Raw genomic sequence first — 122,021 nt, forward strand, 5'->3', positions numbered from 1 at the left:
TCAAGATAGCAGAGCAGCCACAGGGACCCGGGGCAATGTCAACGCAGAGGGCTGCAGGTGGAGCCAGAACCGACCCGGTCCAGGACACACAGGTTTGGGGGAGCCTCCTCACTCTCCAGGGGTCCCGGCGCAAGGGCGGGGTTTGACACCAGGGAAGCCAGTGAGTACAGAGAGCCAAGCCAAGTATATTCGCGGTGTGGGTCGCCTGTTACGGCCGCCGCAGAGACTGAACCTGTGATACAACTGGGAACATTGTCACTAAGTCTGTTGGACTGTTAAGAAAAAGAAAAGAAAAAAAGAATTGTTGGATATTATTGTTGGATATTATTATAGTTTTGTATCGGTACTTTCAATGTTTTCTGTTTTTCATGTCTTGACAATGTTAAAGTGTTAGCTTTACACAATGTAGCACTTACCTGCACTTTAAAGTGACATGCTGATGTTGTTTCAGCTAAAGGAAAGGAGATGTTACAGATATGGGTATCTGTTATAGTGACGCATGTTGGCGCTTTAGTAAACTGCATGCTGACACAGGCTTACACTGTGATGTACTATATCCGCAAGCGCGGGAATATACATGTGATGGAGTTGTGAGTTACGGAATACAGCTGCAGACTGAAACAACCTACACACTGTACCACACACACAACCTACACACTGTACCACACACACACACACACACACACACACTGTACCACACGCACCTACAGCTCCTAAAGCAGGGGTAGCCAACACGGTGCCCCTGCGGGCACTTAGTCGCCCGCAGGGGCAACCTTAGTCGCCCGCCGGGCATGTTCTAAAAATAGCTCGCGAAGCAAATCCAAAATGTATAAAATACACAAAACAAAAAAGGAAATGTAATTAAAAGAATCTACCCTACTTACTCTGTATGAAGGTAGATATGGTGCAAAATGCGAGAGCGTGTAAAACCTGATGTGAGCACTTGCAGAAAAAAAATCTGAGCTTGTGTGCATATGTAACCCCGGTGTAATGTCCCCTCAGCAACAGACCACTCAGAGCTGGTGATCACTTCAGTTTATTTCCATACCTGCATTGCAATGGACACATACAATGGACACGTGAGCTGCGTTTCTCAACAGATCCTCACGCGGTATGAGAACCTCCCACAATCCATTGCGGTAACAAAGCTACAGCAATGCAGGCACGTGTTTGTAACACCAGATGGCGTAATTCTCCAATTTAACCCAGATTTTACACCAACCTTTATAACTCTGTTACATACACCCCCCTAAAATTCTGCCAAATTGGGCAAAACACAGAAAACAATAAAACACACAGGAGATACAAAATACAAGCTGTGTAGAAATTTGAGCATAACCTCGTTGAAGTCAGTTTGAAACTGTCCACTTGGAACAAGTCAGCAAGAGATTGACCAAACCCCCTAATAACATAGACACAAAAGATGCCGTGTACACCTCAGAGAGATCCAGTGTTTGGCTGGGGAGTGTGTCTTTTTTAATGCATGTTTCTTCATGACTCGTGTGCGCAGCAGCTGTAGTGTTAATGCGTGACATAATGCTATCAGCTAGCTGCTGCCCTATCTGCTTCACAATAGTGCTCATTTGGTCAGCTAGTCTCACATCATCAGGAGGGTTGGTATGAAGGTAGATATGGTGCAAAATGCGAGAGTGTGTAAAACCTGATGTGAGCACTTGCAGAAAAAAAATCTGAGTTTGTGTGCATACATTTACACTTGTATAAAATATCCACGTAACTGTTAACCAAATGTACACTTGTGTAAATATCCACGTAACTGTTTGAAAAATTGAAGTCACAGAAGAAAAAAAAGTTTTGTAGCTTGTATAAAAAAAATGAATTAGTGATGAAATGTTCACTTCAATATATTTTCCATTACAACTGCAACTTTATTTATTACCTCTCAAATCAGTCATTACAACTTGACGAATCTGCCCTGTGGCAGTATAAATCGACGAATCTGCGGTCTTGACTTTTGCTACACTTCTTGCGATAAATGTGTCGCACAAGTAATTTTCACCTGTAGATGTGGGGGGACGGGAGGGAGGCTTATTATACATCCATGGAGGGAGGGGGGTTGGAGCGAAGGGGCGGAGCTATCAGAACAACGAGGCTCGGGTCAGTCACACAGTCACAGCCATAGACATATAAACAGTATATGTCTATGGTCACAGCCACAGTCAGTCACGTCGAACCGGATGACTGCGGGGCTAACGGTTCGTGTCGCTACCAGTCCGCTGACATGGCGCATCAATCAACGGTAAGTTTTGCCCATTACTTGCCCAGTATTACTTTGAATATTATTATTGTGATTGAGGATTAAATCCGCTTTGAAGACCACCGTTTTATATCGTGCAGTTTAGCGGCAAAATAACGTCAGTCAGCCAGCTAACGCTAGCTTTGTTGAGTTTATGCTAGCTAAACAAGTAGTGGTTGTAGTCTACAGCAGTAATTAATATATTATAGCCTACTGCTTTGGCACTAACGGTTGATAACCGTTTATGAAAATAAAACCAATTGAACTGTACTGAAATAATGACAAGTTTTAAATTGTCTTGGGCTCCTGCTGTGTTTTTAAAGCCTTTGTAAATTATCCATGCTATTTTCTATTTAGAACGAAGACTTCAGAATCTTAAAATCCCTTAACGTTTGTATGCAATTGTGCTAAATTCAACTCTGGAATCAAGCAAATATTAATATGTTTGCATGACATTAGTTATTTATATTTTGCCATCACTGAACTATACGTTTAATACATTTAAGTCAAGCTAAGGTACATGTGATGGTAGCTAGTTAGTGCTCTTACCTGTGAGGCCTCCTCCAAACAGCATAATAACCAGACTGTATCATTAAAACTAAGTACCAGTTCTAGATCCTTGACTTTAGACAAACAATTCAAAAGACAACATGTATTTAAAGACCAATCTTTATTTGAAGGTGCCTCTTAACCTGAGATATTAGTTATACAGTAATAGTATTGACAATCTAAAAAAACTGAGCAACTCAACAGTCAACTTTATATTTCTTATTGTCTAAAGCATTTATTATTTTCATTTTCCCCTCTCATATTCAGTGTGGACGGATTGAGACAGCGTGGTGTCCAGAGAGCTGCAGAGACTTCAGGAGAAACCTCCGTGTGATGGACGTCCTGTCTGTTGGTTTGGAGAGGACTGAGGGTCTTTCCTCAGCGAGGAGGACCAGGCCTGATGGAGGAGCCCATGCTGGGCAAGCTGATACCAACTGCACAGGCCTAGTCTGTCACTTTATTTGACTAAATGTGTTTACTTATACATTTAATAGGTTTACACCTTCTGTCCATATGTGCTTTTTATTTAAAACATTTGATTAACTTTTGGTTCACATTTCAATAAATTGTATTTGTATTTGCACTCCTTTTGTCCATTATTCTTACTGAAAATGTTAGATTACACATTCACATCTGACTGAAGATTGGCCCCATTTATTTGTGACGTTGCAAACTCTGCGGTACAAGGCACAAGTGATGTGAAGCTCATAAAGTGAGGCAAATAGAAATAATCAGCTGATGGAGTGTAGATGTGGAAATAGATGCATCCCATCAGCTGACTATGTTTTTCGCCACACTTTATAAGCCTGACTATAACCACCCCTTCTCTGAGGTGCAGGCAGCGTCACAAACAAATGATGGTCCTGATAGACTACAAAAATATTCGGTGTGCAGATCTTTTTTTTCACAATAAAAGTAGTTTCTTAGTGAATGTCCTGTACTGGTCTTAAAATCTCATAACATCAGCTTTTAATGTTCCTCTTGGATGTTCTTCTTGACCCTCAGAGAAGGAGAAGATGTCGTGTCTTTCAGGCATGTCCTTCCCTAACAAAAATTACAGGAAACATAAAACATTATTGCAGAACAAGTGTGTTATTTATGAAAGAGGTGTGTTTGTGTTTAGGGGCTGTTGATATAATTATTTTTTAATTGTAATCAGATTATGAATGAACAGTATGAAATTCATCAACATTGAAATATATGTTATCAAAATAATATTGAACTGTTATCAAAACGTAGTGCAACTGTAGAAGCTTGCTCTGTTGTCTCACTGAAAGAATAACTTTTACCACGTTTTTTACAGACAATATTGAGAGATAAATAGTAGCAGTTCTCACTATGTGTTAAATATCTTTGCCTTCAATACATTAAATTAGAAAGCTGACAAAGTCATATTGCTTGTTAACATCTAAATGTAACCTTTTGCATGGAAAAAACCTCAACTTCACTGATGTGTAGGTGATCTAGTATTTAGTATTGTTTAATGGAATGTATATCAGTGTATTCAAGTCAATACTTCATTCATTTAAACCAATATCTTTCTTGATTCTTTGTACAGTATGAAAAAAGAGTCTTTGTACCTGAGCTGAAGTTCACTGCTGTGAGGAGTCCAGTTCTCTCTCTCACTCTCTGGTCCAGCCTGTCTGCATCACCTGGACACCTTAAACAAATATATATATATATATTATATATATATATATATTATATATATAATCCAACATGTTCAACAGAAGAATCATATATTGTTTGTACACATGGTTCTTATATATATATATATAATCCAACATATATATATAATCCAACATGTTCAACAATATATATATATTATATATATATATATATATATATAAAGAACCATGTGTACAAACAATATAACTGATTCTCTTCTGTTGAACATGTTGGATTGTGTATTGTCCGAGTCAGGGTCCTTTTTATTTGACTGTAACTTTGGAAATTGTGTTACCAATGCTTACTGTTTATTTGATATCAATTTGGTAATACAATTAATAAAAACAACAAGGTTTGGGTTCGTTCTTCAGATGACTGTGACGTTAACGTGTAAGCTCAATAATGAACTCCAGCTCAACCAACCATATTGTAATATCTAAGTAATCATCTTGAAATATGACATTCCTAATTGTAATATACACACATCTTATTGTGAGGCTGATTTCACATACACTACTTCGACGTTAGCTAAATAGCATGGATAATTTACAAAGGCTTTAAAACACAGCAGGAGCCCAAGACAATTATAAAACTTGTCATTATTTCAGTACAGTTCAATTGGTTTTATTTTCATAAACGGTTATCAACCGTTAGTGCCAAAGCAGTAGGCTATAATATATTAATTACTGCTGTAGACTACAACCACTACTTGTTTAGCTAGCATAAACTCAACAAAGCTAGCGTTAGCTGGCTGACTGACGTTATTTTGCCGCTAAACTGCACGATATAAAACGGTGGTCTTCAAAGCGGATTTAATCCTCAATCACAATAATAATATTCAAAGTAATAATGGGCAAAATGTACCGTTGATTGATGCGCCATGTCAGCGGACTGGTAGAGACACTAACCGTGAGCCCCGCAGTCTCCAGTCACCCGAGCCTCGTCCTTCTGATAGCTCCGCCCTTCGCTCCAACCCCCCTCCCTCCCCCACATCTACAGGTGAAAATTACTTTTGCACACATTTATCGCAAGAAGTGTAGCAAAAGTCAAGACCGCAGATTCGTCGATTTATACTGCCACAGAGCAGATTCGTCAAGTTGTAATGACTGATTTGAGAGGTTGTAATAAATAAAGTTGCAGTTGTAATGGAAATATATTTAAAAAATATGTATCTTTCTGCAAGTGAACATTTCATACTAAGTTATTTTTTTTATACAAGCTACAAAACTTTTTTTTTCTTCTGTGACTTCAAATGTGGTTCACAGTTACGTGGATATTTTTTACAAGTGTAATTTGGTTCACAGTTACGTGGATATTTTATACAAGTGTACATTTGGTTCACAGTTACGTGGATATTATTTACAAGTGTAAATTTGGTTCACAGTTACGTGGATATTTTATACAAGTGTACATTTGGTTCACAGTTACGTGGATATTTTATACAAGTGTAAATGTATGCACACAAACTCAGATTTTTTTTTGCAAGTGCTCACATCAGGTTTTCACGCTCTCGCATTTTGCACCATATCTACCTTCATAGTTGGGGACTGATGAGCTAAAGCACTGTGGTGTAGTAGATAACTCTACTGTAGGCTGGATGGAAGGTGTCATCACATCTCCACCTCTGATAGGACTGTGCACTGAATCCCCATCAAAAGTTTTCCTATCCCCCACCTTAAAGTCACCTAGTGAAAATGAAACAGGTGTGCTACATAGCCCTACCAACATTGAAATGAGTCATTTCAAAGGTATTAAATCTACTGGAACTCAGGGGGGAGGGGGGGTTGGAGCAGGTTGGAACTTGCTTATATATTTATTGCATTTGACGCACACGTATGGCGTAATTTCCACTGGGGAAATCCCGTTTGCGTCCCCCACTTTACAATATGTTTATTATTGTTTTTTAACGTCATCGCCACGGAGGAGCACACAGCCTCTGAAGAGAGAGAGAGAGGAGAGAGAGAGAGATAGAGAGAGAGGAGAGAGAGAGAGAGAGAGAGAGAGAGAGAGAGAGAGAGAGAGAGAGAGAGAGAGATGCGAGTTGCATAAGAACTGGTAAAAAAAAGTTATCTTTTGATGGATAACATTAGTGTTCACAAACAAGATACACTCCCGTGTTTTGTTTTAGTTGCTCTTCAGATTGAAGCGGCCAGTTTTATATCGACTATACTGTATGTGTGATCTCATTTTACATCTCGTTGTGTCATTTGAGTTTATTTGCTGTGTGTAGATTCAAGGATTTTGGTTATCTTGTCAATTTGTTTGTTATCTAGCACAGCTGTGTGTGACTCCCTCTGGTACACCGGTATGTGTTTTCCTAATGTAGAGAGCATTGATTAATTAATAAACTACACACTGAGTCTAGATCCTGACCAAATCCTTTTTTTTTTGATCAAATGTTTTTCAAAAATGTATTCATACACATTTAGAAAAATACAATGTACAATCACAACCAATACAACACAAATTGCAAAAAATACAGAAAAAACAAACAATAACAACAGACAAGAGGACAAAACTATGGAAAATAAACCCTCCCACCCCCAGATCCGGACCATCCTTGTATTATTGCTCATTCAATCTATTATAGCATGCTAACAAATGGTACTTACTTTATTTTTACAGATCTGCATGGGAGACGATGGCGCGATGCAGAGCGCTGTCTGTGATTGTGCACGGGGGATGTACAAATGCAGCCACGCTGCAGCATTGGCAATATTTGCCATGTGGCAGATCAGCTCCACAGATGTTGAGTGCCAGTGGAGGAAGCCTGGCACTTCAAAAGTAGTCCAGCCGGTGTCTCAACTTTACCAACAGCGAGAGGAGACATACAACCCACTGGCCAGAGACATCGCCACTGAGGATGTAGACTGGTTCAGGTCTGCACTGAGGGGCGCACAGTGTGGCATGGCATGGCTTTTGTCACCTGAGCCAGAGCCGCGGCCTCAACATCAGGCCATTGTCACCGTGCCGGACTGGTGAAGGAGCATGGGGGTCGGGGGCTTGAGGCAATTTTGCCTCAATGCGACTGAGCAGAGACCAGCAAGCTGCCATCCAACAGCCACCGTAGGACAGCGGACAAATCCTCAGTGGCAGTTACACAGGCGGGGCAGGTTACAGCCAGCATTTTGGTACTGTGCTGCGGTCGGGACTTTCATCCACTCCATGCGCGTCCCTCATGAAGAGGGTGCTTGGGGGGTACAACTTGGACGGAGTCATGGCTGTCAACTGGGGGGTTGTAAACGAGGCCGAAGGGGTGAAGGCTTTTGTGCAGGCCTATCGGGTGACAGTGTCGACTCTGGTCTCTTTGTGAGTGAGTCGGGTGTTTTGGGAGCATCACCCGATGGACTTGTGCAGCCATCTGCCCTGCTGGAGGTGAAGTGTCCACACAGCCAGAGGAACATGACCATCGCGGGAGGCAGTCCAGTTACCATCCTTACTTCGGCCGTGCGTCACGCCTCCACCGTTCCCGGAAATGCATCCGCGGAGGAGCTGTGGAGGAACCATCAGTCTATCCTCGGTTATAGCTCCTCCAGAGAGCCTCCTCGACGCTCGATCCTCGGTGTGCATTTAGAGAAATTAGATGTCCTTCAAAATGGTGCGCTGAAATTCATTTTCGGGTCACTACTGGAGGACCGAGGAGTCGAGGAGTAAAGGAGGGGAAATTTGAGTATTGAGAAGCCTCTATATACCATGTGATGACACGTTAGGCTCGTGTTGTGTTCATGGACACTGACCGTGGCCAGGAAAAACAGGTTGCTTGTTTAATTTTTTTGCGGTCTAGATTTCCTGAATTTTTTTCTTTTTTGCGTGTGTTTATAGATTACCTCGAGGGCCTTACCAAATGGTCTCGCGGGCCGTATACGGCCCGGGGGCCGGAGGTTCCCACCCCTGGTCTAGACCATGATGTATCACTATCACAGAGTTAAAGAAAACAGTATTTTAGCAAACGTTATGTTATAGTCACACCAGTTTCATGTAAAATTCAGCTGGCATGACAATGCATATTTATTCTTATTAATAAAAATGTACCTAGATATGAATTGCTTTAAACAGCATTACTTTTGTGCAACAAATGTCATAACATGTCACCTATTACAGCAAACGTGTTCAGACACAAGAGAAAGTACTGTATATGATACTGTATTCTGGTCATTCCAGAATTGGAGGACAATTTAGACACCAACATTTTTGAAAAATGAACCTTTTATTTTATTATTTTTTGTTATGTATTTAGGAAAAACATATAATAAATCATCAAAAAAAGTTATTTGCCCAGCTAAGACATCAAATGTACACTTTTTATTAGATGTTTCATTTGTTGTGTGCCATGCTTTGTGCAACCCTGTTACAAATACTCATTAAGCAGAAAAAATATTTTCAAAAATATTCTTCAATAAATTATTTACTATTAAGTAAAGAAAGTCACATTTACATTAAATACTCATGTAGTTTTTGGATACAACTGGATTAATTGTATTATTTTAATAGAAAATGGTATAGTAACAGGGTTGAAATTAGAGTAACAGGTAACAGGGTTAAATGGCTACATTACTTTTGATTGTAGATAATGACATAAATGTGACAAATAAATACTCAGGACAACAGAAATGTTGTTTGATAATATTTTATATATATTTTCCAATGAAGAATTGGAAAATTAGTTACTCTAATTATAGTAACAGGGTTGCAAGTAACAGGGTTGCAAATCAATGCTAATTTGAGCTTTTACCTCAGGAATTAATGCTAGCTGCACAATGTAATGCTTGACACACTTAGATATTTAACTAAAGAAAGATACATTTGAAATTAATTTGTTTTAGTCTCATAATGTGAGTAAGGGCTAACGTTTTTAATAAATACATTTGTATTTAAGATATTTTCATAAAATAATACGTATTGGGATCATTTGTATTAATGTGGACCCGGACCGGAGGGAGAGGGTGACGACTATGCGAGCATAAGTTTCACTTTCCTTTTTTAGTTCAATTCAAACTTTGGTCATGAAGAATATGTTTCTCTGTTGTCTGCTCAGGAACATTAGTTAGATTATAGGTTAATGTCATACGGAAGTGACATATTTTTTTGGAGTCCTGCTGCTAGTTCTCGTTTTAGGAACAAGCTTAGGAAAGGGAATGTGTGTTTGGCTCTCCTTTTTGAGAGCATTTCTTTTTTTGGGGAGAATTTGGGTGTTAGGTCCTATTATATGTTTATTTTTGTTTTTTGTATTTTTGTTGTTCGTTTCTCCTGCTTTCCATTAAATAGGCTGCATACTACCTCTTCATATACTTCAGGCTCATATTTTGGGGGTGGTCAATAACGTAACCAGATGAGTGATTACAGCGCCCGGTAACATTTTACACACATTTGTATCATACAGATGCAGGACTTACACACGCCTGTTATCTAAGCGACAGGTCCGCATGCACTCTCCAGCTGAAACTCTCTCGTCTTATTAATTTAAGCATTTTCTTATTAATTTAAGCATTTTCTTATTAATTTATGCCAACCTCCACCCACCAATGCAATACCAGCCGCTCAATGCGCAGTGCAGATTCGGTAATTAATAAATAAGAAGCATTCATTCACAAACTAAATCAGGAGACCTTTAAAGTTTTACGTTCACATCAAAGTATCAGTATGCGTTGTGTTGATAATGGACGAGACCCGCCGAGTCAGCGTAAAGTTGAGACGATCTCTGTTTAATGTCTGAATCTGATAACAGATAAAATGATCAGTTTTACATACATTTCCCTCAGTGACTCCTCTCATTGCTTGGAACGTTTACAAAAAGGGAAGAGGAAACGTGAGGGACACAATATATACAAAAGTAAAATCACAAAGAAAGGAAATTAAAGTCCTCACAACAATAAACTCCTGAGCACAGCTCTCCGACCTTGCCAGGTATTTAACATTCAATAAAATGAAGAACACAGAATACAATAATATAAAACACAGAATGTGTGTGATTATACAAAATTAAATTAAATAAACCCCACTGCATATTTACATCTGTTACACTAACACACACTGCAAGTGTAGCAACAGTCCTCGTCTCTGTAATTAGTTCAGTCCGTAGTCCAAAAGTAACACAAAAATATAAACAATCTCATCTATTCAGGTGATCGGGCCCTATATGGCATGCTATCTGCGGTGCTGATTTTCGGATAGCAGCACCCTGTGCTAATTAAACAACTGCAATAAAACAACTACTTCAGACTGAACACCTGCAGCTAAATCCAGGCAAGCAATGCACAATAACCAACAGAACCACATCAGAAATTGCACACATAGCTACACGGGCAGTTCAGGCAACAGGTATGCACAGAGAGAAAGGGGTGTGCATTTCACTCACCCTATTTGAAGAGGAAGGCCATTCTCCTGTCTTTCATGGTAACGAAGTGGTCAATAACAATGTCATAGAACTTCCCAGCGGCCTTTAGGTCCTCCACAACAACAGAGTCAATGGATATTGTGGCTAGGTTGACAAGTCTGTCCTGTCCACACGTGTTCCTCAGATACGTTTGATCCTTTTTAGACAGGAAAAGGAGCGCTCTGCTGATGTGCTGGTGGCTGGTATCGTGAGCATGAGCTGGAGCAGCTTGTAGACCTCGGAGAGTGTGCCCTGTAGGTCATCCTCAATAAGAAGCTGTATCAGCTCTCCTGGTGGCTTGTGAAACAACCTGTTGTTGTACAGCGTGTGCAGCTCATTCCTTAACTTCTGCTCATCAAAGAATGGATACGTGTTGATCAGCTGAGCCAGCTCACTGCTGGGAAATGCATCAGGGTTGCAGAACGATGTGAATGATGTGTGTTCCAGTATCCGAAAAAAGTGCAGGTGCTCCATATCTGCAAATCTTTGGGTCATGTGCAACACTATGCCGTCAACAATCTGGAAGTAAAGACGCCGGAAAGACACAACCGTTTCCTCGTCTCCTTCTTGGTGCTGGTTAAACCCTTGCTCCAGGTCGTCCCAGCCGCGGCGACGTCGTTTACGTCGGGGCACAGGATCGCCGACTGCTTTGACCGTGTCATCGTAAATGCGACTGAATGTCTCATCTGTTCTTGTGGCTTTGAGAGCGCTGAGAGTGCTCATGATCCGATCCTGGCATTTTTTTATGTCCGCCGTCTTGCTTTGCAGAACCTGGAAGAGTGGTTCTGTGAGGCCGAAAATGGACTGAAAGACCCCGAGCAGGAAGGTGAAGTCAAAATCCTCAAGTTTTTGCTTCAAGGAAGCACTCTGTGCAATGGTCTCTTTGTCCCATCCCGGCTCTGTCATTATCCTGTCAAAAGCGATACAGAGCGACCCGCGTCCTTCATGGATGGCGTGTACTGCGCGGCTTTTAAAATTCCACCTCACAGCAGAACCCCCTGGTACACGCACAGCTCGATCAACTTCAGACAGTAGTGCTGATCTCTTACATGAACGTGAGAAAAAATTGTGGAAGGCATCGAGATTGGCAAAAAACAGTTTGGCTGCTTGGATGTTGTTTGTGCCTTGTGCTAAAACCAAATTTAATTTGTGAGCATAGCAGTGGATGAATAGCGCATTGGGGCAGTGTGCTTTCACTAAAGCCTGAACGCCACCGTGCTGTCCACTCATGCAGCTTGCTCCGTCATAAGTCTGACAAATCAGTTTGTTTGTTGGGCTGTAGTTCCCGATGGCTCTCATGACAACTGATGTTACAGCTTTTGCATCTCTTTCTAAACTGACATCAAAAAAGCCGAGGAAACGTTCACACACACTGCCTTTTTCATTCACATATCTGATTATGATAGTGAGTTGGCACTTATTGGAGATGTCTGATGTGTCATCCACTTGTACAGCAATGAAAGGAGAAATGTGTATTTCTTTATCAGTCTCATCCTGGATACAATGAGCTATGCTCTCAATTATGTCATTTTGTATGGTGTTTGACATACCACTGAAGACTGTTGACGATCCCAAGTGCTCCGCGAGTGCAGTGTCAAACTCTGCAAATGCACTTACCAGCTCTACAAAATTGCCCCTGTTAGAGCTGCCAGCGGCCTCATTGTGTCCCCTGAATGCTTGCTCTTGACGTGCAAGGTACAGGGCAGCAATGATGAGTTTCCTCAGAATATCCCGGTTCTTTTTTACTTGTTCGTTGTGCTTCTTTGTGCTAATGGTTCTTGCTACATCCAGAGCCTCGTCAATCCTGACGCGTCCAAAAAGCTTTAATTTCACAGCACAATCTATATGATTTTTAGATTTACCGTGCCTCTCAATTGCCCGTGACAGGTTGGCAAGGTCGATGAATCCTGAAGTTGCCCAAGGATTGTTCAGGGAGCACGAACCCTTGTCAAAAAGAAGACATGGCCAGCAAAATAGACGCTGAAGTTTAGCGCTTCCAGTTAGCCACTCCGTGCGGACATAATTGTCCTCATTGAACGTCCGATTAGATCCCTTATTCCTCTGTGTACACAGCTCGAGTGTGGGCGTTGTCCTGCCATCTGCTTTAATTTTTAGTTGCTGCTGTAGCGGAAGTTTAGTGAAGTTATGCTTAATTAAGTACGCCAAATCTCCTCCCTCCATAATGCTTCATTTGCTTGATCATTTCTAACGGCGGTGATGACAGTTACAGTATTCAAATTGATGTTGATGTGATTGGATGGCAGTGTCCAATCAAATCGCCAGCCGCCAGCCGCCCCTGAAGGGAAGCTAGAGGCGGCTGGCTTCCCCTGGCATGGCCCTGACCAATCACAGGTTGGCAGGGGCATCACGTGGGCCTCATCTGATTGGTTAATCCCTCAATTTTTTTTCACCAAGGGAAGCTAGATTCTGCTGGCCTCCTCTCGCAACAGTGAATGCAATCTACTGTTTCACCATGACATCTAGAGGGGCGCTGTTTCACTCTTTGTAAAATACTCAATGAGAATGGGGGAGAGACGGAGAGACGGTCCGGCAGGAACACACAGGAAAGTAGAATTACAGAAACAAAACAAAGTGTTTTTATTTATTTATTTAAGTTATAACTACAATCCGAAAAAACAGGGGAAGCCTGGCTTCCCTTGGCCTCCGGGAGAAAACGCCACTGCAAAACAGCAGTTGAGAACACACTGAAAAGTTACCAAAGTAACGAGAAAGCACATGAGGTCTATGACAAGACCAAGGCCCTGTGCAATGATCGTGATATTCCCGAAACTGTGACACAGAGGAAGAAGCGTAGAAACATGGAAGACTTTGTAGTCAAGGCATCATGTGGAGCAATGTGAAACATTAAACATAAATAAACTGGTGTACAAAACCTGCATTTCAATGGACAGCATAAAAGGACACGTGAGCTGGGTTCTGGTGCTCAGATTAGCTATTGACAGTGGCGACTGGTCATTAGGGGCAGGTGGGCAGAAAGTAGTGTCAGCAGAAGGTATTAAAAGTAATGATTACAAAAAAATGCAAAAAATAAATTAAAAAATATATAAAATATATTTTAAGATCATGTTTAATCATCTGATTCGTCTCATTGCTGTTTTAGTCTGTGTTCTTCTAATTAGTGTCTACAGTGTGTGCCTATTGAGCTGTTTAGAGCCATGTGGGACAAAACCCGATCCTGCCCCTCCCTCTCCCTGTTTAAGTCAATGGTGACTGTAAAAACTACACTGCGCATGCTCAGAGTATTGTCCTATTTAATGTGTGTGGCAAAAAAATAATGACCATAGGGGCATAGAGCTGCCATCCCCACCATACGTCATCTCACATCATTCAGAGCTGATTGGCTGTAAGTACGTGTGCCGCGAAAAGTGTGGTGTGTGAAGAGGAGGAGAGAGAGCTGCAGTGAGGCGTCCTAAAACCAGGAAATAAACTGCGCATGGCTTCCCTCCACAAAAAAGCAATGATATTTCTCCATAGGATTTTAGAAAATAGCTCCAAATAAGATCTGTGGGAAACAAACCTGTTAGATAAATGCACGTTTTGTTCAGCCGGATAATATCCACATGTCTACCCTACTTTTATCATTTTTGAATCATAAATCTATTGATTAGATCAGATTTATGATAGACTTTTGAAACTACAAGAACATAAGGAGGACTTTTACAAAAAAGTAATAGAGATTTTTGTCCAGAAGGATAGGCAAATGGACTTCATCTTCATGTCAAGGTAAGACTGCAATTTTACCACCGCCATGAAAATGGGATCTTACTAAGAGAGAACAATTCAATATTTAAATGATAAAATTAAATTGTTTGGGTATCCTTTTGTTGAACTGTCTGTTTAAAATTAATTGAAGCATCAGACAAAAAAAGCTTTTGAAAATAATATTATATTTTGATTTAGGTCAAAATATAATATTTGTAAACCTGAAGAGTCAGAGCCTCACCAGCCATGAACCTCAGAAGCTTATATATAGACATCTAAGTTTTGTGTGCCCCACCACTTTTGTACATATAAAAACGCCACTGGCTATTGATGATCACGTTGATAAATCATATAAAACAAATAGCCAATCACACTAAAAACATGTTGCTGTGACTGTGAGCATTAAACAATTAACATTAAACTAAACAAACACAACAGTACGTTATTGTCCTTATAAAATAAAAACATACATTTTGTCCACCGAGATAATACAGGCACCTTACCCTCAAGAGATCCTAACGTGTTATGAGAATCTCCCACAATCCATTGCCGTAACAAAGCTAATGCAGGCACACGTTTGTGACACCAGATGGCGCAATTGTGTATGTGCGTGTGGGGAGTCTTGCAGTAGAACATTTGACTGTAGCGCCGCCACTGTGGGCTAAGCCCCGAATGTTTCCAGGTCCAGGCGACGCCCCTGGCACAGGTATTTAAGGTGTGTGTTGTCTCCGGATTGGGTGTGACTGACCCCGGAAGGGCATATGGTTTTTGACCGTCTTAGCGCATGTACAGTTGCAAGAAAAAGGATGTGAACCTTTTGGAATTACCTGAATTTCTGCATAAGTTGGTCATAAAATGTGTTCTGATCTTCATCTAAGTCACAACAATAGACAAACACAGTCTGCTTAAACTAATACCACACAAACAATATGTTTTCATGTTTTTATTGAACACACCATGTAAACATTCACAGTGCAGGGTGGAAAAAGTATGTGAACCCCTAGGCTAAAGACTTCTTCAAGAGCTACTTGGAGTCAGGAGTCAGCCAACCTGGAGTCCAAGCAATGAGACGAGATTGGAGGTGTTGGTTAAAGCTGCCCTATAAAAAATACACACCAGTTTTGAATGTGCTATTCTTAAGAAGCATTGCCAGATGTGAACATGCCTCGCACAAAAGAGCTCTCAGAAGACCTACGATTAAGAATTGTTGACTTGCATAAAGCTGGAAAGGGTTACAGAAGTATCTCTGAAAGCCTTGATGTTCATCAGTCCAGACAAAGTGTCTATACATGGAGAAAGTTCAGCACTGTTGCTACTCTCCCTAGGAGTGGCCGTCCTGTAAAGATGACTGCAAGAGCACAGCGCAGAATGCTCAATGAGGGGAAGAAGAATCCTAGAGTGTCAGCTAGAGACTTAAAGAAATCTCTGGCACATGCTAACATCTCTGTTGACCAATCTACGATACGTAAAACACTGAACAAGAATGGAGTTCATGGGAGGAAGCCACGGAGGACACCACGGAGGACACCACGGAGGAAGCCACTGCTGTCCAGAAAAAACATTGCTGCACGTTTGAAGTTTGCAAAAGAGCACCTGGATGTTCCACAGCACTACTGGCAACATATTCTGTGGACAGATGAAACCAACGCTGAGTTGTTTGGAAGGAACACACAACGCTATGTGCGGAGAATCCAAAGGGTTCACATACTTTTTCTTGCAACTGTACAAGGAAATGTTAACATCTGATCATTCACATTTACTCAGAGGTGGAAGAAGTACTCAGATCTTGATCTTGAGTAAAAGTAGAAGTACTCAGATCTTGATCTTGAGTAAAAGTAGAAGTACTCAGATCTTGATCTTGAGTAAAAGTAGAAGTACTCAGATCTTGATCTTGAGTAAAAGTAGAAGTACTCAGATCTTGATCTTGAGTAAAAGTAGAAGTACTCAGATCTAGTACTTGAGTAAAAGTAGAAGTACTCAGATCTAGTACTTGAGTAAAAGTAGAAGTACTCAGATCTTGATCTTGAGTAAAAGTAGAAGTACTCAGATCTTGTTCTTGAGTAAAAGTAGAAGTACTCAGATCTTGTTCTTGAGTAAAAGTAGAAGTACTCAGATCTTGTACTTGTGTAAAAGTAGAAGTACTCAGATCTTGATCTTGAGTAAAAGTAGAAGTACTCAGATCTTGTTCTTGAGTAAAAGTAGAAGTACTCAGATCTTGTTCTTGAGTAAAAGTAGAAGTACTCAGATCTTGTTCTTGAGTAAAAGTAGAAGTACTCAGATCTTGTACTTGAGTAAAAGTAGAAGTACTCAGATTATGAACTTGAGTGACAGTAGAAGTACTCAGATTATGAACTTGAGTAACAGTAGAAGTACTCAGGTCTTGTACTTGTGTAAAAGTAGAAGTACTCAGATCTTGTACTTGAGTAAAAGTAGAAGTACTCAGATTATGAACTTGAGTAACAGTAGAAGTACTCAGGTCTTGTACTTGTGTAAAAGTAGAAGTACTCAGATCTTGTACTTGAGTAAAAGTAGAAGTACCAGAGTGTAGGAATACTCTGTTACAGTAAAAGTACTGCATTCAAAATGTTCCTCAAGTGAAAGTAGAAAAGTATTCTCATCAACATATAGTGAAAGACAGTAAAAGTATTCGTTGTGCAGATTGGTCCATTTCAGAATAATATATATGATATGTTTTATAATGATTGATCATGAAAGTGTTCTCAAAGCTGGTGAAGGTGCAGCTAGTTTGAATGACTTTGTATACTGCAGGGTAGCTGGTGGATTTACTCCAGGTGGAACTAAAGTCTGATTCAACACTTGATTATATTTCACATCATTCATCCACATCTGTGAAGTAACTAAAGGTATTAATACATGTAGTGGAGGAAAAGTACACCATTTACCTCAGAACTGTAGAGGAGTAGAAGTACACAGTAGCATCAAATGGAAATACTCAAGTAAAGTACAAGTACCTCAAAATTGTACTTAAGTACAGTACCTGAGTAAATGTACTTTGTACCTATGAATTTAATGATATAATGTGATCATTTAATTTTCATTATTTTCAAATTCACAGTGTAGATATTTTAATAGCTAGTGATACCTGGATACTATAACTAACTTATAAAACAATGAAATGAGTTTGTGTGCTTCAACCCTTTTAGTTTTTTGTATTTAGCTATACATCACTCTAACCTTATAACTAGGGCCGGGACTCGATTAAAAAAATTAATCTAATTAATTAGAGGCTTTGTAATTCATTAATCGAAATTAATCGCATTTTTAATCGCATATACATATTTGACCTAAGAACAGTGAGAAGCAATTTTTTTTCACATGGATTTTAGTATACCATTAGGCGCATTCACACCGCAGTACTTTTCCCACAAAGGTTCATGAGAACTCTTTGAACCTGGGGGAGGATTAGGCAAATGAAGCCGCTGACGTCACTTCTTCTTCTTCTGTTTTGGGTTTACTGGCAGGCCGCAAACCACTTCACGGCGTATACTGCCGCCCAAAGTCCCCGGCCGGAAGTCCCCGGAGTTGGGGACTGGCTTCAGTAGAAGCTGCTGGGACTCCCAGCAGCCTTCCGAGTAAATCGCCAGAACGCCGACACCTCCTCATCTCCACCGCTCCCATGTTTTATTTTGTGTTGCCATAAATTTGTCTCTCTGCGTTTCTGCGCTGGGCTAATGCTAATAATGCTAATGCGAGGATAATAAAATTCACAAAACTTTTTGGGAGTTTTACGGGGCGTGGTTTGCAATCCGCCCAGCCAATCAGAAATATAGCTCTTTTCTCACAAGAGAGCCGTACGAAAGTCCCTGCTCTCTAGCAGCTCTCTGCTCTCTAGCAGGGACTTTCGTGGGGGTAAAAAGGTTCTCATGAACTAATTTTAGTACCGGCTCTTTTTGGTGTGAATGCGATAAAAGAGGCTAACGTCCACGCTAGCTTCCACGCTAGCTGCTATATGTTTTGCATTGAGGTGATACTTGAGGCTTGATGTGCTGCGGTGATATGCAAATTCCTTTTTGCATAATTTGCACACAACCGTGCTCTTATCGACGCTTCCATCCGTCCGTTTTTTAAAACAACATTTCCCACTGTTGTTCACTGTGGTTTGTTGTTGTCTGAAGTCATAAACGTTAGTTGGTGCTCCAGTATAATCGGTACGCCTGAAACTCATCCAGTGAGAAACGTTCCGCGGTGCAAAAATAAGTGCGATTAAAATGCGTTAATTTTTTTAACGCGTTAATTTTTGTGTAATTAATTAATCTTAATTAACGCGTTAAAGTCCCGACCCTACTTATAACAGATAAAGTATGCAATATTCCATCATGATATTGGTTGAAAAAAACACATTTAGATTTTCCATGTTTTGAATAATATTTAAAAAATGTGTCTGTGAGAGCCAACCCCTTTGTATTTATTGACAAAATAACAACAAATCAGTCTGAATCAAACAACCAATCCAACCCGGTATCACGGCAAGACGTGAACATGTGACGATTTACCATGCTGGGAGACGTGAAGCTGTCACGATTTCGTCCCTTCAAACGTGACAGTTACACGGTATTGTTAACATGGCCCAACCAAGCCCCCAGGAAGTGCGCCGGAGTCTGATGAGAATATTCGTGCTGGTCAAACGGCGGTACTACACTTCCTTTTGGTTGCCAGGCCCGGAAACACTTTTTCCCATTGACTTACATGGGGAAAGAGTGGTCTGTAACTCGTTGGATAATTTTTTTTAAACTAAATAAACTACCCAGTATGAACACTTGTATAGCCCTTATTAAAAACATTCGTTCCTCAAGTTGTAAAAATGTGCTAATAACGTTATTCTGAGGTATTTCACTCGGCATTATGAATGCGCATCTAACCCACGGGACCGCGCCGCCCGGCACGTTCATGTTACGTGTTCAGTACTACATGAGTTTCTCTTTATCCATGGATGCACAATAACAACGGACCATATCGCCTTACTGCCAGCCCACAGAGATGTAATAATGGATATATTGCACATGTTTGCTGTAATTCATCATTTGTAAAATATGATACTACATGGGCTGTATGATGTAAATCTTGTACCGTAAATGTTGTATTAAATAAAGTTAATATTACCGACGTAGATTAACGTTCCTGTAGCTTCTTATTGCACTTGCAATTGTTTTAGTTACTTGTGGGCTACTTAACATGAATAGTCACAGTTACTATCCTTTTACTCCATCACATTTCAAAAAGAAATAGGCTATTGTTATTTTAACTCCACCATAGTAATCCATCATCAGCTTTACTTTTTAGATAAAGTTTTAACTCACAATTGATCATAACAGGCTTCAACATATACATTTGTATATATTACCAAGTGGTTTCATGTACAACCCACACAAGTATCATGCTACATGAAGCTCTGTTGCTTGGATATCACTAGATCCTGATGTCAGCGTAATATAAAAGTACATAACGATTGATGTGTAACTTAGCATAATTTACTAGCTAGCCGCTAGCTGCTAACTGCCGCCTCGTTAATATAAATCCAGTACCATGCTGTCATGAACGCGCGGTGCTGTTACGTGTACGCAAATTCACGTGCTTAATGTGAACGAGCCTTTTGGGCGGCGTGGTTAAAGTTGCGCATGCTCTATGAGTGCACATACGGGTACTTCTCAGGCATGCCGGGTAATCTATGACGTTTCGCTCTCTCAAAAGTTGGGCCATTTTGTCATCATGCGCCATTGTGCAACTCTCATAGGAATGAATGAGGCCCCGCCTCCCACGCTGTATCCAGTTCTTATTATACATCCATCGGCCCAACGAGTGGAGAAATACCCGGAAATGCCGAGCAAATAGAGAGGCGAAGTCCCTCCCTTTCCGGTGGACCTCCAAGGGACCTTATTTCGGAAAAAATTAAGTATTGAAGTCAATGGGGAGAGAAACGTTATCTTTCCATCCCGTTTGAATTGTGCCACGAATTACACATATGATGTTTGTCAATTTAAAAGATAATTTTGCAAGTAAAAAAAAAATGTTTTGCCGTAAAACTGTGAAGTAAGACTTTTTTTGTGTGAAACCGCTCAATGAACTACATCTCTGGTCTCACACAAAAACACACGTCACCAAGATGGCCGTCACTATTGTCTTGCCAAACAAGGGATTGACTACCCTCACTATCACCACAATGAAACACGTCCAGAAGAATGTCATGCAAAGCTGCCTGCCTGCCTTCAATTCTTCCTGAACTGCCTGATCTTTTTAATGTTCAATGTTAACCATTTGTGCAGATAGCATGAAGTAATAAAAGATCAACAATGCTAATGTTGCATTAGCATGTCTCCCTCGGGGGGCATCTGGGCTTAAAGGTGTATTATAGAATGATCACACTGGCGTGACAGTACTCTTCAAAGTGTTCACGAAATATGACTACGACTCTTGTTAGAAATTAAAATCAATGTTTTGATGGCATAATGTACCTTAAATGTACCTTCAGTTTAAATGCTGTTTTATACTGAAAAACCAGAAAATTATTGTGCACAACCAGTTAAGCTTTTATTCTGAAAATCCTTCATCTCCGGTTAGCATGTGGCTAGTTTACCATTTCTTATAGAGGTTAATTTAGTAGCGAAATGACATGGAGTGATGCACACCGAAACCTACTGATTTTAACACTGCAACTATAGACGTATTATTATTGCTGAATATTAAATGAAGGTATAGTTTATTTGAATAAAGTTATTGTTTACAGACGTGGGTAAGATGTGACAACATCCGGAATGACCAGAAACCAAACCAGCCGTGAAGTATTTTCTGTATTTTTTAGAATATTAACTACAACGTTTAGAATGTGTTAAAGGAAAAGTGATGAAAGACAATATGAGGAGAAGAGGCGTGTTTAAGTATGTATTGAATGTACAATGCCTGAATCCTCTGTTTAAACGTAACAATGGACATTAAGATGTGGAGGGCCGGCCCGCAGGGAGGAGCCTACAGAAGCTATATAAGAGCAGCACCTGAGCGGTTCGGCCTCTTTTCTCTGCTAGCGGGGAGCCAGAGGCAGCTGCTTTTCTGCCAGAAAATATCCTGTTTGTGACTTTACCGCGCCTTTTTTATTAATTAAAGTACCAATTTGAAAACATCTCAGAGACTCCATTTAGTCTCCTTTTTAAGCTTCTCTTTCCTGGACGCGAGAATAACCATCACAGTTAACAATTGGTGACCCCGACGTGATTCTCGTTGCACCGGGAGAGACTATACACGCGGCTGTTCTCCGGAGCCGTTCGACACACAGAGAGCTCAAACTACGGTAAAGAAGAAGCCTGTTACGTCAAAATTCTTCAATAGTTTATGCAGAACAATCTTAGGACTGTGTGTTGGACGGCTGCTTCCGGTTCCTGAAAATAGCTGGGAAATTAATGTTAAAACAACCAAATTTATAACAATAACAATCATAACACGTGGCGTTGCATTTTCACAAGCAGGGTGAGTTCAAATGACTTATTTTTCTTATATTTAACCCTGCATGCTATTTGTTTGTCTGTTATTACATGTCGGCGAGGCTAATCATTTCAATTGTTTCTTGTTACGTCTCAATTTAAACGTGAATGGTTTTAGGCCATTAATCAGTGGCGACTGGTTGAGACAAGAACAAAGTGGAGTGAGTGTTTGTGTTAAGGACAGTGTGAGGCTGTTTTTACTTTTTACAAGTTCTTTGTGTGATGATGGCAATCATTTAAAGTGTTTCTTGTTACGTCCTAATTTAAACGTGAATGGTTCTAGGCCATTAATCAGTGGAGACTGGTTGAGACAAGAACACAGTTGAGTGAGTGTTTTAATTACAGCAAGGGGCTTTCTTATTAAAAAAGTCCTTTTTGAGGAAAAGGCCTGAAAAGTTTGAAGCTTTCAGTGGTTGTTTTTTCTGTTTTCTAACAGACATTGCGCGTGGATTACGACAAGGAGTGCGACATTCGTGCGTTAGACAGACGATATTCTGCTGATTGTGTTTGCTTGGTTCCTTACTTTGTCCCATGATAGCGTGTTTAAACAGAGGAGATAACCATACTGGCTCTTAAAGTCAAAACATTACGTACACAGGTTGAAGGCTGTGACGTAAGGGTATAAGGCCCATTTATAATTGTAAATTACATAGAAATGTTATTTTAAACTGCAGTTTTGTATTGTGTTGAGAATTAAAAGATCACCCTCATTATTTCAACTCCGCTCTGAGAGCCACGAGGTGTTTTCAAATCCCTTTGTTCTTCAGGTCAAAGGTTGGAAAATCAGTTGCCATCTTGTCTTGTCCTCGTGTTTACAATGAGCAATGGCAGTCGCCATTTCGTGAAATGCTAATTTGAAAGTACTCAGTCCTACTCACATGAGCCTAGGCACTCCATCTTGAGAAGGACAAATCATATTTCTTGGCAGAGTTGGAACTATAAAATAGACAGGTTATCTTACCGTGGGAAGTTTGATATTTGTAGGAGTCTGTATTTGAGATATTCTTGTTTGCAAATGTGTTTTGGCGGTTATGTGCTGTGTTGTTTAACCATATTCTAATTTTCTTCTCATTTTTAAGGAAATAAGCTTCTTCTTGTTAAAAAGAGGTCAGTTTTGCAACAGCTATCCCTAGTGGATTGAGCTGGAAATTACAACAGCGCACTCTGCTGGTAATACAGAATTATTACAAAGATACTATAACATTTTGAAGCTTGATTTTGAGTATTATGGATGAACACATGCGCAAATCGCCAGGACAGAATTACAAAGTGGTTTCTAATTAAAAGATGAGAAACTTTCAAACTAGGCTGTAGAATATTCAAACACCAATTGATTAAAGCTAACACAAATGATGACATTTACATAATTTCATGCACTTTGGTATGCACTGTACACAGTAGATTTAGATTTTCACCAGATTTCAAATTTTCATATTTTAAAGTCAAAACCATACACTGTACAATTTTTTTATTTTATCATTTCAGATTTTAAAATTTGCATAATTTGTATCTTTTAATTAACTTTATTATTTTTTTAAAAATCATAAAAAATAAAATAAAATTAAAAAACTTAAAAAGCCCAGATTTAAAGTTAGGTTCGGATGACATAGGATATTACTGATCAGGAAAGACGGTGCTAGTCAGAAGATTGGTGCTTAATCTTTGATAACTTAATAATATTCATTCGAATAGGAAGAGAGCATGTCACCAAAACAAACTAAGCTGGGACTAGACGCAGAGCCAGGCTCAACCGCAGATATCAAGGAAAGGGTAATAATCTGATCAGATGCTTTAACCTTTCCAATTAAAAGAACTATATGGAGTGAAGATGAAGAAAGATTTATAAGAGTTACAAGTCTGATACTCCATCTGGAATATGCCAGCCTATTGGCACACAGCATAAATGTGGTCAGAGTAGCAGACCTGCCAGTGAGGGAAGACATAGCAGAAAAAACAAGACACCGTAGCTTGTAGGAACAAGACAAGGAGAAGGGAGGGGAAACTTCCAGAGAAGGCAGGGCAGACACCTCCAACAATTCAAGCTCAGGAAGAACCAGAGAATGCAGGGCAGACACCTCAAACTGTTAAATCTCAGATAGTGCCAGAAAATCAGAAGCAGAACCAACAACCAGGAGGTTTCCATGATGACAACGGAGGCAGGGGGTCCCAGAGATGTCAAAGACGAACAGCATTGCCAAACATGACCCAAATGCCACTGACACTCTGGTATCAACCACAACAATGAAGAAGCTCAGAGGGCCAGACCACCAGGTGATGCATCTTCAGCACAAGGGTATTTTGAAATCCAGCTACATTGAGCCATATCTGTCACCACAGAAGGGAGAGGTTTAATGTTTAATGTAAAAACAGAATCGAGAGTAGCATTTGCATTTACACATAAAGCATCCACAGAATAGAACATTTAGCAGACTATTTTTGTAATTATGAGAAGGAAAGAGATTACGAGTGATGTTGTTCCCCCACACAGAAAACTATTGTGTCCACACAGCTAGTGAGGTCAAGACGACGGGTTTCCACCAAAAAATATGAAGACGGAAACCTAGTACTCGCCCAAGACGGAGGATCCATACCAAATCCTCCTGTTTACACCGACTGCAGTTCAAGGGGCGGTGATACACCTGACGTGGAGCTGTTGAGACCTAAAAACAGAAACTCGATTCTGCTGTGGTGAAGTCTGGCTACAAAGGGAGGTGTCCGATAGGGTCGCTTGTCTCAAACCAGTGAAGAAGTCAACAAGAACCCAGCAGAACTAGAGAGTGACTGTTAGCGGGAGAACAGTGACAGAGCGACAGAGACTGGCACAACATTTTCCAGCCAGTACATAGATAGACCCCGTCAGAAGACCGGGGCTGTGTTTAAAGGGGAACTTCATTTATTGTTAGTGGAAGTGTAGTTTTTTAGTCGAACAATTATGTGATTTATGGAGTCAGATTACATTTTTCTCAAACACAATTTTATAATCGGTCTGAAGTATCTGTTTTAAGGCAATGAGCTGCAGATTAAATAACATAACACTGATTGAGAGCTTGGATGAAGAAGTTGTAGGGTTTTTACAACAGTTTCAAGAATCAGTTTTTATTGATTTATTCTTGAGTAATTTTGCTGATTTATAATGTAGTGCGTAAGGCACTCTCATTTTGAGTGAGGGGCACCAGCCCTTCATGCATGTCACCCTCTGTGAGAATGGTTCGTATGTTTCCCTCTAGTTTAGAGAAATATTATTTTATTATATCTTTGTTCAGCAGTATCAAACAATCCTCTAATCCTAGAATTATTGAGACGCATTAGCGACACCAGGGGTATTGTTTTTCGCAGCAACAATGATGCATAATACCAGGACAAAAGCCATTATTGCAACAAGTAAACAATTTTTGTGCTAATGGCAGATTTTAGTGAATATGTTTTATACCATCAGAAAGCCACACATCATACGATATTTTGTACGCCTTATGGGTACACGGAGAAGTTATATTTATTTAATGCAACGTTATGCGTTTTACATGTCCTGTTCAGAATAGGGTAATCATTGCAATATTAATTGAGCATGTTCTGCTCAAAGGAGGGAGTGTCATGATTATACATATATGTTGATTTCAGTGACGTTGTAGTTAATAAATAATAACATGTAGTTAATAATAGGTCTCATAACGACAAAAGGTATGCCAAAGCTTGGGCCTCCTCCAAGGAGGGAGTGGTCTAGTTTTAGATATTAGACGAATAAAAGTAATGAATATGTCAGAACGCTGAGTAATATTATCCAAGTTTTGTCTACACAGGCTAAGAAAGCTACAGAGATACCAGACGAGACACCAGAAGAGACTCCTGTTCGGCCAGGTGATTGGGTGAGGGTGAAAGTTCACAAAAGACAGTGAGCTGATCCCCGGTGGACGGAACAGTGAGAAGTTGTAACGAACTTCACACGCGCTCCGGTTTAAAGGTAAAGAAAAAGGAGCAAATTGACACCACCTCACACATTGTCACCCTTCACTGGCAACTTCCAGAACATTATTGGGAGTTAGGACTGATTTGGCAGAGCTGGAACAAAACAATAAATAGAAATAAGATAAAGATAGAAACAGCTCAAAAGATGAATTGTCTATAGATTTTTATAGATAGTACACTAAAGTGAAAACCTATTTTTGTTTTACATCTGAAAAAGAGTCCAATTTTTGTATACGTTATTATAGTACTCATTATTTAAATTCTGTAACTGACACCAAGGGAGAAAATAGAGATGATGTCAAGAACAAAGCCAAAGCTATTGTGGGGTCCCCTAGGGATAAGAGTCAGAATAGCATTGTTGATTGTGCTCATTACACTTGGCACCTTTCTGGTTGGATGGGGAGTACAATATCAAGTAAGACATGGATCCATTAGTCCACTCATAGAGAATGCCCACATCACTAACAAAACTCCAGCTGTGTTTCAGAGAGTTTCACTTATCCCCAGAGCCAAAAGATCAGCTGAGCAACAAGAGGAGGAGTTAGAAATACTCGGTCCCAAAGGTGAGGCGATTACAATCAAGATGATTCACCCCCCATATATGCAGTTCTTGTATCAAATGATGAGATGGGTTTAAGTGATTGGGATATGTAGGTGAATTTACAGATTAGGGGAATCTAAAAATACACTGGATCCATGTTTTAGTCTGTGCCAGAAACACCCCTGTTAAGTTTATGGACAACCGACCGGTGACCTGAGCACAATTATTGAAAATGATTACAGTAGAACAGGCTACTAACCCACAAGTACAGCTTTGTACGTACAAACTCTATGAACAAAATTCCCCAGCAGATTGTGGCGACATTGCAGATATGTCCAGTCACAAAAGTTACTTATGTTCTAAATAACAGTGAGATTTAAAGTGATGGAGAAAATATGGGGACGTTCTTTTATAGTGTGTGAAATATGTGGTGCTTGAAACATGTAGGTATTTTTAATTTATAGAAGAAAATGGTTTCCTGAAAGAGTTATTTGGAGTAGCCATGTTACAGTGGGTGGAAACAATGTTTAGGGATATGGCACAACCATTAGTAGACATTAATTGGGTTCAGATGACATTTAACATCTAAGACAGATAGTAAGATTAGGAAAATAGAGTGGAAAGGATTGGATATGTTTTACCTCAGTGTGTTAGAATTAACTATAGGTAATGCGGCCCGAGATCTCTCTCTCTCTCTCTCTCTCTGCCTGTCAGAATGCTATGACCCCATCTTCAGACAAATGACCTCACCACAGGAGACTCCTCCTCCTCCATCGAACAGACGGGAGAACCCGAGCTGAACCAACAACGACCTGAGGCATCCAGAACCATCTCCACCTGAGGCATCCAGAACCATCTCCACCTGAGACATCCAGAACCAAACCAGCATGCTGACAAAGAGGCAAACTCTCATCGGTCCCTCAAACAGGACATGAAGTTCCAAACTGAGCTGCGAGATTTGGCACAAGAACAGAGTGTGGGACATGAGAGCAGAATACACCACTCCATGCAACAGCGTAGAGACTGAAAAGGAGGAGATGAAATGCAAAGCAGTTGGGCCACTGAAAATAATTACAGCGGGAAGATCCAAGTGCGGATGGACTGAGGAGAAGACAGGATGGAGGAGGAGACAGAACCAGAGGAGTTGGCATGGGCCAGCAGAACGTGAGGGGGTCGTGGCTTGACGACCAGAGGGGGAGAGAAGGAACACAGGAGTGAGTGAGTTTACACATAAACACACTTATTAGAAAATAATCCTAAAAACACACTGAGGGTAGAACATATTATTCAATCTTTTCATAATATAAACAAATTATTCTTATAGAGATTCTTATTCATGTGAGAATTTGGGGAAGATTTAATTTGTTACAATATAGATAGCAGGCAAATCTTTATTTGAATGGAAAATGTTAAAGGTAGAGCTGGGACCAAGCCAAAGAAAGTATTCCAATCTAGAGTATTGGTTTCTCCATTGTAGCATGGATATTACCATAGGAGAACTGTTAAGGTGGAAACAACATTTGTTTCTCGTCCAAGATGTAGAGTTTTAAAAAGACACTAGGCAAAGAGCGATTGAAGATTTTAATTTTGAAAAAACTAGTATAATTGGGAGTAATACATGCGGGGGCCTTGGATCACTCATTTAATGGTGCATATTTTCAACAACAAATATCGTTCAGGGAGAAGGGGGTTGCTCAACCCACCCTGCAGATGTTTTAAATCTTACTTACAGCTTCAGAGGGAGCGCACGGCACCAGAGTATGAGTTTAAAAGACAAGTGCCACCACCTCCTAATGCTCCTCCATTTAATCAGTGATGACCTGACATTTAGAGATGTTATTTAAAAGGAGAAACATATCTGCCATGAGTGAAAATTCCTGAATTGAACTACAAACCATTAAATGACTTCTGTCTTTAAAGTCCTTGTTAGAGCACCCAAGGTTCCACACACTGTTTAAGGAGGTTAGCATAGTTATTTAAGTAGACCAGAAATTAAAATAAATTAGTATAATGAGTTATTGATATTCCACCGGTTTTCACACCATTTCAGGGACTTTATCACTGTATTAGAACAGACCACCCCAAAGCCAGTAGGGCTAAGAGACCAGTCCCAGGGGGAGTTTAGGCTCCAGGGTACAAGGATAGCATAGGGGCGACCAGGGGAGGCCTAAATGTAGCACTAATTCCATGTCCTAAAATACAGATTGATTACAACGGCCTCTTCTAGAGAACATATTACTTTCATACCTTAAATGGTATGAAAGGAGGGAGGGTACATTTCTCATGAGTAGACAGTTACAAATGCTAGTAGAACAAGACGGCCCACCCCAATACAGATGTTGATGAAAATGATGAGTTAGTTTGAATGATGTTAAACGATATGGATGTTCAGAGATGAGGTTGTTCAATGGATGTCCAGCCGATGTGATTCTTTAAATGATGAAATCATGTGAAGAAGTGAGCAAAATAAAATGCTAAAATGGAGTGAATCCATTTCAATTTACTTATACTATTACAAGATAGTGTATTTTTATTTCAATGTACTCTATACTATTCCAAGATAGTTTATTTCATTTTTATTATTTTTCACTGTTCTATATGGTAGATTTCATGTATTTTCAAATCATTACAATTCTGAAATGGGTCGTTTCTTTTCACTTTGTAAAAACAAGTGCCTTAACACTGAGTGTATTATGAGAACGGTTTCTGTGAAAGGAGGGAGGAAGAAATGTTCTGATACCAAGCCATTGCTGCTATTTTAAAGAGCCATATTGAATGTTAACACTAGAAGTTATGCACAAGGGAAAACTTTTATGTTTGAACACAGTCAAAGTATTTTTGTATTTTTGTAAAGTTGAGGATATTCAAACCATTCCATTTTGATTGTATGTTTTTGATATGAGTTATGTACTATGCAGAGTTCAGATGAAGAACTCATTGATTTCAGTATTATACACACCTTTTAGGTGTGTAAGGAGGGACTGTTAGAAATTAAAATCAATGTTTTGATGGCATAATGTACCTTAAATGTACCTTCAGTTTAAATACTGTTTTATACTGAAAAACCAGAAGCCAGTGCACAACCAGTTAGACTTTTATTCTGAAAATCCTTCACCTCCGGTTAGCATTTAGCATAAGGCTAATATACCATTTCCTATAGAGGTGAATTTAGCAGCGATATGATATGATGTTGCACACCGAAACCTACTGATTTCAACACTACAACTATAGACGTCAAGATATTATTATTGTTGGATATTAAATGAAGGTACAGTTTATTTGAGTACGTTATCGTTTACAGATGTGGGTAGCATGTCACAACATTCGGAGCGACCGGAAATCGAATTGCTGTGAAGGATTTCCTGTATTTTTTGGAGTGTTGATTACAGCGTTTAGAATGTGTTGAATGGAAAGTCATGAAAGAGTTAAGGAGGAGAAAAGGAGTGTTTAGATATATATTGAATGTACAATGTCTGTATACTGTGATATGTGTAACAACGGACATTAAATAGTCGGAGAGCCGGCCCCCAGGGAGGAGCCAGGAGAGGCTATATAAACAACGAAACCTGAGGGGTTCGGCCTCTTTTCTCTGCTAGCGAGGGCCAGAGACAGCTGCTTTTCTGTCGGACAATATCCTGTTTGTGACTTTACCACGCGTTTTATTAATTAAAGTACCAATTTGAAAACATCTCAGAGACTCCATTTAGTCTCCTTTTTAAGCTTCTCTTTCCTGGACACGAGAATAACCATCACAGTTAACAGCTGTAACCACAGCTTCTGTTCGAGCTGCCTGCAGACATTCTGGGAACAAAGTAAGAACAAAAACTGTCCCATTTGTAAAAGAAAGTCCTCCAAAGATCCTGTGGTGAACTTTGCACTGAAGGAACTGTCTGACTCCTTTGCTGAGAGACAGAAAGCTGGATCATCTGAGACAGAGAAAGGAGAGAAGAAGGTGGAGGTGGTGTGTAGTAAACATCAAGAAGAGCCTAGATTGTTCTGTATGGATGAAGAGAGAGCTGTGTGTCCTGTCTGTGAGTTTTCTCTCCACCAGGGTCACAATGTGGTTCCTGTAGAACAAGCAGTCAGTGAGCTGAAGGACCTGCTGAAATCTGACTTATGGCGCGTTTCCACTGCAGCGGGGTAGCCCCATTTAAGCGTCCCTAAGCGTCCTCGCTCTGGCCTCGGGCTGCCTCGCTGGCCGGCCCAGGCCGTGGCGCATTTCCATTACAGTTTAGGACCTGGGCTAGCAACGCAGTGTAGGCGGGGCGATCAGCGATGTGGACGGAACACTGCCATCGCCCGTTGTTCGGGGAATGTTCCTCCTCACTAGTCCCAATGTAATCATCTAGAACAGCAAAATGACTTGTTAATTCCACAAACTACTGCAGCACAATACTAAATAGCAACAGCAACTATAGAAAAGAAAAACTGAACGTAAACAATGGCACATATGTGTTAGCAAACAATAGCTCTAGCTAAGGCTATCTGCCTTTAGCTAGCTATGTAGCTCTTCGGGGCTCCATAAAAGCATTAGCTAGCTATGTAGCTCTTCGAGGCTCGATAAAAGCATGGGTTGTCGAACATTAATGTAAGGATAAAATAGACTTCTTTGTTAGAAGTGAGCGTACCTTGCAGGGACTCCAGTAAAGCCGTTGCAGAGTCCAGGCCTCCCTCCCTCCCAACATTGGCCGGTCTATGGCCGTAGATCTGGTCCAACAAATCGAACCACTTCCATTGTTTGCGACCCGCACCACTCGTGTTGTTATTGTTATTGTTATCTTTTTCAGTTTTTCCCTACACTGCAGGAAAGTCCTCGAAAATCCGCGTTCGGACATCTGTGCAGAGACATCCTGGAACACTTTTACATTTCTCGTTGTTCCGTCGAGCTCCCGCTGGATTTGATCATCCCCAATGAGATGAAGGAACGTCGTCACCCTCCTCGGTCGACCACGGTGTGCTTTTCTTAGAAGTAGCCCATTTTGTAGCTCCTCCGTTTACAAAATGCTGTGTATAAAAATGCTGCAAGCTTGCTTCTAGATATATATGCAACGCTAGGGATGAACTCGCGCAATCTTGTGACGATTCTCTCTGACCAATCAGCAGTCGAGAGTGTTGACGTCACTAGTTCAGCCCTGGCCCTGGTCTGAGGGAACCACGATTTTATGAGGCCGGAAAAAGAGGGAAAAAGTACCCGCTGGCCGGTACTAGGCTATATGGAAACGCCACCAAAAACCGGCCTGGCCGTTTGAGGACGGTTAAGGACGCTTAAACTGGGCTACCCACTGCAGTGGAAACGCGCCATTAGAGTCTCTGCAGGACAAGAGGGACAAATACAAAGGAGTGGAGACAACATACAAGGAAGTGATTCAAGTGTCCGAGAAGCAGCTGCTGTCCACAGAGAGGCAGATCAGAGCAGAGTTCATCAAGCTCCATCAGTTCCTGAAAGAGGAAGAGGAGTCCAGACTGGCAGCTCTGAGGGAGGAAGAGGAGCAGAAGGGGAAGACTATCAGCAGAGAGATGAAGAGCATTCAGGAGCACATCTCCTCTCTGTCACACAGTATCTCTGTTGTTGAAGAAGAGCTGCAGAAACTCAACGTGCCCTTCCTCAGCAGTTATAAAGCCACTCAGAGCAGAGCCAGAGTCCAGAGCTCACTGGCAGACCCACAGCTGCTCTCAGGAGCGCTGACAGATGTGGCCAAACACCTGGGCAACCTGTCCTTCAGAGTCTGGGAGAAGATGAAGGACCAGGTCCACTTCAGTCCTGTCATTCTGGACCCAAACACTGCAAGCAGCTGGCTCTATCTGTCTGATGATCTGACCAGTGTGAGACGTGGAGACGACGATCAGCAGCTTCCTGATAATCCAGAGAGATTCACTCAGTATCATAATGTTCTGGGCTCTGAGGGCTTCAGCTCAGGGAGACACAGCTGGGAGGTGGAGGTGGGAGATCATCCTGAGTGGATTATAGGTTTGACTAAAGAGTCAGCTGACAGGAAGGGAGAGATACCAGGTGTCTCACCAGAAGATGGAATCTGGTGTTTAGCACATGGTGATGGAGGATACTCTAATGGTGATGGTGAGACTGTCAGAGTGGAGAAGAATCTCCAGAGGATCAGAGTCCAGCTGGACTATGACAGGGGGGAGGTGTGCTTCTACGACCCTGAACACATGACTCCCATCTGCACTCTCAGAGACACTTTCACTGAGAAACTCTTCCCATATTTCAGTATTGGAAAAGCTGGTGATGCTAAAACTGCTGATATCAAAATCTGTCGACGTGAGATTCCTCTGTGATGCTCAGGAGTGTTGGTTCAGACTTTATTCTGACTTCACTCTCCGTCTACATCTCTTTGGAGTTTATTTTGCATCAAACTTTATTACAGTGTGTTTATAGTTTTCATTTGACTCATTTCATGATCGATGAATGTTCACATTTTTAATCCAAGAATCTTTGAATGGATGAATTTATTTTCTGTTTTTCTTTGTAATGGATGAAATGAGAATGTTTGATTAAGTTTTGTGTGAATTCTTGAAGAAATGTAAGAAGTCTGTATATCGTGCTGAAACTTCATGACATCAACCAAACTAAGAATCAAAGCTGTCAGTTCTCCTTTGATCTAGTTTCCAGTCAAACATCACGTTATAGCAGTATACGTTATCAGTTTAACTTCTAACTTCTCTTTCACTCGACCTCTCCTACTCCCAACTCTATGTCAGTAGAAGAGCTGGTCTGTTGCCTGTGTTATTAAAGTGACCGTTTACCGAACCCTTTGTGTACATTGCTAAGCTAATTTGACCTGTCTCGAGGACACGCTTTGTTTAGGAGTGAGAAACCCTCTTTTTGTTTGAACCTGTTCTTTTTGTTTACTGATAAGAGTAGGTGAGAAGCCTGTACTTTATTCCTTTTGGTTAGGCAAGTTTTAGAAAAATGTTATTGCTGCGCCTAGGTTCCCCTAGACCTGGGCCTAACATACATTTCTAATTAACCTAAAGGTAATTATAGCTGTACAAGTAAGTGTAGTATTTGTAGATATCTTGTGTTTAAATAAGCAGCAGTTTAATTCAGAAATGTGTCTATGAGGTTGATTTCTGTTTCTTCACGTACATCTGTCAAATAGCCATGTGACAAATTACAGAGAATATAAATGATGACAATTGATGACAAGCTCACGACTTGTTTTATATTTTGAAAGTAGCTCTCATCCTAAAAAAGGTTGGAGACCCCTGCATTAGAGCGTAAAAACTGTAACTATAAATATCTGAAATAAATATGTGTAATGAAACAAATACCAATAACTGTATTGTTTTGTTTTCTTATGCGCAATTACTTCATACTGTCTTTTTCGTCCTGCATTTATTGGGCCCCCCTCAGAAAATAACTGGCCCCAGCCTGGCCCCCCCAGTCAAATTGGTCTAGAACCGCCACTGCTTTAAAGGAACTTTCCTGAATGCACATTTTCCATAGATGATGGCATAACGCATGCTGCTTGAGTAGTAGTTTGGCTGGATGAGAGATTAAGCAAGTTATACATGTTCTGTGAGTAAAATTAGATTTCTGGCAAAACAGTCAATCATTATCCTGGTGATTATTTCGCAGATAAACCTATTAACCCCGCCCCTTTAAAAAAACCAAGATCCGGCTCCTTTCAAAAAGCCGTAATTCCCATCACTACGAACATCTTTTTATTTTATATTTTAATATCTGTTTTTCATTTGTTCATATATGTATTTTGAGACCTGACGTCACAGTGGGCGTGTCTCCCTGCAGCTCTGCGTCACGCGGCACAGGTGCCTTCTTTCTTCTCTGCAGGAGAAACGGTCATGGCTTCGGGTTTCTGTGAGGATTGCTCCAGACTTCTGGAAGAATTCAACTTCCATCTGAGGAAAGTCTGCAGAGAGTTTGAGCGGAAAAGAAAACCCATCTTCAGGGAGCTGTGTGAGTGCACGTGCTTCAGTGTCTCACCTGAGAGCAGTTACCTGAGGAGGAAGAGGAGGAAGAGGAGGAAGAGAAGTCTCTCTCTGAACGGTAAGAACACTTGTGGATTGTCTTTGTTCTGGACGACAAACACGCCTTTAGTGCTGCAATGTCCCCAAGAGCATTTCCTGTAGATACTTGATATTAGATCAGATATACTTTTTTAAATCAATCAATCAATCAATCAATGTTTATTTATATAGCCCAATATCACAAATGTTACATTTGTCTCAGTGGACTTTACAGTTTGTACAAAATATCAGTATGACAATACGACACCCTCTGTCCTCAGACCCTCTGTCCTTAGACCCTCACATCGTACAAGGAAAAACTTCCGGAGAAAACCCACAGTTTAAAGGGAAACATGGGAGAAACCTCAGGGAGAGCAACAGAGGAGGGATCCCTCTCCCAGGACGGACAGACGTGCAATAGATGCCGTGTGTAAATTGAAAAGATAATACATTTGCAACATAGGTAGTCCAAATGTTTGGAAATGCATGTGTGTATAATAGGAAGATGAATCCACGAGGATATCCATCCAGGACCTATGATCCAGGACCACAGCCACGACTCAAGATCCAGGGCTCGCGATCCAAATCTTGGGAACGTTTTCTTTGTTATAGCATGGAAACAGGCATTGCACACTAAATACACACATATACAGAAAGATATCTATATCTATGGGGTATTTATGTAGAAATGCACAATGTAAAAATATACAAAAGTCAGAAAACACTATCGAACATACTAAAATCCAGCTTTGATAACACTTTAATGATCAATCATTATAACACAAATAATATATCTAATATTCTGAAATGGACCAATCTGCACAATGACTACTTTTACTGTCGCTACTTTCACTATATTTTGATGATAATACTTTTCTGGTTGAGGAACATTTTGAATGCAGGACTTTTACTGTAACCGAGTATTCCCTACAGTACACTCTGGTACTTCTACTTTTACTCAAGAACAAGATCTGAGTTCTTCTACTTTTACTCAAGTACTAGATCTGAGTACTTCTACTTTTACTCAAGTACTAGATCTGAGTACTTCTACTTTTACTCAAGTACTAGATCTGAGTACTTCTACTTTTACTCAAGTACAAGATCTGAGTACTTCTACTTTTACTCAAGTACACGGTCTGAGTACTTCTACTTTTACTCAAGTACTAGATCTGAGTACTTCTACTTTTACTCAAGTACTAGATCTGAGTACTTCTACTTTTACTCAAGTACTAGATCTGAGTACTTCTACTTTTACTCAAGTACTAGATCTGAGTACTTCTACTTTTACTCAAGTACTAGATCTGAGTACTTCTACTTTTACTCAAGTACTAGATCTGAGTACTTCTACTTTTACTCAAGAACAAGTTCTGAGTACTTCTACTTTTACTCAAGTACTAGATCTGAGTACTTCTACTTTTACTCAAGTACCAGATCTGAGTACTTCTACTTGTACTCAAGTACTAGATCTGAGTACTTCTACTTTTACTCAAGTACTAGATCTGAGTACTTCTACTTTTACTCAAGTACTAGATCTGAGTACTTGTCCCTCCTCTCTTCCTACAGATGAGGAACTTCAGCTCCATGAAGAGGAAAGTCTTCAGACTCTGAGCCGACTCTCAGCTTCAGAGGACATTGAGCTGCAGAAGACAGCGGCCATGTTTTATCTACAGCTCAGTCATCACTGTGAGTAAAGAATCCAAACAGATTTGTATGTTGCTTCACTATCTTCTTCTTTATAGCAATGGTTTACAGATAAGTGGAGCAGGTAATCAACTGTAATTTTCTTTCTAGGGTTGGCAGATAATTCTCTGCATGTGTGGCTTAAGTGCCGTTATTCACAGCACTACTATCCCAAAGCGCTGCTTCTTCACCCACAATAACCAGTGTTTCCTGCTCTGTGTGTTTCAGTGAACTCTCCTCTCCCAGACGCATTGTTGGAGCCGGTCATGAACTTACTGCTATCATCTGACCTGGATGTTCAGAAGACCATCTCTCTGTCTTTAGTCAATCTGTTAGTGAAGAACAACGGTGAGAGATACGAAATCACAAGGTGTTTTAAAAAGTCCTCTCTACTTGAAAGAGTCCTCTCCTGCTGATGTTCAGTGTATATCAGTATGTAGTGTCTCTACTTTAAAGAGTCCTCTCCTGCTGATGTTCAGTGTATATCAGTATGTAGTGTCTCTACTTTAAAGAGTCCTCTCCTGCTGATGTTCAGGTGTATATCAGTATGTAGTGTCTCTACTTAAAGAGTCCTCTCCTGCTGATGTTCAGGTGTATATCAGTATGTAGTGTCTCTACTTTAAAGAGTCCTCTCCTGCTGATGTTCAGGTGTATAAGTATGTAGTGTCTCTACTTTAAAGAGTCCTCTCCTGCTGATGTTCAGGTGTATATCAGTAGTAGTGTCTCTACTTTAAAGAGTCCTCTCCTGCTGATGTTCAGGTGTATATCAGTATGTAGTGTCTCTACTTTAAAGAGTCCTCTTCCTTGCTGATGTTCAGGGTATATCAGTATGTAGTGTCTGCTATCGTTTTAAAGAGTCCTCTCTGCTGATGTTCAGGATGTATATCAGTATACAGTGTCTCTACTTACAGTGAGTCACTCTCCTGCTGGTTTCAGGTGTATATCACCCCCCCCCCTGTATGCTACAGTGTCTCTACTTGAAAGAGTCATCTCCTGATTGATTGTTCAGAGTATATCAGTAGGTACAGTGTCTCTACTTTAAAGAGTCCTCTCCTGCTGATGTTCAGGTGGATATATCAGTATGTAGTTAGTTTTCTACTTTAAAGAGTCCATCTCCTGTGATGTTTCAGGCTGTATATACAGTATGTAGTGTCTCTACTTTAAAGAAGTCCTCTCCTGCTGATGTTCAGTGTGTATATCAGTATGCCTAGTGTCTCTACTTTAAAGAGTCCTCTCCATGCTGATGTTCAGGATGTATATCAGTATGTAGTGTCTCTACTTTAAAGAGTCCTCTCCTGCTGATGTTCAGGTGTATATCAGTATGTAGTGTCTCTACTTAAAGAGTCCTCTCCTGCTGATGTTCAGGTGTATATCAGTATGTAGTGTCTCTACTTTAAAGAGTCCTCTCCTGCTGATGTTCAGGTGTATATCAGTATGTAGTGTCTCTACTTTAAAGAGTCCTCTCCTGCTGATGTTCAGGTGTATATCAGTATGTAGTGTCTCTACTTTAAAGAGTCCTCTCCTGCTGATGTTCAGGTGTATATCAGTATGTAGTGTCTCTACTTTAAAGAGTCCTCTCCTGCTGATGTTCAGGTGTATATCAGTATGTAGTGTCTCTACTTTAAAGAGTCCTCTCCTGCTGATGTTCAGGTGTATATCAGTATGTAGTGTCCTCTACTTTAAAGAGTCCTCTCCTGCTGATGTTCAGGTGTATATCAGTATGTAGTGTCTCTACTTTAAAGAGTCCTCTCCTGCTGATGTTCAGGTGTATATCAGTATGTAGTGTCTCTACTTTAAAGAGTCCTCTCCTGCTGATGTTCAGGTGTATATCAGTATGTAGTGTCTCTACTTTAAAGAGTCCTCTCCTGCTGATGTTCAGGTGTATATCAGTATGTAGTGTCTCTACTTTAAAGAGTCCTCTCCTGCTGATGTTCAGGTGTATATCAGTATGTAGTGTCTCTACTTTAAAGAGTCCTCTCCTGCTGATGTTCAGGTGTATATCAGTATGTAGTGTCTCTACTTTAAAGAGTCCTCTCCTGCTGATGTTCAGGTGTATATCAGTATGTAGTGTCTCTACTTTAAAGAGTCCTCTCCTGCTGATGTTCAGGTGTATATCAGTATGTAGTGTCTCTACTTTAAAGAGTCCTCTCCTGCTGATGTTCAGGTGTATATCAGTATGTAGTGTCTCTACTTTAAAGAGTCCTCTCCTGCTGATGTTCAGGTGTATATCAGTATGTAGTGTCTCTACTTTAAAGAGTCCTCTCCTGCTGATGTTCAGGTGTATATCAGTATGTAGTGTCTCTACTTTAAAGAGTCCTCTCCTGCTGATGTTCAGGTGTATATCAGTATGTAGTGTCTCTACTTTAAAGAGTCCTCTCCTGCTGATGTTCAGGTGTATATCAGTATGTAGTGTCTCTACTTTAAAGAGTCCTCTCCTGCTGATGTTCAGGTGTATATCAGTATGTAGTGTCTCTACTTTAAAGAGTCCTCTCCTGCTGATGTTCAGGTGTATATCAGTATGTAGTGTCTCTACTTTAAAGAGTCCTCTCCTGCTGATGTTCAGGTGTATATCAGTATGTAGTGTCTCTACTTTAAAGAGTCCTCTCCTGCTGATGTTCAGGTGTATATCAGTATGTAGTGTCTCTACTTTAAAGAGTCCTCTCCTGCTGATGTTCAGGTGTATATCAGCTATGTAGTGTCTCTACTTTAAAGAGTCCTCTCCTGCTGATGTTCAGGTGTATATCAGTATGTAGTGTCTCTACTTTAAAGAGTCCTCTCCTGCTGATGTTCAGGTGTATATCAGTATGTAGTGTCTCTACTTTAAAGAGTCCTCTCCTGCTGATGTATCAGTATGTAGTGTCTCTACTTTAAGAGTCCTCTCCTGCTGATGTAGTTATCAGTAGTGTCTCTACTTTAAAGAGTCCTCTCCTGCTGATGTTCAGGTGTATATCAGTATGTAGTGTCTCTACTTTAAAGAGTCCTCTCCTGCTGATGTTCAGGTGTATATCAGTATGTAGTGTCTCTACTTTAAAGAGTCCTCTCCTGCTGATGTTCAGGTGTATATCAGTATGTAGTGTCTCTACTTTAAAGAGTCCTCTCCTGCTGATGTTCAGGTGTATATCAGTATGTAGTGTCTCTACTTTAAAGAGTCCTCTCCTGCTGATGTTCAGGTGTATATCAGTATGTAGTGTCTCTACTTTAAAGAGTCCTCTCCTGCTGATGTTCAGGTGTATATCAGTATGTAGTGTCTCTACTTTAAAGAGTCCTCTCCTGCTGATGTTCAGGTGTATATCAGTATGTAGTGTCTCTACTTTAAAGAGTCCTCTCCTGCTGATGTTCAGGTGTATATCAGTATGTAGTGTCTCTACTTTAAAGAGTCCTCTCCTGCTGATGTTCAGGTGTATATCAGTATGTAGTGTCTCTACTTTAAAGAGTCCTCTCCTGCTGATGTTCAGGTGTATATCAGTATGTAGTGTCTCTACTTTAAAGAGTCCTCTCCTGCTGATGTTCAGGTGTATATCAGTATGTAGTGTCTCTACTTTAAAGAGTCCTCTCCTGCTGATGTTCAGGTGTATATCAGTATGTAGTGTCTCTACTTTAAAGAGTCCTCTCCTGCTGATGTTCAGGTGTATATCAGTATGTAGTGTCTCTACTTTAAAGAGTCCTCTCCTGCTGATGTTCAGGTGTATATCAGTATGTAGTGTCTCTACTTTAAAGAGTCCTCTCCTGCTGATGTTTCAGGTGTATATCAGTATGTAGTGTCTCTACTTTAAAGAGTCCTCTCCTGCTGATGTTCAGGTGTATATCAGTATGTAGTGTCTCTACTTTAAGAGTCCTCTCCTGCTGATGTTCAGGTGTATATCAGTATGTAGTGTCTCTACTTTAAAGAGTCCTCTCCTGCTGATGTTCAGGTGTATATCAGTATGTAGTGTCTCTACTTTAAAGAGTCCTCTCCTGCTGATGTTCAGGTGTATATCAGTATGTAGTGTCTCTACTTTAAAGAGTCCTCTCCTGCTGATGTTCAGGTGTATATCAGTATGTAGTGTCTCTACTTTAAAGAGTCCTCTCCTGCTGATGTTCAGGTGTATATCAGTATGTAGTGTCTCTACTTTAAAGAGTCCTCTCCTGCTGATGTTCAGGTGTATATCAGTATGTAGTGTCTCTACTTTAAAGAGTCCTCTCTGCTGATGTTCAGGTGTATATCAGTATGTAGTGTCTCTACTTTAAGAGTCCTCTCCTGCTGATGTTCAGGTGTATATCAGTACTGTAGTGTCTCTACTTTAAAGAGTCCTCTCCTGCTGATGTTCAGGTGTATATCAGTATGTAGTGTCTCTACTTTAAAGAGTCCTCTCCTGCTGATGTTCAGGTGTATATCAGTATGTAGTGTCTCTACTTTAAAGAGTCCTCTCCTGCTGATGTTCAGGTGTATATCAGTATGTAGTGTCTCTACTTTAAAGAGTCCTCTCCTGCTGATGTTCAGGTGTATATCAGTATGTAGTGTCTCTACTTTAAAGAGTCCTCTCCTGCTGATGTTCAGGTGTATATCAGTATGTAGTGTCTCTACTTTAAAGAGTCCTCTCCTGCTGATGTTCAGGTGTATATCAGTATGTAGTGTCTCTACTTTAAAGAGTCCTCTCCTGCTGATGTTCAGGTGTATATCAGTATGTAGTGTCTCTACTTTAAAGAGTCCTCTCCTGCTGATGTTCAGGTGTATATCAGTATGTAGTGTCTCTACTTTAAAGAGTCCTCTCCTGCTGATGTTCAGGTGTATATCAGTATGTAGTGTCTCTACTTTAAAGAGTCCTCTCCTGCTGATGTTCAGGTGTATATCAGTATGTAGTGTCTCTACTTTAAAGAGTCCTCTCCTGCTGATGTTCAGGTGTATATCAGTATGTAGTGTCTCTACTTTAAAGAGTCCTCTCCTGCTGATGTTCAGGTGTATATCAGTATGTAGTGTCTCTACTTTAAAGAGTCCTCTCCTGCTGATGTTCAGGTGTATATCAGTATGTAGTGTCTCTACTTTAAAGAGTCCTCTCCTGCTGATGTTCAGGTGTATATCAGTATGTAGTGTCTCTACTTTAAAGAGTCCTCTCCTGCTGATGTTCAGGTGTATATCAGTATGTAGTGTCTCTACTTTAAAGAGTCCTCTCCTGCTGATGTTCAGGTGTATATCAGTATGTAGTGTCTCTACTTTAAAGAGTCCTCTCCTGCTGATGTTCAGGTGTATATCAGTATGTAGTGTCTCTACTTTAAAGAGTCCTCTCCTGCTGATGTTCAGGTGTATATCAGTATGTAGTGTCTCTACTTTAAAGAGTCCTCTCCTGCTGATGTTCAGGTGTATATCAGTATGTAGTGTCTCTACTTTAAAGAGTCCTCTCCTGCTGATGTTCAGGTGTATATCAGTATGTAGTGTCTCTACTTTAAAGAGTCCTCTCCTGCTGATGTTCAGGTGTATATCAGTATGTAGTGTCTCTACTTTAAAGAGTCCTCTCCTGCTGATGTTCAGGTGTATATCAGTATGTAGTGTCTCTACTTTAAAGAGTCCTCTCCTGCTGATGTTCAGGTGTATATCAGTATGTAGTGTCTCTACTTTAAAGAGTCCTCTCCTGCTGATGTTCAGGTGTATATCAGTATGTAGTGTCTCTACTTTAAAGAGTCCTCTCCTGCTGATGTTCAGGTGTATATCAGTATGTAGTGTCTCTACTTTAAAGAGTCCTCTCCTGCTGATGTTCAGGTGTATATCAGTATGTAGTGTCTCTACTTTAAAGAGTCCTCTCCTGCTGATGTTCAGGTGTATATCAGTATGTAGTGTCTCTACTTTAAAGAGTCCTCTCCTGCTGATGTTCAGGTGTATATCAGTATGTAGTGTCTCTACTTTAAAGAGTCCTCTCCTGCTGATGTTCAGGTGTATATCAGTATGTAGTGTCTCTACTTTAAAGAGTCCTCTCCTGCTGATGTTCAGGTGTATATCAGTATGTAGTGTCTCTACTTTAAAGAGTCCTCTCCTGCTGATGTTCAGGTGTATATCAGTATGTAGTGTCTCTACTTTAAAGAGTCCTCTCCTGCTGATGTTCAGGTTGTATATCAGTATGTAGTGTCTCTACTTTAAAGAGTCCTCTCCTGCTGATGTTCAGGTGTATGTCAGTATGTAGTGTCTCTACTTTAAAGAGTCCTCTCCTGCTGATGTTCAGGTGTATATCAGTATGTAGTGTCTCTACCGTGACATGTCTGTCTCTGATTGGTTAGCTGGCTGGCTCTGTTGTTATTGGTCAACATCTTAGAGATGTCCCCCTCATGGAATCATGTTTTTAATATTGCTGTTTTAAATCTAATTGTTTTTCCACAATCACATCTTAAATCGACCCGATGAATAGGGTCATAATAACCGTGCACTAACTCTGGTGTCAGTGTGCAGAGCCTCTGTGGTTGAGATGGGGATGCTGGTTCCGCTCCTGGATCTGATCCGGTCCGGAGACTCCAGCGCTCAGAGCCACTCCTGCGCCTGCGTCGTCCTCCTCGCCTCCTCAGGTGGGTGCAGAAGGATTTAAGGTCTTTTAAATGGTTTAATAATTATTATTCTCTCGGTGTCTGGCTGTTACATATTGTACAGATATCTTTATTGTGGGAAGCAGTATTTCAATCTCTCTGTCTGTACACACAAACTGAAAGATTGACAATAAAGTTCACTTTGACTTTTGAAAGTTTCACATGTTTTTTGGTGCAGAGTCGAACAGAGAGGCTGTAATGTTGGAGGGAGTGAAGCCTCTGCTGGCTTTAGCCAAATCCTACGACTCTAAAGAGCAGCAGGTGGCCTCCTGGGCTCTGCTGCACCTCACACACTCAGGTGGGTCACTTCCTTTAAAGGTCCCCTATTATACTGTTTTTCATCAATATATTATAGGTCTCAGATATATACAGAGCCTGTCTCTGATTGGCTGAAACACCAAACAGATCATTGTAGCATTACCCATAATCCCCTCTGTTTCAGCCCTGTTTCAAAAGTGCTGATTCTCTGTCTGTTACTTCAGATGAAAATAAGGAGCCCCTCCCCACGCCCCTCTGAGAGACATTTGGTTACAAAGAACTCAATGGAGCTCTAGGAGGAGATTCAGGTTATAAGGGGGGGGGGGGGGTTACCTTGGTGCTGATTGGCTAATGGTTACACAAGACCAAACATCGTTATGACATCACAAAGTGGCCAAAATCTGATCAGCTCATTTTCAGACAGGTTTTTATAGAAATGGATCAAAAAGAGAGAGAATCTTTGTTCCTGAAACTTTTCAGAGTCTCTTCCACAGAGGGGACACATGTTGATGTAGAAGAGACATGAAGAAGAGGGGACATATGTTGATGTAGAAGAGACATGATAGAAGAGACATGAAGAAGAGGGGACACATGTTGATGTAGAAGAGACATGAAGAAGAGGGGACACATGTTGATGTAGAAGAGACATGAAGAAGAGGGGACACATGTTGATGTAGAGACATGAAGAAGAGGGGACACATGTTGATGTAGAAGAGACATGAAGAAGAGGGGACACATGTTGATGTAGAAGAGACATGAAGAAGAGGGGACACATGTTGATGTAGAAGAGACATGAAGAAGAGGGGACACATGTTGATGTAGAAGAGACATGAAGAAGAGGGGACACATGTTGATGTAGAAGAGACATGAAGAAGAGGGGACACATGTTGATGTAGAAGAGACATGAAGAAGAGGGGACACATGTTGATGTAGAAGAGACATGAAGAAGAGGGGACACATGTTGATGTAGAAGAGACATGAAGAAGAGGGGACACATGTTGATGTAGAAGAGACATGAAGAAGAGGGGACACATGTTGATGTAGAAGAGACATGAAGAAGAGGGGACACATGTTGATGTAGAAGAGACATGAAGAAGAGGGGACACATGTTGATGTAGAAGAGACATGAAGAAGAGGGGACACATGTTGATGTAGAAGAGACATGAAGAAGAGGGGACACATGTTGATGTAGAGAGACATGAAGAAGAGGGGACACGTGTTGATGTAGAAGAGACATGAAGAAGAGGGGACACATGTTGATGTAGAAGAGACATGAAGAAGAGGGGACACATGTTGATGTAGAAGAGACATGAAGAAGAGGGGACACATGTTGATGTAGAAGAGACATGAAGAAGAGGGGACACATGTTGATGTAGAAGAGACATGAAGAAGAGGGGACATGTTGATGTAGAAGAGACATGAAGAAGAGGGGACACATGTTGATGTAGAAGAGACATGAAGAAGAGGGGACACATGTTGATGTAGAGGAGACATGAAGAAGAGGGGACACATGTTGATGTAGAAGAGACATGAAGAAGAGGGGACACATGTTGATGTAGAAGAGACATGAAGAAGAGGGGACACATGTTGATGTAGAAGAGACATGAAGAAGAGGGGACACATGTTGATGTAGAAGAGACATGAAGAAGAGGGGACACATGTTGATGTAGAAGAGACATGAAGAAGAGGGACACATGTTGATGTAGAAGAGACATGAAGAAGAGGGGACACATGTTGATGTAGAAGAGACATGAAGAAGAGGGGACACATGTTGATGTAGAAGAGACATGAAGAAGAGGGGACACATGTTGATGTAGAAGAGACATGAAGAAGAGGGACACATGTTGATGTAGAAGAGACATGAAGAAGAGGGGACACATGTTGATGTGGAAGAGACATGAAGAAGAGGGGACACATGTTGATGTAGAAGAGACATGAAGAAGAGGGGACACATGTTGATGTGTAGAAGAGACATGAAGAAGAGGGGACACATGTTGATGTAGAAGAGACATGAAGAAGAGGGGACACATGTTGATGTAGAAGAGACATGAAGAAGAGGGGACACATGTTGATGTAGAAGAGACATGAAGAAGAGGGGACACATGTTGATGTAGAAGAGACATGAAGAAGAGGGACACATGTTGATGTAGAAGAGACATGAAGAAGAGGGGACACATGTTGATGTAGAAGAGACATGAAGAAGAGGGGACACATGTTGATGTAGAAGAGACATGAAGAAGAGGGGACACATGTTGATGTAGAAGAGACATGAAGAAGAGGGGACACATGTTGATGTAGAAGAGACATGAAGAAGAGGGGACACATGTTGATGTAGAAGAGACATGAAGAAGAGGGGGACATGTTGATGTAGAAGAGACATGAAGAAGAGGGGACACATGTTGATGTAGAAGAGACATGAAGAAGAGGGGACACATGTTGATGTAGAAGAGACATGAAGAAGAGGGGACACATGTTGATGTAGAAGAGACATGAAGAAGAGGGGACACATGTTGATGTAGAAGAGACATGAAGAAGAGGGGACACATGTTGATGTAGAAGAGACATGAAGAAAGAGGGGACACATGTTGATGTAGAAGAGACATGAAGAAGAGGGGACACATGTTGATGTAGAAGAGACATGAAGAAGAGGGGACACATGTTGATGTAGAAGAGACATGAAGAAGAGGGGACACATGTTGATGTAGAAGAGACATGAAGAAGAGGGGACACATGTTGATGTAGAAGAGACATGAAGAAGAGGGGACACATGTTGATGTAGAAGAGACATGAAGAAGAGGGGACACATGTTGATGTAGAAGAGAGACATGAAGAAGAGGGGACACATGTTGATGTAGAAGAGACATGAAGAAGAGGGACACATGTTGATGTAGAAGAGACATGAAGAAGAGGGGACACATGTTGATGTAGAAGAGACATGAAGAAGAGGGACACATGTTGATGTAGAAGAGACATGAAGAAGAGGGGACACATGTTGATGTAGAAGAGACATGAAGAGAGGGACACATGTTGATGTAGAAGAGACATGAAGAAGAGGGACACATGTTGATGTAGAAGAGACATGAAGAAGAGGGGACACATGTTGATGTAGAAGAGACATGAAGAAGAAGGGGACACATGTTGATGTAGAAGAGACATGAAGAAGAGGGGACACATGTTTGATGTAAAGAGACATGAAGAAGAGGGGACACATGTTGATGAAAAGAGACATGAAGAGAGGGACACATGTTGATGTAGAAGAGACATGAAGAAGAGGGACACGTGTTGATGTAGAAGAGACATGAAGAAGAGGGGACACTGTTGATGTAAGAGAGACATGAGAAGAGGGACACATGTTGATGTAGAAGAGACATGAAGAAGAGGGGACACATGTTGATGTAGAGAGACATGAAGAAGAGGGGACACATGTTGATGTAGAAGAGACATGAAGAAGAGGGGACACATGTTGATGTGGAGACATGAGAAGAGGGGACACATGTTGATGTAGAAGAGACATGAAGAAGAGGGGACACATGTTGATGAAGAGCATGAAGAAGAGGGACACATGTTGAGGTAGAAGAGACATGAAGAAGAGTGAGACACATGTTGATGTAGAAGAGCCATGACAGAAGAGGGGACGGACAATGTTGATGTAAGAAGAGACATGAAGAAGAGGGGAGCACATGTTTGATGTAGAAGAGACATGAAGAAGAGGGGACACATGTGATGTAGAAGAGACATGAAGAAGAGGGGACACAAATGGAAGAGACATGAAGAAGAGGGGACACATGTTGATGTAGAAGAGACATGAAGGAAGAGGGGACACATGCTGATGAAGGACAGAGACATGAAGAGAAGAGGATTTTGCATATAGGTGTGACCTTTTAAATCCTCACAGATTTAACAAAAGCAGATGTGTTGTTCTGTTGTTGCTCCCTCTCTCTCTCTCTCCTCCAGATTGGTCCAGGAGGCTGCTGGTGATTCGGGGGGGTTCCCGGTTCTGGTTCTGCTGCTGCACGGGCTCAGACTCAGAGTCCAGTTCTACAGCTGCTCCGCCCTCTGCAACATCTCTTCTGCTCGGGAGCTCCACCGGAAGCTGCTGAGCATCGGGAGTCACTTCCTGTTGAAGTCCCTGCTGACGCTCGCCTCCTCCTCCGTGCAAAAGGTAACGTTGTAAAGCACCGCAAAATACACCCCCTTATAGGTTACCAGGGCCATGAGAACATCCGGTACAGGAGGGTGCTGCTGCTGTGAATAAGGCCGACTATGGAGTCCGATGAGCGGACTGTAAAGCACCGCAAAATACACCTCCTTCCTGATTACAATTGGCAAGTCTTATGTATATCTGTAAATGATATACTATCATATGTATATGCAGTATATTATAAGCCTATATTCCTGCTACTGCAACATTTTTATAAATGGTGTTTTGTTGTTGTTTAGAACTCGATGCAGGCGTGCAGATGCCTTCAGACTCTCTCACAGAATGGTACATATGTTCCCATTACACTTTGCTGATGCCTTTATCCATTTAAATAACAATAAGTGCATGTAACCATGAAGATGCAAACTCAAAAAGTGTCTATACTAGATGTGAGAAAATGAATATAAATACATTTTTACCACTGAAGATAGTACTTGTGTATTTTTAACTAAAGTAACTTTTGTAATGTCCCATAATATGTGTATTTAGCGTGGACTGTGTGTTGTTGTGTGGAGGGTTTTTCCAGCAAGGCAAGTTTATTTATAAAGCACCTTTCAACACAAGGCAATTCAAAGCGCTCTCCCAAAAAAACAAAACAAGCTAATATAGAATAACACAGATATTAAATACATGGATACAAGTTACAGTGCAGTGTAAGATATGAATAGTTCAATGATAAGCAGCGTCAAAAAGAAAAGTCTTCATCCTTGATTTAAAAGTACTCAGTGTTTCAGCGGACCTGCAGGTTTCTGGGAGTTTGTTCCAGATATTTGGAGCATAATAACTGAACTCCTCCATGTTTGGTTCTGACTCTGGGGACAGAAAAGTGCACCGTACTTTAACAACAAACTCCTCCTAGGGATTTTATCCAATCGTCTTCAAATCTTGACAGTAGCATCTCAAGACCTGGCAGATGAAAAGTTAGTGGCGCCCATTTTGACTCTCGCCTCATGGCTATGTGATCCCTTTCCATGGAAGGTGATTATCTCCTAACGCCAGCTGACAGGCTCCAAACGGCCCAAACGTCACATGATGGTTCATGCTTCGGCCCCGAACAGCTCATCTCCAAATCTGAGGGGCCGAAACACGATATTGCTGTGACACCAATGGTGTCGACAGTCTTTACGTTTGGTGTCAATCATGATGAAGTCCAAGCTCTGTAACATGAATGGCATGTCCCCCCAAAGAGTTTATGGAGATCAGAAAACAGTCATAATTGTCTTTGATAAACTGTGTAGCCATAATAGAGGCACTCAGAGACTTAACGTCCCCTTTAAACCCACCGTATGTAATCCCACAGCCGTGACAGCATACAATAATGTACTGTATTATAAACACTTTGTAATCTAGAGCCTTGGCTATTAATCATAATATTATAATATCATATTTTCCAGTGTTCCCTAAGTGATCAACTTAAGTAGAAAATAAAAGTACTTAAGTTTTTCCATCTTATTCATCTTTATACTTTTCTAAATCACTTCATCTCACAGGTCAATATTTTACTTTTTACTCAGTTACGTTTTTCTTACAGCTTTAGTGACTTCTTTTAGATATACTGTACACTTTGTACTAACCCTAACCGTAACCCTATCATACCATAATTAGGTGATTTTAAATGTGAGTTTTCATTCACTTGTGTCCGTTAATGGGTTTAGAAATCTTCCTACTTCTCAAGATAAATAAACTATTTGTTAGTGAAACCCTGACAGCGATGATTTTTTACCAAAGTTTTGCAGATAATAATTACGCATTTCTATTTAAGTGAGGTTTTAAATGTTTGTGTTGTTGAATTAAAAGCACATCATATAAGGCATATATACATTTTCAGTTTTTATTTGACTCTATTGAGGTGAGTGGCACCATGTTTCAGTCAATACAATTACATGTTCCGCTCTTCACCTACACATTCTGAGTATTACAGTCCCAGAATATTTGACCAGCTTGTATGAACACATTTAAAAAATGTAAACATATATAATGGAATTGAATGTGTACAGTGAGACAAATATAAAAACACAATTTTATATTTCATACCATGGGTTGTTTTATTTATGAAAGTGTTGATTAAACATACAATGAATAAGTACTTTAGTAACCAAAATGTGATACAGTAAATCATGTATACTGTATATGTTTACACAGTGAGGCACACGCATACACAAATAGATTTGAATTTTTATTTTATTTTTAAATCAAATCTTTCTAATCCTAATTGTATCAGGAAAATTAGTTGCGGGCGAACCTGAGCTCCAGGAGAAAACCCAAAAGTGGAAGCGGGGTACGGTGGCCCTGAAGTGCAAGTCAAAACAACATTTCACAAAACACTTCAACATTTCACATTTTACGGAAAGGGTATTCCTTTAAGGAGAACACTTCTTGTTTGTGATTGGACAGAGCCAGCCAGAGAAGAACTGCTGTGATTGGTTGTTTTTGCTGCCAGTCAAGAAATGATGCTTCGTGATTGGTCAGCACCCGGCCGACAGCACCACGTACTTCCTGTTTGGTACTGTTCAGCTGTTTCTTCACAAATTGTAAACTGAGTTGGAAAGAATGGAAGAAGAGATGAACGAAGGATATACATACGATGTTATCCTCGACATGCTGTCAACCCATCACGACATCTACATGTCCCTTAGAACCAGGGGTGTAGTGCTGCCGGATCGCCGCTCCGGTTGTTAGCATCTGGTTAGCTAGCTATGCCAACGTACATAAGGAGTTGTTTCTACAACAAGGTGGAGGAGAGTCCTCTCCTGTCAGACTGAGAGGATCTTATAACTACAGCTCAGTAATAATAATAATAATAATACATTTGATTTATATAGCACACTTTAAACATAAAAGGATCAAATAAATAAAGTCAGTGAGGTGTCCTCAGTCCTAACTCTTTAAACCGCGCTTTCAGGGTTCTAAGCAGGGGTGTCGTGCTATTTTTATAATTGCAGGAGCGCACCTAGACCAACAAAACAGCAACATATGGACATAGGTTACTATATCAAAAGTGTGCAAATGTATTTAGAATCCTGTCCATGTGACCCTTTTGTTAGTGGGTGGTGGACCTCACATCCTCTAGGGGGGTCCGGGGGCATGCTCCCCCGGGAAGATGATTTTTTAAAAGTTGAAGTTAAATTCAATCTGGTGCACTTTGAGAGCAAAGTTAGGGACTAAATCTATGGATACATCTCTCAACAACACCCATGTGAAACAGTACTGTAACCAGAAGTACTTTTTCTTTAAGCATATCTTACTAATCACTCCCCTTTTAAACTGTATTTTAGTTTTACTGTCCTATAGAATGAGTTGGAATTATTTCATACCTATTTATTCTCTTATTTTTTATAATGATAATAAAAAGGTGTGCTTTGGAAATACTTGTTTACATAAATGGTGACCAAACCGTTTGAGACCCACTGAGATAGCTTAGACTAAGTTATCTATCTAAACACTCAGAGAGTCCTTTAGCTCACTGAGCTGTAGTTATAAGATCCTCTCAGTCTGACAGGAGAGGACTCTCCTCCACCTTGTTGTAGAAACAACTGCTTATGTACGTTAGCATAGCTAGCTAACCAGATGTTAACAACCGGTAAAGCGGTGCTCCGGCAGCTGTGACTACCTGATTTGCATCTCTGCCCGATTTGCATTGCGCAAGCGCAAGATGGTTCACCATATTGGACAGCTACATACGGCAACCCAAATAAGACATTTGTTTCGCGAAGCAGACATTTAAAAAAACAAAAACCCGACAACATTAATCTGAACGAGAGAGAGAGTTATTGTTATTACAACGTGACTTCACTATTATTTAACAAATACTTTTATTGGGTTGATTACATTCTTAGAATAAGTGAGAAATTGATTTATCTTCTGTTAGACAGTTATCATACTGAAGAAATATTTACTGTGAATGTATGCAAAAATGTTTGGCATTAATAATTTATATGTAATTACATTAACTATGAATGTTAACATTTTATTTCAAATTAAATACAATTACATAAAAGATTTTCCATTTAAAAAAAAAAAAAAGTTGATTCAAGAACACATCTCTGTTAGATCAGTAGTTTTCCTATATTACAATTATTGCTAAATTTTAAAAGTCTTTACCAGCTTTGGAATTATATATATATATCATTGAGATTAATGTTGTCAGGTTTTTTTAGTAATCTTTTTCTGCTTTGCCAAACGCCACTGTCAAGTGTCCTATTTGGGTTGCCGTATGTAGCTGTCCAATATGGCGGACCATCTCGCGCTTGCGCAATGCAAATCGGGCAAAGATGCAAATGGGGTAGTCACAAGCACTACACCCCTGGTTCTAAGGGACATGTAGATGTCGTGATGGGTTGACAGCATGTCGAGGATAACATCGTATGTATATCCTTCGTTCATCTCTTCTTCCATTCTTTCCAACTCAGTTTACAATTCGTGAAGAAACAGCTGACCAGTACCAAACAGGAAGTACGTGGTGCTGTCGGCCGGGTGCTGACCAATCACGAAGCGTCATTTCTTAACTGGCAGCAAAAACAGCCAATCACAGCAGTGCTTCTCTGGCTGGCTCTGTCCAATCACAAACAACAAGTGTTCTCCTTAAAGGAATACCCGTTCTGTAAAATGTGAAATGCTGTAGTGTTTTCTGAAATGTTGTTTCGACTTGCACTTCAGGAACACTGTATGCGGGGGAAGATCCAACAATACATTACATTTATATAGCGCTTTTCTTGAATTCAAAGACGCTTTGGAGGGTGGAGTGAGGTGAGGGAAATGGAGGAGGGACTTATTGTTGATGTGTTTTTTTTAATCCTTATTAATATGGATTTCTGGAAAACCTGAGCTCCAGGAGAAAACCCTATCTGAGCAAAAAGTGAAGGAGGGAGGGGGTGAGGTAGGAGGAAGGAGGTGAGGGAAATGGAGGAGGGACTTATTGTTGATGTGTTTTTTTTAATCCTTATTAATATGGATTTCTGGAAAACCTGAGCTCCAGGAGAAAACCCTATCTGAGCAAAAAGTGAAGGAGGGAGGGGGTGAGGTAGGAGGAAGGAGGAAGGAGGTGAGGGAAATGGAGGAGGGACTTATTGTTGATGTGTTTTTTTTAATCCTTATTCATATGGATTTCTGGAAAACCTGAGCTCCAGGAGAAAACCCTATCTGAGCAAAAAGTGAAGGAGGGAGGGGGTGAGGGAAATGGAGGCAGGGAGTTACTGTTGTCCAGCTGGAGCTGAATCACCAGAAGCTTCCTCCATCTTCTCCATCTTCTCTGAGGAGGTGTTTGCAAGCGCAAGATGGTCCGCCTTATTGGACTGCTACATACGGAACAAATAGGACATTTGTTTCGCAAAGCAGACATTTTGTTTTCTTCCTCATCTCCTTCTCTTGCATCTTCCTTATCATTTTCTGCAAGGCAACGTCTCTATCCTCAGTTTCCCCCCTTCTGTGAGAGAAGAAACCTCTGCTCTTATTCTTCATGTGAAGACAGAGGTCTTCCAGAAGTTTCTTTTCCTCCTCCATCTTTTTCTCAGTCGTTGCCCAGCTCAGTCTTCTCAGAGCCAGGTCGTCCCTCTGCTCCTCCACCTGTTTCAGTTGTGTCTCCGTCAGATGAAGCTTGGTCTCCATGCTCTGGTGTTTCTGGGCCAGGTTGTCCTTCTTCTGAGTTACCTCCTTTAATTTGGTCTCCACCAAATGAACCTTGGTCTCCCAGCTCTCCTGGTTCTGGGCCAGGTCTTTGGAGAGCTTCTTCTTCTGCTCTTCCAATTGGTTTTCCAACTGCTTGACATCCGTCTCCTTGCGTTGGACAAACTGCTCCCAGTTCAGCTGTTTTTCAGCCAGGTCTTTGGAGAACTTCTCCTCCTGCTCTCTCATCTGTTCTTTCAGCTGTTTGACGTCCGTCTCCCAGCCCAGGTTATTCTCGGCCTGGCGATCTTTCTCCTTTTCCACCTGCTTTAATTTAGCCTCCACCTGTTTGAACTCAGTCTCCAAGGTCAGGGTTACCTTGGCCATGTCGTTCTTTTCCTGAGTCACCTCATTTAGTGTTGTCTCCATCTGTTGCTTCTCAGTCTCCCAGGTGTGACTCTTATCGGCCAGGTCTTTAGAGAACTCTTCCTCTTGCCTTTTCAACTGGGCCTCCATCTGTAGGAATTCCGTCTCCAAGGTCTTGTTTCTACTGGCCTGGTAATTGTTCTTCTTCTCCACCTCTTTCAACTTCATCACCATCTCTTGCTTCTCACTCTCCCAGGTGAGAGTCTTTTCGGCCAGGCTCTTGGTGACATTTTCCTCGCATTGAAGGAGTTGTTCCTCTCTTCTCTGCATCAGGTTTAAAGTCACCAGGTTGGCCTCGTTGTGTTGGTCTGAGAGCTTCTGTTTCTGTGTCTCATACCATGCCACTGTGTCTTCCAGCTGCTCTTTGTGTTGAAGCTCTGCAGCTTCCATCTTCTCCTCCAGACCGCTGTTTCTATCCTCCAAGATGGTCACACACTCAAGGAGTTCTTCCCCTTTTCTTATCAGCTCTTTCATGGTCTCCCCTTTCCTCATCCTCAGTTTGATGATCTCTGGGTCACACTGCAGGGGAACATCATTGTTCTCGCTGTCAGATGTCGCCTGGTCCTTCTCGTCTGAGACATTTCCTTTCTCTGCCTCATGCCTTGCCACAATTTGGTCCAGCTGCCTCTTGTGTTGGCATTCTGCATTTTCAATATTCCCATTCAGACGTGAGATTTCTGCCTCATGCTCCATGATGGTGTCAACCAGCCTTTTGTTCTCTTTGTGGAGCCCTGAGTCCCTGTAGCTCAGGAGCTCCTCGAGACGTTTGACCTTGTCTTTTTGTTTGCGCATACTGTGGCAAAATGTCGTCCTCTCCTCCTGAAATGCCCCACGATACTCCTCCAGGCCGTTTATCTGGCCGTTTCTGCAGTGGACCTGCCTGTAAGCTCGATCCGCTTCAGCTCCATGGTCGAATGGCCTGGGGTTTCCCCTGTTGTTCTGGTGGCTTCTTCTATCCATGGCACCGTCTGTAGACTTGTGTTGTGCGTAGGTAGAATAATATATTTCTCTTTGGAAGAAGTGTTCTGTGTAGAAGTCTGCGAAGGTGGTCTGAATGCGTGTCACCACTTACAGCTCTGGAGGGAAGAGTGTGGAGTGAATGCACATCACAGCCCTTGCAGTCTTCCTTCAGACTCCTGTGACATCATCATGACATCACAGATCTCTTTGATCTTCTGTGACATCATCATGACATCACAGATCTCTTTGATCTTCTGTGACATCATCATGACATCACAGATCTCTTTGATCTTCTGTGACGGAACATTCATCAAAGCCAATGATGTCATCGCTTCAGTGTGTCATAAGTGATGTCACTGAAATAGTTTGGTTTAGACTTATGGTGTTGCCATGGAAACACAAACTCGCAATAATCATTATAAAAACAGAAACAGTACAAACTAAACAAAACAATAAACAACAATAAAACCCGATGTCTGAAGAACCAGCACCTTACCGTGGTAGAGAGGTTTGTGTGCCCTGATGAACCTGGGGGCTGTGTTGTCTGGAACCTTGTGTTCCTGGTAGGGTCTCCCATGGCAAATTGGTCTCAGGCAAGGGGCCAGACTAAGATTGGTTCAAAAGACCTCATGAAAGACGATACAAGAAGTGAGGATACCCGGCCCGGAGGAAGCCCGGGGTCCCCTTCTGGAGCCAGGCCCAGAAGGAGGACTCGTCGGCGAGCGTCTGGTGGCCGGGCTTGCCACGGAGCCCGGCCGGGCCCAGCCCGAAAAGGCAACGTGGGCAACACCTCCGCTTCTCCGTCCGCGGGCCCACCACCTACGGGAAACATCAATGGGGTCGGGTGCGCTGCCAGAAGGGTGGCAGTGAAAGCGGAGGGTCTCGACGGACCAGACCCGGGCGACAGAAGCTGGCTTTGGGGATGTGGAACGTCACCTCTCTGGGGGGGAAGGAGCCAGAGCTTGTGCGGGAGGTGGAGCGTTACCAGTTGGATCTGGTTGGGCTCACCTCTACGCACAGCGTCGGCTCTGGAACCTTACTTCTGGATAGGGGTTGGACTCTATTCTTCTCCGGAGTTGCTCAAGGTGTGAGGCGCCGGGCGGGTGTGGGGATACTCACAAGTCCCCGGTTAGGTGCTTCGTTGTTGGAGTTTACCCCAGTGGACGAGAGGGTCGCCCCCCTACGCCTGCGGGTTATGGGGGGGAAAACTCTGACTGTTGTGTGTGCTTATGCACCCAACAGCAGTTCAGAGTATACGGCCTTCTTGGAGACCCTGGAAAGAGTCCTGTATGGGGCTCCTGAAGGGGACTCTTTAATCTTGCTGGGAGACTTCAACGCACATGTGGGCAATGATGGAGACACTTGGAGGGGCGTGATTGGGAGGAACGGCCCCCCTGATCTGAACCGGAGTGGTGGTTTGTTACTGGACTTCTGTGCTAGTCATGGATTGGCCATAACAAACACCATGTTCGAACATAAGGATGCTCATAAGTGTACGTGGTACCAGAGCACCCTAGGCAGAAGGTCCATGATCGATTTCGTTATCGTATCATCGGACCTGAGGCCGTATGTTTTGGACACTCGGGTAAAGAGAGGGGCGGAGTTGTCAACTGATCACCATCTGGTGGTGAGTTGGGTCGAGTGGCGAGGGAAGCCTCTGGATAGACCTGGTAAGCCTAAACGTGTAGTTCGGGTGAACTGGGAACGTCTGGAGGAGGCCCAAGTTCAGGAGGCCTTCAACTCACACCTCCGGCGGAGCTTTTCGGGCATTCCTGTGGAGGTTGGGGACATTGAACCAGAGTGGTCGGTGTTCAAAGCCTCTATTGCCGAAGCCGCGGCGGGGAGCTGTGGTCTCAAGGTCCTAGGTGCCTCAAGGGGCGGTAACCCTCGAACCTCCTGGTGGACACCGGTGGTCAGGGAAGCCGTCCGACTGAAGAAGGAGGCCTTCAGGGATTTGTTATCCCGGGGGACTCCCGAGGCAGTTGCAAGGTACCGACAGGCCCGAAGGGCAGCAGCCTCATCCGTGGCCGAGGCAAAGCAGCGGGTGTGGGAGAAGTTCGGAGAAGACATGGAGAAGGACTTTCGGGCGGCACCAAAGTTGTTCTGGAAAACTGTCCGACACCTCAGGAGGGGGAAGCAGGGGACCATCCAAGCTGTGTACAGTAAGGATGGGACGTTGTTGACCTCAACTGATGGAGTGTTAGGGCGTTGGAAGGAACACTTTGAGGAACTCCTGAACCCGACAACTCCGCCCTCTATGTTAGAGGCAGAGCTGGAGTATGACGGGGGATCAACACCAAGCTCCCGGGGGGAGGTCACTGAGGTCGTCAAACAACTCCACAGTGGCAAAGCCCCGGGGGTGGATGAGATCCGCCCGGAAATGCTGAAGGCTCTGGGTGTTGAGGGACTGTCATGGTTGACACGTCTCATCAACGTTGCGTGGAAGTCGGAAACAGTACCGAAGGAGTGGCAGACCGGGGTGGTGGTTCCCCTATTTAAAAAGGGGGATCAGAGGGTGTGTGCCAATTACAGAGGCATCACACTACTCAGCCTCCCCGGGAAAGTTTACTCTAAGGTACTCGAAAGGAGGGTCAGGCCGATTGTCGAACCTCAGATTGAGGAGGAACAATGCGGATTCCGTCCTGGTCGTGGAACGACGGATCAGCTTTTTACTCTCGCAAGGATCCTGGAGGGGGCCTGGGAGTACGCTTATCCGGTCTACATGTGTTTTGTAGACTTGGAGAAGGCGTATGACCGAGTTCCCAGGGAGTTACTGTGGGAGGTGCTGCGGGAGTATGGGGTGAGGGGGTCTCTACTCAGGGCCATCCAATCTCTGTACTCCCAAAGCGAGAGCTGTGTCCGGGTCCTCGGCAGTAAGTCGGACCCATTTCCGGTGAGGGTTGGCCTCCGCCAGGGCTGCGCTTTGTCACCAATCCTGTTTGTAATATACATGGATCGGATTTCGAGGCGTAGTCATGGGGGAGGGGGTCTGCAGTTCGGTGGACTAAGGATTGCACCACTGCTTTTTGCAGATGATGTGGTTCTAATGGCTTCATCGGTCTGCGACCTTCAGCACTCACTGGATCGGTTCGCAACCGAGTGTGAAGCGGCTGGGATGAGGATCAGCACCTCCAAATCTGAGGCCATGGTTCTCAGCAGGAAACCGATGGACTGTCCACTCCAGGTAGGGAATGAGTCCTTACCCCAAGTGAAGGAGTTCAAGTATCTCGGGGTCTTGTTCTCGAGTGAGGGAACAATGGAGCGTGAGATGGGCCGGAGAATCGGAGCAGCGGGAGCGGTACTGCAGTCGCTTTACCGCACCGTTGTGACGAAAAGGGAGCTGAGCCAGAAGGCAAAGCTCTCGGTCTTCCGGGCCATTTTCGTTCCTACCCTCACCTATGGTCATGAAGGATGGGTCATGACCGAAAGAACGAGATCGCGGATACAAGCGGCCGAGATGGGTTTTCTCCGCAGGGTGGCTGGTGTCTCCCTTAGGGATAAGGTGAGAAGTTCGGTCATCAGGGAGGGACTCGGAGTTGAGCCGCTCCTCCTTCACGTCGAAAGGAGCCAGTTGAGGTGGTTCGGGCACCTAGTTAGGATGCCACCTGGGCGCCTCCCTAGGGAGGTGTTCCAGGCACGTCCAGCTGGGAAGAGACCAAGGGGTAGACCTAGGACCAGGTGGAGGGATTATATCTCTTCGCTGGCCTGGGAGCGCCTTGGGATCCCCCAGTCAGAGCTGGTTGATGTCGCCAGGGAAAAGAAAGTTTGGGGCTCTCTGCTGGAACTGCTACCCCCGCGACCCGATCACGGATAAGCGGGAGAAGATGGATGGATGGAAAACCCGATGTTGTCACAAGTCAAAAGTACATAGTCCAAACGTCACATGATAGTTAACGCTCCGGCCCTGAACAGCTCTACGTCAAATCTGATCATCTCATCATATTGCCACGGAAAGACGAACTCGCCATGAAGCACGATGTCGACGTAACTCAATGGTAAATGGTCCAAACACCACCAAACTTCAGATGGCCGTTAATGTTAGAGCCCTCAACTCCTCTCTGATAACGAGGCAGCCCTCCAGACATCTGAGCCAATTGTGAGTCTTCACCGCACGCCGTAGCCGTGATGTGGCGCCCATTTGGAGGCTCGCTTGATGGCTATGTGATGGATCCAGACTGTGTGTTGTTGTGTGTAGATCTGATCCAGGAGCAGCTGATGGATCCAGACTGTGTGTTGTTGTGCGTAGATCTGATCCAGGAGCAGCTGATGGAGCTGGACTGTGTGTTGTTGTGTGTAGATCTGATCCAGGAGCAGCTGATGGAGCTGGACTGTGTGTTGTTGTGTGTAGATCTGATCCAGGAGCAGCTGATGGATCCAGACTGTGTGTTGTTGTGCGTAGATCTGATCCAAGAGCAGCTGATAGATCCAGACTGTGTGTTGTTGTATTTAGATCTGATCCAGGAGCAGCTGATGGATCCAGACTGTGTGTTGTTGTGCGTAGATCTGATCCAGGAGCAGCTGATGGATCCAGACTGTGTGTTGTTGTGCGTAGATCTGATCCAGGAGCAGCTGATGGAGCTGGACTGTGTGTTGTTGTGTGTAGATCTGATCCAGGAGCAGCTGATGGAGCTGGACTGTGTGTTGTTGTGTGTAGATCTGATCCAGGAGCAGCTGATGGATCCAGACTGTGTGTTGTTGTGCGTAGATCTGATCCAGGAGCAGCTGATGGAGCTGGACTGTGTGTTGTTGTGTGTAGATCTGATCCAGGAGCAGCTGATGGATCCAGACTGTGTGTTGTTGTGCATAGATCTGATCCAGGAGCAGCTGATGGAGCTGGACTGTGTGTTGTTGTGTGTAGATCTGATCCAGGAGCAGCTGATGGAGCTGGACTGTGTGTTGTTGTGCGTAGATCTGATCCAGGAGCAGCTGATGGAGCTGGACTGTGTGTTGTTGTGCGTAGATCTGATCCAGGAGCAGCTGATGGAGCTGGACTGTGTGTTGTTGTGTGTAGATCTGATCCAGGAGCAGCTGATGGAGCTGGACTGTGTGTTGTTGGATGTAGATCTGATCCAGGAGCAGCTGATGGAGCTGGACTGTGTGTTGCCTCTGCAGTCCCTGCTGAAGACATCCTCTGCTGAGTGGAGAGAGTCGGCCGTCACACTGCTCTCTGCGCTGACTTCACACACACCGAACCAAGTGAGGTTTCCTCCACAGCGGGATCATTATAATATTCATTGTTAAACATTAGTGGTTAGATCATGGTGTAGGAGCCAATTAACACGGTCACTATAAAGGCAGGAACCTATGTTTGTGGGTAGAGGTTCCGCCGGAAGGCCATACAGTTTTTGACCACACACGGAGAACACACACACGGAGCACACACACACACACACACACACACACACACACGGAGAACACACACACACACACACAGAGAACACACACACACACACACACACACGGAGAACACACACACACACATACGGAGAACACACACACACACGGAGAACACACACAAACACGGGATTACAAACATGGAAAAGGTATTGTGTGAACCGTAATATCGTGTACGGTGAATGAGAGAACGAAGCAAGTGAAATGGAAAGCAGTGAAAGGAAATGCAACGACTGTATCGAACTGGAAACTTTGTTTCGGACTTTTATTCAGCAGCAAACTTTGTGTCAATTGCGCAACATAGCGGATCCTCAGAGGCTGAAAGCGTGGCTTGGCCTCTACACATGGGTTAATAACCACACGATGGGCTTCAGACGTGAACGCCTCCTACCTAACAAGAGCCACAGATTCAACACGTTTATACGATGTCTTTGTCGATGTTTGGCGACCCCTTGTGGCGGTTTAGTGTCTCTTGTTTGTCATATTCTGTCTTTTCTGTTGTTTCTCTCTTTTTGGTCATTCTGTCTCTTTTTAGACTTCGTCTTTTTTGGTTGTGTTAGTAGACATGTGTCGCCTCTTTGTGACTTCTCGTTGTCTCATTTCGGTGGTTCTGCATCTCTTTGCAGTCGTTTTGTTTCTCTTGGACTTTTTAAATGTTGCATATCTTTGTAGAACATCGTCCTCTTAGAATCATATTCTCTATCGTTTGTTCTTTGATCTAGTTTTTGCATATTTTTTCGGCCATTCTGAATCTTTTTGTAGACATTTGTGTTTCCTATCATTTGTGTTGTCTGGTGCCTTGTTTCAGTCGCTGTAGTCGGAGTGTCTGTTCTGCATCCAGACATGTGGTTTTCCTAATGACTTGTGTCCCTTAGTGACTTACCAACAAGAAATGTGAGCAATAGCTTCAAGCAGAGGTCATTCCAAAGAACAAGGATATTTCTTTGCCGGACATTCCTTCCTTTTTCATGACCTTGAACTAGTAATCAGTCGATGTCCAATCAAAACCATTTGCTGCTCTGTTTTGATCCCAGGTTTGATAATATCTCCCTGGTTTGTTTGCAGGCCGTCCTGGTGAGCGAGGGTCTGCTGGAGGAAGTGGGTCAGCTGCTTCTTCATCCCACATGCAGCTCCGTCATCATCACACACAGCTGCAGGATCATCACTGACCTGAGCAGCTGCAGCGAGGGTCAGCAGGTAAAACTCCTGATTTAACGCCTGCAGTAAAAAGACACAACGCGCCTGAGTATAATCCGTCTTTGTTATCCAGGCTGTGATGGAGGCTCGCTGTTTGTCAGGACTCCTCGGCGCTCTTCTGTCTCCGTCTCTGACTGATGACACTTTAATACATCTGACGTCATGCTTGCAAAACCTCATGACACAACGTGAGGGACCTGGACTCAAACTAGTATTGGTCTGGTTAGCTCTTTCTATGTGGGATCAAACCCAAAGACATCCTTTATCTGTTTTGTAATCAGCCATAATCCTTCACTTTCTTCTTCAGATCCACTTCAGTCTGAGTTGTCGGTCATGATAACATCAGAGCACGTTTCCAGACTTGTGAAGTTATCGGGACGATCACAAAACCCTCAGTTATCGTACAACAGTGCGGCCGTCATCGGCAGACTGGAAATGACAGGTAATGTTCTGTGAAAGTATGACGACCTGATAGAAGTAAACAGATTGGTTTATGAAACGGTGTCTTCATACTCTTCATCCAGGAGAGACGCTCCAGCTGCTGAAGCCTCACTACGTCGCCATGTTGGAGTACCTGTCGGTGCTTCTCCAAAATAAAGATTTAAAGTTCCAGCAGCTTGGCTTAGTGACGATATCCAACCTCAAGACAGGTTTGTATTCGTTCTACCCTCGGGCGTCACTTTGTGTTGAAGTTCTTTTGGACTCTTTTGGACTCATGTGTTTTACTGTGTTCTAATCCTGGCTCCTTCTGGATGGTTTGCACTGTAGACACTCTGCATCCTTTTCTGGTCAATTTCTCTTTCATTGTTTTCTCCCTTTTTAGTCGTTTTGCATTTCTTTTTGGTCATTTTGCATCTCCTATTAGACTTTGTGTCTTTATGTTATATCCGGTCTCTTTTTGGTTGCTTTACGCTTTGGCAGACATTTTGCATCTCTCTTTGTTATTGTATTCCCTTTTCCTACTTCGGTCTTGTTTTGGCCTTTTTGGTAAACCGTTAAAGCTCCCAGGTCATGGCCATTTCTACTGATCATAATTCCATTGTTGAGGTCTACTAGAATAGATTTAAACTCACATCGTTTCTCATCCAGCGTCTCTGTAAAGTACACTGAACAAAAATATAAACGCAACACTTTTGTTTTTGCTCCCATTTCTCATGAGATGAACTCAAAGATCTAAAACATGTTCTATAAACACAAAATAACCATTTCTCTCAAATGTTGTTCACAAATCTGAAAAAATCTGTGATAGTGAGCACTTCTCCTTTGCCGAGATAATCCATCCCACCTCACAGGTGTGGCATATCAAGATGCTGATTAGACAGCATGATTATTGCACAGGTGTGCCTTAGGCTGGCCACAATAAAAGGCCACTCTGAAACGTGCAGTTTTGCTTTATTGGGGGGGTCTGGGGGGGTCCGAAAACCAGTCAGTATCTGGTGTGAGGGGTAGGGTTAGGGTAATGTTGTGAATCGAGTGGCCCGTGGTGGTGGTGGGGTTATGGTGGGCAGGCGTATGTTATGGACGACGAGCACAGGCCACTCGATTCACAACATTACCCTAACCCTACACCGACTCACAGCCTCGCCGCGTCCCGCCGTCTCAGGGAGGAGAAATCGGCGGAGCTGCAGCTGAGAAAAGATTGAGGGTGTGTGTGAGGGGTCGTTACGTCACTTGGTTCCCGGAAGAAACAAATGGAAAAAGAGAAATGTCCAGCGAGGCGTTCTGGGGCAGCACAGACAGGTCTTCTCTGTGTTAGAGTTTTACTCGCTACAGGGTGTACTTTGGGGTTTGTGACTCTGCAGACCGTTACATGCAGAACAAGCTTCATAACACAAGAGGACGGGTACTAACCAGAAAAGCACGACATGGGACCTTTAATAATCAGTAGGCTAGGGTTTTCCCCTTTTCTCTGTTACTTTTTTAGACGAAGTAAATGTGTTTCTCCTACATTTTTAAATTGTCTGCTGTGCGAAACAACCTTTCTAAAAGCGTCCTCATTATTTAGTGAACATTTCTTCATCCATTTTAAACCGTAGTGGGGACAAGATCCACCAAAAGCAGCTCAAAGTACTGCAGCCATTCACACCATCTTATCATAGTAGATATCTTAACAAATGAATCACTACCAGGCCTTGAGATCCAGGAGGTTTGAGTCTTGTGTTTCCCTGCAGATGGAGACTTCTCCTCTCTGTTGTCTGGCGGCGAGGTGGAGGATCAGCTCCGGACGGTTCATGATCAGACGGAGGAAACCAGACGGCTGCTGCAGACAATCCAGCCTCTCGCTCCATCTCCTGTTCACCCTTTACAGCCTCCACACCAGTGGTTGCGTTAGACTTTTTCGTTGTTCGTCATTTTGACGGACAGGATCGTAACATTTCCGGCATAAGCCATTATTACCCGTCATTTTATTTTTCATGTTTTAATGATGAGATGAGACATATTTAATATGTTTGGGTACTGAGCAGCAAATGCTCATTCATTCATGTTTTAATGATTCATACAGAACTTCTAAGGGCATGGAGAAACAAAAGATGAACAGAGACACCGACCGTGTGGTCACTTTTCATGTCAACACGAACATGAATGCTTTATTTGTTCCTGCACTGACAGACAGCAGAGGGGGCAGAGGCCGCTAAAAACACCGCCACCATTGTGCCTAAACAGGCAAATACGAACAATGCCATCGTTTTAAATGAGACAATTACAATCAGAATATGAACAAAACATTTACAAGAACAACTCAATTGACCTGCTGTAGCCTGAACGCTGATTTCTGCATCGTCGTGCACCCTCGGACAAATCCGTTACTCATCTTAGCTTCTCTACAGATGTCGCAGAACATTTTGCCATCTTCCCTCCTCAGCCACTTAAACTCTTGCTCCCACTGAACCCGGTACTCCCGCTTCAACTCCTTGCCACTTGCTTGCCCCTCTGCCGCTGGCTGAACGCTGTCAGTTTGAGTCTTACTGGCTTGTCCTTCATCCTCCACCGCATCAATCCCTCTTTTCACCTCGTTTATCCAAACCATCACATTACTGGGCTTATTAAAAAAGCTTCGGACGATAAGCTGCCGTGACATTTTGCGATTGCTAAAGCCGGTTAAACAGCGAGGTCAAAAGACAATAGCTACTTAATATACACACACTCGCCACCAACTGGACAGGGGTGAGAATGACTAAAGAATAGTTACAGACTACAGTAGATCGCCCTCAGTCGACCTGGCCACTAAGGATGTAATATAATGTGGGCCGCTGGTGGACATGTTGGCGCTGTTCCGAGTTGTGTTCTAATCCGTCAAAATGACGGACTGCTTTCAGATTTTTCCGTCATTGTTAGAAAAAATCCGTCATTGACGGAAAATATTGGGTTAACGCGACCTCTGACACACACACACACACACACACACACACACACACACACACACACTGAGAGACGAGCACTGAGAGCAGCACTGAAGAAGAAGCAGCTTTTCTCCATGTTTCAAAGTGTTTATTAGTTTTTATGCTTACAGTCAACAACAAATGAAGTGAAAAACAAGAGAAGCGGCATAGTATCAACTCTTAACACGTGATAGTTACAAGCAATCGGATATTTAGGATTGGATACATTTGTTTTTTATATATGCTTTTCTTATAATAAACTCTCTTAAACTTCTACGCCTCCTAACGTTGCTTTGTAAAGCCAATGCGCGCGATATCAAACAGAGAAGACTGTTAGTGCAATAAAGGCTCCGTGCATCGAGTTCTCTAAAACAACACTCACTAAAACTGAAGTCTTTGGAAACTAAGTTCCTTAGCAGCTTTGAGATATGTGATTGCTATACGTCACAAAATCAACAGGTAGGAGAGGAATTTACACGGGTACAATTTAACTCTTGTGTGCTAACTTCATAGCACTAATCTAAAAGTGGAAAACTAAGGAAGGAAAAGTACTTGGACACATCAGGAATAAGCAAAAAGCATATGGCTAACATGATTGTAAGAAGAGCTATTCCTATTACTTCACACTCTCCATCGTCTCCACTGTCTACATGGTTATTACTGTATATGTTCTGCACTGAAAGGAAGCAGTAAAGAACTTGCCCAGTATTTGTGCCACTGGTTACACACACAGAGAAAAAGTGAAGCTGACGTCTCAGTGAGAGGCGAGGCTGGAATCGTGCATGCTCACGCTTACATTTCAGTGTGCAGAAACATGGCTGAGCTGCAGGAACTCACGGAGAAAACACAGCTCTCCAATCAAGTGTGTGAACGTCTGTGCAGCTGCTCAGATGACCTCTGCAGGGACACACACAGAAACATTATTTTCAAAGTTTCAGAGCAGCTTAAGAGATAAGAACATGTATGATCCATGTTGAGACTTTCCATTAGGGGGACATGCAGGGAAAGGAGAGGCTGTCCACACACCATGGAGCTTTATTACTTTGAACACTGTCAGGTGTTGTGTGACGAAGACTTGGTAAGATAACATTTCGCATTAATAATAACTTGGAAGAAAACGTACTGATATTTTGTGTCTTGTTTTGTCCCTATTTTAGTAGTTTAGCAATTTCTCTCCTTAGACTTTGTGTCTCTTTGAGGTTAAAACGTACTCGTTCCTTTGACAAGAGTTGTTAACTACGGAAGAGCATAAGGGTCACGTGTGAATATGTTGGTACGATCTGACCAATAGTGAACTTTTTGTATTAGTTCTGCGATTAAAGTCTTATAAAAATGAAATCACATGTTGCCCTAATCCTCTAATTAATGATGGTGTTGAAACAAATGGACAACTGTTTGAATCAAGTCGTTAGCGGACCGGTTGAGATGCAATTTGGATGGAATGAATCTGCCGTGACGCTGTCATTTACTCTCAATAAACCCTTGTTCAAGTTGGACATGTCCCTGGGGGTCTTCACTAAGTGTTATGGAGTCAGAACCAAAATACCCTGCAGACTGCAAGTGTCCTAGGATCTTGGTACGTTGGATACACTGACATTACCTGCTTATAGCCTAACGTTAGCCTTTTACTTCAAAAATCATAAAGATGTGGAGATCATCCTGCTGAACAGAACATGTCAGTATCATAAACATGCTTATTTTAAGAAATATTCCTAAATTAAATGGAAAAATCTCATTGCTTTTTGTAGAGGTAGCCCTTGCGACGCTTACTTCTGGGTCAGCCTACTAAAATACGTCATGCCTGCCCCACTCTACAGTGTTTCTGTCTCTTTAGTGGACATATTCCTCGCCTCTCTGCCTCCTCTCTCTGCAGGTGCTCCTGCTCCTCTCTCTCTCTCGTTGTTGTCGCTCCTCTCTCTCTCGTTGTTGCCTCGCCTCTCTCCTCCTCTCAGCCAGGAGACGAGAGGCCTGCCCGGCGTCTGTGGTCCCGGCTGAGGGTCGACACGTGACTTCAGGAGGCTGGGGATCTGCAGGGAGAGGCTTTTGAGGAGGACCTGAAGAGAGAATAATATCACCTTTTGTAAGAGCCATTTAATAAAGTCATGTTTGGGTTCAAGTCGTGCCATTAGTGTGTTGTTGTCCTATTACCTAGGCACAGGTATTTAAGGTGTGTGTTGTCTCCGGATTGGGTGTGACTGACCCCGGAAGGGCATATGGTTTTTGACCGTCTTAGCGCATGTACAGTTGCAAGAAAAAGGATGTGAACCTTTTGGAATTACCTGGATTTCTGCATAAGTTGGTCATAAAATGTGTTCTGATCTTCATCTAAGTCACAACAATAGACAAACACAGTCTGCTTAAACTAATACCACACAAACAATGATATGTTTTCATGTTTTTATTGAACACACCATGTAAACATTCACAGTGCAGGGTGGAAAAAGTATGTGAACCCAGAGGCTAAAGACTTCTTCAAGAGCTACTTGGAGTCAGGAGTCAGCCAACCTGGAGTCCAATCAATGAGACGAGATTGGAGGTGTTGGTTAAAGCTGCCCTATAAAAAATACACACCAGTTTTGAATGTGCTATTCTTAAGAAGCATTGCCAGATGTGAACCATGCCTCGCACAAAAGAGCTCTCAGAAGACCTACCATTAAGAATTGTTGACTTGCATAAAGCTGGAAAGGGTTACAAAAGTATCTCTGAAAGCCTTGATGTTCATCAGTCCAGACAAAGTGTCTATACATGGAGAAAGTTCAGCACTGTTGCTACTCTCCCTAGGAGTGGCCGTCCTGTAAAGATGACTGCAAGAGCACAGCGCAGAATGCAAAAACATTGCTGCACGTTTGAAGTTTGCAAAAGAGCACCTGGATGTTCCACAGCACTACTGGCAACATATTCTGTGGACAGATGAAACCAACGCTGAGTTGTTTGGAAGGAACACACAACGCTATGTGCGGAGAATCCAAAGGGTTCACATACTTTTTCTTGCAACTGTACAAGGAGATGTTAACATCTGATCATTCACATTTACTCAGAGGTGGAAGAAGTACTCAGGTCTTGATCTTGAGTAAAAGTAGAAGTACTCAGATCTTGATCTTGAGTAAAAGTAGAAGTACTCAGATCTTGTACTTGTGTAAAAGTAGAAGTACTCAGATCTTGTACTTGTGTAAAAGTAGAAGTACTCAGATCTTGTACTTGAGTAAAAGTAGAAGTACTCAGATCTTGATCTTGAGTAAAAGTAGAAGTACTCAGATCTTGTTCTTGAGTAAAAGTAGAAGTACTCAGATCTTGATCTTGAGTAAAAGTAGAAGTACTCAGATCTTGTACTTGTGTAAAAGTAGAAGTACTCAGATCTTGTACTTGTGTAAAAGTAGAAGTACTCAGATCTTGTACTTGAGTAAAAGTAGAAGTACTCAGATCTTGATCTTGAGTAAAAGTAGAAGTACTCAGATCTTGTTCTTGAGTAAAAGTAGAAGTACTCAGATCTTGTACTTGAGTAAAAGTAGAAGTACTCAGATCTTTTTCTTGAGTAAAAGTAGAAGTACTCAGATCTTGTTCTTAAGTAAAAGTAGAAGTACTCAGATCTTGTACTTGAGTAAAAGTAGAAGTACTCAGATTATGAACTTGAGTAACAGTAGAAGTACTCAGGTCTTGTACTTGTGTAAAAGTGGAAGTACTCAGATCTTGTACTTGAGTAAAAGTAGAAGTACCAGAGTGTAGGAATACTCTGTTACAGTAAAAGTACTGCATTCAAAATGTTCCTCAAGTGAAAGTAGAAAAGTATTCTCATCTAAATATAGTGAAAGTAGCGACAGTGAAAGTAGTCGTTGTGCAGATTGGTCCATTTCAGAATAATATATATGATATGTTTTATAATGATTGATCATGAAAGTGTTCTCAAAGCTGGTGAAGGTGCAGCTAGTCTGAAGTACTTTGTATACTTCAGGGTAGCTGGAGGATTTACTCCAGGTGGAACTAAAGTCTGATTCAACACTTGATTATATTTCACATCATTCATCCACATCTGTGAAGTAACTAAAGGTATTAAATACATGTAGTGGAGTAGAAGTACACCATTTACCTCAGAACTGTAGAGGAGGAAAAGTACACCATGTACCTCTGAACTGTAGTGGAGGAGAAGAACAAAGTAGCATAAAATGGAAATACTCAAGTAAAGTACAAGTACCTCAAAATTGTACTTAAGTACAGTACCTGAGTAAATGTACTTTGTACCTATGAATTTAATGATATAATGTGATTTTCATTATTTTCAAATTCACAGTGTAGATATTTGAATAGCTAGTGATACCTGGATACTATAACTAACTTATAAAACAATGAAACGAGTTTGTGTGCTTCAACCCTTTTAGTTTTTTGTATTTAGCTATACATCACTCTAACCTTATAACAGATAAAGTATGCAATATTCCATCATGATATTGGTTGAAAAAAACACATTTAGATTTTCCATGTTTTGAATAATATTTAAAAAATGTGTCTGTGAGAGCCAACCCCTTTGTATTTATTTACAAAATAACAACAAATCAGTCTGAATCAAACAACCAATCCAACCCGGTATCACGGCAAGACGTGAACATGTGACGATTTACCATGCTGGGAGACGTGAAGCTGTCACGATTTCGTCCCTTCAAACGTGACAGTTACACGGTATTGTTAACATGGCCCAACCAAGCCCCCAGGAAGTGCGCCGGAGTCTGATGAGAATATTCGTGCTGGTCAAACGGCGGTACTACACTTCCTTTTGGTTGCTGGGCCCGGAAACACTTTTTCCCATTGACTTACATGGGGAAAGAGTGGTCTGTAACTCGTTGGATAATTTTTTTTAAACTAAATAAACTACCCAGTATGAACGTTTGTATAGCCCTTATTAAAAACATTCGTTCCTCAAGTTGTAAAAATGTGCTAATAACGTTATTCTGAGGTATTTCACTCGGCATTATGAACGCGCATCTAACCCACGGGACCGCGCCGCCCGGCACGTTCATGTTACGTGTTCAGTACTACATGAGTTTCTCTTTATCCATGGATGCACAATAACAACGGACCATATCGCCTTACTGCCAGCCCACAGAGATGTAATAATGGATATATTGCACATGTTTGCTGTAATTCATCATTTGTAAAATATGATACTACATGGGCTGTATGATGTAAATCTTGTACCGTAAATGTTGTATTAAATAAAGTTAATATTACCGACGTAGATTAACGTTCCTGTAGCTTCTTATTGCACTTGCAATTGTTTTAGTTACTTGTGGGCTACTTGCCATGAATAATCACAGTTACTATCCTTTTACTCCATCACATTTCAAAAAGAAATAGGCTATTGTTATTTTAACTCCACCACAGTAATCCATCATCAGCTTTACTTTTTAGATAAAGTTTTAACTCACAATTGATCATAACAGGCTTCAACATATACATTTTATATATTACCAAGTGGTTTCATGTACAACCCACACAAGTATCATGCTACATGAAGCTCTGTTGCTTGGATATCACTAGATCCTGATGTCAGCGTAATATAAAAGTACATAACGATTGATGTGTAACTTAGCATAATTTACTAGCTAGCCGCTAGCTGCTAACTGCCGCCTCGTTAATATAAATCCAGTACCATGCTGTCATGAACGCGCGGTGCTGTTACGTGTACGCAAATTCACGTGCTTAATGTGAACGAGCCTTTTGGGCGGCGTGGTTAAAGTTGCGCATGCTCTATGAGTGCACATACGGGTACTTCTCAGGCATGCCGGGTAATCTGTGACGTTTCGCTCTCTCAAAAGTTGGGCCATTTTGTCATCATGCGCCATTGAGCAACTCTCATAGGAATGAATGAGGCCCCGCCTCCCACGCTGTATCCAGTTCTTATTATACATCCATCGGCCCAACGAGTGGAGAAATACCCGGAAATGCCGAGCAAATAGAGAGGTGAAGTCCCTCCCTTTCCGGTGGACCTCCAAGGGACCTTATTTCGGAAAAAATTAAGTATTGAAGTCAATGGCGAGAGAAACGTTATCTTTCCATCCCGTTTGAATTGTGCCACGAATTACACATATGATGTTTGTCAATTTAAAAGATAATTTTGCAAGTAAAAAAAAAATGTTTTGCCGTAAAACTGTGAAGTAAGACTTTTTTTGTGTGAAACCGCTCAATGAACTACATCTCTGGTTTCACACAAAAACACACGTCACCAAGATGGCCGTCACTATTGTCTTGCCAAACAAGGGATTGACTACCCTCACTATCACCACAATGAAACACGTCCAGAAGAATGTCATGCAAAGCTGCCTGCCTGCCTTCAATTCTTCCTGAACTGCCTGATCTTTTTAATGTTCAATGTTAACCATTTGTGCAGATAGCATGAAGTAATAAAAGATCAACAATGCTAATGTTGCATTAGCATGTCTCCCTCGGGGGGCATCCGGGCTTAAAGGTGTATTATAGAATGATCACACCGGCGTGACAGTACTCTTCAAAGTGTTCACGAAATATGACTACGACTCTTGTTAGAAATTAAAATCAATGTTTTGATGGCATAATGTACCTTAAATGTACCTTCAGTTTAAATGCTGTTTTATACTGAAAAACCAGAAAATTATTGTGCACAACCAGTTAAGCTTTTATTCTGAAAATCCTTCATCTCCGGTTAGCATGTGGCTAGTTTACCATTTCTTATAGAGGTTAATTTAGTAGCGAAATGACATGGAGTGATGCACACCGAAACCTACTGATTTTAACACTGCAACTATAGACGTATTATTATTGCTGAATATTAAATGAAGGTATAGTTTGTAAAGGAGATATTTTGGTCTTGTTAAAGTATATAGAGTTTAGTGATTTGTCCTCGGGAATCTGTTCATATGGTTGAAGTGTATTCCTGCCTGTAATGTTAAAAGGAAAATTAAAGGAAAACCCGCGTGTTTTAGGGCCCTCCTCTTCTCTTTGTATAGAGGGGTGCTTGGCGCTTTTGGGCAGAGTTTGCTGGGATCTTACAGGAGAACTGTGATATGCTGTGAACTCTCCGGCCGTTCAGGCTCTCAATAAATATCAGTGTATTGACAGGCGAATCCAGTTTCACTCATTTCATGATTGGCTCAACATTGCTGCAAAGAAGTTTTTACTTCACATAGTTTATTTGAATAAAGTTATAGTTTACAGACGTGGGTAAGATGTGACAACATCCGGAATGACCAGAAACCAAACCAGCCGTGAAGTATTTTCTGTATTTTTTAGAATATTAACTACAACGTTTAGAATGTGTTAAAGGAAAAGTGATGAAAGACAATATGAGGAGAAGAGGCGTGTTTAAGTATATATTGAATGTACAATGCCTGAATCCTCTGTTTAAACGTAACAACGGACATTAAGATGTGGAGGGCCGGCCCGCAGGGAGGAGCCTACAGAAGCTATATAAGAGCAGCACCTGAGCGGTTCGGGCTCTTTTCTCTGCTAGCGGGGAGCCAGAGGCAGCTGCTTTTCTGCCAGAAAATATCCTGTTTGTGACTTTACCGCGCCTTTTATTAATTAAAGTACCAATTTGAAAACATCTCAGAGACTCCATTTAGTCTCCTTTTTAAGCTTCTCTTTCCTGGACGCGAGAATAACCATCACAGTTAACAATTGGTGACCCCGACGTGATTCTCGTTGCACCGGGAGAGACTATACACGCGGCTGTTCTCCGGAGCCGCTGGCAAACCCGTTCGACACACAGAGAGCTCAAACTACGGTAAAGAAGAAGCCTGTTACGTCAAAATTCTTCAATAGTTTATGCAGAACAATCTTAGGACTGTGTGTTGGACAGCTGCTTCCGGTTCCTGAAAATAGCTGGGAAATTAATGTTAAAACAACCAAATTTATAACAATAACAATCATAACACGTGGCGTTGCATTTTCACAAGCAGGGTGAGTTCAAATTACTTATTTTTCTTATATTTAACCCTGCATGCTATTTGTTTGTCTGTTATTACATGTCGGCGAGGCTAATCATTTCAATTGTTTCTTGTTACGTCTCAATTTAAACGTGAATGGTTTTAGGCCATTAATCAGTGGCGACTGGTTGAGACAAGAACAAAGTGGAGTGAGTGTTTGTGTTAAGGACAGTGTGAGGCTGTTTTTACTTTTTACAAGTTCTTTGTGTGATGATGGCAATCATTTAAAGTGTTTCTTGTTACGTCCTAATTTAAACGTGAATGGTTCTAGGCCATTAATCAGTGGAGACTGGTTGAGACAAGAACACAGTTGAGTGAGTGTTTTAATTACAGCAAGGGGCTTTCTTATTAAAAAAGTCCTTTTTGAGGAAAAGGCCTGAAAAGTTTGAAGCTTTCAGTGGTTGTTTTTTCTGTTTTCTAACAGACATTGCGCGTGGATTACGACAAGGAGTGCGACATTCGTGCGTTAGACAAACGATATTCTGCTGATTGTGTTTGCTTGGCGCCTTACTTTGTCCCATGATAGCGTGTTTAAACAGAGGAGATAACCATACTGGCTCTTAAAGTCAAAACATTACGTACACAGGTTGAAGGCTGTGACGTAAGGGTATAAGGCCCATTTATAATTGTAAATTACATAGAAATGTTATTTTAAACTGCAGTGTTGTTTTGTGTTGAGAATTAAAAGATCACCCTCATTAATTCAACTCCGCTCTGAGAGCCACGAGGTGTTTTCAAATCCCTTTGTTCTTCAGGTCAAAGGTTGGAAAATCAGTTGCCATCTTGTCTTGTCCTCGTGTTTACAATGAGCAATGGCAGTCGCCATTTCGTGAAATGCTAATTTGAAAGTACTCAGTCCTACTCACATGAGCCTAGGCACTCCATCTTGAGAAGGACAAATCATATTTCTTGGCAGAGTTGGAACTATAAAATAGACAGGTTATCTTACCGTGGGAAGTTTGATATTTGTAGGAGTCTGTATTTGAGATATTCTTGTTTGCAAATGTGTTTTGGCGGTTATGTGCTGTGTTGTTTAACCATATTCTAATTTTCTTCTCATTTTTAAGGAAATAAGCTTCTTCTTGTTAAAAAGAGGTCAGTTTTGCAACAGCTATCCCTAGTGGATTGAGCTGGAAATTACAACAGCGCAATCTGCTGGTAATACAGAATTATTACAAAGATACTATAACATTTTGAAGCTTGATTTTGAGTATTATGGATGAACACATGCGCAAATCGCCAGGACAGAATTACAAAGTGGTTTCTAATTAAAAGATGAGAAACTTTCAAACTAGGCTGTAGAATATTCAAACACCAATTGATTAAAGCTAACACAAATGATGACATTTACATAATTTCATGCACTTTGGTATGCACTGTACACAGTAGATTTAGATTTTCACCAGATTTCTAATTTTCATATTTTAAAGTCAAAACCATACACTGTAAAAAAAAATTATTTTATCATTTCAGATTTTAAAATTTGCATAATTTGTATCTTTTAATTAACTTTATTATTTTTTTTAAAATCATAAAAAATAAAATAAAATAAAAAATCTATAAAATGAAAAAAATTAAAAAACTTAAAAAGCCCAGATTTAAAGTTAGGTTCGGATGACATAGGATATTACTGATCAGGAAAGACGGTGCTAGTCAGAAGATTGGTGCTTAATCTTTGATAACTTAATAATATTCATTCGAATAGGAAGAGAGCATGTCACCAAAACAAACTAAGCTGGGACTAGACGCAGAGCCAGGCTCAACCGCAGATATCAAGGAAAGGGTAATAATCTGATCAGATGCTTTAACCTTTCCAATTAAAAGAACTATATGGAGTGAAGATGAAGAAAGATTTATAAGAGTTACAAGTCTGATACTCCATCTGGAATATGCCAGCCTATTGGCACACAGCATAAATGTGGTCCGAGTAGCAGACCTGCCAGTGAGGGAAGACATAGCAGAAAAAACAAGACACCGTAGCTTGTAGGAACAAGACAAGGAGAAGGGAGGGGAAACTTCCAGAGAAGGCAGGGCAGACACCTCCAACAATTCAAGCTCAATAAGAACCAGAGAATGCAGGGCAGACTCCTCAAACTGTTAAATCTCAGATAGTGCCAGAAAATCAGAAGCAGAACCAACAACCAGGAGGTTTCCATGATGACAACGGAGGCAGGGGGTCCCAGAGATGTCAAAGACGAACAGCATTGCCAAACATGACCCAAATGCCACTGACACCCTGGTATCAACCACAACAATGAGGAAGCTCAGAGGGCCAGACCACCAGGTGATGCATCTTCAGCACAAGGGTATTTTGAAATCCAGCTACATTGAGCCATATCTGTCACCACAGAAGGGAGAGGTTTAATGTTTAATGTAAAAACAAAATCGAGAGTAGCATTTGCATTTACACATAAAGCATCCACAGAATAGAACATTTAGCAGACTATTTTTGTAATTATGAGAAGGAAAGAGATTACGAGTGATGTTGTTCCCCCACACAGAAAACTATTGTGTCCACACAGCTAGTGAGGTCAAGACGATGGGGTTTCCACCCAAAAATATGAAGACGGAAACCTAGTACTCGCCCAAGACGGAGGATCCATACCAAATCCTCCTGTTTACACCGACTGCAGTTCAAGGGGCGGTGATACACCTGACGTGGAGCTGTTGAGACCTAAAAACAGAAACTCGATTCTGCTGTGGTGTAGTCTGGCTACAAAGGGAGGTGTCCGATAGGGTCGCTTGTCTCAAACCAGTGAAGAAGTCAACAAGAGCCCAGCAGAACTAGAGAGTGACTGTTAGCGGGAGAACAGTGACGGAGCGACAGAGACTGGCACAACATTTTCCAGCCAGTACATAGATAGACCCCGTCAGAAGACCGGGGCTGTGTTTAAAGGGGAACTTCATTTATTGTTAGTGGAAGTGTAGTTTTTTAGTCGAACAATTATGTGATTTATGGAGTCAGATTACATTTTTCTCAAACACAATTTTATAATCGGTCTGAAGTATCTGTTTTAAGGCAATGAGCTGCAGATTAAATAACATAACACTGATTGAGAGCTTGGATGAAGAAGTTGTAGGCTTTTTACAACAGTTTCAAGAATCAGTTTTTATTGATTTATTCTTGAGTAATTTTGCTGATTTATAATGTAGTGCGTAAGGCACTCTCATTTTGAGTGAGGGGCACCAGCCCTTCATGCATGTCACCCTCTGTGAGAATGGTTCGTATGTTTCCCTCTAGTTTAGATAAATATTATTTTATTATATCTTTGTTCAGCAGTATCAAACAATCCTCTAATCCTAGAATTATTGAGACGCATTAGCGACACCAGGGGTATTGTTTTTCGCAGCAACAATGATGCATAATACCAGGACAAAAGCCATTATTGCAACAAGTAAACCATTTTTGTGCTAATGGCAGATTTTAGTGAATATGTTTTATACCAGCAGAAAACATACATCATAGATATTTTGTACGCCTTATGGGTACACGGAGAAGTTATATTTATTTAATGCAACGTTATGGGTTTTACATGTCCTGTTCCGAATAGGGTAATCATTGCAATATTAATTGAGCATGTTCTGCTCAAAGGAGGGAGTGTCATGATTATACAGATATGTTGATTTCGGTGACGTTGTAGTTAATAAATAATAACATGGAGTTAATAATAGGTCTCATAACGACAAAAGGTATGCCAAAGCTTGGGCCTCCTCCAAGGAGGGAGTGGTCCAGTTTTAGATATTAGACGAATAAAAGTAATGAATATGTCAGAACTCTGAGTAATATTATCCAAGTTTTGTCTACACAGGCTAAGAAAGCTACAGAGATACCAGACGAGACACCAGAAGAGACTCCTGTTCGGCCAGGTGATTGGGTGAGGGTGAAAGTTCACAAAAGACAGTGAGCTGATCCCCGGTGGACGGAACAGTGAGAAGTTGTAACGAACTTCACACGCGCTCCGGTTTAAAGGTAAAGACAAAGGAGCAAATTGACACCACCTCACACATTGTCACCCTTCACTGGCAACTTCCAGAACATTATTGGGAGTTAGGACTGATTTGGCAGAGCTGGAACAAAACGAGAAATAAGATAAAGATAGAAACAGCTCAAAAGACGAATTGTCTATAGATTTTTATAGATAGTACACTAAAGTGAAAACCTATTTGTGTTTTACATCTGAAAAAGAGTCCAACGTTTTGTATACGTTATTATAGGACTCATTATTTAAATTCTGTAACTGACACCAAGGGAGAAAATAGAGATGATGTCAAGAACAAAGCCAAAGCTATTGTGGGGTCCCCTAGGGATAAGAGTCAGAATAGCATTGTTGATTGTGCTCATTACACTTGGCACCTTTCTGGTTGGATGGGGAGTACAATATCAAGTAAGACATGGATCCATTAGTCCACTCATAGAGAATGCCCACATCACTAACAAAACTCCAGCTGTGTTTCAGAGACTTTCCCTTATCCCCAGAGCCAAAAGATCAGCTGAGCAACAAGAGGAGGAGTTAGAAATACTCGGTCCCAAAGGTGAGGCGATTACAATCAAGATGATTCACCCCCCATATATGCAGTTCTTGTATCAAATGATGAGATGGGTTTAAGTGATTGGGATATTTCGGTGAATTTACAGATTAGGGGAATCTAAAAATACACTGGATCCATGTTTTAGTCTGTGCCAGAAACACCCATGTTAAGTTTATGGACAACCGACCGGTGACCTGAGCACAATTATTGAAAATGATTACAGTAGAAACAGGCTACTAACCCACAAGTACAGCTTTGTAAGTACAAACTGAAAATGAACAAAATTCCCCAGCAGATTGTGGTGACATTGCAGATATGTTCAGTCACAAAAGTTACTTATGTTCTAAATAACAGTGAGATTTAAAGTAATGGAGAAAATATGGGGAGGTTCTTTTATAGTGTGTGAAATATGTGGTGCTTGAAACATGTAGGTATTTTTAATCTATAGAAGAAAATGGTTTCCTGAAAGAGTTATTTGGAGTAGCCATGTTACAGTGGGTGGAAACAATGTTTAGGGATATGGCACAACCATTAGTAGACATTAATTGGGTTTAGATGACATTTAACATCTAAGACAGATAGTAAGATTAGGAAAATAGAGTGGAAAGGATTGGATATGTTTTACCTCAGTGTGTTAGAATTAACTATAGGTAATGCGGCCCGAGATCTCTCTCTCTCTCTCTCTCTGCCTGTCAGAATGCTACGACCCCATCTTCAGACAAATGACCTCACCACAGGAGACTCCTCCTCCTCCGGTTTAAAGACAGACAACCCGAGCTGAACCAACAACGACCTGAGGCATCAAGAACCATCTCCACCTGAGGCATCCAGAACCATCTCCACCTGAGACATCCAGAACCAAACCAGCATGCTGACAAAGAGGCAAACTCTCATCGGTCCCTCAAACAGGACATGAAGTTCCAAACTGAGCCGCGAGATTTGGCACAAGAGCAGAGTGGGACATGAGAGCAGAATACACCACTCCATGCAACAGCGTAGAGACTGAAAAGGAGGAGATGAAATGCAAAGCAGTTGGGCCACTGAAAAGAATTACAGCGGGAAGATCCGAGTGCGGATGGACTGAGGAGAAGACAGGATGGAGGAGAAGACAGAACCAGAGGAGTTGGCATGGGCGAGCAGAACGTGAGGGGGTCGTGGCTTGACGACCAGAGGGGGAGAGAAGGAACACGGGAGTGAGTGAGTTTACACATAAACACACTTATTAGAAAATAATCCTAAAAACACACTGAGGGTGGAACATATTATTCAATCTTTTCATAATATAAACAAATTATTCTTATAGAGATTCTTATTCATGTGAGAATTTGGGGAAGATTTAATTTGTTACAATATAGATAGCAGGCAAATCTTTATTTGAATGGAAAATGTTAAAGGTAGAGCTGGAACCAAGCCAAAGAAAGTATTCCAATCTAGAGTATTGGTTTCTCCATTGTAGCATGGATATTACCACAGGAGAACTGTTAAGGTGGAAACAACATTTGTTTCTCGTCCAAGATGTAGAGTTTTAAAAAGACACTAGGCAAAGAGCGATTGAAGATTTTAATTTTGAAAAACTAGTATAATTGGGAGTAATACATGCGGGGCCTTGGATCACTCATTTAATGGTGCATATTTTCAACAACAAATATCGTTCAGGGAGAAGGGGTCGCTCAACCCACCCTGCAGATGTTTTAAATCTTACTTACAGCTTCAGAGGGAGCGCTTGGCACCAGAGTATGAGTTTTAAAAGACAAGTGCCACCACCGCCTAATGCTCATCCATTTAATCAGTGATGACCTGACATTTAGAGATGTTATTTAAAAGGAGAAACATATCTGCCATGAGTGAAAATTCCTGAATTGAACTACAAACCATTAAATGATTGCTGTCTTTAACGTCCTTGTTAAAGCACCCAAGGTTCCACACACTGTTAAGGGGGTTAGCATAGTTATTTAAGTAGACCAGAAATGAAAATAAATTAGTATAATGAGTTATTGATATTCCACAGGTTTTCACACCATTTCAGGGACTTTATCACTGTATTAGAACAGACCACCCCAAAGCCAGTAGGGCTAAGAGACCAGTCCCAGGGGGAGTTTAGGCTCCAGGGTACAAGGATAGCATAGGGGCGCCCAGGGTAGGCCTAGAAGTTGCACTAATTCCATGTCCTAAAATACCGATTGATCACGACGGCCTCTTCTAGAGAACATATTACTTTCATACCTTAAATGGTATGAAAGGAGGGAGGGTACATTTCTCATGAGGAGACAGTTACAAATGCTAGTAGAACAAGACGGCCCACCCCAATACAGATGTTGATGAAAATGATGAGTTAGTTTGAATGATGTTAAACGATATGGATGTTCAGAGATGAGGTTGTTCAATGAATGTCCAGCCGATGTGATTCTTTAAATGATGAAATCATGTGAAGAAGTGAGCAAAATAAAATGCTAAAATGTAGTGAATCCATTTCAATGTACTCTATACTATTCCAAGATAGTTTATTTCATTTTTATTATTTTTCACTGTTCTATATGGTAGATTTCATGTATTTTCGAATCATTACTATTCTAAAATGGGTAGTTTCTTTTCACTTTGTAAAAACAAGTGCCTTAACACTGAGTGTATTATGAGAACGGTTTCTGTGAAAGGAGGGAGGAAGAAATGTTCTGATACCAAGCCATTGCTGCTATTTTGAAGAACCATATTGAATGTTAACACTAGAAGTTATGCACAAGGGAAAACTTTTATGTTTGAACACAGTCAAAGTATTTTTGTATTTTTGTAAAGTTGAGGATATTCGAACCATTCCATTTTGATTGTATGTTTTTGATATGAGTTATGTACTATGCAGAGTTCAGATGAAGAACTCATTGATTTCAGTATTATACACACCGGAGGGACTGTTAGAAATTAAAATCAATGTTTTGATGGCATAATGTACCTTAAATGTACCTTTAGTTTAAATGCTGTTTTATACTGAAAAACCAGAAGCCAGTGCACAACCAGTTAGACTTTTATTCTGAAAATCCTTCACCTCCGGTTAGCATTTAGCATGAGGCTAATATACCATTTCCTATAGAGGTGAATTTAGCAGCGATATGATATGATGGTGCACACCGAAACCTACTGATTTCAACACTACAACTATAGACGTCGAGATATTATTATTGTTGGATATTAAATGAAGGTACAGTTTATTTGAGTACGTTATCGTTTACAGATATGGGTAGCATGTCACAACATTCGGAGCGACCGGAAATCGAATTGCTGTGAAGGATTTCCTGTATTTTTTGGAGTGTTGATTACAGCGTTTAGAATGTGTTGAATGGAAAGACATGAAAGAGTTAAGGAGGAGAAAAGGAGTGTTTAGATATATATTGAATGTACAATGTCTGTATACTGTGATATGTGTAACAACGGACATTAAATAGTCGAAGAGCCGGCCCCCAGGGAGGAGCCAGGAGAGGCTATATAAACAACAAAACCTGAGGGGTTCGGCCTCTTTTCTCTGCTAGCGAGGGCCAGAGACAGCTGCTTTTCTGTCGGACAATATCCTGTTTGTGACTTTACCACGCTTTTTATTAATTAAAGTACCAATTTGAAAACATCTCAGAGACTCCATTTAGTCTCCTTTTTAAGCTTCTCTTTCCTGGACACGAGAATAACCATCACAGTTAACAGCTGTAACCACAGCTTCTGGTCGAGCTGCCTGCAGACATTCTGGGAACAAAGTAAGAACAAAAACTGTCCCATTTGTAAAAGAAAGTCCTCCAAAGATCCTGTGGTGAACTTTGCACTGAAGGAACTGTCTGACTCCTTTGCTGAGAGACAGAAAGCTGGATCATCTGAGACAGAGAAAGGAGAGAAGAAGGTGGAGGTGGTGTGTAGTAAACATCAAGAAGAGCCTAGATTGTTCTGTATGGATGAAGAGAGAGCTGTGTGTCCTGTCTGTGACTTTTCTCTCCACCAGAGTCACGAGGTGGTTCCTGTAGAACAAGCAGTCAGTGAGCTGAAGGACCTGCTGAAATCTGACTTATGGCGCGTTTCCACTGCAGCGGGGTAGCCCCGTTTAAGCGTCCCTAAGCGTCCTCGCTCTGGCCTCGGGCTGCCTCGCTGGCCGGCCCAGGCCGTGGCGCATTTCCATTACAGTTTAGGACCTGGGCTAGCAACGCAGTGTAGGCGGGGCGATCAGCGATGTGGACGGAACACTGCCATCGCCCGTTGTTCGGGAATGTTCCTCCTCACTAGTCCCAATGTAATCATCTAGAACAGCAAAATGACTTGTTAATTCCACAAACTACTGCAGCACAATACTAAATAGCAACAGCAACTATAGAAAGAAAAACTGAACGTAAACAATGGCACATATGTGTTAGCAAACAATAGCTCTAGCTAAGGCTATCTGCCTTTAGCTAGCTATGTAGCTCTTCGGGGCTCCATAAAAGCATTAGCTAGCTATGTAGCTCTTCGAGGCTCGATAAAAGCATGGGTTGTCGAACATTAATGTAAGGATAAAATAGACTTCTTTGTTAGAAGTGAGCGTACCTTGCAGGGACTCCAGTAAAGCCGTTGCAGAGTCCAGGCCTCCCTCCCTCCCAACATTGGCCGGTCTATGGCCGTAGATCTGGTCCGACAAATCGAACCACTTCCATTGTTTGCGACCCGCACCACTCGTGTTGTTATTGTCCTTTACTTGGCGATATTCGCTCTTCATCTTTTCAGTTTTTCCCTACACTGCAGGAAAGTCCTCGAAAATCCGCGTTCGGACATCTGTGCAGAGACATCCTGGAACACTTTTACATTTCTCGTTGTTCCGTCGAGCTCCCGCTGGATTTGATCATCCCCAATGAGATGAAGGAACGTCGTCACCTCCTCGGTCGACCACGGTGTGCTTTTCTTAGAAGTAGCCATTTTTGTAGCTCCTCTGTTTACAAAATGCTGTGTATAAAAATGCTGCAAGCTTGCTTCTAGATATATATGCAACGCTAGGGATGAACTCGCGCAATCTTGTGACGATTCTCTCTGACCAATCAGCAGTCGAGAGTGTTGACGTCACTAGTTCAGCCCTGGCCCTGGTCTGAGGGAACCACGATTTTATGAGGCCGGAAAAAGAGGGAAAAAGTACCCGCTGGCCGGTACTAGGCTATATGGAAACGCCACCAAAAACCGGCCTGGCCGCTTGAGGGCGGTTAAGGACGCTTAAACGGGGCTACCCGCTGCAGTGGAAACGCGCCATTAGAGTCTCTGCAGGACAAGAGGGACAAATACAAAGGAGTGGAGACAACATACAAGGAAGTGATTCAAGTGTCCGAGAAGCAGCTGCTGTCCACAGAGAGGCAGATCAGAGCAGAGTTCATCAAGCTCCATCAGTTCCTGAAAGAGGAAGAGGAGTCCAGACTGGCAGCTCTGAGGGAGGAAGAGGAGCAGAAAGGGAAGACTATCAGCAGAGAGATGAAGAGCATTCAGGAGCACATCTCCTCTCTGTCACACAGTATCTCTGCTGTTGAAGAAGAGCTGCAGAAACTCAACGTGCCCTTCCTCAGCAGTTATAAAGCCACTCAGAGCAGAGCCAGAGTCCAGAGCTCACTGGCAGACCCACAGCTGCTCTCAGGAGCGCTGACAGGTGTGGCCAAACACCTGGGCAACCTGTCCTTCAGAGTCTGGGAGAAGATGAAGGACCAGGTCCACTTCAGTCCTGTCCTTCTGGACCCAAACACTGCAAGCAGCTGGCTCTATCTGTCTGATGATCTGACCAGTGTGAGACGTGGAGACGACGATCAGCAGCTTCCTGATAATCCAGAGAGATTCACTCAGTATCATAATGTTCTGGGCTCTGAGGGCTTCAGCTCAGGGAGACACAGCTGGGAGGTGGAGGTGGGAGATCATCCTGAGTGGATTATAGGTTTGACTAAAGAGTCAGCTGACAGGAAGGGGAGAGATACCAGGTGTCTCACCAGAAGATGGAATCTGGTGTTTAGCACATGGCGATGGAGGATACTCTAATGGTGATGGTGAGACTGTCAGAGTGGAGAAGAATCTCCAGAGGATCAGAGTCCAGCTGGACTATGACAGGGGGGAGGTGTGCTTCTACGACCCTGAACACATGACTCCCATCTGCACTCTCAGAGACACTTTCACTGAGAAACTCTTCCCATATTTCAGTATTGGAAAAGCTGGTGATGCTAAAACTGCTGATATCAAAATCTGTCGACGTGAGATTCCTCTGTGATGCTCAGGAGTGTTGGTTCAGACTTTATTCTGACTTCACTCTCCGTCTACATCTCTTTGGAGTTTATTTTGCATCAAACTTTATTACAGTGTGTTTATAGTTTTCATTTGACTCATTTCATGATCGATGAATGTTCACATTTTTAATCCAAGAATTTTTGAATGGAATGAATTTATTTTCTGTTTTTCTTTGTAATGGATGAAATGAGAATGTTTGATTAAGTTTTGTGTGAATTCTTGAAGAAATGTAAGAAGTCCTGTATATCGTGCTGAAACTTCATGACATCAACCAAACTAAGAATCAAAGCTGTCAGTTCTCCTTGATCTAGTTTCGAGTCAAACATCACGTATAGCAGTATACGTTATCAGTTTAACTTCTAACTTCTCTTTCACTCGACCTCTCCTACTCCCAACTCTATGTCAGTAGAAGAGCTGGTCTGTTGCCTGTGTTATTAAAGTGACCGTTACCGAACCCTTTGTGTACATTGCTAAGCTAATTTGACCTGTCTCGAGGACACGCTTTGTTTAGGAGTGAGAAACCCTCTTTTTGTTTGAACCTGTTCTTTTTGTTTACTGATAAGAGTAGGTGAGAAGCCTGTACTTTATTCCTTTTGGTTAGGCAAGTTTTAGAAAAATGTTATTGCTGCGCCTAGGTTCCCCTAGACCTGGGCCTAACATACATTTCTAATTAACCTAAAGGTAATTATAGCTGTACAAGTAAGTGTAGTATTTGTACATATCTTGTGTTTAAATAAGCAACAGTTTTAATTCAGAAATGTGTCTATGAGGTTGATTTCTGTTTTCTTCACGTACATCTGTCAAATAGCCATGTGACAAATTACAGAGAATATAAATGATGACAATTGATGACAAGCTCACGACTTGTTTTATATTTTGAAAGTAGCTCTCATCCTAAAAAAAGGTTGGAGACCCCTGCATTAGAGCGTAAAAACTGTAACTATAAATATCTGAAATAAATATGTGTAATGAAACAAATACCAATAACTGTATTGTTTTGTTTTCTTATGCGCAATTACTTCATACTGTCTTTTTCGTCCTGCATTTATTGGGCCCCCCTCAGAAAATAACTGGCCCCAGCCTGGCCCCCCAGTCAAATTGGTCTAGAACCGCCACTGCTTTAAAGGAACTTTCCTGAATGCACATTTTCCATAGATGATGGCATAACGCATGCTGCTTGAGTAGTAGTTTGGCTGGCTGAGAGATTAAGCAAGTTATACATGTTCTGTGAGTAAAATTAGATTTCTGGCAAAACAGTCAATCATTATCCTGGTGATTATTTCGCAGATAAACCTATTAACCCCGCCCCCTTAAAAAAACCAAGATCCGGCTCCTTTCAAAGAGCCGTAATTCCCATCACTACGAACATCTTTTTATTTTATATTTTAATATCTGTTTTTCATTTGTTCATATATGTATTTTGAGACCTGACGTCACAGTGGGCGTGTCTCCCTGCAGCTCTGCGTCACGCGGCACAGGTGCCTTCTTTCTTCTCTGCAGGAGAAACGGTCATGGCTTCGGGTTTCTGTGAGGATTGCTCCAGACTTCTGGAAGAATTCAACTTCCATCTGAGGAAAGTCTGCAGAGAGTTTGAGCGGAAAAGAAAACCCATCTTCAGGGAGCTGTGTGAGTGCACGTGCTTCAGTGTCTCACCTGAGAGCAGTTACCTGAGGAGGAAGAGGAGGAAGAGGAGTCTCTCTCTGAACGGTAAGAACACTTGTGGATTGTCTTTGTTCTGGACGACAAACACGCCTTTAGTGCTGCAATGTCCCCAAGAGCATTTACTGTAGATACTTGATATTAGATCAGATATACTTTTTTAAATCCAAATCTTGGGAACGTTTTCTTTGTTATAGCATGGAAACAGGCATTGCACACTAAATACACACATATACAGAAAGATATCTATATCTATGGGGTATTTATGTAGAAATGCACAATGTAAAAATATACAAAAGTCAGAAAACACTATCGAACATACTAAAATCCAGCTTTGATAACACTTTAATGATCAATCATTATAACACAAATAATATATCTAATATTCTGAAATGGACCAATCTGCACAATGACTACTTTTACTGTCGCTACTTTCACTATATTTTGATGATAATACTTTTCTGGTTGAGGAACATTTTGAATGCAGGACTTTTACTGTAACCGAGTATTCCCTACAGTACACTCTGGTACTTCTACTTTTACTCAAGTACTAGATCTGAGTACTTCTACTTTTACTCAAGTACTAGATCTGAGTACTTCTACTTTTACTGAAGATCTGAGTACTTCTACTTTTACTCAAGTACAAGATCTGAGTACTTCTACTTTTACTCAAGTACTAGATCTGAGTACTTCTACTTTTACTCAAGTACTAGATCTGAGTACTTCTACTTTTACTCAAGTACTAGATCTGAGTACTTCTACTTTTACTGAAGTACTAGATCTGAGTACTTCTACTTTTACTCAAGTACTAGATCTGAGTACTTCTACTTTTACTCAAGTACTAGATCTGAGTACTTCTACTTTTACTGAAGATCTGAGTACTTCTACTTTTACTCAAGTACAAGATCTGAGTACTTCTACTTTTACTCAAGTACAAGATCTGAGTACTTCTACTTTTACTCAAGTACTAGATCTGAGTACTTCTACTTTTACTCAAGTACTAGATCTGAGTACTTCTACTTTTACTCAAGTACAAGATCTGAGTACTTCTACTTTTACTCAAGTACTAGATCTGAGTACTTCTACTTTACTCAAGTACTAGATCTGAGTACTTCTACTTTTACTCAAGTACTAGATCTGAGTACTTCTACTTTTACTCAAGTAAGATCTGAGTACTTCTACTTTTACTCAAGTAAGATCTGAGTACTTCTACTTTTACTCAAGTACTAGATCTGAGTACTTCTACTTTTACTCAAGTACTAGATCTGAGTACTTCTACTTTTACTCAAGTACTAGATCTGAGTACTTCTACTTTTACTCAAGTACTATCTGAGTACTTCTACTTTTACTCAAGTACTAGATCTGAGTACTTCTACTTTTACTCAAGTACTAGATCTGAGTACTTCTACTTTTACTCAAGTAGATCTGAGTACTTCTACTTTTACTCAAGTACTAGATCTGAGTACTTCTACTTTTACTCAAGTACTAGATCTGAGTACTTCTACTTTTACTCAAGTACTAGATCTGAGTACTTCTACTTTTACTCAAGTACTAGATCTGAGTACTTCTACTTTTACTCAAGTACTAGATCTGAGTACTTCTACTTTTACTCAAGTACTAGATCTGAGTACTTCTACTTTTACTCAAGTACTAGATCTGAGTACTTCTACTTTACTCAAGTACCTAGATCTGAGTACTTCTACTTTTACTCAAGTAGATCTGAGTACTTCTATTACTCAAGTACTAGATTGAGTATTCTACTTTTACTGAAGATCTGAGTACTTCTACTTTACTCAAGTACTAGATCTGAGTACTTCTACTTTTACTCAAGTACTAGATCTGAGTACTTCTACTTTTACTCAAGTACTAGATCTGAGTACTTCTACTTTTACTCAAGTACTAGATCTGAGTACTTCTACTTTACTCAAGTACTAGATCTGAGTACTTCTACTTTTACTCAAGTACCAGATCTGAGTACTTCTACTTTTACTCAAGTACTAGATCTGAGTACTTCTACTTTACTAAGTACTAGATCTGAGTACTTCTACTTTTACTCAAGTACTAGATCTGAGTACTTCTACTTTTACTCAAGTACAAGATCTGAGTACTTCTACTTTTACTCAAGTACTAGATCTGAGTACTTCTACTTTTACTCAAGTACTAGATCTGAGTACTTCTACTTTTACTCAAGTACTAGATCTGAGTACTTCTACTTTTACTCAAGTACTAGATCTGAGTACTTCTACTTGTACTCAAGTACTAGATCTGAGTACTTCTACTTTTACTCAAGTACTAGATCTGAGTACTTCTACTTTTACTCAAGTACTAGATCTGAGTACTTCTACTTTTACTCAAGTACTAGATCTGAGTACTTCTACTTTTACTCAAGTACTAGATCTGAGTACTTCTACTTTTACTCAAGTACTAGATCTGAGTACTTCTACTTTTACTCAAGTACTAGATCTGAGTACTTCTACTTTTACTCAAGAACAAGATCTGAGTACTTCTACTTTTACTCAAGAACAAGATCTGAGTTCTTCTACTTTTACTCAAGTACTAGATCTGAGTACTTCTACTTTTACTCAAGTACCAGATCTGAGTACTTCTACTTTTACTCAAGTACTAGATCTGAGTACTTCTACTTTTACTCAAGTACCAGATCTGAGTACTTCTACTTTTACTCAAGTACTAGATCTGAGTACTTCTACTTTTACTCAAGTACTAGATCTGAGTACTTCTACTTTTACTCAAGTACTAGATCTGAGTACTTCTACTTTTACTCAAGTACTAGATCTGAGTACTTCTACTTTTACTCAAGTACTAGATCTGAGTACTTCTACTTTTACTCAAGTACAAGATCTGAGTACTTCTACTTTTACTCAAGTACACGGTCTGAGTACTTCTACTTTTACTCAAGTACTAGATCTGAGTACTTCTACTTTTACTCAAGTACTAGATCTGAGTACTTCTACTTTTACTCAAGTACTAGATCTGAGTACTTCTACTTTTACTCAAGTACTAGATCTGAGTACTTCTACTTTTACTCAAGTACCAGATCTGAGTACTTCTACTTTTACTCAAGTACTAGATCTGAGTACTTCTACTTTTACTCAAGTACTAGATCTGAGTACTTCTACTTTTACTCAAGTACTAGATCTGAGTACTTCTACTTGTACTCAAGTACTAGATCTGAGTACTTGTCCCTCCTCTCTTCCTACAGATGAGGAACTTCAGCTCCATGAAGAGGAAAGTCTTCAGACTCTGAGCCGACTCTCAGCTTCAGAGGACATTGAGCTGCAGAAGACAGCGGCCATGTTTTATCTACAGCTCAGTCATCACTGTGAGTAAAGAATCCAAACAGATTTGTATGTTGCTTCACTATCTTCTTCTTTATAGCAATGGTTTACAGATAAGTGGAGCAGGTAATGAGACGTGTGTTTGCTCTCGTCTGTAGAGATAAGCTCTAACGGACAGCACGGTTATTATGCAAATGATCAACTGTAATTTTCTTTCTAGGGTTGGCAGATAATTCTCTGCATGTGTGGCTTAAGTGCCGTTATTCACAGCACTACTATCCCAAAGCGCTGCTTCTTCACCCACAATAACCAGTGTTTCCTGCTCTGTGTGTTTCAGTGAACTCTCCTCTCCCAGACGCATTGTTGGAGCCGGTCATGAACTTACTGCTATCATCTGACCTGGATGTTCAGAAGACCATCTCTCTGTCTTTAGTCAATCTGTTAGTGAAGAACAACGGTGAGAGATACGAAATCACAAGGTGTTTTAAAAAGTCCTCTCTACTTGAAAGAGTCCTCTCCTGCTGATGTTCAGATGTATATCAGTATGTAGTGTCTCTACTTTAAAGAGTTCTCTCCTGCTGATGTTCAGGTGTATATCAGTATGTAGTGTCTCTACTTTAAAGAGTCCTCTCCTGCTGATGTTCAGATGTATATCAGTATGTAGTGTCTCTACTTTAAAGAGTCCTCTCCTGCTGATGTTCAGGTGTATATCAGTATGTAGTGTCTCTACTTTAAAGAGTCCTCTCCTGCTGATGTTCAGGTGTATATCAGTATGTAGTTTCTCTACTTTAAAGAGTCCTCTCCTGCTGATATTCAGGTGTATATCAGTATGTATTGTCTCTACTTTAAAGAGTCCTCTCCTGCTGATTTTCAGGTGTATATCAGTATGTAGTTTCTCTACTTTAAAGAGTCCTCTCCTGCTGATGTTCAGGTGTATATCAGTATGTAGTGTCTCTACTTTAAAGAGTCCTCTCCTGCTGATGTTCAGGTGTATATCAGTATGTATTGTCTCTACTTTAAAGAGTCCTCTCCTGCTGATGTTCAGGTGTATATCAGTATGTAGTGTCTCTACTTTAAAGAGTCCTCTCCTGCTGATGTTCAGGTGTATATCAGTATGTAGTGTCTCTCCTTTAAAGAGTCCTCTCCTGCTGATGTTCAGGTGTGTATCAGTATGTAGTGTCTCTACTTTAAAGAGTCCTCTCCTGCTGATGTTCAGGTGTATATCAGTATGTAGTGTCTCTACTTTAAAGAGTCCTCTCCTGCTGATGTTCAGGTGTATATCAGTATGTATTGTCTCTACTTTAAAGAGTCCTCTCCTGCTGATGTTCAGGTGTATATCAGTATGTATTGTCTCGTCTTTAAAGAGTCATCTCCTGCTGATGTTCAGGTGTATATCAGTATGTAGTGTCTCTACTTTAAAGAGTCCTCTCTTGCTGATGTTCAGGTGTATATCAGTATGTATTGTCTCTACTTTAAAGAGTCCTCTCCTGCTGATGTTCAGGTGTATATCAGTATGTAGTGTCTCTACTTTAAAGAGTCCTCTCCTGCTGATGTTCAGGTGTATATCAGTATGTAGTGTCTCTACTTTAAAGAGTCCTCTCTTGCTGATGTTCAGGTGTATATCAGTATGTAGTGTCTCTACTTTAAAGAGTCCTCTCCTGCTGATGTTCAGGTGTATATCAGTATGTAGTGTCTCTACTTTAAAGAGTCCTCTCTTGCTGATGTTCAGGTGTATATCAGTATGTAGTGTCTCTACTTTAAAGAGTCCTCTCCTGCTGATGTTCAGGTGTATATCAGTATGTAGTGTCTCTACTTTAAAGAGTCCTCTCTTGCTGATGTTCAGGTGTGCATCTGGACCCGGTGACAACATTACCTATTGACGCAGCAACCACTGTAAGTTATATTCTTGTTTAATTAGACTTCTCGGTTTCATTTATTCGACTCTGTATAATTGTTATTGTAGCTTAAACGGCTAAATCGCTTTTGAGAGATTTTAAATCTCAGATCTGCTCAGGCGAAACCTGCTTTACAGCTCTCAGCACTCAAGCCTGCATTAATAATATAGGCAGGGCCAGTCTATTGTCGCCCATCAGCTGTAGATAGTTAACTAATTAGAGGGGCGTGCTCCTACAGCTGTGAGAACTGAGCTATCAGGCGTCCATTTTAGGTATCACTTTCCTGGAGCGTCAGCTTCAGCGGCAGACAGCCGAAGACTGGCAAAGACATTAGAGTCCTACGGGAGTCTCTAAGACTGGCAAAGACATTAGAGTCCTGCGGGAGTCTCTAAGACTGGCAAAGACATTAGAGTCCTACAGGAGTCACGAGGGAGGCAAAGAGGAGGCAAATCCTACTTTGATTGAGCTAAGTATCGTTGGTGTTTTTATTTTTTCATTTTGTTGTTTAGCCCCTCATGCTATAATCATGTGTATTTTCTCCATTCCTGTTCATGTGTCTTCTCGCAATTATCACTGGCCCCGTGTATTTCGTAATCGATATAACCGGCCTGCTCTCGTCTATCCCACATGCTCCACTGAGATCCAACATCTAGTTTCAGGTGGCCTGTGGAACTGCCAGTCAGCTGTTCCTAAGGCTGACTTCATCTCTGGCTACGCCTCCCTGCAGTCTCTGGATTTCCTTGCTCTCACTGAGACCTGGATTACTCCATCCAACACATCCACCCCAGCAGCTCTCTCCACAGCATATTCCTTCTCCCATACACCCAGACCCACTGGCAGAGGAGGTGGCACTGGTCTCCTGCTCTCTCCCAAATGGAGCTTTTCCCTCTTCAAGCTACCTAACTTCACTCCTTCCACCTTTGAATTCCATGCCGTCACAGTAACCCATCCTATACAGTTAACCATTGTTGTTCTCTACCGTCCACCAGGCGCCTTGGGGGACTTCTTGGAGGAATTAGATCATCTCCTCTCACACATCCCTGAAACTGGCCCTCCCGCTGTACTTCTCTGAGACTTCAACCTCCAGATGGGGAAGATAGACGAACTAACATCTCTGTTAACCGCCTTTGCTTTCTCACTGTCTCCGTCCCCACCGACTCATAAAGCTGGCAATGTCCTTGATCTCATATTCTCAAGGAACTGCGCTACTTCTAACCTCTGTAAACCCGCTCCACACATCCGATCACTTCTTCATTTCATTCTCTCTATCCCTTTCCAAACATAACAAACTAATCTCTTCTCATCCTGCACTTGTCCGCCGTAACCTTCGCTCCCTCTCCCCCTCTACCTTTGCCTCGTCGGTGCTCTCAGCCATCCCTTCCTCTGATTCGTTCCAACTACTGCCTCCAAACTCTGCTGCAGAAACTCTCCTCTCTACTCTCTCATCCTCTCTGGACTCTCTCTGTCCTCTCACATCTCGGCAGGCTCGTCAGTCCCCTCCGGCTCCCTGGCTAAATGATGCACTGCGTGCTAATAGAACCGTCCTTAGGGCAGCAGAGCGGAAATGGTGGAAATCCAAACACCGTGACGACCTCCTAACCTATCAAGCTCTCCTCTCCTCTTTCTCTGCTTCGATCTCTCAGGCAAAAAGCACTTTCTTTCAAGATAAGATCCAATCTTCCTATTCCAATCCTAAAAAACTATTTTCCATCTTCTCCACCCTCTTGGACCCTCCAAAAGCCCCTCCCCCCTCCTCACTTCAGTCAAGCGACTTTGTTACCCACTTTGAAAAAAAGGTTGATGATATTCGCTCTTCTTTTTCTGACTCACCTCTACTCACCTCTGGGTCACCAGACCCTCCTTCCACCAACACACTTACCTCCTTTCCCTCTCTCTCTCCAAGTGAGGTTCTTACCCTCATTACCTCTGCCCGCCCTACCACCTGTCCTCTGGACCCTATCCCTTCAAACCTCCTTCAGACTATCGCTCCTGATATTCTACCGTTTCTCACCCATTTCATCAACACTTCTCTAACTTCTGGTCACTTTCCAAACAGTCTCAAGGAGGCAAGAGTAAACCCTCTCCTAAAGAAACCCACTCTCAACCCGTCTGATGTTATAAACTACAGGCCTGTCTCTCTCCTCCCGTTCCTGTCTAAAACACTTGAACGCGCTGTCTTTAAACAACTCTCCTGTTATCTCCATCAGAACAACCTTCTGGATCTGCACCAGTCTGGTTTCAAGGCAGGTCACTCCACAGAAACTGCTCTCATTGCTGTCACGGAGGAACTGCACACTGCCAAAACTGCATCCCTCTCCTCTGTCATCATCCTGTTGGACCTGTCTGCTGCATTCGACACGGTGAATCATCAGATCCTCCTTCGCACTCTCCAAAAACTTGGAGTTTCAGGCTCTGCACTTTCCCTCCTCACCTCATACCTGAAAGACCGTACCTACAGGGTGACTTGGAGAGGGTCTGAGTCCGACCCTTGTCAATTAACTACGGGGGTCCCTCAGGGCTCTGTTCTTGGTCCCCTCCTCTTCTCCCTGTACACAAACTCGCTCGGATCAGTCATTAGCCCGCATGGTTTTTCTTACCACTGCTACGCTGACGACACCCAATTAATTCTGTCCTTTCCCCGCTCAGAGACCCAGGTCGTCGCACGCATCTCTGCTTGTCTAGCTGACATCTCTCAGTGGATGTCTGCTCACCACCTCAAGCTCAACCTTGACAAGACTGAGCTGCTCTTCCTCCCGGGAAAAGATTGTCCAACTCTTGACCTGACTATCAACATCGGCACCTCAGTTGTTTCCCCGATTCAGACTGCAAGGAATCTGGGTGTGACCCTAGATAACAACCTGTCCTTCACTGCAAACATCGCTGCTACAACCCGTTGCTGCAGATACACGCTTTACAACATCAGGAAGATACGTCCCCAGCTGACTCAGAAAGCGACTCAGGTTCTGGTCCAGGCTCTCGTCATCTCACGCCTAGACTACTGCAACTCCCTCCTGGCTGGTCTACCTGCATGTGCCATCCGACCTCTCTCATCCAGAATGCAGCGGCTCGTCTGGTCTTCAACCTTCCTAAATGTTCCCACACCACTCCGCTCCTCCGCTCCCTTCACTGGCTTCCGGTAACTGCTAGAATCCACTTCAAGACACTGGTACTTGCTTACCATGCTGCGAATGGATCTGGCCCTTCGTACATCCAGGACATGGTTAAACCGTACACCCCAGCGCGTGCACTACGCTCTGCATCAGCCAAACGACTCGCTGCACCCTCGCTGCAAGGGGGACCCAAGTTCCCATCGGCGAAAACACGTGGGTTTGCTATCCTGGCTCCAAGATGGTGGAATGAGCTCCCCATTGACATCAGGACAGCAGATAGCTTACACATCTTCCAGACTGAAAACTCATCTCTTTCGACTCCACTTCGAGCGTTAGAACTATTAACGAAGCACTTTCACATTTCAGATGTTCAGTGTATATCAGTATGTAGTGTCTCTACTTTAAAGAGTCCTCTCCTGCTGATTTTCAGGTGTATATCAGTATGTAGTGTCTCTACTTTAAAGAGTCCTCTCCTGCTGATGTTCAGGTGTATATCAGTATGTAGTGTCTCTACTTTAAAGAGTCCTCTCCTGCTGATGTTCAGGTGTATATCAGTATGTAGTGTCTCTACTTTAAAGAGTCCTCTCCTGCTGATGTTCAGGTGTATATCAGTATGTAGTGTCTCTACCGTGACATGTCTGTCTCTGATTGGTTAGCTGGCTGGCTCTGTTGTTATTGGTCAACATCTTAGAGATGTCCCCCTCATGGAATCATGTTTTTAATATTGCTGTTTTAAATCTAATTGTTTTCCACAATCACATCTTAAATCGACCCGATGAATAGGGTCATAATAACCGTGCACTAACTCTGGTGTCAGTGTGCAGAGCCTCTGTGGTTGAGATGGGGATGCTGGTTCCGCTCCTGGATCTGATCCGGTCCGGAGACTCCAGCGCTCAGAGCCACTCCTGCGCCTGCGTCGTCCTCCTCGCCTCCTCAGGTGGGTGCAGAAGGATTTAAGGTCTTTAAATGGTTTAATAATTATTATTCTCTCGGTGTCTGGCTGTTACATATTTGTACAGATATCTTTATTGTGGGAAGCAGTATTTCAATCTCTCTGTCTGTACACACAAACTGAAAGATTGACAATAAAGTTCACTTTGACTTTTGAAAGTTTCACATGTTTTTTGGTGCAGAGTCGAACAGAGAGGCTGTAATGTTGGAGGGAGTGAAGCCTCTGCTGGCTTTAGCCAAATCCTACGACTCTCGAGAGCAGCAGGTGGCCTCCTGGGCTCTGCTGCACCTCACACACTCAGGTGGGTCACTTCCTTTAAAGGTCCCCTATTATACTGTTTTTCATCAATATATTATAGGTCTCAGATATATACAGAGCCTGTCTCTGATTGGCTGAAACACCAAACAGATCATTGTAGCATTACCCATAATCCCCTCTGTTTCAGCCCTGTTTCAAAAGTGCTGATTCTCTGTCTGTTACTTCAGATGAAAATAAGGAGCCCCTCCCCACGCCCCTCTGAGAGACATTTGGTTACAAAGAACTCAATGGAGCTCTAGAGGAGATTCAGGTGATAAGGGGGGGGGGTACCTTGGTTGCTGATTGGCTAATGGTTACACAAGACCAAACATCGTTATGACATCACAAAGTGGCCAAAATCTGATCAGCTCATTTTCAGACAGGTTTTTATAGAAATGGATCAAAAAGAGAGAGAATCTTTGTTCCTGAAACTTTCAGAGTCTCTTTCCACAGAGGGGACACATGTTGATGTAGAAGAGACATGAAGAAGAGGGGACACATGTTGATGTAGAAGAGACATGAAGAAGAGGGGACACATGTTGATGTAGAAGAGACTGAAGAAGAGGGGACACATGTTGATGTAGGAAGAGACATGAAGAAGAGGGGACACATGCTGATGTAGAAGAGACATGGAGAAGAGGGGACACATGTTGATGTAGAAGAGACATGAAGAAGAGGGGACACATGCTGATGTAGAAGAGACATGAAGAAGAGGGGACACATGTTGATGTAGAAGAGACATGAAGAAGAGGGGACACATGTTGATGTAGAAGAGACATGAAGAAGAGGGGACACATGCTGATGTAGAAGAGACATGGAGAAGAGGGGACACATGTTGATGTAGAAGAGACATGAAGAAGAGGGGACACATGTTGATGTAGAAGAGACATGAAGAAGAGGGGACACATGTTGATGTAGAGAGAAGGATAGAAGAGACACATGTTGATGTAGAAGAGAATGAAGAGGGGACACATGTTGATGTAGAAGAGGACATGAAGAAGAGGGGGGACCACATGTTGATTGTAGAAGAGACATGAAGAGAAGAGGGGACACATGTTGATGGTAGAAGAGACATGAAGGAAGGAGGGGATAGACGGGACACATTGTTTGATGTAGAAGATAGACATGAAGAATGAAGAAGAGGGGATGGGACACATGTTGATGTAGAAGAGACATGAAGAAGAGGGGACACATGTTGATGTAGAAGAGACATGAAGAAGAGGGGACACATGTTGATGTAGAAGAGGACATGAAGAAGATGGGGACACATGTTGATGTAGATACGAGACATGAAGAAGAGGGGACCAACATGTGATGTAGAAGAGACATGAAGAAGAGGGGACACATGTTGATGTAGAAGAGACATGAAGAAGAGGAGGACCACATGTTGATGTAGAAGAAGAGCATGAAGAAGAGGGGACCACATGTTGATGTAGAAGAGACATGAGAAGAGGGGAACACATGTTGATGTAGAAGAGACATGAAGAAGAGGGGGACACATGTTGATGTAGAAGAGACATGAAGAAGAGGGGACACATGTTGATGTAGAAGAGACATGAAGAAGAGGGGGAAAATGTTGATGTAGAAGAGACATGAAGAAGAGGGGACACATGTTGATGTAGAGGAGACATGAAGAAGAGGGGACACAATGTTGATGTAGAAGAGACATGAAGAAGAGTAGATAGAGGGGGACACATGTTGATGTAGAAGAGACATGAAGAAGAGGGGACACATGTTGATGTAGAAGAGACATGAAGAAGAGGGGACACATGTGATGTAGAAGAGACATGGAAGAAGAGGGGACACATGTGATGTAGAAGAGAGACATGAAGAAGAGGGGACACATGTTGATGTAGAAGAGACATGGAGAAGAGGGGACACATGTTGATGTAGAAGAGACATGAAGAAAGAGGGACACATGTTGATGTGGAAGAGACATGAAGAAGAGGGGACACATGTTGATGTAGAAGAGACATGGAGAAGAGGGGACACATGTTGATGAAGAAGAGACATGAAGAAGAGGGGACACATGTTGATGTAGGAGAGACATGAAAGAAGAGGGGAACACATGTTGATGTAGAAGAGACATGAAGAAGAGGGGACACATGTTGATGTAGAAGAGACATGAAGAAGAGGGGACACTGTTGATGTAGAAGAGACATGAAGAAGAGGGGACACATGTTGATGGAGAAGAGACATGAAGAAGAGGGGACACATGTTGATGTAGAAGAGACATGGAGAAGAGGGGACACATGTTGATGAAGAAGAGACATGAAGAAGAGGGGACACATGTTGATTGTAGAAGAGGACATGAAGAAGAGGGGACACATGTTGATGTAGGAGAGACATGAAGAAGAGGGGACACATGTTGATGTAGAAGAGACATGAAGAAGAGGGGACACATGTTGATGTAGAAGAGACATGAAGAAGAGGGGACACATGTTGATGTAGAAGAGACATGAAGAAGAGGGGACACATGTTGATGTAGAAGAGACATGAAGAAGAGGGGACACATGTTGATGTAGAAGAGACATGAAGAAGAGGGGACACATGTTGATGTAGAAGAGACATGAAGAAGAGGGGGACACATGTTGATGTAGAAGAGACATGAAGAAGAGGGGACACATGTTGATGTAGAAGAGACATGAAGAAGAGGGGACACATGTTGATGTAGAAGAGACATGAAGAAGAGGGGACACATGTTGATGTAGAAGAGACATGAAGAAGAGGGGACACATGTTGATGTAGAAGAGACATGAAGAAGAGGGGACACATGTTGATGTAAGAAGAGACATGAAGAAGAGGGGACACATGTTGATGAAGAGACATGGAAGAGGGACCACATGTTGATGAAGAAGAGACATGAAGAAGAGGATTTTGCATAATAGGTGACCTTTTAATCCTCACAGATTTAACAAAAGCAGATGTGTTTTTCTGTTGTTGCTCCTCTCTCTCTCTTTCTCCAGATTGGTCCAGGAGGCTGCTGGGTGATGCGGGGGGGTTCCCGGTTCTGGTTCTGCTGCTGCAGGGCTCAGACTCAGAGGTCCAGTTCTACAGCTGCTCCGCCCTCTGCAACATCTCTTCTGCTCGGGAGCTCCACCGGAAGCTGCTGAGCATCGGGAGTCACTTCCTGTTGAAGTCCCTGCTGACGCTCGCCTCCTCCTCCGTGCAAAAGGTAACGTTGTAAAGCACCGCAAAATACACCCCCTTATAGGTTACCAGGGCCATGAGAACATCCGGTACAGGAGGGTGCTGCTGCTGTGAATAAGGCCGACTATGGAGTCCGATGAGCGGACTGTAAAGCACCGCAAAATACACCTCCTTCCTGATTACAATTGGCAAGTCTTATGTATATCTGTAAATGATATACTATCATATGTATATACAGTATATTATAAGCCTATATTCCTGCTACTGCAAAATTTTTATAAATGGTGTTTTGTTGTTGTTTAGAAGTCGATGCAGGCGTGCAGATGCCTTCAGACTCTCTCACAGAATGGTACATATGTTCCCATTACACTTTGCTGATGCCTTTATCCATTTAAATAACAATAAGTGCATGTAACCATGAAGATGCAAACTCAAAAAGTTTCTATACTAGATGTGAGAAAATGAATATAAATACATTTTTACCACTGAAGATAGTACTTTTTAACTAAAGTAACTTTTTTAATGTCCCATAATATGTGTATTTAGCGTGGACTGTGTGTTGTTGTGTGGAGGGTTTTTCCAGCAAGGCAAGTTTATTTATAAAGCACCTTTCAACACAAGGCAATTCAAAGCGCCCTCCAAAAAACAAAACAAGCTAATATAGAATAACACAGATATTAAATACATGGATACAAGTTACAGTGCAGTGTAAGATATGAATAGTTCAATTATAAGCAGCGTCAAAAAGAAAAGTCTTCATCCTGGATTTAAAAGTAGTCAGAGTTGCAGCGGACCTGCAGGTTTCTGGGAGTTTGTTCCAGATATTTGGAGCATAATAACTGAACTCCTCCATGTTTGGTTCTGACTCTGGGGACAGAAAAGTGCACCGTACTTTAACAACAAACTCCTCCTAGGAATTTTATCCAATCGTCTTCAAATCTTGACAGTAGCATCTCAAGACCTGGCAGATGAAAAGTTAGTGGCGCCCATTTTGACTCTCGCCTCATGGCTATGTGATCCCTTTCCATGGAAGGTGATTATCTCCTAGCGCCAGCTGACAGGCTCCAAACGGCCCAAACGTCACATGATGGTTAATGCTTCGGCCCCGAACAGCTCATCTCCAAATCTGAGGGGCCGAAACACGATATTGCTGTGACACCAATGGTGTCGACAGTCTTTACGTTTGGTGTCAATCATGATGAAGTCCAAGCTCTGTAACATGAATGGCATGTCCCCCAAAGAGTTTATGGAGATCAGAAACAGTCATAATTGTCTTTGATAAACTGTGTAGCCATAATAGAGGCACTCAGAGACTTAACGTCCCCTTTAAACCCACCGTATGTAATCCCACAGCCGTGACAGCATACAATAATGTACTGTATTATAAACACTTTGTAATCTAGAGCCTTGGCTATTAATCATAATATTATAATATCATATTTTCCAGTGTTCCCTAAGTGATCAACTTAAGTAGAAAATAAAAGTACTTAAGTTTTTCCATCTTATTCATCTTTATACTTTTCTAAATCACTTCATCTCACAGGTCAATATTTTACTTTTTACTCAGTTACGTTTTTCTTACCGCTTTAGTGACTTCTTTTAGATATACTGTACACTTTGTACTAACCCTAACCTTAACCCCATCCATACCATAATTAGGTGATTTTAAATGTGAGTTTTCATTAACTTGTGTCCGTTAATGGGTTTAGAAATCTTCCTACTTCTCAAGATAAATAAACTATTTGTTAGTGAAACCCTGACAGCGAGGATTTTTTACCAAAGTTTTGCAGATAATAATTACGCATTTCTATTTAAGTGAGGTTTTAAATGTTTGTGTTGTTGAATTAAAAGCACATCATATAAGGCATATATACATTTTCAGTTTTTATTTGACTCTATTGAGGTGAGTGGCACCATGTTTCAGTCAATACAATTACATGTTCCGCTCTTCACCTACACATTCTGAGTATTACAGTCCCAGAATATTTGACCAGCTTGTATGAACACATTTAAAAAATGTAAACATATATAATGGAATTGAATGTGTACAGTGAGACAAATATAAAAACACAATTTTATATTTCATACCATGGGTTGTTTTATTTATGAAAGTGTTGATTAAACATACAATGAATAATTACTTTAGTAACCAAAATGTGATACAGTAAATCATGTATACTGTATATGTTTACACAGTGAGGCACACGCGTACAAAAATAGATTTGAATTTTTATTTTATTTTTAAATCAAATCTTTCTAATCCTAATTGTATCAGGAAAATTAGTTGCGGGCGAACCTGAGCTCCAGGAGAAAACCCAAAAGTGGAAGCGGGGTACGGTGGCCCTGAAGTGCAAGTCAAAACAACATTTCACAAAACACTTCAACATTTCACATTTTACGGAAAGGGTATTCCTTTAAGGAGAACACTTCTTGTTTGTGATTGGACAGAGCCAGCCAGAGAAGAACTGCTGTGATTGGTTGTTTTTGCTGCCAGTCAAGAAATGATGCTTCGTGATTGGTCAGCACCCGGCCGACAGCACCACGTACTTCCTGTTTGGTACTGTTCAGCTGTTTCTTCACAAATTGTAAACTGAGTTGGAAAGAATGGAAGAAGAGATGAACGAAGGATATACATACGATGTTATCCTCGACATGCTGTCAACCCATCACGACATCTACATGTCCCTTAGAACCAGGGGTGTAGTGCTGCCGGATCGCCGCTCCGGTTGTTAGCATCTGGTTAGCTAGCTATGCCAACGTACATAAGGAGTTGTTTCTACAACAAGATGGAGGAGAGTCCTCTCCTGTCAGACTGAGAGGATCTTATAACTACAGCTCAGTAATAATAATAATAATACATTTGATTTATATAGCACACTTTAAACATAAAAGGATCAAATAAATAAAGTCAGTGAGGTGTCCTCAGTCCTAACTCTTTAAACCGCGCTTTCAGGGTTCTAAGCAGGGGTGTAGTGCTATTTTTATAATTGCAGGAGCGCACCAACAAAACAGCAACATATGGACATAGGTTACTATATCAAAAGTGTGCAAATGTATTTAGAATCCTGTCCATGTGACCCTTTTGTTAGTGGGTGGTGGACCTCACATCCTCTAGGGGGGGTCCGGGGGCATGCTCCCCCGGGAAGATGGTTTTTTAAAAGTTGAAGTTAAATTCAATCTGGTGCACTTTGAGAGCAAAGTTAGGGACTAAATCTATGGATACATCTCTCAACAACACCCATGTGAAACAGTACTGTAACCAGAAGTACTTTTTCTTTAAGCATATCTTACTAATCACTCCCCTTTTAAACTGTATTTTAGTTTTACTGTCCTATAGAATGAGTTGGAATTATTTCATACCTATTTATTCTCTTATTTTTTATAATGATAATAAAAAGGTGTGCTTTGGAAATACTTGTTTACATAAATGGTGACCAAACCGTTTGAGACCCACTGAGATAGCTTAGACTAAAGTTATCTATCTAAACACTCAGAGAGTCCTTTAGCTCACTGAGCTGTAGTTATAAGATCCTCTCAGTCTGACAGGAGAGGACTCTCCTCCACCTTGTTGTAGAAACAACTGCTTATGTACGTTAGCATAGCTAGCTAACCAGATGTTAACAACCGGTAAAGCAGTGCTCCGGCAGCTGTGACTACCTGATTTGCATCTCTGCCCGATTTGCATTGCGCAAGCGCAAGATGGTTCACCATATTGGACAGCTACATACGGCAACCCAAATAGGACATTTGTTTCGCGAAGCAGACATTTAAAAAAACAAAAACCTGACAACATTAATCTGAACGAGAGAGAGAGTTATTGTTATTACAACGTGACTTCACTATTATTTAACAAATACTTTTATTGGGTTGATTACATTCTTAGAATAAGTGAGAAATTGATTTATCTTCTGTTAGACAGTTATCATACTGAAGAAATATTTACTGTGAATGTATGCAAAACTGTTTGGCATTAATAATTTATATGTAATTACATTAACTATGAATGTTAACATTTTATTTCAAATTAAATACAATTACATAAAAGATTTTCCATTTAAAAAAAAAAAAAAAGTTGATTCAAGAACACATCTCTGTTAGATCAGTAGTTTTCCTATATTACAATTATTGCTAAATTTTAAAAGTCTTTACCAGCTTTGGAATTATATATATATCATTGAGATTAATGTTGTCAGGTTTTTTTAGTAATCTTTTTCTGCTTTGCCAAACGCCACTGTCAAGTGTCCTATTTGGGTTGCCGTATGTAGCTGTCCAATATGGCGGACCATCTCGCGCTTGCGCAATGCAAATCGGGCAAAGATGCAAATGGGGTAGTCACAAGCACTACACCCCTGGTTCTAAGGGACATGTAGATGTCGTGATGGGTTGACAGCATGTCGAGGATAACATCGTATGTATATCCTTCGTTCATCTCTTCTTCCATTCTTTCCAACTCAGTTTACAATTCGTGAAGAAACAGCTGACCAGTACCAAACAGGAAGTACGTGGTGCTGTCGGCCGGGTGCTGACCAATCACGAAGCGTCATTTCTTAACTGGCAGCAAAAACAGCCAATCACAGCAGTGCTTCTCTGGCTGGCTCTGTCCAATCACAAACAACAAGTGTTCTCCTTAAAGGAATACCCGTTCTGTAAAATGTGAAATGCTGTAGTGTTTTCTGAAATGTTGTTTCGACTTGCACTTCAGGAACACTGTATGCGGGGGAAGATCCAACAATACATTACATTTATATAGCGCTTTTCTTGAATTCAAAGACGCTTTGGAGGGTGGAGTGAGGTGAGGGAAATGGAGGAGGGACTTATTGTTGATGTGTTTTTTTTAATCCTTATTAATATGGATTTCTGGAAAACCTGAGCTCCAGGAGAAAACCCTATCTGAGCAAAAAGTGAAGGAGGGAGGGGGTGAGGTAGGAGGAAGGAGGTGAGGGGAAATGGAGGAGGGACTTATTGTTGATGTGTTTTTTTTAATCCTTATTCATATGGATTTCTGGAAAACCTGAGCTCCAGGAGAAAACCCTATCTGAGCAAAAAGTGAAGGAGGGAGGGGGTGAGGGAAATGGAGGCAGGGAGTTACTGTTGTCCAGCTGGAGCTGAATCACCAGAAGCTTCCTCCATCTTCTCCATCTTCTCTGAGGAGGTGTTTGCAAGCGCAAGATGGTCCGCCTTATTGGACTGCTACATACGGAACAAATAGGACATTTGTTTCGCAAAGCAGACATTTTGTTTTCTTCCTCATCTCCTTCTCTTGCATCTTCCTTATCATTTTCTGCAAGACAACGTCTCTATCCTCAGTCTCCCCCCTTCTGTGAGAGAAGAAACCTCTGCTCTTATTCTTCATGTGAAGACAGAGGTCTTCCAGAAGTTTCTTTTCCTCCTCCATCTTTTTCTCAGTCGTTGCCCAGCTCAGTCTTCTCAGAGCCAGGTCGTCCCTCTGCTCCTCCACCTGTTTCAGTTGTGTCTCCGTCAGATGAAGCTTGGTCTCCATGCTCTGGTGTTTCTGGGCCAGGTTGTCCTTCTTCTGAGTTACCTCCTTTAATTTGGTCTCCACCAAATGAACCTTGGTCTCCCAGCTCTCCTGGTTCTGGGCCAGGTCTTTGGAGAGCTTCTTCTTCTGCTCTTCCAATTGGTTTTCCAACTGCTTGACATCCGTCTCCTTGCGTTGGACAAACTGCTCCCAGTTCAGCTGTTTTTTCAGCCAGGTCTTTGGAGAACTTCTCCTCCTGCTCTCTCATCTGTTCTTTCAGCTGTTTGACGTCCGTCTCCCAGCCCAGGTTATTCTCGGCCTGGCGATCTTTCTCCTTTTTCCACCTGCTTTAATTTAGCCTCCACCTGTTTGAACTCAGTCTCCAAGGTCAGGGTTACCTTGGCCATGTCGTTCTTTTCCTGAGTCACCTCATTTAGTGTTGTCTCCATCTGTTGCTTCTCAGTCTCCCAGGTGTGACTCTTATCGGCCAGGTCTTTAGAGAACTCTTCCTCTTGCCTTTTCAACTGGGCCTCCATCTGTAGGAATTCCGTCTCCAAGGTCTTGTTTCTACTGGCCTGGTAATTGTTCTTCTTCTCCACCTCTTTCAACTTCATCACCATCTCTTGCTTCTCACTCTCCCAGGTGAGAGTCTTTTCGGCCAGGCTCTTGGTGACCTTTTCCTCGCATTGAAGGAGTTGTTCCTCTCTTCTCTGCATCAGGTTTAAAGTCACCAGGTTGGCCTCGTTGTGTTGGTCTGAGAGCTTCTGTTTCTGTGTCTCATACCATGCCACTGTGTCTTCCAGCTGCTCTTTGTGTTGAAGCTCTGCAGCTTCCATCTTCTCCTCCAGACCGCTGTTTCTATCCTCCAAGATGGTCACACACTCAAGGAGTTCTTCCCCTTTTCTTATCAGCTCTTTCATGGTCTCCCCTTTCCTCATCCTCAGTTTGATGATCTCTGGGTCACACTGCAGGGGAACATCATTGTTCTCGCTGTCAGATGTCGCCTGGTCCTTCTCGTCCGAGACATTTCCTTTCTCTGCCTCATGCCTTGCCACAATTTGGTCCAGCTGCCTCTTGTGTTGGCATTCTGCATTTTCAATATTCCCATTCAGACGTGAGATTTCTGCCTCATGCTCCATGATGGTGTCAACCAGCCTTTTGTTCTCTTTGTGGAGCCCTGAGTCCCTGTAGCTCAGGAGCTCCTCGAGACGTTTGACCTTGTCTTTTTGTTTGCGCATACTGTGGCAAAATGTCGTCCTCTCCTCCTGAAATGCCCCACGATACTCCTCCAGGCCGTTTATCTGGCCGTTTTCTGCAGTGGACCTGCCTGTAAGCTCGATCCGCTTCAGCTCCATGGTCGAATGGCCTGGGGTTTCCCCTGTTGTTCTGGTGGCTTCTTCTATCCATGGCACCGTCTGTAGACTTGTGTTGTGCGTAGGTAGAATAATATATTTCTCTTTGGAAGAAGTGTTCTGTGTAGAAGTCTGCGAAGGTGGTCTGAATGCGTGTCACCACTTACAGCTCTGGAGGGAAGAGTGTGGAGTGAATGCACATCACAGCCCTTGCAGTCTTCCTTCAGACTCCTGTGACATCATCATGACATCACAGATCTCTTTGATCTTCTGTGACATCATCATGACATCACAGATCTCTTTGATCTTCTGTGACATCATCATGACATCACAGATCTCTTTGATCTTCTGTGACATCACAGATCTCTTTGATCTTCTGTGACGGAACATTCATCAAAGCCAATGATGTCATCGCTTCAGTGTGTCATAAGTGATGTCACTGAAATAGTTTGGTTTAGACTTATGGTGTTGCCATGGAAACACAAACTCGCAATAATCATTATAAAAACAGAAACAGTACAAACTAAACAAAACAATAAACAACAATAAAACCCGATGTTGTCACAAGTCAAAAGTACATAGTCCAAACGTCACATGATAGTTAACGCTCCGGCCCTGAACAGCTCTACGTCAAATCTGATCATCTCATCATATTGCCACGGAAAGACGAACTCGCCATGAAGCACGATGTCGACGTAACTCAATGGTAAATGGTCCAAACACCACCAAACTTCAGATGGCCGTTAATGTTAGAGCCCTCAACTCCTCTCTGATAACGAGGCAGCCCTCCAGACATCTGAGCCAATTGTGAGTCTTCACCGCACGCCGTAGCCGTGATGTGGCGCCCATTTGGAGGCTCGCTTGATGGCTATGTGATGGAGCTGGACTGTGTGTTGTTGTGTGTAGATCTGATCCAGGAGCAGCTGATGGAGCTGGACTGTGTGTTGTTGTGTGTAGATCTGATCCAGGAGCAGCTGATGGAGCTGGACTGTGTGTTGTTGTGCGTAGATCTGATCCAGGAGCAGCTGATGGAGCTGGACTGTGTGTTGTTGTGTGTAGATCTGATCCAGGAGCAGCTGATGGATCCAGACTGTGTGTTGTTGTGTGTAGATCTGATCCAGGAGCAGCTGATGGATCCAGACTGTGTGTTGTTGTGTGTAGATCTGATCCAGGAGCAGCTGATGGATCCAGACTGTGTGTTGTTGTGCGTAGATCTGATCCAGGAGCAGCTGATGGATCCAGACTGTGTGTTGTTGTGCGTAGATCTGATCCAGGAGCAGCTGATGGAGCTGGACTGTGTGTTGTTGTTCGTAGATCTGATCCAGGAGCAGCTGATGGAGCTGGACTGTGTGTTGTTGTGCGTAGATCTGATCCAGGAGCAGCTGATGGAGCTGGACTGTGTGTTGTTGTGCGTAGATCTGATCCAGGAGCAGCTGATGGAGCTGGACTGTGTGTTGTTGTGTGTAGATCTGATCCAGGAGCAGCTGATGGAGCTGGACTGTGTGTTGTTGTGTGTAGATCTGATCCAGGAGCAGCTGATGGAGCTGGACTGTGTGTTGTTGTGTGTAGATCTGATCCAGGAGCAGCTGATGGAGCTGGACTGTGTGTTGTTGTGTGTAGATCTGATCCAGGAGCAGCTGATGGAGCTGGACTGTGTGTTGTTGGATGTAGATCTGATCCAGGAGCAGCTGATGGAGCTGGACTGTGTGTTGCCTCTGCAGTCCCTGCTGAAGACATCCTCTGCTGAGTGGAGAGAGTCGGCCGTCACACTGCTCTCTGCGCTGACTTCACACACACCGAACCAAGTGAGGTTTCCTCCACAGCGGGATCATTATAATATTCATTGTTAAACATTAGTGGTTAGATCATGGTGTAGGAGCCAATTAACACGGTCACTATAAAGGTACGAACCTATGTTTGTGGTTAGAGGTTCCGCCGGAAGGCCATACAGTTTTTGACCACACACGGAGAACACACACACACACACACACACACACACACACACACACACACACACACACACCACACACACACCACACACACACACACGGGAGAACACACACACGGGAGCACAACACACACCCACACACACACACACAACACACACACACACACACACACACGGAGAACACACACAGAGAACACACACACAACACACAAACACGGAGAACACACATACGGAGAACACACACACACACGGAGAACACACACACACAGCGGAGAACACACACACACACACACACACACACACACACACACACACACACACACACACGGGATTACAAACATGGAAAAGGTATTGTGTGAACCGTAATATCGTGTCTGGTGAATGAGAGAACGAAGCAAGTGAAATGGAAAGCAGTGAAAGGAAATGCAACGACTGTATCGAACTGGAAACTTTGTTTCAGACTTTTATTCAGCAGCAAACTTTGTGTCAATTGCGCAACATAGCGGATCCTCAGAGGCTGAAAGCGTGGCTTGGCCTCTACACATGGGTTAATAACCACACGATGGGCTTCAGACGTGAACGCCTCCTACCTAACAAGAGCCACAGATTCAACACGTTTATACGATGTCTTTGTCGATGTTTGGCGACCCCTTGTGGCGGTTTAGTGTCTCTTGTTTGTCATATTCTGTCTTTTCTGTTGTTTCTCTCTTTTTGGTCATTCTGTCTCTTTTTAGACTTCGTCTTTTTTGGTTGTGTTAGTAGACATGTGTCGCCTCTTTGTGACTTCTCGTTGTCTCATTTCGGTGGTTCTGCATCTCTTTGCAGTCGTTTGTTTCTCTTGGACTTTTTAAATGTTGCATATCTTTGTAGAACATCGTCCTCTTAGAATCATATTCTCTATCGTTTGTTCTTTGATCTAGTTTTTGCATATTTTTTCGGGCCATTCTGAATCTTTTTGTAGACATTTGTGTTTCCTATCATTTGTGTTGTCTGGTGCCTTGTTTCAGTCGCTGTAGTCGGAGTGTCTGTTCTGCATCCAGACATGTGGTTTTCCTAATGACTTGTGTCCCTTAGTGACTTACCAACAAGAAATGTGAGCAATAGCTTCAAGCAGAGGTCATTCCAAAGAACAAGGATATTTCTTTGCCGGACATTCCTTCCTTTTTCATGACCTTGAACTAGTAATCAGTCGATGTCCAATCAAAACCATTTGCTGCTCTGTTTTGATCCCAGGTTTGATAATATCTCCCTGGGTTGTTTGCAGGCCGTCCTGGTGAGCGAGGGTCTGCTGGAGGAAGTGGGTCAGCTGCTTCTTCATCCCACATGCAGCTCCGTCATCATCACACACAGCTGCAGGATCATCACTGACCTGAGCAGCTGCAGCGAGGGTCAGCAGGTAAAACTCCTGATTTAACGCCTGCAGTAAAAAGACACAACGCGCCTGAGTATAATCCGTCTTTGTTATCCAGGCTGTGATGGAGGCTCGCTGTTTGTCAGGACTCCTCGGCGCTCTTCTGTCTCCGTCTCTGACTGATGACACTTTAATACATCTGACGTCATGCTTGCAAAACCTCATGACACAACGTGAGGGACCTGGACTCAAACTAGTATTGGTCTGTTTAGCTCTTTCTATGTGGGATCAAACCCAAAGACATCCTTTATCTGTTTTGTAATCAGCCATAATCCTTCACTTTCTTCTTCAGATCCACTTCAGTCTGAGTTGTCGGTCATGATAACATCAGAGCACGTTTCCAGACTTGTGAAGTTATCGGGACGATCACAAAACCCTCAGTTATCGTACAACAGTGCGGCCGTCATCGGCAGACTGGAAATGACAGGTAATGTTCTGTGAAAGTATGACGACCTGATAGAAGTAACAGATTGGTTTATGAAACGGTGTCTTCATACTCTTCATCCAGGAGAGACGCTCCAGCTGCTGAAGCCTCACTACGTCGCCATGTTGGAGTACCTGTCGGTGCTTCTCCAAAATAAAGATTTAAAGTTCCAGCAGCTTGGCTTAGTGACGATATCCAACCTCAAGACAGGTTTGTATTCGTTCTACCCTCGGGCGTCACTTTGTGTTGAAGTTCTTTTGGACTCTTTTGGACTCATGTGTTTTACTGTGTTCTAATCCTGGCTCCTTCTGGATGGTTTGCACTGTAGACACTCTGCATCCTTTTCTGGTCAATTTCTCTTTCATTGTTTTCTCCCTTTTTAGTCGTTTTGCATTTCTTTTTGGTCATTTTGCATCTCCTATTAGACTTTGTGTCTTTATGTTATATCCGGTCTCTTTTTGGTTGCTTTACGCTTTGGCAGACATTTTGCATCTCTCTTTGTTATTGTATTCCCTTTTCCTACTTCGGTCTTGTTTTGGCCTTTTTGGTAAACCGTTAAAGCTCCCAGGTCGTGGCCATTTCTACTGATCATAATTCCATTGTTGAGGTCTACTAGAATAGATCTAAACTCACATTGTTTCTCATCCAGCGTCTCTGTAATATACACTGAACAAAAATATAAACGCAACACTTTTGTTTTTGCTCCCATTCTTCACGAGATGAACTCAAAGATCTAAAACATGTTCTATAAACACAAAATAACCATTTCTCTCAAATGTTGTTCTCAAATCTGAAAGAATCTGTGACAGTGAGCACTTCTCCTTTGCCCACATAATCCATCCCACCTCACAGGTGTGGCATATCAAGATGCTGATTAGACAGCATGATTATTGCACAGGTGTGCCTTAGGCTGGCCACAATAAAAGGCCACTCTGAAACGTGCACTTTTGCTTTATTGGGGGGGTCTGGGGGGGTCCGAAAACCAGTCAGTATCTGGTGTGAGGGGTAGGGTTAGGGTAATGTTGTGAATCGAGTGGCCCGTGGTGGTGGTGGGGTTATGGTATGGGCAGGCGTATGTTATGGACGACGAGCACAGGCCACTCGATTCACAACATTACCCTAACCCTACACCGACTCACAGCCTCGCCGCGTCCCGCCGTCTCAGGGAGGAGAAATCGGCGGAGCTGCAGCTGAGAAAAGATTGAGGGTGTGTGTGAGGGGTCGTTACGTCACTTGGTTCCCGGAAGAAACAAATGGAAAAAGAGAAATCTCCAGCGAGGCGTTCTGGGGCAGCACAGACAGGTCTTCTCTGTGTTAGAGTTTTACTCGCTACAGGGTGTACTTTGGGGTTTGTGACTCTGCAGAGCGTTACATGCAGAAAAACCTTCATAACACAAGAGGACGGGTACTAACCAGAAAAGCACGACATGGGACCTTTAATAATCAGTAGGCTAGGGTTTTCCCCTTTTCTCTGTTACTTTTTTAGACGAAGTAAATGTGTTTCTCCTACATTTTTAAATTGTCTGCTGTGCGAAACAACCTTTCTAAAAGCGTCCTCATTATTTAGTGAACATTTCTTGATCCATTTTAAACCGTAGTGGGGACAAGATCCACCAAAAGCAGCTCAAAGTACTGCAGCCATTCACACCATCTTATCATAGTAGATATCTTAACAAATGAATCACTACCAGGCCTTGAGATCCAGGAGGTTTGAGTCTTGTGTTTCCCTGCAGATGGAGACTTCTCCTCTCTGTTGTCTGGCGGCGAGGTGGAGGATCAGCTCCGGACGGTTCATGATCAGACGGAGGAAACCAGACGGCTGATGCAGACGATCCAGCCTCTCGCTCCATCTCCTGTTCACCCTTTACAGCCTCCACACCAGTGGTTGCGTTAGACTTTTTCGTTGTCCGTCATTTTGACGGACAGGATCGTAACATTTCCGTCATAAGCCATTATTACCCGTCATTTTATTTTTCATGTTTTAATGATGAGATGAGACATATTTAATATGTTTGGGAACTGAGCAGCAAATGCTCATTCATTCATGTTTTAATGATTCATACAGAACTTCTAAGGGCATGGAGAAACAAAAGATGAACAGAGACACCGACCGTGTGGTCACTTTTCATGTCAACACGAACATGAATGATTTATTTGTTCCTGCACTGACAGACAGCAGAGGGGGCAGAGGCCGCTAAAAACACCGCCACCATTGTGCCTAAACAGGCAAATACGAACAATGCCATCGTTTGAAATGAGACAATTACAATCAGAATATGAACAAAACATTTACAAGAACAACTCAATTGACCTGCTGTAGCCTGAACGCTGATTTCTGCATCGCCGTGCACCCTCGGACAAATCCGTTACTCATCTTAGCTTCTCTACAGATGTCGCAGAACATTTTGCCATCTTCCCTCCTCAGCCACTTAAACTCTTGCTCCCACTGAACCCGGTACTCCCGCTTCAACTCCTTGCCACTTGCTTGCCCCTCTGCCGCTGGCTGAACGCTGTCAGTTTGAGTCTTACTGGCTTGTCCTTCATCCTCCACCGCATCAATCCCTCTTTTCACCTCGTTTATCCAAACCATCACATTACTGGGCTTATTAAAAAAGCTTCGGACGATCAGCTGCCGTGACATTTTGCGATTGCTAAAGCCGGTTAAACAACGAGGTCAAAAACAAGACTAGACAATAGTTACTTAATATACACACACTCGCCACCAACTGGACAGGGGTGAGAATGACTAAAGAATAGTTACAGACTACAGTAGATCGCCCTCAGTCGACCTGGCCACTAAGGATGTAATATAATGTGGGCCGCTGGTGGACATTTTGGCGCTGTTCCGAGTTGTGTTCTAATCCGTCAAAATGACGGACTGCTTTCAGATTTTTCCGTCATTGTTAGAAAAAATCCGTCATTGACGGAAAATATTGGGTTAACGCGACCTCTGACACACACACACACACACACACACCACACACACACACACCACACACACACACACACACACACACACACACACACACACACACACACACTGAGAGACGAGCACTGAGAGCAGCACTGAAGAAGAAGCAGCTTTTCTCCATGTTTCAAAGTGTTTATTAGTTTTTATGCTTACAGTCAACAACAAATGAAGTGAAAAACAAGAGAAGCGGCATAGTATCAACTCTTAACACGTGATAGTTACAAGCAATCGGATATTTAGGATTGGATACATTTGTTTTTTATATATGCTTTTCTTATAATAAACTCTCTTAAACTTCTACGCCTCCTAACGTTGCTTTGTAAAGCGAATGCGCGCGATATCAAACAGAGAAGACTGTTAGTGCAATAAAGGCTCCGTGCATCGAGTTCTCTAAAACAACACTCACTAAAACTGAAGTCTTTGGAAACTAAGTTCCTTAGCAGCTTTGAGATATGTGATTGCTATACGTCACAAAATCAACAGGTAGGAGAGGAATTTACACGGGTACAATTTAACTCTTGTGTGCTAACTTCATAGCACTAATCTAAAAGTGGAAAACTAAGGAAGGAAAAGTACTTGGACACATCAGGAATAAGCAAAAAGCATATGGCTAACATGATTGTAAGAAGAGCTATTCCTATTACTTCACACTCTCCATCGTCTCCACTGTCTACATGGTTATTACTGTATATGTTCTGCACTGAAAGGAAGCAGTAAAGAACTTGCCCAGTATTTGTGCCACTGGTTACACACACAGAGAAAAAGTGAAGCTGACGTCTCAGTGAGAGGCGAGGCTGGAATCGTGCATGCTCACGCTTACATTTCAGTGTGCAGAAACATGGCTGAGCTGCAGGAACTCACGGAGAAAACACAGCTCTCCAATCAAGTGTGTGAACGTCTGTGGCAGCTGCTCAGATGACCTCTGCAGGGACACACACAGAAACATTATTTTCAAAGTTTCAGAGCAGCTTAAGAGATAAGAACATGTATGATCCATGTTGAGACTTTCCATTAGGGGGACATGCAGGGAAAGGAGAGGCTGTCCACACACCATGGAGCTTTATTACTTTGAACACTGTCAGGTGTTGTGTGACGAAGACTTGGTAAGATAACATTTCGCATTAATAATAACTTGGAAGAAAACGTACTGATATTTTGTGTCTTGTTTTGTCCCTATTTTAGTAGTTTAGCAATTTCTCTCCTTAGACTTTGTGTCTCTTTGAGGTTAAAACGTACTCGTTCCTTTGACAAGAGTTGTTAACTACGGAAGAGCATAAGGGTCACGTGTGAATATGTTGGTACGATCTGACCAATAGTGAACTTTTTGTATTAGTTCTGCGATTAAAGTCTTATAAAAATGAAATCACATGTTGCCCTAATCCTCTAATTAATGATGGTGTTGAAACAAATGGACAACTGTTTGAATCAAGTCGTTAGCGGACCGGTTGAGATGCAATTTGGATGGAATGAATCTGCCGTGACGCTGTCATTTACTCTCAATAAACCCTTGTTCAAGTTGGACATGTCCCTGGGGGTCTTCACTAAGTGTTATGGAGTCAGAACCAAAATACCCGGCAGACTGCAAGTGTCCTAGGATCTTGGTACATTGGATTCACTGACATTACCTGCTTATAGCCTAACGTTAGCCTTTTACTTCAAAAATCATAAAGATGTGGAGATCATCCTGCTGAACAGAACATGTCAGTATCATAAACATGCTTATTTTAAGAAACATTCCTAAATTAAATGGAAAAATCTCATTGCTTTTTGTAGAGGTAGCCCTTGCGACGCTTACTTCTGGGTCAGCCTACTAAAATACGTCATGCCTGCCCCACTCTACAGTGTTTCTGTCTCTTTAGTGGACATATTCCTCACCTCTCTGCCTCCTCTCTCTGCAGGTGCTCCTGCTCCTCTCTCTCTCGTTGTTGTCGCTCCTCTCTCTCTCGTTGTTGTAGCTCCTCTCTCTCTCGTTGTTGCCTCGCCTCTCTCCTCCTCTCAGCCAGGAGACGAGAGGCCTGCCCGGCGTCTGTGGTCCCGGCTGAGGGTCGACACGTGACTTCAGGAGGCTGGGGATCTGCAGGGAGAGGCTTTTGAGGAGGACCTGAAGAGAGAATAATATCACCTTTGTAAGAGCCATTTAATAAAGTCATGTTTGGGTTCAAGTCGTGCCATTAGTGTGTTGTTGTCCTATTACCTAGGCACAGGTATTTAAGGTGTGTGTTGTCTCCGGATTGGGTGTGACTGACCCCGGAAGGGCATATGGTTTTTTGACCGTCTTAGCGCATGTACAGTTTCAAGAAAAAGGATGTGAACCTGTTGGAATTACCTGGATTTCTGCATAGTTGGTCATAAAATGGTTCTGATCTTCATCTAAGTCACAACAATAGACAAACACAGTCTGGCTTAAACTAATACCACACAAACAATGATATGTTTTCATGTTTTTATTGAGCACACCATGTAAACATTCACAGTGCAGGGTGGAAAAAGTATGTGAACCCCTAAGCTAAAGACTTCTTCAAGAGCTACTTGGAGTCAGGAGTCAGCCAACCTGGAGTCCAACCATGAGACGAGACTGGAGGTGTTGGTTAAAGCTGCCCTGCTCTATAAAAAATACACACCAGTTTTGAATTTGCTATTCTTAAGAAGCATTGCCAGATGTGAACCATGCCTCGCACAAAAGAGCTCTCAGAAGACCTACGATTAAGAATTGTTGACTTGCATAAAGCTGGAAAGGGTTACAAAAGTATCTCTGAAAGCCTTGATGTTCATCAGTCCAGACACATTGTCTATACATGGAGAAAGTTCAGCACTGTTGCTACTCTCCCTAGGAGTGGCCGTCCTGTAAAGATGACTGCAAGAGCACAGCGCAGGATGCTCAATGAGGTGAAGAAGAATCCTAGAGTGGTCAGCTAGAGACTTAAAGAAATCTCTGGGCACATGCTAACATCTCTGTTGACCAATCTACGATACGTAAAACACTGAACAAGAATGGAGTTCATGGGAGGACACCACGGAGGACACCACGGAGGACACCACGGAGGAAGCCACTGCTGTCCAGAAAAAACATTGCTGCACGTTTGAAGTTTGCAAAAGAGCACCTGGATGTTCCACAGCACTACTGGCAACATATTCTGTGGACAGATGAAACCAACGCTGAGTTGTTTGGAAGGAACACACAACGCTATGTGCGGAGAATCCAAAAGGGTTCACATACTTTTTCTTGCAACTGTACAAGGAGATGTTAACATCTGATCATTCACATTTACTCAGAGGTGGAAGAAGTACTCAGGTCTTGATCTTGAGTTAAAAGTAGAAGTACTCAGATCTTGATCTTGAGTAAAAGTAGAAGTACTCAGATCTTGTTCTTGAGTAAAAGTAGAAGTACTCAGATCTTGTACTTGTGTAAAAGTAGAAGTACTCAGATCTTGTACTTGAGTAAAAGTAGAAGTACTCAGATTATGAACTTGAGTGACAGTAGAAGTACTCAGGTCTTGTACTTGTGTAGAAGTACTCAGATCTTGTACTTGAGTAAAAGTAGAAGTACTCAGATTATGAACTTGAGTAACAGTAGAAGTACTCAGGTCTTGTACTTGTGTAAAAGTAGAAGTACTCAGATCTTGTACTTGAGTAAAAGTAGAAGTACCAGAGTGTAGGAATACTCTGTTACAGTAAAAGTACTGCATTCAAATGTTCCTCAAGTGAAAGTAGAAAAGTATTCTCATCTAAATATAGTGAAAGACAGTAAAAGTAGTCGTTGTGCAGATTGGTCCATTTCAGAATAATATATATGATATGTTTTATAATGATTGATCATGAAAGTGTTCTCAAAGCTGGTGAAGGTGCAGCTAGTTTGAAGTACTTTGTATACTGCAGGGTAGCTGGTGGATTTACTCCAGGTGGAACTAAAGTCTGATTCAACACTTGATTAGATTTCACATCATTCATCTGTGAAGTAACTAAAGGGATTAAATACATGTAGTGGAGTAGAAGTACACCATGTACCTCTGGACTGTAGTGGAGGAGAAGTACACAGTAGCATAAAATGGAAATACTCAAGTAAAGTACAAGTACCTCAAAATTGTACTTAAGTACAGTACCTGAGTAAATGTACTTTGTACCTATGAATTTAATGATATAATGTGATCATTTAATTTTCATTATTTTCAAATTCACAGTGTAGATATTTGAATAGCTAGTGATACCTGGATACTATAACTAACTTATAAAACAATGAAATGAGTTTGTGTGCTTCAACCCTTTTAGTTTTTTGTATTAGCTATACATCACTCTAACCTTATAACAGATAAAGTATGCAATATTCCATCATGATATTGGTTGAAAAAAACACATTTAGATTTTCCATGTTTTGAATAATATTTAAAAAATGTGTCTGTGAGAGCCAACCCCTTTGTATTTATTTACAAAATAACAACAAATCAGTCTGAATCAAACAACCAATCCAACCCGGTATCACGGCAAGACGTGAACATGTGACGATTTAACCATGCTGGGAGACGTGAAGCTGTCACGATTTCGTCCCTTCAAACTGTACAGTTACACGGTATTGTTAACATGGCCCAACCAAGCCCCCAGGAAGTGCGCCGGAGTCTGATGAGAATATTCGTGCTGGTCAAACGGCGGTACTACACTTCCTTTTGCTTGCTGGGCCCGGAAACACTTTTTCCATTGACTTACATGGGGAAAGAGTGGTCTGTAACTCGTTGGATAATTTTTTTTAAACTAAATAAACTACCCAGTATGAACGTTTGTATAGCCCTTATTAAAAACATTCGTTCCTCAAGTTGTAAAAATGTGCTAATAACGTTATTCTGAGGTATTTCACTCGGCATTATGAAACGCGCATCTAACCCACGGGACCGCGCCGCCCGGCACGTTCATGTTACGTGTTCAGTACTACATGAGTTTCTCTTTATCCATGGATGCACAATACAACGGACCATATCGCCTTCTGCCCAGCCCACAGAGATGTAATAATGGATATATTGCACATGTTTGCTGTAATTCATTCATTTGTAAAATATGATACTACATGGGCTGTATGATGTAAATCTTGTACCGTAAATGTTGTATTAAATAAAGTTAATATTACCGACGTAGATTAACGGTCCTGTAGCTTCTTATTGCACTTGCAATTGTTTTAGTTACTTGTGGGCTAACATGAATAATCACAGTTACTATCCTTTTACTCCATCACATTTCAAAAAGAAATAGGCTATTGTTTATTTTAACTCCACCACAGTAATCCATCATCAGCTTTACTTTTTAGATAAAGTTTTAACTCACAATTGATCATAACAGGCTTCAACATATACATGTTTATATATTACCAAGTGGTTGCATGTACAACCCACACAAGTATCATGCTACATGAAGCTCTGTTGCTTGGATATCACTAGATCCTGATGTCAGCGTAATATAAAGTACATAACGATTGATGTGTAACTTAGCATAATTTACTAGCTGCTAACTGCCGCCTCGTTAATATAAATCCAGTACCATGCTGTCATGAACGCGCGGTGCTGTTACGTGTACGCAAATTCACGTGCTTAATGTGAACGAAGCCTTTTGGGCAGCGTGGTTAAAGTTGCGCATGCTCTATGAGTGCCATACTGGGTACTTCTCAGGCATGCCGGGTAATCGGTGACGTTTCGCTCTCTCAAAAGTTGGGCCATTTTGTCATCATGCGCCATTGAGCAACTCTCATAGGAATGAATGAGGCCCCGCCTCCCACGCTGTATCCAGTTCTTATTATACATCCATGGGCCCAACGAGTGGAGAAATACCCGGGAAATGCCGAGTAAATAGAGAGGTGAAGTCCCTCCCTTTCCGGTGGACCTCCAAGGGACCTTATTTCGGAAAAAATTAAGTATTGAAGGTCAATGGCGAGAGAAACGTTATCTTTCCATCCCGTTTGAATTGTGCCACGAATTACACATATGATGTTTGTCAATTTAAAAGATAATTTTGCAAGTAAAAAAAAAATGTTTTGCCGTAAAACTGTGAAGTAAGACTTTTTTTGTGTGAAAACCGCTCAATGAACTACATCTCTGGTCTCACACAAAAACACACGTCACCAAGATGGCCGTCAACTATTGTCTTGCCAAACAAGGGATTGACTACCCTCACTATCACCACAATGAAACACGTCCAGAGAATGTCATGCAAAGCTGCCTGCCTGCCTTCAATTCTTCCTGAACTGCCTGATCTTTTTAATGTTCAATGTTAACCATTTGTGCAGATAGCATGAAGTAATAAAAGATCAACATGCTAATGTTGCATTAGCATGTCTCCCTCGGGGGGCATCCGGGCTTAAAGGTGTATTATAGAATGATCACACCGGCGTGACAGTACTCTTCAAAGTGTTCACGAAATATGACTACGACTCTTGTTAGAAATTAAAAATCAAGTGTTTTGATGGCATAATGTACCTTAAATGTACCTTCAGTTTAAATGCTGTTTTATACTGAAAAACCAGAAAATTATTGTGCACAACCAGTTAAGCTTTATTCTGAAAATCCTTCATCTCCGGTTAGCATGTGGCTAGTTAACCATTTCTTATAGAGGTTAATTAGTAGCGAAATGACATGGAGTGATGGCACACCGAAACCTACTGATTTTAACACTGCAAACTATAGACGTATTATTATTGCTGAATATTAAATGAAGGTATAGTTTGTAAAGGAGATATTTTGGTCTTGTTAAAGTATATAGAGTTTAGTGATTTGTCCTCGGGAATCTGTTCATATGGTTGAAGTGTATTCCTGCCTGTAATGTGATCCATAGCTTCTCAGGAAGACACAGGTCAAGAGGTCATCTGATGTCTTGTGGGGGAGAAGCTTGGCTCATGTGGGTTTCCAATGCAACGAGTCTTTGTCTCGACATCTGGCATGCATTAAAGGAAAACCCGCGTGTTTTAGGGCCCTCCTCTTCTCTTTGTATAGAGGGGTGCTTGGCGCTTTTGGGCAGAGTTTGCTGGGATCTTACAGGAGAACTGTGATATGCTGTGAACTCTCCGGCCGTTCAGGCTCTCAATAAATATCAGTGTATTGACAGGCGAATCCAGTTTCACTCATTTCATGATTGGCTCAACATTGCTGCCAAAGAAGTTTTTTACTTCACATTTTGGCGTCACGAACAGTTACCAACAAATCGTCGAGCTGGTGAGTGTAATTTCAAATCTATATTTTGACATTGCCTCGCCAGACTCTGTGATTGACGGTATAAAATTACCTGTGGAACAGATAGATGCAATATTTTTGGTTTCCTCTGTGTGTGTGCACGGCAAATATTCGGAGAGACCTTAAAGAGGGCATCAGTAATGTGGAACTTCGGTTTAAAAGCAATGTAAAGATTTGTACTGAAACGAATCGCCGAATTCTGGAGATTTCAACGGTTTAACTAGTTAAATCAACTCGCCTCGAAATCACCTTGTTGCTGCTGCAGGAAGAGGGTGTGGGTAATTTCCCCTCCCCCCCCCCCCCCCCCCCCTGTGGGGAGCAGCACACGAAACAGAGCACAGTGTCGTATTCTACTTAAATCGCACCATTATGAGTTTTGGAAATAAACATAACTCTTATTAGGATGTTACTAAATATTACGTCACGCTGTGTTTCATAAACTGAGGGGTTGTTGAATTTGGCTGTTGTTAAAATAAAGGGTACTGAATTCATTAAAAGTCTCTGCTCTCCGGATCGGGGAGGGCAGAGCACCACTAAATTAGCATAGTGGTTGTTGATTGAGAATAATGTGGTTATTACTCTTCAGCAGATTCCGTTCTTAGAATTAATTAAATTAATTAATATCTCTGCTCTCGGTCGGTTGAGCAGTTTTACCACTATATTTGCATAGTGGTTTTGATTGAGAATAAGGTAGTTTATTGCTCATCAACAGAATTAATGTTTAACAACACAGACTTGTATTTTCTGTTAATCACACCATAAACTCAAGAACTAAATTGAGCTATTAAATGGGAAGGGTGGTGGCAGAATATTACATTCACACTGTGTTTAATAAACTTACGGATTATTGAATTGGATTTTGTTTAAAAAAATAAAAATAAAAATAAAAAACAATAAGTAAAATAAGTACTGATATTTCCCTACCCCCGCTGAAGTTTCCCTAATTCGGATTAAAATTAAACTGGATGAGTTTAGCTGTCACCTGATATTTGTTGCGGGTTCATGTTTGTTTGTATAATTGTTTCGTGTTTGTTTGTATACCTGCCGTCTTGTGCATGTTTTGTAACAACTAATAAATGAATCAGTCCACAGCCAAGGTAAAATGAATCTAAATTTCCGCAAAAGGAAAATAAATAGCAAAAAAAGCCTCTGTTTTACACCCGGGAACCTCAGAGGCATAACTGCGGGTCATCTGTCTGCTCAAATAGGTCAATGTTGTATTATTGTTTCATTTATTCTTAATCTATGTATTGTATGGTAATAATAAAAAATAAAATAAACCTAATGTATTGAACACATTCCGAAACAAAGCAGATAAGACAAGACTTAGACACAATGGTGATTGAACCTTTTTGTACGATTGATGCAAAATGAAAACGTTGTCATTATCTGTTTCCAACTGGCCACTGGAATCAGAATAATGGATATGAGGTTGAAGTTCAATTACAGTTTTAAATATAGTTCAACATCCTTTCTATACTCTGCTTGTGTGCTGCAGAAGAAGAAAATAAAATAAACGCAAGACACGAGGTCAGAGACAGGCGTGACCTCTGGAAGGAGAAGATAATCTGACCACGGCGCGACCCATTGGGGGTTTTATGACCACAGCACAAAGAGGAACATCTAATTGCAGCAGTCAGTTTTTAATTTTGCCAGTACTGTTGAGCATTTTCCCAAATGTATTTTCATGCCTCTGTGCATGGCTTAGTCTTTCTATCTGCATAGCCACTGGTGTAACTAAGTTCATAAACTTAACAAGTACTATACTTGGGCACAATTTTGAGATACTGGTATTTTATTTGAGTATTTAAATGTTTTGCCATTTTAGCCATCCGCTCCACTACAGTTCAGTGGTACATGGTGTATTTCTAACTCCACTACATGTATTAATACCTTTTAGTTACTTTCAGATGTGGATGAATGATGTGAAATCTAATCAGTGTTGAATCAGACTTTAGTTCCACCTGGAGTAATCCACCAGCTACCCTGCAGTATACAAGTCATTCAAACTAGCTGCACCTTCACCAGCTTTGAGAACACTTTCATGATCAATCATTATAAAACATATCATATATATTATTCTGAAATGGACCAATCTGCACAACGACTACTTTTACTGTCTCTACTTTCACTATATTTTGATGAGAATACTTTTTCTACTTTCACTTGAGGGACATTTTGAATGCAGTATTTTTACTGTAACATAGTATTCCTACACTCTGGTACTTCTACGTTTACTCAAGAACAAGATCTGAGTACCTAAGCTAACGTTAGCCAGAAACATTTTCAGTTCGCTTCAAGCTCTGCTGCTCCGACAGGGAGCTCTGCTCTGAACACCCCGTTCTAACAGCTGTTCTCCAGCGGTCCCAGTCTGTGCCACAGTCACACACACACACAGCTATATTAACGAACACATCCGTAGGCAGTAATGTACATGAACGCGTTCATATTTTGGGCGAACGTGAACTGAACGTACTGTATTTCCGCTAGATGAACGTAATTGAGAACGCGTTCATTCTCAGCGCTGTACATGACGGCGTTCAAGAGTGCGTTCATTCTCAGCACTGTATTATAACGGCGTGGGTGTTGTTGCAGGAAGTCCCGACGGGGAATACTTTTTGCGGTAGTACATCTCTATATACATCGATACAACATTACGTGTTGATAGAAATCATCACATAATGAAATAAGACCCCACGGTTTGATGATTGACAGGTGTGTGGGCTATCTTCCATTTTGACACACAGAACAAGGGGGGGCGATCCACCCGTATCCAAAAATGTAAAGTAATTCAAACAGACTCGTCCCTCTGTGAGGAGCAGCAGGTTCAGCTTCATTTAAATATATCGTGCAGTAATAGATGGATTTATTTTTTTTCATCTCAAGAGACAATGTGTATTTTATGTTAGTATTTCAAAAATCTCCTGGGGGAGAATCCCCCAGACCCCCTGCGGGGGTTGGGTTTTCAGCATGTCAACTCTTCCACTTGTGAGGAAATGGCAGGATTGGCTCCAGGTCGCCTTTTATTTACTACAAGACAAATGTTTTTATTTTATTTTAATTTCATACAGTTCAATTTGGAGTGAGACAGGGAAATATTCTAAACCTCACGCGTGGCGTTTCACTGACAAGGGGGCGATATAGCGTGTATGTAATTACATTTCAAATACTGATTTGAGCCCCACCACTGTATGGGTTAGCCCTACCATAGATTATCTAACACAAATACTCGGGAGCCGATAAGTCAATAAGTTGCTTATCGCGACAGGAACACAATAAAACAGTGGAAACAAACATGTGTTTGACTTTCATTATTTAATGAAACTGTGTGCCCTTTATAGTCTGTGTCCAATATTGTGTATTTGTATATATATATTATATATATATATCCTAAATATATGCTAAGGTCCCGCTACGGACACGATAGCAGTCACTTCGTGCGCATGTGTGTAATTAAACCCATGATATCAAAATCTCACTCCAGCCAGGTACCCAAAGTTAGCAACCCTGTCCATCCCCAATAATATTTTATTGATGACAAGTTTGCATCCCTGCCTGTTATCGTTTTCATCACGGAGCTAAAAAAAAATGGTGTATTGATTACTGATCTGTGCAAGTCCAATTTGTTAACTGACTTTGGTTTCTAATGTTAATGTTAATTTGATTTCAACCCATAAGTAATTATTTAAATTAACTCAACATTCCACATGATGGATTAGTGTTCCACATTTTTCCCACTAATTTGTTTATGATTAGGCCAATGGTAAAGAGAGACATTGATGACCCTGTGTCCTTTTGTTAGCACGTGGTTCCATTTTGTCTAATGGCGTTGGACAGCTTCACTAAGAGTCACCCAGTTCTACCCTGCTACAGTCCGGCTGAGTGCAGTCACAGAGATGCTATGGCTGCTCTACATGACATTAATGGTTTGGTCCGAGAATGGACACCATTGCC

General features: G+C 41.9%; 3 protein-coding genes and 1 pseudogene across 5 annotated transcripts; all 4 read left to right on the forward strand.

The window, feature by feature from the left end:
* The first annotated feature begins 11,789 nt into the window (after positions 1-11,789).
* LOC117562443 (nuclear factor 7, ovary-like) lies at positions 11,790-33,327 on the forward strand. The gene is made up of 3 exons (XM_034240270.1): positions 11,790-11,875; positions 30,303-30,684; positions 31,869-33,327. The coding sequence occupies exons 1-3, from the start codon at positions 11,790-11,792 to the stop codon at positions 32,853-32,855; spliced, it is 1,455 nt and encodes a 484-aa protein (XP_034096161.1). The 3' UTR covers positions 32,856-33,327.
* A 976-nt stretch (positions 33,328-34,303) lies between these two features.
* LOC117562441 (vacuolar protein 8-like) lies at positions 34,304-64,464 on the forward strand. Its single transcript, XM_034240269.1, is given in 14 exon segments — positions 34,304-34,587; positions 36,111-36,230; positions 36,456-36,575; positions 42,636-42,755; positions 42,952-43,071; positions 46,986-47,003; positions 47,006-47,193; positions 47,472-47,517; positions 59,282-59,415; positions 60,679-60,810; positions 60,884-60,998; positions 61,118-61,252; positions 61,335-61,460; positions 62,982-64,464. Coding segments are annotated over 14 exon segments (1,740 nt in total). The 5' UTR covers positions 34,304-34,382; the 3' UTR covers positions 63,143-64,464.
* A 16,130-nt stretch (positions 64,465-80,594) lies between these two features.
* Positions 80,595-83,043, forward strand: LOC117562444 (annotated as a pseudogene).
* A 4,757-nt stretch (positions 83,044-87,800) lies between these two features.
* Positions 87,801-112,983, forward strand: LOC117562440 (vacuolar protein 8-like). 3 transcript variants are annotated; one of them, XM_034240267.1, is made up of 11 exons: positions 87,906-87,920; positions 88,214-88,333; positions 89,720-89,769; positions 93,699-93,818; positions 94,015-94,134; positions 97,097-97,305; positions 107,324-107,455; positions 107,529-107,643; positions 107,763-107,897; positions 107,979-108,104; positions 112,764-112,983. In XM_034240267.1, exons 4-11 carry the CDS (start codon positions 93,722-93,724, stop codon positions 112,919-112,921), a joined length of 1,092 nt encoding a protein of 363 aa, XP_034096158.1. In that variant the 5' UTR covers positions 87,906-87,920; positions 88,214-88,333; positions 89,720-89,769; positions 93,699-93,721; the 3' UTR covers positions 112,922-112,983. The 3 variants fall into 3 exon arrangements, with proteins under 3 accessions (XP_034096157.1, XP_034096158.1, XP_034096159.1); XM_034240266.1 differs by lacking the exon at positions 89,720-89,769 and having other exon boundaries at positions 87,801-87,920; positions 93,706-93,818; XM_034240268.1 differs by lacking the exons at positions 87,906-87,920; positions 89,720-89,769 and having other exon boundaries at positions 88,236-88,333; positions 93,665-93,818.
* The last annotated feature ends 9,038 nt before the right edge of the window (positions 112,984-122,021 follow it).

Source organism: Gymnodraco acuticeps, unplaced genomic scaffold (assembly GCF_902827175.1).
Source record: "Gymnodraco acuticeps unplaced genomic scaffold, fGymAcu1.1, whole genome shotgun sequence".
Classification (NCBI taxonomy): Eukaryota; Metazoa; Chordata; class Actinopteri; order Perciformes; family Bathydraconidae; genus Gymnodraco; species Gymnodraco acuticeps.

Excerpts from the sequence above, each read along its gene's own strand:
- LOC117562443 (XM_034240270.1), top strand. The coding sequence starts at position 11,790 with ATGGATGGCGTGTACTGCGCGGCTTTTAAAATTCCACCTCACAGCAGA. Across the intron at positions 11,876-30,302 it reads AGCTCGATCAACTTCAGACA|AATAACCATCACAGTTAACA; the intron begins GTAGTGCTGATC and ends CCTGGACACGAG. Across the intron at positions 30,685-31,868 it reads TGAAATCTGACTTATGGCGC|TCTCTGCAGGACAAGAGGGA; the intron begins GTTTCCACTGCA and ends GCGCCATTAGAG.
- LOC117562440 (XM_034240266.1), top strand. The coding sequence starts at position 93,722 with ATGGGGATGCTGGTTCCGCTCCTGGATCTGATCCGGTCCGGAGACTCC. Across the intron at positions 97,306-107,323 it reads CCTCCTCCTCCGTGCAAAAG|GCCGTCCTGGTGAGCGAGGG; the intron begins GTAACGTTGTAA and ends GGTTGTTTGCAG. Across the intron at positions 107,456-107,528 it reads GCTGCAGCGAGGGTCAGCAG|GCTGTGATGGAGGCTCGCTG; the intron begins GTAAAACTCCTG and ends TTTGTTATCCAG.